This window comes from Tiliqua scincoides, chromosome 5 (genome assembly GCF_035046505.1).
Source record: "Tiliqua scincoides isolate rTilSci1 chromosome 5, rTilSci1.hap2, whole genome shotgun sequence".
Taxonomy (NCBI): Eukaryota; Metazoa; Chordata; class Lepidosauria; order Squamata; family Scincidae; genus Tiliqua; species Tiliqua scincoides.
The window spans coordinates 38,397,090-38,518,985 of NC_089825.1; the positions used below are offsets into that span (position 1 = coordinate 38,397,090).

At 42.4% G+C, this 121,896-nt stretch overlaps 1 protein-coding gene across 1 annotated transcript; it reads right to left on the reverse strand.

The window, feature by feature from the left end:
- Positions 1–24,669: 24,669 nt before the first annotated feature.
- Positions 24,670–116,046, reverse strand: HIBADH (3-hydroxyisobutyrate dehydrogenase). The gene is made up of 8 exons (XM_066631281.1): positions 115,895–116,046; positions 101,772–101,932; positions 100,926–101,035; positions 95,811–95,932; positions 40,208–40,341; positions 38,940–39,016; positions 28,316–28,472; positions 24,670–25,549 (listed from the first exon to the last, which is right to left on the reverse strand). The coding sequence occupies exons 1-8, from the start codon at positions 115,974–115,976 to the stop codon at positions 25,391–25,393; spliced, it is 1,002 nt and encodes a 333-aa protein (XP_066487378.1). The 5' UTR covers positions 115,977–116,046; the 3' UTR covers positions 24,670–25,390.
- Positions 116,047–121,896: the final 5,850 nt, after the last annotated feature.

Here is a 121,896-nt window from a genome sequence, read left to right on the forward strand (position 1 = left end):
AGACTCTACAGACCTTGGCTGTAAAACTGGAGTGCCACAATGTTTCCAGTTTGGCCCCACACCTCCTAAGTCTGGTCCTGCCTGGAGTCTTCAGGAATTGGTATCAATCTCCAGGTGACTACTGAAAGCAATCCAAGAGATTTTTACAGGGCCTTCAGGAATTTCCAATATTACATGTGTTGGGAGGAAAATATCCAGGTCAGGTCAAAATTGGAACTTCTATCTACTCTCCATCTTAATTTGAGCTTCACAAGGTTACTCTCGTATTTATTGAGTTTGTGCTTTTATCAAAGTGCACTTTTTTTTTAAACAAAGCTGTTGTGCTATTCAAGTGAAGATTCCCATTAAACAATATTACTTGCTTGACACATGGAAAGGTTAAATCATGGCTTCAGACATGGCGATTGAGAGATGAGGTAGCAAAATTGAATTGATGCGCTGATGCTACCAACATTCAGCTATCTTATTACAGAGAGGATTTGCCATGTGGAATCAATTTGCTTATCTATGGTAGCTTTCACATGGCACGTCATCCTGATCCTGGAGTGCCAGAAAGTCTGTAAACTCTGGACTCAGTTATCTGTAGGGCAAAATATGCAGCAAAATGTGATTGGTGGGACTGTTATGTCGCTGATGATTATCAGGTTAACATTGTGAAAACCATTGTGGTTAACAAGATTTCCTACTATCAGTGGGAAATGCATGAGAAGAGAGAGTTGATTCTTTACAAAAACATTTCAAATAGTAAGCTGAAACATGCCTCAGTATTGTAGAATAAACATTTCCCACACTACTGCTAGTTGTCTCCATCTTGAAGCTGCAGTTGCCAAAGTTGTACTTTCACAAATTGATAGGAACTAGAGACATTAAACTTATCACACACTTTATCTACAGTCACCACTGGAAAAGAAAGTGTTGGTTCCAACATTTGTGCACCGTCGTAATATAGCCAGACCTCTGGTTCTTTACAGATCTCAGCCTCTTTCCAAAGTCCCAGCACATTATGCAGTGTCGTGTATCAGATTTCCAAATATACGCATTTATCGAAGTGAACAGCGCTAAGTATCAATTAAGGAATGTGTTACTGATTTTAAAGGGACAGTTGTAGCTTCAGGTTACGTGAGTCAGAAGTAACTCCACCACGCTGTAAGCTTGCCCCTGAGCTGGCTAGCTATGCATTCCCACTGATTTTAACAAGGATAACTGGAGGAAGCAGTTCAGTGGATTTTGTGCGTCTGATCTCACTGATTCTCAACACTGTAAGCATCTAACGAAAATTGGATATGTACCATATAGAGGAGTACTTGTACCTGTACCCTCATCTTACTCAAATCTCGTTTAGCGTGAATGCAGATGATCACAAGATAATATGGCTTCCTCTTCACCTTTGAAGAATGACAGTTTATTATTTATATCATTAGAATGATGATTATTGGAAAGAGTGCTGCACTGGGTTGAACTGGACAGGGGGCAAAGCTCAGTCCTATATGGAATGGAGTCTCTCATGAGTAGGATCTCATGAGGCAGTGAGTTCCATAGCCAGCGTACCACAGTTGAGAAGCCTTTTCCCTCTTGCTAGTATGAAGAAAGACATATTTATCTACTAGAGATCAGATTCACACACACCCCCACATATTTAAGAGCAGTTGAATTAATTTTTTTAATAAACACTTTTTTATTTAAATAATAATCTCAGTAGTAGTAGTAGTAGTAGTAGCAGCAGCAGCAGCAGCAGCAGCAGCAGCAGTAGTAGTAGTAGTTTGTTTGCTGCCTGCTGACTTGATTTTTTTTTCACAGCTGCTATGTTTTCATTGTTGTAACTATTTTTAGTGTACTATTGTTGTAAATTTTGTTGTGAACCATCTGGGTGCCTCCCAATTGAGAGGGGAAGGATGGAATAGAGAAAGTTTGAAACAGATTTAAACAAATATGATATGAGTTCAGACTCATACTCTACCCAGCTTCCACTTGACTGCACCTAGTTATTGCTTTTTTCAAAGCACATCAACTGGTGGGTGAGATCTGTTACTTTTCTTATTGTGAAACAATATAAGAGGCATCATTATAGCATAAAATCCAAATCATTAACACATAAACCTGGATCAATAAATTATATTAACAAATTTATTTTTCCCATCAACTGTTTAATTTCTTAAGCTTCTTCTGTAACATAAAACAAGAAGTATAGATTTGAAATAACTGAATTACTACAGTACAACACAAAAGAGAACCAGTAAGCTATTCATACAGGTAGTATGTAATAAAAAAGTAAGAAGGATAATACAGCCATCTGACAGCTCCACCTCTGCATAAACTTACTTGAAACTGCCATTCAGTTCAGAGGAAATAACTATTTTATTTTATTTTATTTTATTTTATTATATTTAACATACTTCTAGCCGCCTTGCTGATCCAATTGAAGAGATTGGCAAGACAGCTTACAAACAACAATACATTTTAAAACCAACCACAATACAGTAAAATAAAATAGTTCAACAGAGATCAGACACAAAAATAATACCAATGAGCAACAGAACTCAGGAGAAGGCAAAAATTTTCACTGTCCAGTTAAAAGTGGGCAGTGTTGGAGCTAGTCAGTCTTCCCAGGGGAGGGAATTCCACAAGCTGGAGGCCATATCTTGCAACTCTACCAAGTAAGGGCACAATCCTAACCAGGTCTACTCAGAATTAAGTTCTGTTGTGTTCAATGGGACTTACTCCCAGGAATGTAAGGTTAGAACTGCAGCCTATACCTCAGATGGTGGGATGCAGAGCTCAGCCTCAGATGAAGTATGACTACCAGTTTTTCTCAAACTGTGGGTCGGAACCCACTATGGTTTGTGAGTCAATTTCATGTGGGTCCCCATTCTTTTCAATATTTTATTTTTAATATATTAGACTTGATGCTACCATAGTACGTGACAGCATTTGGGGAAATGTTACAGACCTGTACTTTGAACAAGCTACTATGTATATTCTTTTAACAATGATAGTCAATGGGACTTTCTCCTGGGTAATCGTGGGTAGGATTTCAGCCTAGGATTGTTAAAAATGTTCCTGCTTGATGATATCACTTCCAGTCATGACATCACTTCCAGTGGATCCTGACAGATTCTCATTCTAAAAAGTGGGTCCCAGTGCTAAATGTGTGAGAACCACTGATGTATACGATCACGCCAGTGGTATCAATAGGCTGATGACAGTATATAACCAAATAATTTAATATATATAACCAAATAATATAACCAAATATTTTCTGTTTACAAAATATGATACGCCAGTGGTATCAATAGGCTGATGACAGTATATAACCAAATAATTTAATATATATAACCAAATAATATAACCAAATATTTTCTGTTTACAAAATATTACTAGAATGGAGAAAATATTATATTTGAACTATATGAAACATAATGGTGAAGGTTACAATCAATCCAAAATTTATAAAAATTGTATCCTTGTATGTCTTATCTTCCTATTGTACGCCACTTTGAATGTTAGAAAAGTGGTAAACAAACAAACATAAATAAATAAAAACTGAGTTAGCACAGCACACATATTTATCCCTCAAAATATTTACTATTTTTGCTAAAACCTGGAATGCTAGAGCTTTTAGTACTACTACCCTTACTCATTTCTTAGAAAAGTCTTTGTCCCTCTGAATTGCAGTGCAGACATAGACCTCTTTTCACAAGCTGTCAGTTGAAACCTGACAGTCATCCAGTATTCCCAAATCACTGGAAAGAATACAGTTGGTCGCTATCTAAGTGGTACAAACTGCATCAAAGATGCAAGATCTCAGCTCCTTTATTTGCTTTTAGATGAAGTGGATCAGAATCATGGCCTTCTTCTTTCCTTAGGTCTTTCAGTGTTCTAAAAAGTAGGTCCTGGAGTGAAAACCTTTTTTGTGCTCTTGCAAAACCCATTTGTTTGACTCACTCAACTCTTGAGTCAATTACCAGCAGCAAATTCTACTCTAATAATCCCCAGGATGTGGTACAGAATGCCTATTGGTGTTACTCTTGATCAGTGAGAGACAGGGGAGACATGTCAGCTTTAATCTGTGCTTTAGTTCCTAAACCTGGAGCACTCTGTTACAGTATATGTAGATGCCACAGTAGTTTAGTAGCAGAGTCTTAGTAGCTCATTGCAAAAGTAGTCGAGGATGACCTTCGCTGGTTGGAATGTCATCAGCACCCTCCTCTTTTGTTGCATTTCAGAAACAAACAGGGCCAATGTGGCAAGGAATGAAAATGCAGTATATAGCCCTGAAAGAAGCTGTTGTAGTAAATAGCTGCATGCACTGCATATTATATCTTCTTGCAGGCCACTGCCAATTACAATAAAAGGTGGTTGCTGCCCAAGAATGCGTATCTGCCTTCTCATTTATGGCCCTTCTGTTTCCTGTATTATCCCAAACCATCCCTCCTTTTTTCCCCACCCCCTTTAGGCAGAATTTGTGGCTGTGTCTTTATGCAACCAGAAGACTCATTATCCCCCTTACTGGTAGGTGTGATGCCAGTTCTTCTGCAGATTGCCTTTTGCAAAGCTTTTAGGTGGCCTTTGACGACTGATAATCTCTTCTCAGAGCCCCTAGGATAATGCTGGCCATCTCACCCAGCTCAAGCAGTGGGTTCAGATTGCTTGAAGAATTTAAAAACGATGAAAAGGGAGTTTTATGATCTATATTTATGCTTCCCATTCTGCTGCTGTTAGACTTCTTCTCATGCTTCAGTGGTTTTCCTTCCTCAGCAGGGAGACCACTTGCTTGAGGGTGTTTTCACAGCTTTCATAAATCTCTAATTAGAACCCTATCTGACTTAACAAGAACTCTGTTCTCTCCCAAGTCATCAGATCTTTTAAAAAGGGAGGGAGAAGAGGCTAACTATTGGCCCTTCGGAAGACAAAATATATTTCAAAAAGGGCTTACTTGCACCTCCTGATAAGAACTAAACAGTCCAGGAGTGGACTTCAGGGTGGGCTCAGGCAGATCCATCCAGCCCACCTAGATATTTTAAAGGGAATTCTCAGCTTAATTTATTTTACAGTCTCTGGACTAAGCCTTTTACTTCTGATAGATTACCAGAAAAGAATAGAAATGTTTAGAAAATTAAAATTCATTTTACAGAATTTTATTTTAATTCAACTACAATAGCTTGTACAAAATATGCAGAAAATAGTTTTACTCGCAGTGAATCTACATAATATTTGGGACCAAAAATCAGGACACATTCTAATAAAAGAAAGGAAAAAATAAAATCCTTTTTTAGGAAGACCAGAATTCTAGAAAAATCCAAAATATTCACTGTGGTTTTTTGTATTTGTTTGTTTTTTAAACTTAAACCATCTCTCAAATCCTTTTCCTAAAAATGAACCTAAATGTATGCACCATGAATTTACATGTTGACTTCAACTCCAAGCATGGTCACTAAGTCCAACTTAGCTCCATGAAAACTGAACACATATGCTTTATGCTTCACTGGACTGAGAAAGTCATATGGATAACTGATTATTCAATCTCGTGAAGAATCATTTTCCAGAGATTTCCCAGGTAGGCTCTTTTAAGGAAGACTAAAGTAATTTGTATTTTATCTTCATTTAGAGCAGGGCTCTCCAAACCCCTGCCCAAGGGCCAGATGTGGCCCGCAGCAAGCCTCTTTCTGGCCCACGGCCAACCTCTTATCCCCTGAAAGCCTCTGGCACACTCAACTGAACACGACCAGAACTGTGCTCTGATTGTGTCTGGAGGGTGTTCAGGGCCAGAGAGGTTGAATGAATGAGCCCATTCATTCATTTATTCATTCATCTAAGTTCCATCTCTTATTTATTTAAATTTTAAGGATTTTTTCCGGCCCTCAACACCACGCCAGATATTTGATGCTGCCCTCTGGCCAAAAAGTTTGGAGACCCCTGATTTAGAGCATTGCCACGCATTACTGGCATATATAAAACCATCTAATACTGAAGTTTGACATCTGGTTTAAAGCTGGAGTCATGAGCTAACCACTGGAGAGACCGCACAGGTAAAAACTGGTTCTGTTGTGGGTTTCTCAAAGGTATTATTGTAAGCAGACAAAGGTGGAAGGGCATTGCCTTGCTGTCAGTACCATAATGAAGACCTCTTGGCTGGCTGTATTTACAACAATACCTAAAGTAAGTCACCTCTCACTGCATAAAAGCATAGCCTTCCATTGTATTTTATATCCCTGGAGAAACCCTGCTCAGTTTCAACATATGGTTTCCAGCATCTGTTCCAGGAGAACAAAACAAGTTCACTTGGATTTCCTTCAGGTCACTTAGTAGGTCTGCCTTGTGTAGGAAGGAAAATGTCCTGTGAGGTGCAATCAGCCCTCAACTCCCAGTCAAAGATTTAAGTATCATTAAGTGCTTGTCTTGGGTATTACACAAGACATAACCTCCTGCCAAGATCTCCATGATATATTCTTCACATAACAATTGTGCCTACTGGGGCCTGACAGGCTGCGCTAAAGATGATAAAAACAAAAGAACAAAATTGAGTCAGTCTGTGCTCTCCCTCCCCCCCCCCCCCCCGGTATATGACAATATACAAAAAGATCTGGTTTTTCAAAGGCAGTGGATAGATGCAGACACAATGGCTTCCTACTGGAACCTGGACTTCTCAAGGATGCCAAAATGTAACAGAGAGAAAAATGTAGATCTGTTCTTTCGGAATCAGAGCACGATACTGATGATTTTTGCTGGACATTTCCCCCTTTTCTCCAACCTTGAATTTCCCATTAAATGCTGGGTTTTTTTTATAGGTTCTATGTGATGATATGACTTGGTGACAAAGTTGATTGCCCCCACTGTGGCTTCCACCATCTGCCCTATGTCACGATTTAGTTTTGATGAGTACAAGTGTAGTTTCATTAGTAGTTTCCTTTAAGCTTTGGCACTACCCATTGGTCCCAGTTTCTACTGTAACTAAGCTTGAGGCTGCAATCCTATGCACACTTATGTGGGAGCAAGCTCCATTGAAACATAATGGGACTTACTTCTGAGTAGACATGAATAGGATTGGGCTCAAAGTATGTGTGACTGAAACACAGCCCTATCCTGAGCTCCTGTGGTGCACAGCTGCGGCAGCACCGAAAACGGCTGCCAGGGCATCCTACGCACCAACAGCAGCCATGGGTGATACCTCAGGAGAAGGAGACTTTCATCCCGTTCTCCAGGGTAAGGGAAGAAGCCCCGCAATGGGGCTATTTGATTCACTCCACCGGTCCCGCCTCCCTACCTCCCTGCTCCCTCTACCAACATGCAACCCCCCCCCCCACAATCTCTCTGCCCTATCTACTCCCTCTGCCTGCCTCCCCCCTCCCCGGAACGCTTCCTTCCCGCATCCCCCCGGCCCCCACTTACCTTACCATGTCTTGGTGGTCTATGTGACCACCGAGTGGCAGGGGTCGGGCACCTGCCAGGCACTCGCCCAGCACTGGCCAGTGCTGGACTAGCACGGGCACTGGCCCGGTATTAGGCCTCGCAAACATGTCTTACGGCATGTTTGCAACAGTGAGCGCTGGCAATAAGCCGGCACGTCAAGCTCAGGATTGGGCTCACAATCACTTATGCTTATTCCTGCCTCCTTCTATTGTCTCACTCAAGATTGTAATCTAGAGAGAGACAATCTCTAGATTGTAAACCACTTGGGGCAGGAATCTGTCTTGTCATCTGCAAAGCGCCATGTACATAGATGGTGCTCTATAAATTGTTAATAATTCACATCTCCTGCTTCTCAAAACCTGTTTGTCAGCTACCAAAGTCTTTCACTGGATAGATCATGGTTCTATCATCTATTTCCATCTTGAGGCAAACTGCAGCTTGAGGGAGGTGTTTGTCATGAGTGTTGTACTGCAAAGGGAAAGGACTCTTCCATGATCCTCTTCCATGATCCCAGTTCTGAATGGTTTCCCCCCATAGCTGCTATTTAAGTTTTTAAAACCTAAAATGCACAGGGCCACACTACCCATTCAATATAACATGAAGTTTGAGCTTTCCTTTACTCCAGTGTTTCTCAAACTGTGGGTCGGGACCCACCAGGAGGGTTGTGAGCCAATTTCAGGTGGGACCCCATTCATTTTAATATTTTATTTTTAATATATTAAAAAATATTGATGCCACCATGGAATGTGACTGCATTTGGGGAAATGTTACAGACCTGTACTTTTAACAAACTACTATATATATTCTTTTAACAATCATAGACAATGGGTAAGCGTGGGTAGGACTGCAGCCTAGGATTGTTAAAAATTTTCCTGCTTGATGATGTCACTTCCAGCCATGACATCACTTCCAGTGGGTCCTGACAGATTCTCATTCTAAAAAGTGGGTCCTGGTGCTAAATATGTGAGAACCACTGCCAAATAATGAAACTGAAAATTCAGAGGTTGTGGAATTTGTAGAAACATGTTTGTCTGTCCTTCCTTGGTGTGCCTTAGTCTTGGAGTTGTCTCCCAAAACACCTGTGTGATGTCACCTCTCTTCCTTCTAATCTCTTCTTGAAACCCTCCTTTTCTGTGAAGACTTTGGCATAAGACTTTGGTCTTCATTCCCTGCAACTAAGCTTAAACCATTTCTACCCAACGTTGCATATACCAACAGGGATCAAATATGTACACCTGTGGGCTGGACAGAAATGGGTTAAGTATGTGCAACAAGCATATTCCTCTTCTGCTTACTCTGCTTCCATTGCCCTTAACTTCTTCTGTTGCCTCCCTTGTATTGATATCTAGATTGTAAGTCCTTTGGGAGAGGAACTGGTCTTCCCATTCTTATATAGCTCCATTGCATGGATGGCACAATAATAACCACTAGAAAAAACAATTGTGTGTGAGCCATTACAGAATATACAATCATACCTTAAGAAGATTTCTTAAGATAGCTTCTCATTTTAAAAAATGTATACTATAATGACTATAGAAGCCAGAAGTGGGAATAATGATCTCACTATAGCGTGGCAACAGCAAACAGTATTTAGGCTTTACCTGCAAGCAAATTATTAAATTTTTGCAAGATATACTTGAGAAAGGAGCTCATAAACTCAATGAGGAAGCAAATAGTTTGAGCTTTGCTTACATGCCAGCAACTTTTACAGCTACATCACAGAGAGACTGTGGTCTCTCTATGATTAATTGGCAAACTCAATTGGGGGCTTGGGAGGAACTCTCTCTTGAATTATTAGGAAGTCTCTTCCACCTTCTCTGCTTTTAAACTGTCACTCTTCATCATACAGTGAAAAATTTAGCTGGAAGCATATCTTAAAGGTTTTTAAATGTGGGTATGGTCAGCCCTTTGATCTAGATGAGAAGTGAAATGGTTGGAGGGATATGAGTCAGCATCGTAAAAGGTTGAGAATTCCACTTGTTATTATGATTCTTTACAGCATTCCATGGTAACTGTGGGAACTACCACTGGGGCATCCGATTGCCATGAAATGCAAATGAATGCAGAAAGAAAACTGTAGAAAGCATTATGGCTGCAGCCCTATACACACTTATGTGGAAGCAAGTCCCATTGAACTGAGTGGGATTTACTTTTGAGTTCTGTAAGGGATTGTACTGTAAATCTATGTCTTATGCAACATAATTATTTTCTAGAAGTAAAATGTATGACTTCTGTAAGAAATACATATGTAAATGTATGTAAGAATTTCTTCAGGGGTCACGGACTTAGGGTCCAATCCTATCCAACTTTCTATCACCAGTGCTACCTCTATGTAGCCTTGAGGTAAGGGAACAAATGTTTTGAGGAAGCCTCTGTGGGCACAATCCTAACCAGGTCTACTCAGAAGGAAGTCCTATTTTGTTCAGTGGGGCTTACTCTCAGGAAAGTGTGGTTAGGATTGGAGCCTGTGACTGCCTCCCCATCACAGGATGATCCAGTTCATACCCCTTTGGCACAGCAGCACCAGCACTGAAAAATTGGATAGGATTGGGCCCTTAGTCTTTCCCAGCAAAAAGTAACAAAAAGATTCTTGTGGCACTTTAAAGACTAACAAATGTATTGTGTTAATAGCCTTTTCTACCATAAATTTGTCAGTCTTTAAGGTGCCACAAGATTCTTTATAATTAAGTATATCTTAATTTTAAGAATAACTTATAATATTTAGAACATTATTTATGTGCCCAGAATACCTTGGTCAGGAAACTAAATCAAAATAAACTGGACCATTCGACCATAGTTGCTAGGATGCCATGTTCAGGGTTGGCCCAAGATCTCCCCTAAGCTCCGGACATGCTGTTGCCACCACTGCCTTTTTGCTTTCCTGGATGCACACTCTTCCTTTCTTCACAGCCTCCTCCTCTTCCCAAGAGAGCTATGTTCAAAAACAGGAAAAGGAAAATAGAAATGGAAGGGTCTGGGAAGAGAGTAGAGTGGTGACTAAGACTATCTCCCAAGAGCTCTGTTAGGGAGAGGAGGAGGTCATTGGGGAGGAGGGTTAGAAGTGACAGATGTGACTGGTATTCCATCCTAATCCACATGCATTGGCCACATCGCCATCCTTAATGGGTGATCCTTGAACTTGCTTTCCCTTTAGCAATAGGCAGATCAGAATGCTGAGAGAGGAGCATCAAAAACCAGAAGAAAGATCCAGGTCTCAAGTTGGGCTAAAAAACAGTAATTTATAAAGAACACTCAACCCACTTCAGCCACAGCTTCCCCTCATGGAGAAAAGGAAATTCATATGGTCCATCAAAAACAACTTATTTAGGATATGATTTCCCCCACCCCACTGGAAAAAAAAAATGAGGATTTCTTCTGACCATGCTATATGTTATTTTAGCTCACGCTTGAAATCAATCGACATGGTATGCAGTTGAAAACCAGGCATCAAGAAGGAGGTTTTGAAGTATACAGTCACTATTTTTCCGACTATAGCCTGTTCCCATAGGAGCATGTCTGTGTTCTGAGATAGGTCTTAAGGGCCCTGCTTTCTGGTCCACCACTGTTGGAGATTAGGTTGATGGCCACTAGGACTAGAGCCTTTCTGGTGGCAACTCTACATGGCACTCCCTCCTCTTTCCCCCACCCCCCTGAAATCAGCCTGGTTCCCTCTTTTTCTATCTTCAAGCTAAAACTTAAAAAAAATTGTATTGTAAACTGATCTACGTTCCTGTATATGTAGTTTGTTATTGCTTAGTTTGATATTTCTCCTTAGGTTGGTTGGTTATATCGTGTGTGTGTGTGTCTGTCTGTCTGTCTGTCTGTGGTTTTTTTGTGTGTGAGAGTTTTATTATTGTGTCTGATTTCACAATAAGCTGCTTTGGTATTATTATTAAAAGCAGGGATATAAATATTGGCAAAAAATAAATAACCCCCCTCTTCCTTTCAGCTGTTCTTTCCTTAGTTGGGTTCCTGCCAGCTACTTTTCCACTTAGAATCATCTTCCCCACCCTTCCTGCACCCACATTAAAGATACAGGCCTGTCTCCAGGCAGAACATCAAAATGATGCTCTTCCCCCCTCAGGTGATATCTCATCTTGCCTAATTGTAGGGCAAGCCCTGCAGAGGCCTGGTTTTTATTACTTTAGAGGAGAACCAGAGCATTCTTGCTGCAATGTGTTTAAGTGTAAATTATCCCTGACAACAGCATGTGAGAGAAGGAAGCAGGGGAAGGAAGGAGCCACTTAGCATTGATCATTGCTTTATATTTCTCTCCCATCACCTCAGGCTTTAGAAGGGTGATCTCACAAGCAATGTTTAAAGTGGCTTTTACTTACTGACTTAAGTAAAATTCTACACATTCTAAACCAACTAAGATGTGCACTATAGTTTCCACATGGCCAGTTGCACCTTAATGATGTTCACACAGGATGCAAATAATGCCCAAGGGGTCCACACTGCCTTTTAGCCTATGAAGAAAACAGCTTTTGAGTCACTTCAGCTTTTCTAAGAAAACTATTCAAAACTTTTCAGTAACTAAAGCAGCACATGGTTCATTACTTGGCAGGTGCCATTTGTCTAGTCCAGGGGTGTCAAACATAGGGCCCGAGGCTAGATGCGGCCCGCGGAAGTTTTTTATTCAGCCCTTGGGCTCTCAGCTGCTGAGCTGTGCAGAGCCGTCACTGCTGAAAGGGTGACCCACATGATAATTTGGCTGTTCCATATTTTGAAATAGGATCAAGATTTGCATATTTTCTCTTCTGTCATGTGCAGCTAATGAGTTCCTAACTGAGAAAAAGGTGCTTATTTCTGGTTATGACCTGTTCATGACATCACTTCCTGCCTAATGACATCACTTCCAACCCTCAGCAGTCATCTTGAATGCTATTCAGCCTGCTGTATGAGGAGTTTGACAACCCTGGCCTAGTCCTATTCCCCTCCATGTTCCCTCTATTTGAAATGGAAGATAGAAATGGAGCAGAAGAAGTGTGCAGGAAAGTGGGGGGCTAAAGCCCACCCCACCACTCTCTTTTCCTCCACACTTCCTAGCTGGGGGGGGGGGCAAAATGGTAGGTACTGCAGCTACGCTACTGTACACTTCTTCCCCTCTTGTGTTTTCTCTATCACATTTCAGAGTCCCACCAAACAGGGATAATGCAAATTCTCCTATTGTAGGTATAGATCCAGTGTACAATTCTGCTCTTAGGACAAGAGCTGGAAGCATAGGAAGAGCAACAGCCAGTCCCCTGTATTTCTTTGCTTACTGCTCCTTTTGAATACCCCAAAAGTTATCCCCCCACATTTGTGCCCCACAACACAGCAGAAAGCCTAAGCTAATCACAACTCTCTGCATCCAGGCATATTCACACGTGAAAGTTGATGTGTAACTGTATCAAAAGTTAAGGCTTTAGGAGACCATGTTAGTTAGGCATACATGCGTATTAAAAATTATAGCACATTAAGTTTTGTTTTTTTTAAACCAAACTGTTACTCAAGGTGACTGCCTGAAATGTTTAAGCATTTTATTTTACAATATGGAAGCAGTTGCGGGAAAAAGAGACACACTGTGTGTATACATGAAAGAAAGATGTTGAAGAAGGGGCAAAGATACAGAAAAGTTGTAGTTACCTAAAGGGCAAAGACATAGACAATTGCATAACTATTATCTAGGAAATAATTCACCTTTTCCATAAAACTTTTTGCCCAAATGCTTTAGCCCTCTTTCCCTGATGTAACCAAGCTCAAACGCTTGCAACTAAGTTCATATTCTTCCCTTGCTTATACTTTCTCCCATTTCCCTGCCATTCTTATGTTGTTTCTCTTCAGTCTATCTAGATCAGGGGTGCCCAAACCCCAGCCTAGTGGGCATTTGTGGCTCTCGGGGGCTCCCAATCTGGCCCTCCAGGGGCCCCCAGTCTCCAATGAGCCTCTGGCCCTCTGGAGACTTGCTGGAGCCTGGGCTGGCTCAACAATTGGTCATGGGGATAAGGAATGGGGTGCAAAAAGAAGATTATTACAGGAAGGTAGAAATAAATTTACTGGTGATAATACAATGACACAGACTAATTTTGAGATTGTAAATGGGATCATCAGCAGCATTACACAATTTTGCTAATCCCCTCTATAGAATCTGTACAAACAACTGAAGTTCACCTGAACGAATGAAACTAACCAGAGGAAAGAGAGCTGTTTGAAAGGGGGAGGGGGGGAAGGCAATTTACTTCCCAGTCACAATTGTATGAGACAGCTGGTGAGTCTACTGCTATTTCCTGCAGTCCTTTGTGGGATTGCTCTGAAAAAAGATATGATGAGATCTGCAGGACCCCTTGATGTGCAAGAGCAAAGTGAACTGAACACACACATGCAGCCAACTGCCTTTACTTCCCGTTATGTTCTTGATGCTTCACAAGCAAGACTGCAGGGGTGCACTAAAGCCCTCGCCTGTTGTGTGGTGGCCTGAGAAGCTCAAGACAAAATCACTCTCAAGCCCCTATGGAAATCAGCTTGGGTGTCCCTCTGGCATGCATATTCCAGCCTGTAAAATAATTTGAGTATTTGACACTGCACCTTTTAAGAAAGTGAGGAAAAAGTAGCCTGCCTGCTGTGAAGCTGCAAATCCTTTTCTTTCTTCTTGATTTACTAGCCACCCATTTCCTTTGGCATATTCAGAAGGAAGGCAGTGCTAGAAAAGAAGGGGGGGGGAGGCTTAAAGCTAGATCTTCAAAGAAACCCAGTTAGCATGCTATAATCCAGCATGATTGCAAGGAAACCTTGGCTAATGTGGTGTTATGGCTAATTCATGCAGTAGATTCATCCAGCAATGGTTAATGCAAGGTATCTAAAATTGCTTTAGGACAGCCAGAGTTTGATTAAAATCTTTGTCTGCCTAGAAGCATAGAAAAACAAAACCAAAAAAAATGCAGAGTTTTGAGAGTCTCCCCACATGCTACAGCATTTGCTGCTGCAGAAAAATGCTGTACCCACAGATGCACAGTAGGGGGTTGGACTTTAGGAGCACATCAACAAGGGGTAGGGCTTGCTAGGGTGCTCAGACTCCAACCAACCACTGGAGGGGATGTATACATAAGTATGTATATATGCAGACAGCTACTGTATTGTAATTGCCTCCTGCCTTTTTGCATACCATCTGCCTCATGAAGAGTCCCATAGTACTTGAAAGCATGTTATGTTGTCCCTGCTAACTGGGCAAAGAGGCACCTTTTAAAGTGGTGCCCTCTTATATTTTACAGGGAGAGAGCAACTGTCCCCCTTCACCCCAGCATGCCATCTTTTCCAGTAGTTGTTGCAGGTGTTTCTTTTGTATATCTTTTATTTAGGGTTGAGTCCTTGGGTACAGGGAACCATTTATTGATTTATTTATATGTAACCCACTTTGTAAACTGCTTTGTGAATGACTCTGTTGAAAAGCAGTATAAAAATAATAATATATAAAAGCATGACTTGACTTTGGATTGTGATAAATAATAGTTTGGCTATTCATATATTTGGCTATTCAGATGTTCACTTTTGCTACTTTGTCTAGAACGGCCTCTCTTGTAGAGCTTTCTGAGAGTCACAGGAAGCAAATTAATGGGTTGCCTGAAACTAATTGAAAAGTTAGTCCTCTTTAAGTTGTGAACAGTCCTGATGCTACAATGTGTGGGTTTCCTGTATTGATACAGCTACAGTTTGTTTCTATGTATGCCACTGAATAGGACTGAAGACAGACAATGACTTTTAAAGATCTAATTCATTTAATCCTAAACTCTTGGAGTGAGTTGCAATAGTTTAAAGCCAGTGAAAATTGAAAAACTGTATTTTTAAAAAACCCAAATAATTATTAAAGGTATATTAGGTATGTTTAATCTGAAGTAAGTTGCACTCTGTTCAGCAGGGCTTACTCTCATGTAAGTTTGAACCAATTGTAGTCTTAATGAGCCACATCTCTCTCAGATAGCTCTTGGGGGAAAATGGCCTAGGCCTGCGGTTTTCAAACTCTCCGGGAGTTTGAAACCCACAGTAAGTCTTTGCGGGGGCGGGGGGGCAGCAGGGGCAGGGGGAAGGCAGTGATGCGATCCCCAGGATCATGTTGCTCAGGGGGCTGCAGGGACTGGGGTGCACCCTCCAGTCCCTGCAGCAGCCGTCCCTGTGTGCGGGGAGCCCTGCGTGAGCGCCTGCAGGGTGCCCCAGGTCAGGGAAAGGGAGAGTGGAGCGATCTGCCCTGCCTCGGAAGCGGAGCCTGATCACCCCACTCTCCCTTTCCCTGACCTGGGGCACCCTGCAGGCGTTCGCGCAGGGCTCCCCTCAGACAGGGACGGCTGCTGCAGGGACTGGAGGGTGCACCCCAGTCCCTGCAGCCCCATCAGAAGGGAATGCGGAGCGATCGTGCTCCGCTTCCGGTTTTGCGGAATGGGGCACGATTGCTCCGCTTTCACTTTTCTTGACCTGGGGAGCCCTGCCGAAGGTTGCGCAGGGCTCCCCGCACCCCCAGGAGGCTGCAGGAAGCTTGGGCAAGTGCACTCAAGCCCCTGCAGCCCCCCTGAGAGGCACGATCCGCAGGATCCGCTGCCTTCCCCGTCTCCTGGCTGCCCCTGCCCCTTAAGGGGGCAAAGGCCAGGACCCACAGGTCTGGGGCATCACGACACCCCAGTTTGAATACCACTGGCCTAGGCTGTAATTTATGCCCTTAGGCAAACTTCTCAGTTTACCTCCTGCTGAGCTTGGTTCTTCTCAGTTAAGATCCTTTGAAAAAAGTTTCACAGGCAGCACCTGAGCATTACTGCTGATGGCATCATGGCTCCACTCCTCCCTCATTACACACCTGACTTAAAAATAACCTGCCCAGCTGTTAAAAAATAACCTGCCCACTGCAATGGCTGCATGTGTGGACTGTTGTAATTGCTACTGTTCCATCTTCTTTTGAAAGATAAAATAAAATGAAGAGGTTCGATCAATTGCATCTCAGTGTTTTCACACCATCCTTGGGTGCAGATGGGACTGGGCACAATGAAAGACATTCAAAACAAACTGTATCTATTGCAGTGTGGAAGGAACATTGCAATCGCGCAAGTGAAAAATGAGCACCTGGTTAATGCTACATGTTACGTTCTGACAGTGCCCTCAAAAGTGCCTTCAATGCTCTGGTGGAATCAAAGCATCCAATCAGCACCCAATCAGCCCTGGTCTGTGTTACTGTCAAGCTTGCAGGTTATTGCTTCACACAACTACTAATATCCAGCATCAGAAAAGCAGGCATTTTTAGCCTACTTGAACCAAAGAAAACAGATGGAGCCTTCTTTTCATTTCAGATCTGACTGCTCTGTGCATAAATGACTGACTGCCAGAGGGCCAAAAACCTAGATCTCCAGCCATTCTCTCCTTGAAGAATACTGTGCCAACACTGCAATGTTTCAGACACCAATTTTCCTGTTAAAGAAAATGGAAGGTAAACAACCATTTATATCAAGCACTTTTAAATGATGGCTGCTTTGTGTTGCACATTATTTTCAATTTTTGGTTGACAAAAATCAGCTTACTTCCCTGAAACAAGACATTTCATAGCTTGTTAATGCTGGCAATGGAGCTGAACAATACAGAGTTATACTATGCAAAACAGGGCTGATGAGCACTTAACTAATCTGTTTACAAAACCAGCACAGCTGGGCAGGTCTCAGTGATTTTCTATCAAAGCAAAGTACCGGTCTTTATGGGCATCTGGTTGCTCCTGAATAGGTAGTTTAAACCTATACTCCATCTTCAAAGAGAGATCAAAGAGTTTATTACTTCTCAATGAGTGCATTATTTCTACTTACTACTTTCTTGTTTGTAAATTTGCATTATTAAGAGCACAGGTGCCAATTTGCTCCTCAATTTGACTGGTTCGTGAAATGGAGAGGTTCCTTTAATAGATTCCTGAATACATTTATAAAATATTACAGCCTGATTCATGGCTTAGTTAAGCAGATTAAGGTCCCACGGAAATCAATGGATGTAATTGGAACATTTCATCTTGACTGCTTACAGTCTGGCCCACAGCCTAGTTAACGGCTTCTAGTCCTGACTGGGGGATAAGATGAACATCCAAAGTAAGAACAAAAATCGAGATTTTCAGGTAAAAGATTGGGATAGTTTGGCAAAATCAATGTGTGAATTGTAGACTCCACCCCTCTAGCTCCCAAATCCCCCTTGATGTGAACAAAATGGCACCTGCTCCTTTCATTTCCTCTTTTCCCCTCTATTAAAATCACACATCCATCCTTTCATCTTTCCCCCTTCCTTTTCCATTCCGAAGGGAGGAAGAAAAGCATTATGGTGCTATTTCACCTTCCTTCCCCCCCACAGGCCATCCAAGGGTGGTGTTGGGTGTCCTGCCTAGGGCTGGCCCACTCATGGAGCAGGGTGAACTAGTGATGACATCCCAAGTTCACTGATAACATCCCAGAGATGTTCCCGAGTGGCAGGCTGATGTGGTGGTGTTTCTTGCACACGTTGGCCCTGTACAAGAAGTAGCCGCTGCCTCTTCCTCATGGTTGGAGACACTCTAGTCAGCTCACTATCATCTCTGCCAGATTGCCCATGTCATCATCTATTCCCCTCCCAGGCTCTGCCAGTCTTTTATATTGGGGAGACAGCAGAAAGATGTGGGGGATGTGGCAGAGGAGGAGGAAGGCAGGGAGTGCACATGCGTGTGCTTACGAAAGCAACTGGGACAACAAAGCAATGCTCCATCTCAGGTGCAAGGGAACCAGCCCTCAATCCACCACCCCAAAGCAGCCTCTTTTGCCCTGCTTCATGGCAGGAATGGCCCTGCTCAAGTACCTGAAGATCCTTAATCTGGCTACTCCCTTGAAGCAAGCTGTGAATAGGTGCTTCTGTCCCTAGGTTCTTTTGAGGATTCTGGAAGCTGACGGTGGTCACTATTTTATGGGATGCTTCCCTCTCCAAGCTAGTCCAATTTTGGCCACTGCTTCAAACCCCTCTTCCAGTTGTTTCTTAAACCTGCATTGGGGAGCTAGGCACTCAAACAGTTGCTTTCAGAAGTCACTGAAGAATCACCCACTGGCATTTCCTGAAACTTCTCTCTCTCTCTCTCTCTCTCTCTCTCTTCACCGCTTAAGCCTCTAGCTTAGCTATTTTCAGTCTTTTTCATCTCATGGCACACTGACAGAGCACTAAAATGGTCAAGGCACACCTTCAGTTTTTTTTTTACAATTAACAAGACACACCACACTGCTGGCAGGGGGCTCAAATTCCCAAATTCCCCGGCTAACAAATGACCCCCCCCAAACTCCTGCCGCACACCTGTGGACGATTCACAGTACAGCAATGTGCCGTGGCGCTGTGGTTGAAAATAGCTACTTAGCCATTTCTCAGAGAATCCTAGTTAATAACATAGGGCGCAATCCAAACCAACTTTCCAGCACTGGCATAGATGTACCAGTGGGGCATGTGCTGCATTCTGAAGTTGGGGGGTGTCATGGAGGCCTCTTCAAGATAAGGCAATGTTTGTTCCCTTACCTCAAAGTTGCATTGCACTTAACTTGGTGCTGGAAAGTTGGTTAGGATTGTGCCCATAGTCTTTGGTTACCCAGAGTGCAATTCTCAGACCTTGCTTTCCTCCTGCTCTCTGCCCCCTTTGCTCTGAACAGAAGACATGTAGCTAGACAGACTAGCTGAAAGATCTACTTCCATCTTCTCTTACCAATGTGTACTTCCCCTAAATAAAGTTATTTTTGACCTTTAAACAGAAGCAAAGCTTTCTATCTGGACCTTCCTATGCAATACACCTTTGGTGCTATATCTCTGCCAACACACAGTACATGGCAAATCAATTCATGCCTCTGTATGTTACGTATTACATATTAAAATGCTAGAAGAGATTTTCCAGCAACAGTTAAGTACAAAGGAAAGTAGGAGCACATTTTTAAGTACTGTGAATTTTTTGCCATCTAAAAAAATTATACCTCATCATTGCATGTGAAGGGCTATTTTGCTTTTCACAAGTCCAAAGAGAAGCTATGAAAAAGCAACTTCAGAATGTTGTTAACAGCCATTCATAAATATATTAAGTTAATGTTGTGAACTTTATTTTGCTAAATGATATCCTAATCTGTTCATAATCTAGCTAGCTTTCTATAAAAAGAGAAGTCTCTGCACAAATACAGCAGGCATTCCCATGCTTTTTTTTTTCTCCTCTGCTTGCAGGAGTTTCCTACAAGCCTTGGCTGACACGCCGCTGCCCCCTCCCATTGCTTTGGCTGATGGCAGATTGAATATCCCCCCCCCCCCCATTCCACTCAGAGCCAGGGCAACACATTAAATATACACTTGTCAGCTCTGTTGTGTACATATGCAAAACAGTGAGATCTAAAAAGCTTAATTCAATCCATGCTGGAAACCTATAGCTACATTAGGTCATAAACAAAAGCTGAATTTAAGCAAGCCACCAGGTTCCTGGCAAGCAGGAGGAAAAAAATCAGACAACTCTGCCAAAGCTACAGCCTCAGGGGGCCTCTGGAGAGGCTGGAAAATTTGGCATGATCTTTATTGCTCAGACTTCTGGGCAGAGTTTTTGCAAACAGGGAGAGGTGACTCTCTAACTCACCATGCTCTGTTAATCACTAAAAGTCTTTGCAGAGCCGCTCTTTCCAGATTTTGGTTGAAACAGACTTTTAGTGTTATGAGCAAAACCTGCATTAAGTAGCTTCCCCCCCCCCATGGGCCTTCATATACAGAGGCACATCTTCAAACACAAAGGCACATCTGCTGCAAACAAACTATTTCCATTTTCCTCTTCTTGGGAAACAAATTCTGGGCCAGGACAAGTCCATCCTATGCTCAGCAGTAGACATTGCGTGGGTCCAATGCAAATGGCATCACAGTAGGCCTGTCACCCTACTAACGGCACAATCCAAACCTCAGCGAGTGCTGCAGCTACCACTGCAGTGGCACTAGGTGTCACAAATGTGTCAAAAAGCATGTTTGCGGCACCCTGCAGGTAGGCAGGGACTTTGCAGAAATGCCACTGTGCCATGGCCACTGCAGAAATGAGTTCTGTGCTGAATGGGACGGGGTGGAGGAGGGTGGGACAGAGGTGGAAGAGAGTGTAATGTAGATGGGGAGGATGGAGAGGGGCTGTTTTAGACATGGGGGCTGGATCGGCAGAGGGGGCCTCTGCTGTATCCTAACCCCCTTCCCGGGCCTGGAAGCCCAACATGGGGCTTCTTGGAAGTGCGCCAGTAATTTAGCTGGCACAGAGTAGCCCTATTGAGCAGCCCTATTGAGCAGGCTGGGGCTCTACACGGTAATGGAACAAATGTTTCCCTTACTCTGAGGACACCTCCAGCTTGCTCAGTTCCAGTGCAGATACAGTGTAGGCCATGCAGCCTCGCTGCGCCAGACTAGACTAGAAGAAATCTTAGTCAGTCATAGTCAAATCTGTATATATTTATATGTGAGAAAAACAAAAAAGTGTTTGTTTTCAGATACATCACAGCTTGTTCAAGGCAATATTGCACTTGGCACATCCACCTGCTTCCAATAATAATATATAATAATATACAGTATTTATATACCGCCTTTCTTGGTCTTTATTCAAGACTTTATTCAAGGCGGTTTACACAGGCAGGCTTATTAAATCCACGCAGGGATTTTTACAAATTGAAAGAAGGTTCTCTCTTTCAAGAACCACCACGTTCAAGCTGTTACACTCCGATCTGGTTTAACATTCTGGCCTCCATCCTCCCACGCTCCAAGCAGATGGAACAGCTCAGCTGCAGCTTGCCAGCTGCTTCAAGGTCGCACGGTGCTGGTGGCCTCGAACTGGCGACCTTGTGGATGTTAATCTTCAGGCAAATGGAGGCTCTACCCTCTAGACCAGACCTCCTGCCCAAATGATGGGCACTGACCGTTCCTTCCATACCAGCCAAGGGGGGTATCCCGTGAATACATAGGATCCTCCCTGGAAGATTTGTCAATGGGGGCAGGTGGGCATAGCAGTGGCACCAGTGTCTTGGACAATTTATGTCATCATTGCCTCTCGTACAAGGTGGTGTGAGGATTAATGAATCAGCCTTGCTAAGTGGGCCCTCAACCAGCGTTCAACCAGACACAACCTCTGATGTAAATCCTGACAGACATAATTCTGAGGCACTCCCTCGCTGTCTCTTCTATAGAAGGAAATGCCTCTTGAGATAGTGCTTGTCTTTTTAAATGTTCATAAACCCTTGCATTCAAACTGATCTGCTGATCAATTAAATTGGAGACCTTTTTTTTTTAGTCAAAATGTGTTTAAATTGCTTAATTTAACATGACTGAATTGACTGAAGGCCCAATCCTATCCTACTTTCCAGTGCTGACACAGCCACAGCGCAACTGTTCCCCTACCTTGAGGAGGCCTCCATGCCTGTCCACCACCACAGGATGTAGCACATGTCCCATTGATATTAGTGTTGGAAAGTTGGATAGCATTGGGTCCTCATTGTTGCAACTCTACTGCAGAAAATAAATTAATTGGTTAATTATTTAATTAATAATCCTTCAGGTTATTGAGGAGCTGCTGCTCCAGTTTCTTTCAACAGGTTTTGTGTGGAAAGGGACATGAATGCACTCATGGGTACAAAACAAAAAGTTATATGATTCCACAAATAGTTCAGTGATATTGTGAGATCAGTAAACTACAGTGCAAGGAAGTGGAAACACACACACACACACCCCTTGCTGAACTGTTTAAAAGCACCTTTAGGAATCCTTTTGACATGACAATGTATTTAAGTGTTCAGTTATAAAAAGATACATGTGGAAGGGGAAAAGGTGACCATTTCTAAAACATTTCAGAATGCCTACCTCTTATTGCCACACTGACAGAAAAGATTTTTATTTCAACACATTTATATACCACCTTACTTGCCTATAAAATAACGCAAAGCAAGTTTGCAATCAAAGCATAGCTAAACAACTAAAAGCATATTTAGCAAAGATTAAAGTTACTTAGAACTCTCCTACTCAAAAGGACCACTTGAAAATCTCTTGCAAATCTGTCCCATGTTCATTTATAGAGACTCTTCTTCAGGTGACCCAACCTTGGAGTTAACATGGATGATGACCAAGGACATGGACTTTTCCATCCAATGTATGGACTGCTTTCCCAGAAAGGTCCACTTGACAGCAATTTTTCTTAGCTGTGAACACAAAACACTTATTCTTTCCTGAGTTTTTGAGGAAAAACAAGGATGATGTTTAACTGTTACTTGAGAAGTTCAGTGCTAGAGATTTTAGCAACATTTTATGCCATTGCTTTTGCCATACTATTGTGATTTATTTTTGGTTAACGTGCATTTTGTGATGTTTATTTTTGCAAGACCCCACTTGAATTCTAAAACATTTTTATTGTTACGGTTAAAAGGTGGGATATAAAACTTTTAAACAAATTACGACATTAAGTCACTCGTTAACTGATGCAGGCATTCTTTTCCTTTCTTGTCTACGCAAGGGTGGAGACTGCAATCATGGTCCTTTGTCCATGTGTCTGAAGTCTAGTTGTAACCTCCAACATGTGTAGACATGAATGTTGTCATTTATATCTGTACACTGAAAAAACTCAGGGATGAAATCATACAATTGCACAGACCTGTGGATGCAATGTCCAAAGCTTGAACTTCTAGGTACCCAGAAGGGGTAATCTCTGCTGCCGCCAACCTGATTCCTTCCTCCACACAGAGAGAACAGCAAAGTCCATCTGCTGTATCCTAAAGCAGAATATCCATTTCTATTTACTGCTGAATAGTGATTATGATTGAGCAGTTGGGAGGTTGGCCTTTATCGGTTGCTCGAACAGATAAAATGTTGCAAATGCTATGGAATATGCCTTAAAAAACAAAAGAGCGTGTATACTCATTTATTCCCAACTCAAGGGTAAAGCCTGGTGACTAATAGACTGTATAGCTACCACACAATAAGCCTGTCTTTCTGGGAAACTTATCAAACCTCAACATTTAATAAGCAGACAAAACTAATTATCTCTGACCCCTAAAGAGAAAGAAGGCTCTAACTCACTGTTAAGGAGAATGAGGAATAGACTCAGTCTTCCCTTTATCTTTGTCTACAAAAGAGTTCTGTTTGAAATTTGTTAACAATAACATGCAGATTTCAGTCCAAAATCTTACATAAAACACCCTTGGCTCAAGATACTGCGCAAGTCAAGACTGAAATTTTTTACCACGTGACTCCATACACAGTATTTACATATCTTTAATAGATCTAGTCTTGCTGTCACCAGAAATCACTGATTGTAAAACACACAGTAAAGGCACAATTCTAGCCAGGTCTACTCAGAAGTAAGTCCTATTTTGTTCAATGGGGCTTACTCTCAGGAAAGTGTGATTAGGATTGCAGCCTAATAGTTATACGTTGCTTCACACTTTAAACAAGTCAAGTGTCTGTTCAGATGTGTCAAGTCTCTCACAGAAATATCCATGGTTTTCCTACTGATGGTCATTTAAATGCTATCTAAACACAAGGTTTCAGGCACCATGGCAGTAAAGGGATGATTAAAGCCATCTCTGAAAAGGAGAGGGGCTGTAGTTCAATTATGCTTTGCCCTCCCCTGACTGGCCCTAATCCCTGCCCCAATCCTTCCCTCCCATTCATGGCCCCAATCCCCACCAGAGGGATACCTAGAAGCCCCGGCACCTGGGGCAGTAATGTTCCATCATCACGTAACATCATGACATCACTTCCAAGTTCCTCCTACAGGAGGAGGCATTGGTGGCTTTGCACCCCCCACTGATTCTCCAGTGGAGGCTCCCCCTTGAAGGGGCGCCATTGAACAGAAGGAACGGGGGTGCAAAGCCACCACAGTGAGCACCCCCTCCTCTGGGAGCAAGGCTGTCATGTATCCCCCTTGACACAGTGCCTGGGGGAGGTGCCCTTCAGGCTCTGCCCTTGTTACGCTTCCGATCCCCACCAACTTACCGGCACCAGCAGTGGCTGATGCTCTGTTTGTGCTGGCAACTGCAGGGCCAGTGGTCCAGGTCTTCTGTTGATGGAAAGTTGGTTCCGTCAGTGGAAGGCCCAGATAGGATTGTGCCATAATTCTCAATGAAAGCAACTAAACACAGTTTAGTAAACACACTAAACACAATCTCTTGTCTATGCAAGACAGATATTTGGTTCTCTTTATATTTTTCAAATGCATCTTCACTGCTATTGTATGCACCAAAATTCTAATAGGAAAGCAAAAGAAGACAACAAAACTTGCAGTGGTCATTTTCCATTTGGATTTACTTTGATTTTGAAGTAATGGATTTTAGCTTTTATAGTAGTGCAGTAATTGCCTAAAACAAGTGTATATTAGTGAAGTTAGTAGACATGAATCTTCTGAAAATGTGTGAAAAGGGTAAAAAAATGTATAAAATTAGGTTAGCAAAGAAAAGTTGTTAGAAACATAAAACATTATTTTAACCATATCCACCACTTAAAACCATACAACCAGCAACTTTTCAGTCATTTGCAAATGTTTCTGTACACTCTTCCACCACTAATGTTATGACAAATCCACCATTGATAATTAGGCAAAAGCTAGTTTAAAAAAATATCTATCAGGAAAATTCTTTATTACAAGCATTTATTTTTCTTTAGAAGAAGAAATGATTTGTTATTTTGTAGGAAGCTCAGTATTAGTTCCTTTAATCACAGTTATGTTCGCACAATTTAGAACCATGCCATCGGTTTCATGTGCAAATATCTGTATATTAGATTTTGTTTAAATTCCATGGTTCTTTCTTTAACTAGTTATGTATTATAGTTAAACCAAAATTGTATCCCACAATCTTTCAAACAATAGATAAATCCTGCAATCTGCTGTGACACAGTAGACAGATGTGGGTAGGATCAGGATTCATGATCTTTGATTAAACCAAGTAATCTGCAAGGAGGCTCCAAAGATAAGTTTGTTTCGAACAGCGTCCATTGTCAAATAAAGGTTTCACAAGTTCTCCTCCTCGCGTAAGAACTGGAACACAGAGGAGAAGTCTTTCTGGGCATAGCCCTTGGCACACATGATCCTGTAGACCTGGTGGGCTAGAGATCCTAGAGGGACTGGCGTCTTAGTGTTGGTAGCTGAAACCTGGGCCAAGCCAAGATCCTGAAAACAAAACAAACACTGGGGTCAGGGAGGAAAGAGAAATGCCAGAATTAAAAGTAGCTTTTGATTTTGTTACACAGTGAATACTAAACACAGGAGTCTGCTTGTCCACATGGTCATTTAGTCTCTGACAACACTGCTAATAGACCACAAACTCTAACTAAAAAGATGCAACAAGGATTCTGTCTAACGTGTTCCAGTTTAATCTTAGCCAATTCCTAATAACGCTTGGCTGTTTTTAAAACTGAGTCTTTGTGCTGGTAGTGATTCACTAGATCAGTGATTTTCAACCTTTTTCATCTCATGGCACACTGACAAGGTACTAAAATTGTCAAGGCATACCCACCATCAGTCTTTTGACAATTGACAAGGCACACCATGCTGTTGATGGGGGGCTTACTTCCCCCAATGGCCCTACTAATAAATGACCAAACTCATGCGGCACACCTGCAGACCATTCGCGGCACACCAGTGTGCCATGGCACACTGGCTGAAAATGGCTGCACTAGATACTTCTTCCCATTTGAAACAGAAGATCAGTGTGTCTTGGCAACCTAGCCCTGCAGTCTCTCGAACAATGCAAGCTTCATCCCAGCAGACAGGGACAGGTAACTTACCCTGAACAACCCTGGACAAGGCCACAAACCACCTCTGTCTTGTGTGTCTCGTGTGGAAGTCAGATTGATGACATGCTTAACGTTTCTATCTTTTCCTCCTTTGACATGAGTGTGGCAAGTGTGATGGACTCTAGGACTCCTTGGTCCATCATCTGCCAGTTAAGGGGGAGGCCTAGATATTAGTCCCTGTCCTCTTATAAGGCAGACTACCTTAAAAGTCACTGCAACAGCTCAAACTACCGGGCTGCCCAGCATGTAAAGAATCACCTGTCTCAGCACCTGCAGCACCAGTTAAAAGACACTGTGCAGTAGAAGAGGCAAGCCCCCTCCACCACAAGAGAGTAAAGTGTTTTCATGACCAGCCGAGGGGCTCACTCTTTGCTTGTAGCCCTGGTTCAGGCTACACGGAAAAAAGACTCAGCGATGGTCTTGAACTGCAGCTGGAATCTAGGTGCTTTCCTGCTTCTTCACATTCTTTCCCTACTCTCTCTCCTTCTTTGCCTGTCCTGCTACTGAAGAGCCAGGCTGGTATAGGGGTTTGGTAGTTGGACTTGGACCTGGAAGACCCAGGTTCAAATCCCTGCTTAGACATAAAGCTTCCTGGGTGACCTTGAGACAGACATTATCTCTCAGCCTAACCTACCTTGTTGTTGTTGAAGGATTCCCCCCCCCCCGAAACTGCTGACATTCAGGGCCCAGCTGCATAAGTGATTTGATTGTGTGCATTGTATTATCTTTTTGATTTCCCTTCCCAGTTATTGTATTATTAGCCCTACAATAAAAGCTACCTGTTGTTGCACCTGTAACAACGAAGTTGCACCTACAACAGTCTCATTTCATGCCAATCTACTGAGTTGGCCTTGTGCCGCCGCACTTGGTTCCTGCACATGCAAAAGATTTCCCTTGTGTGTGCACATGTTTCATATGTCTTAGAGCCCACCCAGTAAAATGTTGTTTTATCTAGATTTGTTTCAATGGAACCTCTTAGGGAGGCAAAGGCTGTGATTGGGAGGCACAAAGATGGTCGGATGCTAGTTGTACCTAGCCCATCTTGTCTTGAAAGTCAGTCCAGAGAAACTGGCTGTTTTAAACTCTTGCTCAGAACAACTTTTGTGTTGACTCCCCCACCCAACAACCCTCGTACTTCTAACTTTCCTTTTGGGGGCAGACTGATCGAACAAATGATTGTTCTTCACTTTTGGATGACATATGTTTCTGGTCCCATCTGAGGCTTCCATCCAAATACAGCACAGTTTATTGACTCAAGTTACAGTCTCCAGAAAGAGACTCAGAGCTGGCCCATCCATAAGACTGACTGAGACAGTTGTCTCAGGCAAAACAGACTGGCAGGTTGCATCTCCTCTACTGGTCTTCCTCCTCCTCCTTGAAAAGAAAGAGCCAAACAGAACCAGAAGAGAGTGATGGGAGAGTCACAAGCTCACCACTCAAGCTGGTATGCTGCCAGGTACAGCACCATTTGACACATCAGGAGGTCTTAGACCAGCCACTAAAGGATTGATAGTGCAAACGGAACCCTGTTGTCATGTCCCAGAGCATTTAGGAACTTGCAAGTTAGAGATGACATAACCGCCTGTGGATCAAGCAATTAGCAACAGAGCAGGTGTATCAAAAGGATTCCTGAGTTTTAAAGAGTGACTCCAGCTTGAATCTCGACAAGACCAATTTGAAAAGAAACAGAGACTCAGGAAGCTATATATAAAGAAGTGGCATTTAAATATATGAGCTTGTGGGTTTCTAGAGTTGGAGATCTGGCAATTTAGCTTTCATTTGTTTCTTATATCGTTATCCCAGTCATATGCCAAAAAAATGGCTCCCAATGTACCTGTATAATACAGGTTTTATGTATTGTATTTTAATTGACTCTTTTTATAGGTGCTTTCAATATACCATTTCCTCCCCTAAGTCTTCAGGATGGAGATGGGCTAGTAATTCAAAACGATATGCTTATCATGGTGACTGTAACTAATCAATGATGCTTTTCAGTGATGAGGATAAGATGTTGAACACAAGAATCCAATGTGCTGTTAAAAGCCATTTCAACACTCCAGGATTTTTGGAGAAATTATGAGCAAGTACCTTCCTTTCTATACAAGCACAGTTACATTTGCGCACACAAGGATATACTTACCTTGGCCATGAGGGTTGTTCCAAAGCCACCTTGATAATTGTTAGCAGACGGTACTCCCTCCATTACTCCCGGCACAGGGTTGTAAGTATCGCTTGACCAACAACGGCCTGAACTCATATTTAGGATTTTAGCCAGCAGCTTTGGGTCAAGCCCTAACCTGTCAAAGGTCAAAAGAAGAGAAGTGTTCATGTCAAAATGCACACGTCATGGGTGACTTCTTTTTACACATTTAGACCATGTTGTCATTCTGCTACCTTTATTATAACGCTTGAAAAATGATCCAGAGCATTGATATTAAGGGAGGGAGACCCTTCCTTAAATTAAAAGTCATCAATCCTCCTTCTGCTTTTTGCATGCAAATCATTAAAGTGAAAGTAGGAACACAATAGAGACCCTTCAGAACTAGTGATTCTCAATTAGCTTTTCTCTCTCTATAGATATATCTTCTAAATCTTAAAATTTTAAATGATATGCTTGAAAACTGGCTGAGTCACTCCAAAACAAAATTATGTTCTGACACATCAGAAGCAAGAATGCTACTCAACATCAGTAAAAACACTAGGATTAATAAACACATTTACTAGGAAGTAAACTCCATTGAACACACTGGGACCCATTTCTAAGTAAACATGAATAAGATTGCACCACAAGACAGTCTTCTCCTTAAGTGGCATTTTACACTTGCAAACTTTCTTTTTATTAAATCTTTATTCTACTCTCTTGCTCAAGAGGCAAATCTGCACAGCACTGTGACATATGCTCTCTATCTCTTCAGAGACATGCATTATAGTTCTGGGTCAATTGCTGAGAAGGTTACTGATCCTGATAAAACAAAGCTTGTCCAAGCAGAAACATCATTTGTTCTATCGCCATCACTGAGCTGAAGGCACAAAACATTGTGCAGATGAGGGTAGATTTTAGAAAGAAAAATGTAGTGAAAAATATTTTAATGCTATAGGCTTTTTGAAGCCAGCATGGTCTTTAGGCTGTTGCTATCCACTTGCAGAGTTCGATATTATAGCAATTATCCTGATGACTGTAAATCAGAAGTAACAGCTCTGAAAGGTTACAAATTAAACTCTCCTGCATATGGAAGGCCACACACACAAATATTTGGGTGAAAGAGTAAGAAAAGCAAGTATTTTAGAAAAGAAAAACCTGCCCCATTTATTCTGGTTATGATACAGCAGATTAAGTTTGCAATCCTATACACATTTACTTGGGATCAAGCCCCATTGAATTCAGTACCTAGGATTGTGCTGTCAATGAAGAAAAATAAGATCAAGATAAACAGATAACATTTTTCTAACATGAATTTAGAGCAGTTTTCTATTTTCTGGAATTAAGTCTTCTCAGCAGCAGCATTAAGGAAGGACACAGATTTTAAAAGTTTTACTCAGTCAACATATAGCTTCCAATAACAGAAGCGTTGTTGCAGCAAACAGTACAGCATCTACTTACCTACCTACCCAGCCACCCACCCACCCTATCTGAGTTGAGGTACATTTTAAATAGCAGTTCTGTTATATGTAGCAGGGGCAGAATAATTATTCCTGTTCAATCATTGCTTTGTGAACTTTTTTACCAAAGAGTGATACATAGATAACAGTATGTATGTATGTATGTATGTATGTATGTATGTATGATTATTAATCACTTCTGTAGCATGTCATATGAGTAGCAAAGTTCATGTACTAAAGATAATATAGTTATAACTACTGTATAAAGTTAATTACAACAAAAATTTCAGAAGACCTAATAGGTTAGTGACAACTTTTCAGTAAGAATTCCTCTACATTCTGTTAGGTCTAGTCCAATTCTCAGTTATTCATTCCAACAATTCAACCACACTAGATTTTTAAGCAAACAAATCTTTTTACTACTGTTACCTGAATAAAAGTTCTCTGAATAGCCTTCAATCTAAGGGGTGACACATTTTCAAATGGAAGACATCTTGTCCACTTCCCCCTTTAATGGGAAACACTTAAAAACAACATGCGAGTTCCAGTTTAATTTTACTCCCCTCCTTATTAATATCCTATAAAGAAACACTTGAAGTGGTTCACAAAGAAAATCAGCTCAAGCAAACCTCATGCACAGCTTCCATGGAAGCGCTCAGTGATGATGTCATTTGTCTGCTAACTCACATATCTGCTGGCAGCTGCTGGTGCTGGGTACAGACCAAGTGGTTCAAGAGGGGGAGCAGGAGCAAGGGAGTGGGGAGGACAGAAATTCTAAGTCAGAGCAGAGGTGGAGATGGAGCTCAGAGGAGCAGGTGGTGGCAGAAGGTGGCAGAAGGTAGAGAGAAGGAAGAGGTTGACTTGAGTGAGACAGGGAATGAAAGGAGCCAGAGGGGAGAAGTGAATGACAAAAGGAGGAGATGAAGAAAGGAAGAGAGGAGCCAAAAGGAAGAAAGGAGCTGATGGAGGAAGAGGGAGGAAGCAGCTAGCCAGTTTCCAGAGACCCCAGAAGGGCATGAGACCAAGGCATTTGGACCTCTGGAGGACAGGCCCCACAGACAGGAAGGTAAACTCACCTAGACTGCAGAGGAGCCAGAAGAATACTTCTGGCCTGATTGGCCAGATATCTGGTTGGCCAGAATACTTCATTTGGTCACCCAGACCTTATAGCTTGCCCCACACCTCTGACCTCAACATGCTTGAAGGGCCTCCACCTGAGTACAGAGCTATGGGCCTGGGTAAAGGGCAAGGAAGAGTGATGTAACTCATCATTTGTGTTTGAGTTTTCCCCAGTTGGGTGTATTGACGGTTGCACTGAAGACAGGTTACTTTAGATTACTCTAGGCTGCCCTGTTGATTTGGTAAGCCATGTCTTTCCCCAATCTGGTACATGCAGAACTCCGCATTTGGGATGAAGGAGTAGGCTGTGCACAAATCACAGGGTGACACTAATGAAAGGTGCCATGCCAAGAACAAAACTCCCACACTCTGGGCCAGGGGCAAATTATTCTAAGGAGGAGGAAAAAGATTCCCCCACTGCAGCCCCTGAAAACTTCCACAACTTCCTAGACACGTGATATTCACAGCACACCGACCAGAGCCAGAGGACACAGTTCTACCCACCTCCTCCAAATTCAAAAACTTGCCTGAGGAGCATGCAAGGGAACCTTTGCATTTCTCCCTGCTACTCTGGTCAACAGTCCAGTCATCAGGAGCAGGTCCTTTAAACAATTGCTGGCTTCTCAGGGGAAGGGGCAGAGCTCACCACTGTGCATTCCTCAGTAGGTACTTAAACCTGCAATCTGCTTCACATCTCTGCATCCAACAACATCCAAGCCTGCCTTGCCTTGGGGCTGACTGAGGTCCTTAACTCCTCTGTGTTCTATCTCCCTCCTAAGCTGTTGGAACACTGACTTTTAAGGACAATGCTCTTGCTGTGGCTGGGATTATCTGAGCTACTGGCAAGTCCATGCTGCTGGTACCTGGAACAGGATAAAAAGTTCCCTTTCACAACTGCCACCTGCCTGATTGCCAACAATAGGAGCACATCCAGATAAATGGGCAGATTCAATTTTTTTAAAGTATAGCCACATTCACATGAAAGGTATATTTTATGACGGACCATTTACCAAATTCCGGATTTGGAGACTGATGGCTTCAGAGCATAAAAGTCGTGAGTGGGAGAAAAAAAACCCAGAAAAAAATCCAAAAGCTATAAATACCTTTATTAGGGTCAGCCAAGGTAACACAGAATCCTGTGCAGCAAGCTTTTGAGTTCTCCAGAACTCTCCCCATCAGGTTGGATTTTAAGTAATGCAAAGCAAAATTTTAAGAAGGAAGAGGGAAAGGTGGGCAATAGTCTCTAAGTTGGCAGTTTATAAGAATCTTGAGTACTTAATCTTAGTGAGATTTAGGGTGGAATTCTAACCAACCTTCCAGCACCAAGGTAAGGGCACAACCATCCCCTTAACTTGAGGAGGCCTCTGTGACTGCCACCCAACTGCAGGATGCAGCACATGCCCCACTGGTACTGCTCTGACAGCGCAGGAAAGTTAATTAGGATTTAAGCCTTTACCTTGAGTACTTAATCTTAGAGATAGTGAGGTGCTAGGAGCCAGGCATGGTACCTCACTAAGTGTCAGGCGTTATCTCCAGCTGCTTCGGGGGTTTCTGAGATGAAGGAAAGTAAATAATGGTGCAACTTCATTTGCAGAAAATATTAGATCCAGTGGTTTATACTGTTCCATCTCCAGTACTACTCAAAGAACTTCAGGGTAGACCATAATAATATTCTATATTGGACTCTACTGATCATTTCTAACATAGCTTTTTCTACATGGTAAGACTGGAAAAACGTATTACCCTCCTTACAAATTTGCATCCCCAAACTGAACACTACCCTGAAAGGATTCTTACTAATGTCTTGAATGCAATATATATACACGGATATTCTAGGCTTACTCAATGTGTTTTCAGTGATTCTAAAAGAAAAAAGTTTGGCTTAAAAAAAAATCCTAGATTTTCAAAATTATATGCTCCTATACACCATGTCGCTTTCTTCAAGAGAGTACAGACCGCTCCCCCCCTCCGATCCTTCCCTTTTTATCCCTTGCAGCAAGTATATCATTAAAAGGAGCAAGTTAGAAGTACTTTGCATTTCATCTTTCTGAGGATTCGTCTACTGGTGCATAGATAACTGACAGCTAAAATTAGACATGTATTAAAATCAGTTACTGTAGAAGTCCTCTGTCTTCCACTGTGCCCAAAGCTTGTAATGGTCTGAAAGCAGATAGAATATACAGTAATTGTCATTCAGTAAGAGTCTATCCTAGAAAGTCATGCTTCACTGGAGAAGACTGAGTTTCCATTTGAAATCAACAAATTAATCCAAGACAGGTATCTGAAAGGGCAAGTTTAATAGGAAGCAGCTACTGGGCTCTCAACCATGATAAAATGTTATTGCTGTTTCCCTGTAAATTGGCTCAGAACACATGATACTTTCTGCATAAGAGCTCTATTGCTGTTCAAGAGATATACTGCTCAAGCTATCAAACGATGACAGTCTGTCAGTCCCCATAATAACTTGCCACCAGACATGGCAAGAGGATGTGGTGCATGCGCACATGCATTTACAATTGCCAAGGTGTTCCGCATTTGGGAAATGGTTAGAAAAAGTGACACAATTTCTGTGCCACATTCTATCAATAATTGCAGCACTTAGTCCATGTGCAAATCCTTGCAAACTCATCATGAGCTAACGTGAAGGTAGGAATGAGTCCACTCTAAAATCTCAAAACTCTAGGCCCGTTTTCTCATTCCAAATGACAAAGCAGGCCAAGGGTTTTTTGATTTTAAAGTCAAATTTTTAAATCTAATTTAAGTTAAGTTGAATATCTAACCAGTTGAACTTAGAAATCTTTTCATCACAGGCTTGGGTTCAAAGATTCCTCAAAGTTTGAAAACCAGTTTGTGATTTGTGATTCTGTCACTCTAAAGCAGTGATTTTCAAACTTTTTCGTCTCAAGGCACACTGACAAGGTACTAAAATTGTCAAGGCACACCATCAGTTTTTTGACAATTGACAAGGCACACTGGGCTGTTGGTGGGGAGCTCACAACCCCATTGGCCCTATTAACAAATGACCCTCCCCCAAACTCTCGCAACACACCTGCAGACCATTCGCGGCACACCAGTGTGCCACAGCACAGTGGTTGAAAATGGTTGCTCTGAAGGGTGAAGTCAAGATTCTACTGGTCATGCCCAAGCCCTTGGATGTGCTTAAGTAGCTCCTGGGATTCAAGGCTACATAACTGAAACCCTTCTCAAATTTTTGCTTGGAATCAGAAAGGGATACTCATGGCACTTAGGACCAGGACTGCCTCCTCCCACATGAATCTACCTATATTACAATTGGGGGAATCTACCAAAGTCCTTTTGTACATTCTACTGTCTTCTGAGGTATGACTGACTGGGACATGTGATGGGGACCTTCTCCACTGTGGTATCGCCTGGCTTTGGAAGCACATACATGTCTTCACCTTTGAGTGAAGGCATGCGTAGTTGATTAAACTACAGTAGTTTTTCTTTTGGATAAGCTTTTGTTTCATAATGTTTTTGGTTAGGTGTTGGCTCCACCATGGTTTTTATTTGATGCATTTTGTAAATTGTTTGGTGCTGTCATTTTGTTGGGTTGTTTAACAGGTTTCAATCTTTGGAAACCACCTTGTGCGGTTCAAGAAGTACAAATCAACCAGACTACAGTAGCTGTGCCTCTGTCACAGGTCTGCAAGAAACATAAAATGTGGAAACAGTTGTGAACTACCTGAGCCACCAGGGGAGGTATCACAAAATCCAAAGCAGTAACATGAGCACATCAGTAGGGGCAGGGGTAAGCAAGTTACCCCCCTCACCTACCCATTGTCAGTCCATTACAAAAGCAAACTAGAAAATAAAATAAAGGTGCAATTGTAAACATGCTTACCTGAAAGCTATCAAATTCAACATAACTGATTGTCCTGCCCTTATTATCCTTTACTGTTGATAAAGTATGCTTAAGATGCAAGTGTTACTGTGACATGTGCTATTATTTTTCTTTCAGAAATGTAACAGTTGGAATAAAGTGCACACAAGATAACCCTGCTGCATTCTCCCCATTATGTTTTCCTAGTACGAACTCTGCATGCTGGTATATGCTTCCAGAGTCAAGAATCTGACTAAACAAAAATTATTGAGGGGGATGCTGAACAAACAGGCACCCAGATGATGACCTCAGAAGTAATTTTGTCTAAGCCCTACTTCTCACAGCAACAACAGCTTATTCTTGATTCTTATTCTTTACAGCTCCATTCCTAAGGTCTATATCACAACCAGCAAAAGCTTGGCATTCTGCTAGCTTGAAAGACAAGAATTTCCCACAAACCTCATCTCAGATAGTTTGGACTGAGTGCATCCTTATGTTCCAAAAACTTCTGTCTATGGACACAAAAGGGAAGTACATAGTTTGCACATTTTCTTTTTTAGAATTTACTGTTGACAGTTTTTAAAATTAGGTTGAGAACATAATACATTACTACAGGCTGAGTGCCCCTATCCAGAATTCCAAAATATGGAATATTCTGTACATTAGGACTATATGAAACATAAATGAATTTTCTGTTTAGACTTGGGTCCCATCCCCAAGAACTCTTGTTACGTATATACAAGAATTCCAAAATATGGAAAAATCCAAAACACTTCTGGTCTCAAAGCACTTTGGATGCCCAACCTGTATAACCTTCTTGTCTATTCATACACAGTGACCAGGATTCAAAGTTTATGGACAGTATTCTGCTTGAATATATGGGCCTTTCAGCTCCTTCCTTCCAGTGGCAGAGCTCAAACCCTGAATAAACCCTTGGATCAGAAAGCCTCTTTAGAACAGCACCCTTTGATACACATGGGGCTGCTACAAAAAGGGAATTTCACTTCCCTCATCATGTATATGTGAAAGCACTTTCCACTTGTACCCTCTGTGTGTGCCCATCAACAGTGCAACCTCTTTTTATACCCTATTATTTTCCTTAAAAATGGATGCCACCAAAAATAAGTTCCTTTGCTAAGGAAGTAAAGGCTTGATGACGCATACGTGAAAACCGTTATGATGTTCTCTCCTGTATTTGACCAACATTCTGGTCAGGAACAAGTCCGTTACACCCTTTTAATAAAGAATTCTAAACACTCCTAAAAAAGTAAATAAAGAATTCTGAAAAGAAACAGCCCCATGCTTTAATTAAACGTTCCAGTAACATAAATGGAATATCAATGTGGTAACATCATGATAATGTATTCTTCTGGGGAGAATTTACTACAGGGGAATTTATACTTGCTGATACAATTTTCTTTTTCCAACCTTGCAAAAGCTCTATAAATTGTAAATGCTATATGTATTTTTTATTAGGGAACAATTCTGTCACTTCCAAACACACTTGTCAACCCAAAAGAAATTGATAGCTGAAGCATTCATTTTTAGTGGTTCTAAACTACTTGAAGAATGTGTGTAAATGTTCGCTTGCAGGTATGTGTGTGCACATGAATGCACAAGGATCTAAAAATGCTGCTCTCTTTTACTAGCAAGGAACAGTATTGCAAATTTAAGACTATGATAATTTCTAAGTCAGCAGAGACTAGAGTTCAATTCAAAGATGCAGGTTCAGTATGCATCCTTTTCTGTGGCTGTTACTGACATGACAGCACTCCTTGACATAAACGAGAACAGTTATTTTCAATCATTGACAACAGGAAAGCACTCCCAGATTGCTCTCAGTAAGTTTAAAGGAAATGAGAAAATAATGTTTCAATATAACATACCATTCTGACCCATCAGAGGCAGTAATGGTGAGGAGCGTAATAGAGTTTCAGAAGGAACGAGGAAAAAAATTAATGGCAGAAGGGATGGCCATGTTGTTGCTGGTTTTTGTTTGCTTGTTTTATACCCAGGCATACATGCTTATGCATTCTGTAATGCAAGCATGGCTGTGTCACTAGTTAGGCTGGAGACAACACCTCACAGTCTAGGGTCACTTCACACATTATAGGATTCACGCATGGAAGTAATTGTGACAAAGGAAAACACATTTACTGTGGAATATCCAAAGTGCTACAAATGTGTTTTTCTTAGAAAGTACATGGGTAAAATCAGCAATGCAAATATGCACACATTACGAACACTTAAAGGGCTGCGTACACCTGCATCCAATTTCCCTTTGAAAAGAGCCTCACTTTTGCATTTAGTTTTTTCCCCCTTGCCAAGAAACGAACACTCAGAAGTTCATAACACTTCAGGGAATGTTTAAAAGTGCAGCAAATAATATCCAGCTTCCATCGACAAAGCCTCTGAAGGGGCCAGGCAAATTTTCCGGAGTTCTGATTCAACTACTACAACTGCTTGTACAGCCAGGGAGTCACATTGTTAAAAAAAAATCTGGGTTCGGTTCTGGTTCATTAATACTTAGCAGCTGCCTAGTGCTTACTGAGTATACCAAGATCTTCACATGTATTATCTTGCAGCATCCTTACAACAACTCTGAAGGGGGGGAGTATTATTCTCACCATATTCCAGTTTATGCTAAGACTTGCCTAAGGTGACTTAGGGCCCAATCCTATCCAATTTTCCAGTGCTTGTGCAGTTGTGCAACTGCGGTGTACGCTGCATCCTGTGGTGGAGAGGTAGTCACTGGGGCCTTCTTAAGGTATGGGAACATGTGTCCCCTTACCACGGGGCTGCACTGTGGATAAACTGGAGTTGGAAAGTTGGATAGGATTGGGCCCTTCGTGAGTTCATGGCAGAGGCAAGATTCAAACCAGGAAGTCCCCATTCACAGTTCAGTTTTGTAGCCACCATGTAACACCAGCTCAAACATTTACTATTTATTAGTATTTTAGTACATTTACAGCACATTCCTAATGGTGAAACGAGCATGCTCACTGTCACAAACATGCTGTAAAGCATGTTGTGAGAGCGCAGATAATCACTGCATTGATGGGAAGACCTGCATTGGCCTGCCACCACCAGCACAGGGTCTAAATGCACCAGAGCAGGTAAATCTCATGCCAGCACAATTTCAGGGGAAAAAAAAACTTAACTTGGAATATGAAAATCCAGAGAAACTTGATGCAATGACTGAAAATACCAATTAGAGTTGCACAACATTATGTGCCTGAAATTTCAGTGTTCCAGTCTAGCTGTGGTGGTGTTTTTAAAAAACAAAGAAAATGTGAATTTCTACTTGAACGAAATACAATGAAGTCATAGGTGATTGATTTTTCATTAAGTAACCCATGACTTAAAACTGACTATGATACAGCTTTACAATACTCAATTACCTCAGTATTATATAACCTTATGGGTTTTATTACGGCTTGTTAAAGATATGCTTCCTTATCTTACAGATGCTCAATTTTAAAATGTAAATGGTACGGGATATTGATAAACCAATTAGCAGTGATGCAAAGCAAATTCCTCTTTTATCTCAATTACAACATGACAACTTAATAGGTCAAGATAGTCTAACATCTGAGACAAGGGCAATTCAATAAAACAACAGCAACTTGATATGGTAATTAAGAGGAAATGTGAATCCATTATTGTGTCATCAAGGTACATGTGTGTGCATGTCTTTGAGCATATAAATATACAGACATGTGCATACACATACTTATGAGTATTTTTTCCCCTGTTTTTAAAATCAGGACACGGATTTACCATACTCTCCAGAATCAGGACCCATCAATATTTTTATTGTGAGTAGTTTCTAGTAAACAGTTGAAACGGCACAGTTTAGCAATGTGGTCAAAATCAATGGTGTTACCAGAGGGGGAGCACAGCGTTAAGTTTTGGAAGGCAACTCAATTTACTGTGTAAGCTGACCCTCCCCCTCACCATCAGAGTGATTCCAGGCAGCAAGAGCAATGCAGAAGAGACACCTCCATGTTGCTCTCACAGCCCAGAATGACTTCAATGACAAGAGGGACAGGCAGCTTACACGGTGCATTGAGGCGCCTTGCAAAACTTAGCGTTTAGCTTATCTTAGCAAAAGATATATACAGTATATCTTTCTCTCTACAGAAAGAAATCAGATGGAAAAACACAATTGATAATAAAAAGGATGCCAAAAAATTCCACCAACCTGATTCCAAGATTCATTGTCTCCGCAGTTCCCACCATGCTAATGGCTAATAGCATGTTGTTGCAGATTTTTGCTGCCTGAAAATAAGTGCAAGAACAAATAAATTTCTCCATTATCCAGATAACTATCCAACAAGAACCTAATTCAATTTCATCTAAAATGTTGGGTGTTGCCCTAAAAATTGTGGTGGGCTGAAGCACGGGATACAGATTCAGTAGACAAACATTAAATTAACAAAGGGTTTAGAAATACAGTTGGCCTGCATTTTACACAAAGGTTACATTCCAAGATCAGAGCACAAAGCCAAAACTGCATACAGTTAAAACTACAGGTGGTGCCTCGGTATCCATGGAGGATCTGTTGCCAGACCCCCCCCCCCCCCCGCAGATACTAAAATCTGTGGATACCGAAATCTGCAGATTTGGCACATTTAATCCTTCAAATGCGACTGAAGCAGAGCTTTGGTTGCATCTGGAGAGCATTCAGAAGGCTAGGGAGGCCCTACATGGCCTCTGCAGCACTCAGAATGACTTCTAAGGCCTCAGGAAGGCTTAGAACATCACTTCTGGTTTTGGAATCTGCGTTGGACCCAATCCACAGATGATTAGATGTGACCTGTACCTTAAAATCAGTCAAAATGGCATCCGCTGCATCTAGCAGCACCAGTGGTGCTGCCAGAGGCCTCCTTGTGGAAAGGGGACTTTCATCTCCTTCCCACAAGTAAGGGCACAGAGGCCACAATGGGTGTCCTCCATTCTGTGTTGGCTATTTTGCCGGCGAAGACTGGAGGAGCTCTGTGTCAGGCTTTTCAGCCCGACATGGAGGCTACGATCCTCTCTATTTTTGTCACAATTTGGGAGGGGCAATGAAAATGGGATGGGATGCCCTAGAACCCGTTCTAATCCAAACTAGTCCTAATCCATATTAGGATGGATCAGCCCTATTCCAAAGCAAGTGAGTGATAACTAAATCCCATTGTAATTGACGGGTGACTCAGGGCACAATCCTAACCAACTTTCCAGCACTGGCATAGCTGTGCTAGTGGGGTATGTGCTGCATCCTGCAGTTGGGGGCAATCATGTAGGCCTCCTCAAGGTAGGGCAATGTTTGTTCCCTTACCTCGGAGTTGCATTCCCCTTATGTCAGTGCTGGAAAGTTAGTTAGGATTGTGGCCTTAGTTAGTTAAAAAAATGCCAAAGATGCATAAAAGAAGAGAGTTAAAGTAAGAGAAAAGTCCTGCAGAATGTCCATAACTGTCCACACAGTACCTGTCCAGTACCAACTTCTCCACAGTAGACCACGTTGGAGCCCATACATGTGAGCAGCTCCTTTGCAGCATCAAATTCTTGCTCCACTCCCCCAACCATGAACGTAAGGTTCCCTGCACGAGCTGCTCCAACACCTAAAGGAAAAATAAACAAGCAAATCTGAATATTCAAACCACTATACATTTAATTAATGAATTTTTATTTATTTTCAAGGACATTCCACTGTTAGTCACTTAACGATGCAACCATATGAAGTGTGTAATGCTTTGTGTACAAGACAGCTAAGTAAGCTAAATTTAACTCTAGTACTCCAATCCTGTGTATATTTACCCAGAAGGAAGTCAATGAGGCTTACTATGTACACACAGGATTACAACCTTTAGTAATACTTGATGAACAATTCATAAAGCATTACTGCTAGTAATTAGCAGGATTAAAATCAAAAAGTCATTTTTAAAATCTAGGTATAACAAATAAGGTCATTATGGTTCTTTAGATACATATTTTTTTCATGGTCAGAATTATCAGAGCTATAGCTTGCTCTTTATGCCAAGGAATCCATTTCAGATGGAAACGGTGAGCCTAAGTTTTGTTTTGCATTTGCAATCATCCCTACATTTTTTAGAGATTGACCTTGCCTGTGAGAGTGCTTGGAAGATCAAGTCATCCCAAAATTCCTTATCAATACAGTTAAGAAGTTAGATGTACCAGCCCATCTACTCTATGTATCAAATCCAGACCTATTAGAAAAAAAACACACACCATTTAACCAATGGCCTGCTTTTGAACTAAATATATCCAACTCTTTTCTATGTTTTTTACAAATACAGGAGCCCAAGTACAATGTCAATATCTGAATCCTCATTATCTGTCACAATGAACTGTAAATGATTACTTAAAATGCTATATTGCAGTAAAGTCGGGCATTCAAATTAAGTTGTATGTCCTACGTTCAGTTATTCAGAAGTAACTGAATTCAAGTAAGTCTCTACGTAGGATCAGAATAATAGATTTATTGACTAGTGAGTATAGCCTTCTTGATTGGTCTCTCACAATGGTTTTGCATAAAGGGAAGCTGAGTGTGTAAATCAAGGATATAACAGTGTTATTGTTTTCAGATAATTGAGTATCTCTCTCCAGCCTCTAAAAATATCTAGCATCCTGTTTCCCACAGTGACTCACTGGTTCCTGCTAAAACAGTGTTTCTCAAACTGTGGGTCAGGACCCACTAGGTGGGTCGCAAACCAATTTCAGATCGGTCCCCATTCATTTCATTGTATACTTTATTTTTAATCTATTGCTGCCACCCTGGTCTGTGACTGCATTTGGGGAAATGTTACAGATCTGTACTTTTAGCAGGCTACTATATATATGCTTTTAATCATGACAGTCAATGGGGCTTACTCCCAGATAAGTGTGGATAATATTGCAGCCTTTGAGATGTTTGGGGAATTTTTTTAAAACAGATCCGCAACTGCTTGGGAGGGTGCCTCTTTATTTTAAATAAATTTTTAAACATATACTTATTGTACACTTTTAATAATTGATTTGATTTTATAATTTGATTTTATCAATTATAACAATTGATTTTAATTAATTGATTTGATTTTGTCGTATAGATGGGGGTGTTAAAAATTTTCCTGATTTTGATGATATCACTTCCAGTCATGACATCACTTCCAGTGGGTCCCAATAGATTGTCTTTCTAAAAAGTGGGCCCCAGTACTAAAATGTTTAAGAACAACCGCTCTAAAAAGTCCACAAGCAGGAGAAAAAAGCAAATTCTGCCATTGTTCACCTGTAATGAATAGTCAGAGGAACATTGTGTCTGGAGATAGCACATAACCATCATTACTAGTAGCCATTGATAGACATGTCCTCCATAGTTTTGTCTACTAGTCTTTTCAAGTCATCTAAGCTAATGGCCGTCACCACATCTACAGCAGTGGCAAATTCCATGGATTAATAATACATTGGATGAAAAAGTACTTCCTTCTCTGTGTTCAGAATTGACCAGTTTCCCTGGATTCTAGCAGGGAATGTAGTCTCATCTAGTAGACCAGTGCTTCCCAACCTACAGGAGCTTGAGGACCACTGAGGCAAAAATTTGAATTATCGTGGACCAAACTACCCCCTGCACACAAAAAATACAATTAAATTAGTAATAATTAGAAAATATTTATTAGCGATTTATTATTTATAGAGAAGATTTCTGGGTTGCTGCTTTTGTTGTCAGCTGTTGATGTATGTGGTCCATTCTCTGCTCTCTCTGGTGGTCTGTGGGAGAGTGCTCACTTGGTAAGACGCTTGAAGTGATGAAAGGTGATTTTCTGAGATCTCATGGTCCACTTCTCATGGACTACAGGCTGGGAACCATTGTAGTAGACCTATGCATAATTTTATAAGCCTCAGTTGTGTGTGTGTCCCCCATAGCCACCTTTTTTTCTAAACTAAATAGCCCCAAATATCATAGCTTTTACTCATAAGATTCATGATGCTTTATGGCACTTAAAGGAATTCAGATAGAACACTGCCCCTGAGAACCATACAATCTAAGGGTCTTCAAACATAAGGTTTTCTGAGCAGTGGAGGTGGTTTGAGAGATGTCTCATCTCCCCTGATACACATGCATATTTCCTTTGTCTCAGTGTCGACCTTCGGCCAAACAGGTTATGCAGCTGTTTTAAATAAAACACCAGGAGATGAAAATGGTATAAGCGCATACATCACTCTCTGAAAAACCCATCTTTTGCCTAGCCCAGTGTTTCTCAAACATTTTGCACCAGGACTCACTTTTCAGAATGACAATCTGTCTGGGGCCCATGAGAAGTGCTGTCATTAACCTGAAAGTGATGTCATGGCCAGAAGTGACATCATCAAGCAGGAAGTACTATCCTGAGAATGCAGCAAGCACTGAAATTGCATCATTTTCCATAGATAGGCAGGCTATAAATAATTAAATAAATTACAATAAATTATTAATATTAAATTTTAAATGTACAGTTCAATTAAAGTTCTTATATTTTAAGCAGTTCAGTGTGATTTGGGACATAATCGGTTTTAAATCCAACATGTTTGAGCCAGATTGAGATTCAATTCTTTCCTCTTAACACCATTAAAAACCCAGAGTGATGAGAAGATGGAATGAGGCTCCATTGAGGGGGGAGGAAGGAGTCTGGAAAAGACAGTAATGCTTTTCAATAAAGTAGTAGTCCCCAAACCACCAGATTCCACTCCTTAGAGTAGTAAAATATTAGGACCCATCTAGCTCTGAAAGACTAAAAAAGAAAAAAAAAGTTTCACTTTACCAGCTGGAGTCTCTGTTTTTATCCTTTTTATGGTGGAGGGGGGCTGCCTTCTGGAGCATTTGTTGAACTCCACATTAATCAAATCAGGACCTTTCTGAAGGCCTAACATTCTGCCTCATCTTCAAATAAGCCAAGGCACGTTTGCTTACTTGCAAGTAAACATGAATGTGTAGCTGTTTTGTTTTCCATAGTGCTCAAATATATTCATCAGGGCAAAGGGAGGGACCTCCTTCTCTGGTGTTTTTTTGGGGGGGCGGGGCTGTGTTAATCGGATTGGGACCATTCTGGTGGCATTGTATTCCTCTAGGCTTGCCCTTTGCGAAGGACCAAGGCATGGTCATCTTCTCATCTTCTCACGAGTAAACACACAATGTGGCTCAGTTTCACTTTCCATAGCCCTCCATGCACTTTCTTTCTCTGTTACCAGCTTATCAGTTGCAGCTTCATGACCCACCAACAAGCTGGTTGCGACCCTGCTTGTGGCTCGCAACCCATAGTTTGAGAAATCCTGGCCTAGCCTATATTATGTCACAAACCATCATGAACATTCTAATTCCCAAGGAGAAAGGGATTGATTAAATTCAGTTCAGTTCTGCCAAAGGAAAACTCTTCCCCACAGGACTAAGAGCTGTAAGGATGGAATACTATTGGCAAGAAAGGAAGTCAGCAAGAGAAAGACCTTGAGGAAAATGTGAGGATCACAAGCTAGAACAAGACTGACTTTCACAGCGTGTTTTGAAGGAACTGGCCTGGCTTGGCCAGGCCTGGCCATGGTGATCCATGCCACGGTGACATTGAAGCTAGATTATTGTAACGCGCTCTATGTGGGGCTGCACTTGAAGATGGTTCGGAAACTAGTGCAGAATGCGGCGGCCCTCATGGTTACTGGAGGTAGGCATTTGACTCTGTCAGTGCGCTTCTCCAGCGGCTGCACTGGCTGCTCATTCGTTTCCGGGCCCAATTCAAGGTGCCGGTTTTGACCTTTAAAGCCCTATACTGCTCTGGGCCAGGGTATCTTAGAGATTGCATACTCCCGTAAAATCCGGCTCGTCCTCTTAGGTCATCAGAGAAGGCCTTTTTACAAGTGCCGCCACCTAGGGAGGTACGTGGGGCAGCAGCAAGAAATAGGGCCTTCTCAGTAGTGACACCAACGCTATGGAATTCCCTTCCCCTTGACTTAAGAATGGCTCCCTCTCTTGTAACTTTCTGGCAAGGCCTGAAGACCCTTCTGTTTAGATAAGGCTTCTGAGTTCCTGGCCTTTTAAACATCTTTTTAACATCTCTTAACATTCTTTAACATCTGCTCACAGGCCTGACCCTTTTCTAATTTGCTGCCCTATGCTCTTATCTGATTAGTTTTTATCTGACTACTGTTTTTGTGATATGTTTTTATCTGCTTTTAAATTATGTTTTTAACTTGTTTTAACCTTGTTTGTAAGCCACCTTGAGTCCCTTTGGGGAGAAAGGCGGGATAAAAATAAAATATAATAACAACAACAGCAGCAGCAGCAACAACAACTGGTGAATTTTTGGGCTGTTTCATTATTATAATTTTCCTGTTCCCCTGCATAATGGCCATGTTTACTAGCCCTACAGCGTGACTTCCTGCAAATTAAAACAAAAATTCACAACAATAATTCAGCATTATCTATCACAGGTCCACAGTTTTATTTCGGATTACATATTGCTTGATAGTGTTACAGAGTCATTTATAACAGCAAAATTAAATGCTGACAATAGTGTTCAGCTGATTAGTCTTTTGACAGCACACTCTCTCACATGCCCACATACTTGTGTTTCAAGTGGCAAGGGGGCAGGGGAAAATAAGTTATTTATGAGAACAAAGGATTTTGTAATTGGAATTGAGAGCACTGGAAAGTATCATACTTGATAATGGAACGCATTTGGTGGTTTCATCCCTCAATGAATGCAGTTGCGGACTTTCAGCTACCTTATTATTTAGAACATTTATATACCACTTTTCGACAAGAAAATTCTCACAGCGGTTTACAGAGGAGGAGGGGGATCCCTCTCCCTTTAAGGAAAGGACTGTAGCTCAGTGGAAGAGCACATGTTCTGCATGTAAAACGTCCCAGGTTTAATCTCCGACATTTCCAGATAGAGCTTGCAAAGAACCATCTGAAAAGCCTGGAGAACTCCTGCCAACCAGTACTGACAGTACTGAATTAGATACATTAATGGTCTGACTTCACAGAAGGCAGCGTCTATGCTCACCGAGAGGGATGCCATTCTGGGATGCATACAGCCAGCCAGTCCCAGCCACCACTACCCCCCACTAAATATAAGAGAATCACCACTTTAAAAGTTGCCACTCTGAGCAGTTTAGCAGGACTGGTCTGCGCCCGCTTTGCAGAGCACTGGAGACTGGAGAGCACTGGACTGGACTGCAGAGACTGGACTGCAGAGACTGCAGAGCACTGGAGACTGGAGACAGAGCACTCCACCCGCAGAGCACTGGAGACTGGGTGGAGTCAGAGAGAAAGAAGGACAACGGGCAGGCACCACAGGAAGGAAAACAGCAGAGGAACAAGGGAAGGAGTGCATGAAGAACAGGAAAGACAGGGATGCAACTTACAGTACAATTCTGTGCATGACTACTCAGATGTCCCATTTATTTCAGTGGAACTTACTCCTAGGTAAGGGTGTATAGGATTAAGGGCACAATCCTGCCCTTCACTTGGGCCGGCGCAAGTACCTTGTGCCGGCCTAGGAGTAAGTTTGTTCTAGAGTAAGCCGTTCTAGAGTAGGCCTCCTCTGGAGTAAGCTGCATTGACACACGATGCACTGACACACGGAGGCTGAATCCTCTGTGGCGGCTCCCTTGCTGAGGCTTGTGTTGGCCTGGCTGGGTGAACACAAGCCTCTGGGGTGGGTGGGGAGGACCTGGGAAGGAGGCAGAAGGGAGGTGTACCTGGGCGGGGGAGGGCTGGTGGTGAGTGGCCCTGGGGGTGGGCGAAGAGCAGGAGGGCGGGGCTGGGATCCAGCACTTATGTTGGATCTCAACCCCCATACCTGGGGAGCTTGGAGCAGCTTCAAGCCGATCCAGTCTCCTCGGACTTGTGCCACCTTAGGAGGTGGCACAAGTCCGAGGAGACTCATAGGGGAGAAGGTACCTTACCCAGAGGTAAGGGGAAACGTTTCCCCTTGCCTCTGGCTGAGTTGCCTTGGGCCCCTATTCTACACTGGATACAGCACAAGCCTCTTGGCTTGCCTGTTCCAGCGCAGGGTAGGAATATGGCCCAAGCCTTTAGGCAGGGAAGGTAGCAAACTGAATTTTGCCCTATGTTAAAAATAATGATCCGATATGAAAAAGGCATAAGAGGTTACCAGAACGCATGAAGGACTGCCACAGACTCAAGCCCTGTTGCATGGAGCCTCCTCTGATCTTATATTTACCAAATAATAGATAAATCTTTCCTAAGAGGCTAAGCACAAAAGTTGTGAATGGGGGCAGGGTGCTGCGTATTTCAATTTCCTAACTGCTGGAGAGATTTATGAAAATTGCTGCTTTAAAATAGTTCGTATTTTGTATACATTATAAGATATAAGAAGTTTCCTGAGGCATCCAGATTACAACCCTTCTCTTCCCCCCCTCCATTATTACAGTACAATTCTGCGCATTGTAGTTCCTTGCTTCCTAGTTGAAGCTTTGTTTCCACTTTTTCTTCCTTACTTCTTTCTCCCCTTCAGGTGCTTGCCATTTGCTTCCCATAAAGACAATACATATTTGATACATATTTTTTTAAAAACCAGAAAGAGGGATTCCCTCTTTTTAGACAGCGGGTTTAGAGCACTTTAACTGGCATTTTACATTTAAATTTTTAGTAGTTTGTAAGTTTCATTAGTTGGGTTAGTTATTTGAATATCTATTTAAAATTTCATTAAAGAGTGTTTCTATTATTATTAAGAAATTAATGAGCTCAGATAAATTGCTAATTTGAATTCATAAATTTAAGCACTTATTTTTTATGCCTTATTTTACACCCACACAGAGAGAAAGACATAAAAGGTGTCGTCCCCCCCCACACACACACACAAACTGGTTGAGTCGCTCTGCGCCCTCCACCCTTCAAGGGACAGTCCTGCCAACAAGACCCGACCAGTTACATCAGCCCTGGTTTCTGGCACAATTCAAAGTGCTGGCCATTACTTTTGAACCCCTACAAAGTTTTAGCAAGGCACTGGTCAGGGTGTGCTCTCTATCCCTCAAGGCATCTGGTGGAGCTCTGCTCAGAGTATTTCTTCTGCATGAAGAAATACATGCCAGAGTACGTGGTCAAAGTACTTAGCTCTTTCAGTGACACTCTTGGTTTATGGAAAGTTTATTCCACAGAAGCCAAGCAAGCTACATTATTGTCTGCTGGCCAGCTGAAGTTTAATACAAAAACATGAAATTCATTTTAAGCTGGCTGCTATTATTTTTATAAATTGGTACATACATTATTGATTGTTGGTTTTATTGTTGTCATTTTGTAGCTTTTGTTTTAAATATTTGAAACAGAACTTTCAGTTAAAAACAGAAACAAGAGACTCTAAAGTGGTTTTTGACTGTTAAAGTATTAAAAACAAAAACCCTAACAGAATAGAACAAGAACAACAAAAACAAAAATACCAGCAACAATTAAAACTAAATACTGCAAGACAAAGTTATCCATCGGGTGCAGGAGAACACTTCTGTTTTACTATGGCACCTAAGCCATTGTGTCAGTGCCACACAAGCATTTTGGGGGAAGATTTTCCAAACAGGGTGCCACCACAGAGCAGGCCCTATCCTTAGCTGTTACCCACCTAACCAGCAGTTAAGAACAATGTCTCTAAAGCATATCTTATAGAGTGGGCAGGTTCCTACAGCAGAAATAAGTTCAATACCTTGGCCCAAGCCTTTTAAGAGCTTTATAGATCAAAGTCAGCACTTTGAAGGATTCCCATAAACAAGCTGAAAGCCAGCAAAGATTTATTTAAATGTTGCCAGGACATATTCACTGGCAAGCCCCAGTATAACAACCTGGCTTCTTGCATTGTGAACTAGCTAAAGTTTCCAAATAGATTTCAAAAGTTATTGGTCTTGTTTTTGTTTTGCTCACTGTTCTCCTGTATTTGAAATTGTATGGGAAATTTCTATTGGAAAATAGGGATTTTAAATACGAAAAGCCCCACTTTAATTGTTGCCTTTTGATTCCAAAGAACAGTTGTCATCTTATAAATGATCTTATTATAGCTCTGTAGGTTTCAACATAATTTATGTTTGAACCAGGAACACACAGGGGGGAAGCACTCTAGCATTTTAATCCTCCAAGATTTTACAATCCCTTTTAGTAAGAAAGTTCACGCTCCCCATACTATGCTTATGAAAATGCAAGGGAGCACTAGTACCTCATGCCAACATATTAATACATTTTAATACAAATGTTATTTGTATTAGTGGACTACAGAGTCCACTATAACAATAAATAGCATGTTTCCATTAGTTTGCTCCCTTGTACATAAGACTGTGATTGTGTGAATTTAACAACTGAAACAATTCCTCTTAAAAATTTTGCTACCACACAATGAAACACTTGACCATTTTGCATGGAAACCACAAACTGAACCAAGAACACAAGCAAAAGAAAGAAAGAAAAAAGCCTTTACTAATCTTTTGAGGGGAAATCAACGACGAACATAAAGAATACACTGTGAACATTTTGGCTACAAACATCCAAAATTACAAACGAAATTCTAAATTAATCATCTATAAGCAAATTGACATGCAACCATTTTATTTCATTTAGGAATGAATCAAGTAAGTATAAGGAGAGAGAAGTGAAAGTGAGCTTGTTTCAATGTAAGAGCACTGAAAAAAGGCTGTTCACTGAAGGATTATTCCTCTGAAACCAGTAAATCACTTAATTTACTAAAATGCGCTTAAATGTTTTAACCAGGCTGCCATCAAATGACATAAAGAAGAGGACCAATGGGACCAGGCAGCTCCGTGAACTGTCTTTAAAATGCAATTGTTTAATCATTTTCTACAGATGTAGCCTCACAAGGGTCTGCTGTCACAGGGACCATTTACGACTTGTTATGGTGTCTCTATTGTTTACCAGCGACATTCGTGCTAAAAAGGCGACAGCTGGGACAGAAAGCTGCTACTCAACAGAACAATATAATCCTGTGGAAAGTAATCAACAAATTTAAGGGCGTTAATTAACTTTACACTTTATCATGTTCAATTAGTTGCCCTTTCTGGAAAAAGACTGCCGTGCACAATCGGTTTAGAGCGTGCCATGTTTGATTTGTAAGTGATCGCCGTTTCAGTTTCAGAGTCGACGTCAGATGTTCTCTTGGGTTTTGGTGACACAGATGAATGGCTCTACACATGTTTCAGGGCTGATCTGGTTTAACATAAAGTAGCACAACATAACCTCTTGTTAACGTAGTGCTGGTTTCACCCAGAAGGAAAAATTGCAACATACGTGTGTGCACACTTATACACAATATATTCCTACAAAACCAAAAGCAAAATGACTCTACAGACAACAAAATAAAGTTTATCTTGCCCGGGAACACAAAGAGACACTTAAATGGACCATTTTTCATCATTATTTCACAAGGCAAGCCTTGTCTTTTAGGGGCATGTTTGGGATCATTTCCTCTCAGCAAGATTTCTGGCTCTGCCACATTATGTGCTATGTGCAAGCACATTCTTACATTTTGCCTAATGTGCATAGCCTTTAATAATGGCAGCTGAAATAAATGTTGCATAGCTGCTGTTAGCAAAGGCACATGCATGAAACTACAATGAGATTTTTACAATTTCTGAGCTGTATTTATAACTCTGGGGATCCTATAAGAAAGTTTGATTCATCGAGGATTCCAATCTATCTTCACCTACTTTCTTTAGTACAGGTTTTCCGTTTGCTAATGGGACAAGGCAAAACATGATGAAGTGACAATGTATTCAGAAGTGCAGCTTAATGAACAATACTGCAGCTTCTCTGTTCTGGCAAAGCAGAGCTCAAGATCAGATTATTTCTCAGTTTGCTGATGTGCTAAAACAAAAACACAAACTAGAGGCTTACATCAGGACTGTGAATATGCATTTACTTTTCCCAAAAAAGCTGAAGCTCATTATTACAACTCAGTAATCAATGGGAAATATTTACAAACATAATCTACTGACATTGTTAATGGAACTACAGTACACAAAAACAAAAAAAGTAGCTTCCTGAATGCACAAATTACACAGTCCCACAATAATATGAAAAATAAACCAACTGCACACAGTTATAATTAGTAACCTATTCCTAAATGAAATAAAATAAGCATTCAACCAGAAGAGTTAACTCCAAAAGCTAATAATAGACTAAGTTAAATATTAAGGAGGAAATTAGATTATTCTCCTAGAATAGCTGAAATGGCAAAACACAGCAACAGAAAAACATTAGATTGCAGAAGATCTGCAGGGAGAAAAGGAAGCAGTCGATACATCTTTAAATTGGTAGCAATAACTGTTCTTCTACCCCAAGCTGGCAGCTGCTACATTTGCAGTCCTGGTTCATTATTTACCCATAATGACCATCAAGCTCCAGTCAAAGTCGGATCACAACAACTGTCAGCGGTTCTTTTAATTAGCCTTGTTTGAATTCAGATAAATATTACAATGACCCAACTTCTGCTGAAAGAGTAACAGAACACTATAAAGGATGAGCTGCTCTTGACTTGAGAGCTACCCATATAGGGAGGAAGTCTAAAAAACTGTGCTATGCAAGCATATTTAAAAATATACAAGTAGTGTATACTAAAAAGTATGCACGAAAGCCATGTATTTTTTCCACCCAGACTTTCCACAAAGGTTCCTAATTTTTTTTTAATGAAAAGGTTTGTATGTCAACCTGCTAGACTCCTGCCGTTTTATTTTAAATATAGATACATTTCTATACATATAAATTTTATTTTCCCAATTCTGCATTTCAATAAGTGCATATTTCAGTATATACATATATACTGATTTCTCATGCTGCCTGAAAAAGCATATTTTGTAAAATTAATCCAGAACAAAAATAGATTAGCTTCTTGGCTAATTTATCTCCTTTACTTTGCTTATCCTTGGGGATCATAATTTTCCACTGCTTTTTCAGGCCCCTTGCTTTGTGCTCATGTCACTAGAATAATGATCTCCCTACCCAGTGGGATGCGAATCAGACTGAGAGTGTGTCACCACTGGGAACTCCAGAAAACAAATATTTGTATAATAGCACCAGAGGCAGAAGAGGAACATTAGGAGTGAGGGTGTGTATAAGGGTGCATTCACAAGATTAGCTCAATTGACAAGTATTTCCATTCAGAACATGATTTTTGGATAGTGTATTCCTCCACTGTAAGTGGTAGTAAGAGGTTCTCTGCAATTCTTAATGTTCTTGTTTCCTACTTTTGTAGGCTCTGGCTGCTGTTTGTTCTATTGCCAGTTATGGGCACTTCACTGTCTGCCTGACTGCCAACAGGGAGTTCTGAACTATCATCTTCATACAGTGCAATCCTATGCATATCTACTCAGAAGCAAACCTTGATAAATTCAATGAGATTACCAGCCCAATCCTATTCCAGATTCGGGCTGCTTGAGGCAGGGCATCACAACAGTGGAAGAGCCACAAGAGATGGTAGCATTCCCTGGATGTTGCCAGACCTCGCCAGCCCTGCTAGAGAAGGTAAGTGGTGGGGGTGGGCAGGGAGGGACCAAACTGGGTGAGGAGGCTGTGGGAGGAAGTGGATTCAAAACTGGGTGAGGAGGCTGTAACAGGGGGTGGATGTGGAAGGGGAAGGTGATGGCGTGCACCAGAACCTATTCACTCTTTTCACAACCTCCAAAGCCCTTTCTTCTCCTTGGACATATGCCAGCTACAGAGCTGGTGCAGGTTCAAGGAAACTCATTGCAAAGTGGGAGCCTTACACAGGGGTAAGGGGAAATAATTCCCCTTTCCCCTCTGAAGCTTCCCGATTTGCCCCCTCCGCTGGACACAGTGAACTCTTTTTCGGTGCAGCTGCATCAGCAAGAGTGGGGGAAGGATAGAATTGGGCTTTTACTCCCATGCAAGTGCATATGGGATTCCAAATCTAGGCACTTTTGGATAGTCTTGAAGCTGCTGTCTGTAGACTTAAGTTGTATATACTCAGAGGTCAGACTACAACCAAAGTTTGCCAAAGCAAACATTCGTTGGTGGATCTGGGAAGTAAAAATTTTGTGGTCCACTGTTAATATTTTGGGTTCCATAAACAGATAACTGGTTGAGGGCCCAATCCTATCCAATTTTCCAGTGCCAGTGTAGCCGTGCCAGTGGGGCGTGCACAGCATCCTGTTGTGGGCAGGCATTCACAGAGGCCTCCTCAAGGTATGAGAACATTCGTTCCCCCTGCCTTGGGACTGCATCGCGGTTGCACCGGTGCTGAAAAGTTGGATAGGATTGGGCCCTGAGATTGCAAACCTAGCCACACTTTCCTGAGAGTAAGCCCCATTGAACAAAATAGGACTTACTTCTGAGTAGACCTGGTTAGGATTGTGCCCAGAGGCTCATTATGCTGCTACTTTTAACGTGGCTGGAAGACAACAGAGCAGGAAAGTGGTAGCCTTGCTCCCTGAAGCCTAAACACATGAGATCAGACACAGAATCTGAGAAGATTCCAAAGCTGCAGTGCGCATGTGAACATCCCATATGAGAGTCTATAAAGGTGACACCGGCGGTTTGTTCAAGGAAAGTTCCTGCTGCAGTTAGATGTTTATATATTCCAATTTTTACAGTGATGTGCCTCAAATATAAGGTTCTCATAAGAACATTAGAAAAGACCTGCTGGATCAGGCCATAGGCTCATCTAGTGCAGATTCCTGTATCTCACAATGGCCCACCAAATGCCTCAGGGAGCACACAAGAAAACAAGATAACTGCATCCTGGTACCATCCCTTGCATCTGGCATTCTCTTTTCACTGGATGGAAAAAAAATGCAGCATAATTATGATACCCTTCAAAGAAAGAGAAAATAAGCACATGGCTACAAAATGTATTTTAAAAAACTAAACTTGCCATTCAAGGCAGTACCAATCAAGAGACGGGTTGACTCAAGGAGTAGAATAATGAGAGGATTTATGCTTCAAAACAAGGTGCTGAGTGGTCATAAGAATTAAAGTGCTTGAACTTGGCCATGGACATGAGTGGGAGGATATAAAACAAACAAACAATAAAACTGCAGAGGAAGTTGAATATACTCTGATGTCTGAACACAGACAACAATTATACTGAATACTTTGCCCAATATAGTCCAAGATGCTTAATACAAATGAAAGAGAATGCATTTAGCAGTGTTTAGTACACATTCTCTTGGGTCTGTTAATTCCACAGGATGTTGGAAGCTTACAGAAGAAAAAAAACATACTTTACAAGCTATTATAGCATCTAGAAAAATAAGCTCACAAGATTAAGGAGAGTATGATGTAATTTATAAAGTATGATGCTCTGTGCTGGTCAGTTAATGGCAAAAAGAAATATTACAGCACTTGAAAAGTTACTGGGTAGGGCAAGAAAAGGCCAGTTCTACTGCAGCAGGAAAGAGTATGAATTATGATGGCATACTAAAGAAAAAATCTGTCTGCCGAGTGAATGGGGACATGAAAGATGCTCACTTTGCATTTAGACCTCATCCACTCCCCAATGTCAAAGTCCATCTTAAAATAAGCATTCAAGTCTAAATTCTGACATTTACTACGTAAGTGGTCAAGTGAACTGACAACCAAAATTGGGACAGATATCTGTGATTCTGCAGGCACATGGAAAAACTGATAACACCTCCAAATATTACCACGATGATCTTAAAACTGATTTCTTCCATAAATAAAACGCTGGCAAATTGTTGCTGGTTGTAAAGATGTTAACATCTTTTACAGACATCTAGTGATCCTAAGACACCCAACTAACAGATTCACAACACATTCGACTGCTTTCCATCAGTTTCCACATCAGCAGCTCTTTTACTGAAACCACAATTGCTTTTTTGAGGCCCATGGAGTTACAATGTTGAGGGATTTGGCAGGAGATCGTTTTTAGGGATTTGTAGATTGGGGATTTGGCTGGAGAGATCCTGAATGTGAAACAGACTTTGCAGTCACAGGCCACAAGATATACAGGACCACAAATGGGGCTGCCAGATGGTTCGTGGCAACTATCAATCTCTCTTGGTAACTGCCTGTTCTTGGATGCGCAGCACAAAATCTGCTACTACACTCCTCCCTCAAGTCCGCAGTATACTGCAGAGTATGAAGAAGGATCTCTCACTCTAGACTGAGTGGAGAAGACAGAATTCAATTCTTCATAAAGTCTGCTAGCATGCACAAGGAATTTATTGGGTAGGGTTGGGAGAATAAGGGCTCAATCCTAAACCAGCCCAGCACCAGTGCTGAGCCCTAGCGTTGGCACTAGGTGCCAGAATTGTGCCATAAAGCATGTTTACTACACCCTCAGAGTAGGGAGTGCCAGCCCTGGGTCAGCACCAGTCAGGCACTGGGCTCAGCACCAGCAGAAGAAGGATGCGCTGCTGCCAGGGGTAAGTGTGACCACTGAGTGGCAGTGCGGCCTCTGGGGGGCAGGGGGAGGGCAGAACGAGAGCAGGGAAGGGGGCAGGGGGGAGGAACAAGGGGGGAGAGACTGTTGGTGCTCTGGTCTGCTGGATAATGAACTCTGTGTCGGCACAGACTTGAGAACTCCCATTGTGGGGCTTGGGGCTTTCCCAGGGGAAGGAGACAAAGGTCCACTTTCCTTGAGGAGACCTCTGGCCTTGGCTGTGCCGCTGGATACAACAGTAGCCGTTTTGGTGCCACTACATCCGGTGGAGCTGATGGCTTTAGGATTGGGCTGTTAGTCTACTGAACATACCAGAACACTCTTCCATGTTGTACATTAGAATCAGTGGAATTCTCATGTGTCTTTAGTGCTTTCTTAAATAAGACTTCTTGTGAAGTCAATGCCTGGGAAACCTAATTACAAAGTCAGCTAAAAAAACGATTAAATCATTTGTAGTTACTCAATTACATTGTACAGGTGGAGCCTGATTATCTGTGGATTTTACATCTGCAGATCTGGCTCAACACGGAGCCAGTCTGAAGTCCACAGAAGCAGCCTCTGTGGGCTGCAGAAAGCCCTCTGGTGGGGACCAGACTTCAGCTTTGGTCCCCTTCAGAGGGCGAAAGGAGCCAAAAATCGCAGGTTTTCTATCCACTATTTTTTGTATCCACAGAGGGTCCAAGAACAGATCCCCTGTGGATACCAAGGTCCCACCTGCAGTACTTTACAGCTAACATTATATGCAGGGTGCACTTGTGTTCTGTTTATGTCACCTCTTTTCACATGGAACTGGTGTAGGAAATAATAATATTGCAAATGGGGGGAACATAAGTTATCTCTTAACGTTTTAAATCAAGCACCACAGTTCATTTTCTCTGTTTGTATTTAACCAGATTTTCTTATGCAGCAATGCAGAAAATTTTCTTAATATAGGAATAAAAAACATGCCATTGATGTGAAATGTTTTTACAATTACTGTTGTTTTTTGGGGGGTGAAGGAGGGAATGTCTTCTGCCATGATAGAATCAAGAGGGTAACAAAGTTAATTATTTCTAATAATAAGTAATTATGATTAGATAAGAGAGTCTTTGGTAATGACCTGTTCTGATGATGGAAGACCTGCATCTCAAGAAATATAATAATACATAAGCATAACTGTGTATGCAAAGTACATGGAACTACTGCCAGAGTTAACTTGTCAGTGAATGATTAAATAGGAATTCATAATTAGAAAAGTCCACAGTGTAATTTATTAGCTTTCCTGACAGTTCTGGTTCATTAAAGGTTGATTACCAAAGACTGACCTCTAGTGGCATAGGAGTTTCTCATGCTATGTTGCTTTCCTTACAGATGCAGCCTGGAGTTATGATTTAACCCCAAAGGTAGGCAATGTACAGAGTTCAAATCTGCATATTTTCTTCTAGCCACCAGATTAATTCCTGAATTCAAAATCACATACAAAGTGTCAAGCGCAGCTCAGGAATTTATGACCAAAAAGTGACCTTTTGTAACACTAAAATTGTATTATTCTTCCCAAGAGACAAAGTTTCATTCTGAAAGATCTGGTGGCTGATATGTAGTTAGACTATTTTGAAACTATTGTGAAAATGTTTTTTACCTCCTAAGTTTAGGCTACAATCCTATGCACATGTTCCTGGGAGTTGACCCCATTAAACACAGTGGGACTTGCTTCTAAGTACACCTGCATAGGATTGTGGAGTTAGTGACTCATAGGGAGCAAAGAGATTCCTATCTATGTTTCAGTTAGGAAGCTACCGTATATGTGAAAAATAAAAATCAAGCCTAATTAAATGCTCAAACTATAAGAAAATAATCAAGACAATGACTGCAATTCTAAACACATTTAGTAGAAAGAAAGCTTCACTAAATTGAGAGGGACCTCTTCTGTGTTAACATGCTATGGAAACCACTTAGTGAACTACTTTCTTGTGGAAAAGCAGTATATGAATATGAGTATATGAATATTCTCAAAAATCATCATAGAATCATGGGAGGGACCTACAAGATCATCTCGTCCAACCCCCTGCCTGTAGCAGGAAATCTTAGAGCATCTCCGTCAGGTACTTGTCAAGCCTCTGCTTGAAGATCTCCAGTGAGGGAGAATACACCACCTCCCTTGGCAATGCGTCTCACTGCCGAACCACCCTTACTGTCAGGAATTTCTTCCTGATGTCCGGTTGGAATCTCTTCTCTTGCAGTTTGAACCCATTGGATCTAGTTCTACTCTCAGAGGCAGTCATATTATCAAAATAATGATAAAAACAAACATGCTGGAGATTGCACTCTATGTAATCATTTGGATCATGTGGATATAGAACACTACTTAAAACTTTGCAGTTCTATTTTTTACCATTTGGCCTTGGATAGGGAGGAGAGAAAAAAAGGGATAAAATTAAAGTCAGAATGCCAGTTATTTGCTCCTACAAGAACTTCCCACCCAGCTTATGAAGTTTACAAGTTTTTTTTTTCCAGACTAGCAAATGCTAAAGTAGAAACAAATACTTTAAGAATCTTTGTTTCTAATATTATCACTGCATCATCTTGAACTAAAGACACTGCTACCGGCAGTTTAAAATGCATCACAATATTCTGCCAATACTGGAATCAATGACAGTGAGGCTAAAGATAGGAAAGTAAAAAGATTTATCCACCTTTACATGCCACTTTGGCAGCAAGCAAAGCTCCCGTTGTTTGGGGTGATGATTTAATATAGTGGCTGAATAATGAGCAGAGCTTCCCGCAGCAAGTGAATCACCATTTAATGCTATTATCATTAGTTCATGACCCACCAGCACGAAATGTCAACCTGATTAATCTCAACACAGCTGACCTCAGAGAGGGAAAGCTACTCTACAGTCCAAATATTGTTATCAGTGGCCATTTTGCTTTTGTTTTTAAACTAGTCCCTCTTATATTTTAAGGAGAATTTCAAAAATAAAAATCTACTGTTCTCATTTAAATGCTTTCTTTAAAAACTTGTAAATCACTAAGTAATATATCTTAGGTGTAACAAATTGTATCTACTTAAATACAAGCCTTGTAGAAAATACTGCTCAAGGAAACCAGGTTAAAATTAAATCATTGCTATATTTCTTTATCTGCTGGAAAACGGATTTTAAAAGAGTATAGCTTGTTTTATTATTTGCAGTAAATACTACACTAATGTTTTCATTCAGCTGAAGTGAACCAAATGTGTATTAATGAAAAATCTCACCCAATGCTGTATAAAGTTCCTTTTCATGGGCACATTTTCAACTAATGTTGTCTAACAAATGCATTGTTGCTCAGTTTGCTGAATAGGTCTCACATAATTTGGGAAAAGGTAGTATTTTTCTTTGCAAGGGAATGCTAGTATTCAAACGATAATCCTTAGTCACTAAGTTGATGTCACATTTTCCCCTTTAGCAAGTACGTCTGCAATAGCAAGTGCTAAAAGGAAGGTAGTGGTACGAATATCAGGTACTGATTGGATAGCGCCTGGATGAACATTTTGATAAGCAACACAATTCAACTTCCACCCCAGTAGCATTACATTATTTTTCACATGAGTATTTTGGGAGTGCTTTTTAATCAGTTCTTTAGATGCTGGACACACTTTGCTGTACTAGGCAGTTTTAAAAGCTCAAAGTAAGGAACACTAGGAAGGCTTCCTCTCCTTGCAGAACTCCTTTTTCATTAAAATTTGTCCTTGTGCGTGTGCGCATGCATTGTGTTGTGTGCATATCCAATACACCAGTGGTATTTAAACTGGGGCGTCACGACGCCCCAGCCTGTGGGTCCCTTAAGGGGTGGGGGCAGCCAGGAGACAGGGGGAAGGCAGCGGCACGATCCACAGGATCACGCCACTCAGGGGGGCTGCAGAGGCTTGGGTGCACTTGCCCAAGCCTCCTGCGGCCTCCCAGGGGTGCGGGGAGCCCTGCGCAACCTTCAGCAGGGCTCCCCAGGTCAGGAAAAGTGAAAGCGGAGCAATCGCGCCCCGCTCCACAAAACCGGAAGCGGCGCATGATAGCTCCGCTTTCCCTTCTGACGGGGCTGCAGGGACTGGGGTTCACCCTCCAGTCCCTGCAGCAGCCGTCCCTGTGTGCGGGGAGCCCTGTGCGAGCACCTGCAGGGTGCCCCAGGTCAGGGAAAGGGAAAGGGAAAGTGGGGCGATCGCGCTCCGCGTCCGCTTTTGTGAAGGCAGAGCAGATCGCTCCACTCTACCTTTCCTTGACCTGGGGCACACTGCAGGCGTTCGCGCAGGGCTCCCCGCACACAGGGACGGCTGCTGCAGGGACTGGTGAGTGCACCCCAGTCCCTGCAGCCCCCTGAACCACACGATACTGGGGATCGTGTCGCTGCCTTCCCCCTGCCCCTACTGCCTCCCTCCCCTGCAGAGACTTACCGTGGGTTTCAAATTCCTGAAGAGTTTGAAAACCACAGCAATACACATTTCCACAGCTATCTTTAAACAATAAATTGCAATGAGAAGATCCCTCCTTCCCTTTAATTACTTGGGAACAAACTGGATATCACATCAATGATGCTCGATTCAGGTTAGCAACTCTGGTGCTACGAGTTAATCAAAACAGCACTGGGCTGTTTATTAACTAGAAATGATTTTAGATGCCAGGTGAATGCTGTCATATGGACATGCAATTCCATATCAAGACACATCAGAGATTTATGGTCTGTCCTGAAATTCAGACCTTCTGTTCCACAAAGTTTAATTATCCCCTCAAAGGATATAAAGAACACAGATTATATTTAAGGAGCGCTATGAAAATTATTCTCTACGACTCCTAGAAGAAAGGCATTCCAGCCTCTACGGCTCATGTGGGCACAGAAAAAAAACGTGGTGCAGTAACACCAAGCCTGAAAGAAGAGAAATAGTCTTACATTTCCTCCAGCATGATCAGAAGATTTCAGCAGCATTAACAAATTGGCAGTTGCAAACTTGGGAACTTCCTGGATAGGCTTTTATTTTAAAAACTCAACCAACAAAATACTGGCAACTCTGAGCTATGGGGTTTGAGTAGGGCTATCATGGGCATGCGCTGGTTTTTATTTGTATGTTATTGGTTCATTGTTTTGCAATGAATTCTTTTTAAAATCTGTATTTGATTTTATTCTGAATTACAGTTAACTACCATGAGCTTTTATTTGAAAAATTTATATTCTGCCTTTCCTATGCTGAAGTGAATACCCAAGGCAGCTTACAAAGATGGAAAGGATGGGATACAAATCTTTTAAATAAACAAACTCACATTCCTATGGATTGATTTAGCTGCCACAGCACAAACCATCAATTCAGTTGCTTTACTTGTTCAGTTTAATATACGAGCAACTACTGTACACCATGTAAACCTTGCTAACTAAAAACACAGGCACAGAATAGATGGACCAAAGAGAGCATAGTAAAGGCTATAAGTGCAACAAGAGGAAGGATTAAATGTGGGATTGTCCTTGGTTATCACCATGAATTGGGGTCAGACCTCCAAAATGACATGAGCAGGTGATATGCTAACCCTTTCAAACCAGTGCTAGGAACCTTAGGCCCAATATTATCAGCTACTGCAGTGGTTCCCAATCTGTGCATCATGATGCCCTGGGGCATCACAAGGTGCTCCCTGGGGCAGTGTGAGAGACCTGTTACCAAGCAGCGAGACAGTGCTGCAAGCTTGGCACAGTGCTGAGTGTGAAAACTGTACGCTTGGAAGAGCCGTCCCGTTCACCCTGGTCTCCTTACTGCTATTTCTGGGCTCTGTTCGGCCTCCCAACATGGAAGTAAGTGATCTGTGACATCATCACGTGACACATTTCACATCATCGCAACTTAATTCAGGGTCTGAGTGCTGCCTCTACAGCACGAAGTAGTTCCAGGGACTTTGGGAAGTGCTGAGCTAAGGTCAACATAGTAGTTCTGTTACAGAAATTATGGTAACGGTAAAAACATAAACTACATAGAATCAGGGTAAATGTTTCTCACAACCTTGGAAGCAAAAGCATGGCTGAGCTGTTCACAACTCATATTCTTGGGGCACAACTTAAGAGCAGCAAGTTATTAATTAAGATTGCCCAAAATATGCTAAATGTCACTGGAGGGAAAAGAGGAGTGCACAATTAGAAGGCAGGGGGGAGATACACACGGGTCCACATTCGTGTACTTTGATAGAAGTGTGTTTGAATTGGAGGAGAGGCTTGGACTTTTTGACTCAGGCAGCAAAAGGCCTATACTCAGAGCACTGGACAAAAAGGTTGGGAAAAGTGTAATCACAGTATACAAAAGGTGGTCGAACAAGTAAAATGCTTTAGTGAAACCTCCACAAGTTTGCTTCTAAGCCATTTAAATGGCACAAATAAGTTGACAGCCGCTCTTGTGTAAATAGTGAATTTAGTATTTTTCAATGAATGAAAATGAAATGAATGAAAAGAAAAAGAAAAGAAAAGATTTCTTTACCCAGGGTGTAATTAGTCTGCAGAACTACTAGCCACAGGATGCGGTGAAGACATCTGACCTAGATGCCTTAAAAGGGGACTCGACAAATTTCCAGTTATCAGGATTACAAGCCATGATGTGTATGCACAACCTCCTATTTTAGAAGCAGGCTACCTCAGAAGGCCAGATGCAAGAGAGGGCACCAGGATGCAGGTCTCTTTTGTCTTGTGTGCTCCCTGAGGCATCTAGAGGGCCACTGTGAGATACAGGAAGCTGGACTAGAGGGGCCTTTGGCCTGATCCAGCAGGGCTCTTCTTAAAATTCTACAGCTATAGAAAACAGAGGAAAAGCTTTTGTGAACAGCATGAGATGCATTATACTATTATGCAAGGTGGAGAAAATAGCCAGCACTGGAAATTATACCAACGATAGGGGCACAGCAATAATGCAAATGTAGATCCTGCTACTAATTTTTTCAAAGCAAGTAGACCAGTACTCCCTAATGCGGCACACCTCGGCACACAGGAACCCAGAGCTGCCAACTGGTATCCGCCTAATCACTTGCTGCTGCTTTCACCTTGCTACTATTGCCTTTATCCCTGTTGCTCCATCGACCACCTTCTTTCACTTTCTTCCCTACCTGCCCTGTTCCATGTAGTGCAGGAAGATGAAGAGCACAGAAATGAGGATGACATGTCATCTGCTATTCATTTCTTCCATGCCCCTCTAGCTGGGTTGGGCCAGACAGGTAAAATGAAGGGAAAAGAAATGGATGGTGGTAGGTGATGGTGATAGATGGTGATGGATAGATAGCCAAGACAACAATAGTGGCGAAGACTGAAGAGGAATCTTCCTTCAAGGTGGCGGAGATGGTTGACCAAGGTGTGTGACTGGTCCTGTACCCAAGACCTGCACGCTTTGGACCTGGCCTTATCCAGCATCTGCCAGTGCCCCCAGGTATCTGAACTCTTTCATCTAACAACTGCTGCCATATACATAGATTGAAGGAGATTGATGGAGACAAACAGAAGTTACAGGGATGTAAAAAATCCAAACTGAAAAGCTAGTTCAAGAACGCTAAAAGAGTCGAGTAACATTCAGGATACGTCAGCAAGTTTACAGTAACTTGCATGTTTTGTGCCATACCAAATCAATATAGCAACAAAATCCCAACTCTGTACTCTGAATAAAATTATGCAGTTTTTAGTATACTTGTGTTGTACACAGCATTTTTTACTTCCATGCTTCTCACTTTCAAAGGGCTCTGGAATACTGTTTGCAATAGATATAAGGAGAAATCAGAGGGAAATGATGCGGAATTGAATGCGGAATTGAAAAGGCAGGCTGTAAGTTAAGGAACAGTTAACTCAGGGGAAGAACAGAAAGTGTACTGAAGTGAAGTACAACATCCTGACTGTCATTGCTTACTCTGAGGTCTAATGACATGCATCTGTTTCTGACACACATCCACGCTGTCTGAAACCAGGGCTTACTCAAAGATTGTTGTCACTCTGGGGCTGCAATCCTAGGAACACTTTCCCGGGAGTAAGCCCCACTGAACTCAGTGGGATTTACTTCTGAGTAGACATGCCTAGCCTTACACTGTGCATGGTGCCTGGATGCCTTAATAATATATAATAATAATAATATACAGTATTTATATACCGCCTTTCTTGGTCTTTATTCAAGACTTTATTCAAGGCGGTTTACACAGGCAGGCTGATTAAATCCACGCAGGGATTTTTACAAATTGAAAGAAGGTTCTTTCTTTCAAGAACCACTACATTCAAGGTGTTACACTCCGATCTGGTTTAACATTCTGGCCTCCATCCTCCCACGCTCCGAGCAGATGGAACAGCTCAGCTGCAGCTTGCCAGCTGCTTCAAGGTCGCACGGTGCCAGTGGCCTCGAACTGGCGACCTTGTGGATGTTAATCTTCAGGCAAATGGAGGCTCTACCCTCTAGACCAGACCTCCGGCCCCTTAATACAAACAGAAGGTGTATATGCAGCATTGCAGAGAGAGGACTATAAGTATGGCCAGGGTCTTGGCCTGCTTCTGCCATGGCTGACGATCCACATAAACTACCAAGGTATACTTTCAGTTTATGTGGATCGTCAGCCATGGCAGAAGCAGGCCAAGACCCTGGCCATACTTACAGTCCCTCACTTGTTCCACATTGATCTGGTACGGCAAGAACACTGTGCATTGTGTTGCCTTTGAAGAAAAAGAAACAATTTTATTAAAGTGTTGCTGTTTCCAAAATGAAGCAAAGAAACAGCATTTGTGCAATCTGTCTACTCTAGGGAGACCACATGCCATATGTACAAACTGACTTTGGGAGTTTTCTAATTGTTTTATATGCTCCCTATAAAAATACCTAAGATCTTTTCAGAAAGTTAGAAAAGAACACCAACTTCAATTTTTTATGGGCCTTTAAAAACCTTTTGAGTCAAAGGGGGAAAAAAAGTTTACAGTCACCTTCAGAGAAAAGGCTTCAATCCAATCTTTAAAATGATATGATTGAAAAGCAGACTTAAAACAAAGTGTAGCCTGGAATGAAGATTAACAGTTAACAGCCTAATCTGTCTACAGAATTTGATTCTCTGAGAGCTGTGAAATTATATTCTCCATCATGGCAGCACCAAATTGGGACTTTAATAACACCAACCAAAACAGCAAACCAACACCAATTACTGTAGAATTAACTGAACTTTTTTTTAATGCATGAATTATTCAAGCAAAAAAATGCTAAGCTATAGCAATATATTCCAGAATGCCACATTTATATCACTAAGCAAAAACCGTCTCCTTAGCTTTCTAATGCAGTTCATCTTAAGTCTTTGTTTTAAAAAGAAACAGTTTTCAGTAGAAAATAAACTAAAAACTAGTGGTGTATATATAATTCAAAGTGGGAGACAATTACAGGTAAAATTTATGAAAGTGTATGTAGTTTGGGCAACATTTTAAAAGTTAATCATAAAGATAAATGAGTTGAAAGTACTTAACTTCCATTTGGAAGTTGATGAATGAAATGGGATAATAATTTATGCAAGCAGAAGCCCTATTACCTGTAATTTGATCAAAAAGTGGTATAAATTTTTACTTTGATGGAACCTATTATACTACTTCCACATTACCATCTAATAAGCAGTTTTGGAGAAAAATGCAATGCACAAGAAAACCTTGAAGATATAATTTAACCTGTCTCACAATATAAATACACTGCCAGAGTATATTAAATAAAAGTGAAAAAATTATGGGTATCAAGAATATTGAACACTCCTTCAGAGGATAAGTTTTAAGGCTAGTTAATGTAGGTATTTCAAATGCTAACACAAGACTGTAATATATTGTTTCTCCCAGGAATAGACATTGCAGCAGTAAGGTACAAAGCCAGGATCCATTTGTTAAAATTACTGACTGATTAAACCGTTATGAAAAGAACTTCCCTTTTTCAAAATGGGCAAACAAATATGGTATGGGGGGGGCATGCTTAGTTCCCAAGAAAGATTTAAAAAAATATTTAAAATGCCATAGAGCACTGTTTCTAAAACTGTGGGTCGTGAGCCAATTTCAGGTGGGTCCCATTCATTTCAATATTTTATTTTTAGCATAATAGACTTGATGCCAACATGGTATGTGTCTGCATTTGGGGAGATCTGTACTTTTAACAGGCTACAAGGTAAATGCTTTTAACAATGATAGTCAAGGGGGCTTATTCCTGGGTGTGAATAGGATTGCAGCCTAGGGTAGGTTAATGACCACTTTGGCAGGTCCTGACAGATTGTCATTCTTTAAAAAGGGGGTCCTGGGCTAAAAAGTTTGAGAACCACTGCCATAGAGGAATGTGTTGTGAGTTTTGGAATTAAATTTCAACACATATGAAAACATTATTTGGTTACTTGTTATTTGTAGTATCTCACTCTACAAAAATGTTTGCTCTAGCTATGTGGTCACAAACACATGACCAATATAAATGATCATCCTGGTTTTATATGGTCATTGCGAACATTGTGATCATAGGCATTTCAGCTACAATTGAAAGCTCTTCGCTGCGTAGTTGGAAGTACCGTATTTTTCGCTCCATAAGACGCACCTGACCATAAGACGCACCTAGTTTTTAGAGGAGAAAAACAAGGAAAAAAATATTCTGAACCAAATAATGTAATAAAATATTTAATAAACTATAACAGAATAACATTTGAACCATGTAAAGTGAACAACAGTCAACAGTGGCATTAAGAACCATTATCACTGTCATTAACAAATGGAGAGACTTAAAGGTTTGAGCACTCTAGTTTTCTGGAAACACCAAGAAATCATCATCTTGAGAGTCAGAATTTATGAAGCTCACAAAAGCAGGTGCACACAAATAGGGGATCACATTATCTTTCTGCTACAATGATGTTCTGCCAAATTCCAATCCACTGGGCCTCGTGCCCACTTAAGGCTGATCAGCCCCCCTTGTGCAACTCACCAGTGCAGCAAGCAAAAATGAGTCCAGTTCCAGTCCACAGATGCCAAGTAAATCAGTCCCATCATTCAGAGTTACCAAATCAGAGTCCAGAGCCAATAAGCCAAATTACAGTCCAAGGTCAGGTTCCAGGTAGGTCAGTTAAATCCATCAGGGTATCCAAGTCCAGTCACAATCCACAGTCAGATTCCAAATTCAATAAACCCAGTCAGTCTCCTCCCCTACCTCCAACCTGCACTCCTTCAAAACCCACAAACCCTTTCTGCCTCTGGTACTCCTTATATCCCTGAGGGCCCTATTGCCTTCCAGTGGCTGCAGCTGTGCAGCACACTCTGCTGGATGCCCAGGCCTTACCCTTAAAGGGGCCACTGCTGACACCACATCTACCTCCTCACCAGATCTTCCTGGATTCCAATACAAAGGGGGGGGGGAGTAGATCTCTATACAGACCAGTGCAAAAACAGGGGAAAGGTGTGGGGGAGGTAAGATCTTTGTATAGGCATCACAGCAAGACCAGTGCAAAACCCCTTGCACACAGAACCAACAGATGGAAGTGGGGGGGGGGGTGCAGATCTCCATACATACCAGTGCAAAAGCAGGGGAAAAGTGTGGGGGACATAAGATCTCTGTATAGGCATCACAGCAAGACCATTGCAAAACCCCTTGCACACAGAACCAACAGATGGAAGTGGGGGGGGGGGCGCAGATCTCCATACATAGCAGTGCAAAAGCAGGGGAAAAGTGTGGGGGAGGTAAGATCTCTGTATAGGCATCACAGCAAGACCATTGCAAAATCCCTTGCACACAGAACCAACAGATGGAAGTGGGGGGAAGGTGCAGATCTCCATACATACCAGTGCAAAAGCAGGGGAAAGGTAAGTCAGCCCCAGTAGAGCCAATGGGGCTCACTCCCAGGGATGAGTGGACGGGAGAAAAGCCTGCCAGCGCCTCCTCTCCCAGGGAGGAGCCCGTCTCAGTCCCTGGGCTCCCTGGACTCACTCCCTAGGCTCGCTCCCTGGGCTCACAAGCCTGCCAGGGGCTCACTCCTAGGGATGCGTGGACAGGAGAGAAGCCCGCGATTGACTCATTTCGCCTGGAGATGGACTGGTAGCTCGAGGATCGACATAATGAGCACCCCTGCTCTAGGGGCTTGCTCAGCAAGACTGTCATCCCACCCCCGCTTTCCTGGGAGTGAGCCCCAGTGACTCTGAGACTTACTTCTGAGTAGACACCTGGGCTTTCTCAGCGAGCCTGCCATCCCCCCCCTTTCCTGGGAGTGAGCCCCAGTGACTCTGAGACTTACTTCTGAGTAGACACATGGGCTTTCGCAGCGAGCCTGCCATCCCACCCACCCACCCCCGCTTTCCTGGGAGTGAACCCCAGTGATTCTGAGACTTACTTCTGAGTAGACACGAGGGCTTGCTCAGCAAGACTGCCACCCCACCCACGCTTTCCTGGGAAGCGGAGCAGAGCGGGCAGGGGGCGGGGCCAGGGGCAGAGTTTTTTTTTTTTTTTTTTTTTTGCAGTATTCGCTCCATAAGACGCACACACTTTTCCCTCCACTTTTTTGGGGGGAAAAAGTGCGTTTTATAGAGCGAAAAATACGGTAAGTCCTATTGTGGTCAATGGGGCTCACTCCTGGGTAAGGGCATAGGATCGCAGTCTTATCGTCCAATCCTATGAGCAGTTTACAACGAATGTTCCAGCAGTATGAACAGTTTTACAGCTGCTCTAAACACAATGCCGGCAAGCGCAACCTGGCCATTGCCGCAAGCAATGACCAGGCCTGGGCCATGAAGGACACCGGATGCCCATCGCTGATGGCAAGATCATGCAGGAGTTGGGAGGGAGGCACGGAGGGATGGAAAGAGGCTGGGGTGCATGCAACGAAAGGGCAACAGGGATGGGTAGGAGGGCAGATCCAGCAAGGAAAGGTGGAGGGGCAGTGGCACCTACCAAATCCTAACCCCCTTCTCAGGCCTGATCCTCTTTCCCCAGTCAATATAGACTTGCAACAGCAGTATAGCTGGGGCAGATCTGAGTTGATCCTTGGTGGCAGCAGGGGCTTAACCTGGGGCAAGGGAAGAAATGTTCCCTTATCCCAAGAAGACTGGCCATCCCAAAACTCCTCCTGAGGAAACAGTGGACGTCCCACTAGTGGAACAGCATCACCATGCAGGGAGTTAGGGAGGGCTGTTAGTATACCAAGCCTGCTATGAGATTAATGCATATGCATTTGTGTGCAAACTAGACTGTAGAGATGAAAAGCTCCTTGGCTTTCTCAAATCTAAGCAAAGCAGGAACTGTTTCAGTTGGCTACAGTCAGCCCAAAGATACAGGAATGTTCTATTTTCATGGTTGATTGGGACTGAAAGGAAGAAGAGGAAGGTGTTTCTACATCCAGAATCATGAACAAATATTGCACTGGCAAAAATAGACTCCAAACATAGGTTCTACAATTGATATGATAGTGTTGATTTTATGGTCGTTCATTATCTTTAATGTAGATAACTAGAGGTTTAAGACAATATGTGCTTACAGACAGCAGTACTCATGCAATGTATTTTCCCTGCACCTTTTTGCACCACCAATAAAATAAAATAATTCCTGGCCAATTCAATCCCATGTTTCTTAACCTTACTGAAGCTCATTTAATGAGATGACTAAAATTTACTCACCTTCATGCATGCAGAAAAGCAAGTTGGGCAAGCAGACAAAGCAAACAACCACTTTCCAGCTTCAACAAGGATAGACTCACCCCATGACACTTTACAGCAGTTGCCCTAAGGTTAATCAAACATTGTTTCTTCCCCATGGCATAGAACAAGATGGTGGGCTAAACTAGTAGGCCACACTGGACTGAACCAACTTCGATTATTGCTATTGTTTATGTATACTGCCATCCATGTACATGGTGCTTTAAAATAGGTGAAAGGGCAGGTCTCTACCATGAGGGGCTCACAGTCTAGAAGCAGATAAAAGGGAGATGACAACAAAAGGGGAGGGAAGTTGTGGCATTACCAATGCAGGAGGAATATGTGATTAATTCATGTACCTTACTCAGCCATTATAAAAGGTAAACCAAGGTCTGAAGCCTGACTGAAGAGTGGATGTTGATGTTGTCAATGGAGAGGAAAAGAATATGAAAACAAAAGCAGAATTTGGCAGAAATTATCGTTATTCTCATTCAAGATTAGGATAACTAGCATTTCCAGTACTGCAGGGACTTTCTGGAGATACCTTCAAAGAACCAGAAGCTGCAAAAATGGTTTTTGGAAGTAAATAAGAACAACACAATGGTAAACTTGTTGGATAATACTCCCTCAAACCACGCTGAATGAACAATGAACTATTAGCAGGGCTAAATACAAACTATAATGACTGAATTCTGCTAAATGAAAGCATGTGTCTCTTAAACTTAGATTTACCTACAGTAGGGTAAGGAACTAAGGGCCCAATTCTAACATACCCCAGCACTGGCAGTGGGTGTTGCAAATGTGCCATAAGGCATGTCAGTGACACCCTGAATGAAGTCAGTGCCGGCGCTGGACGGATGCCACCTGGAACACAGCAGGAGCTCCAAGTGGCTGTGAGAGCTTTGGGGGCAGGGAGAAGGTGTTCTGGGACTGGGGGAGGAACCAGGACAGGAGAGACGTAGGACTGCTGGAGCCCTTCTCCACTGGATCCTATGCTCCATGTTGGGCTGAAAAGACCAATACGTAGCTCCTCCAGTCTGCCCCAGCAAAATAGCTGGTGCAGAATGGAGGATACCCACTGAGGCTCCTGCACCCTTACTCAGGGGGACAAAAGTCCCCTTTCCCCAAGGAGACATCCAGCAGCCCTGGCGGTGCCAGTGGATGCAGCAGTTGCCATTTTGGTGCCGCTACACCTGGCGGAGCTGCTAGGAATAGGATTGGGTTGTGTCTGTGCCAAGGTTTCATGGAAAGCATAAGTTTTGATGAGGAATTTCAAGGAAGGAAGACAGAAGGCATCACACAGGAGACCTGGGAGGGAGTCAAGGAATAAACGAATGAACAAAGAAACATAATACCATGAATGAAGGAATGAAACAAATCCATCTCTTTCAACCTTGCCTACCACAAAGTTTATGAGCACCTTAGTTCTCAAGGAAAGGCAATAAATGTGAAAAGCATTCAGGTCTGGTACAAATCTTTTTGGCACCTAAGTACCACCATCGGTCCCATTTGCAGAATGCTTCTTTTCTGGAGCACTCTCTAGCTCATCCCCGCCTTTCTGCACCTCCCTCTATTTTTACAGCAGGCAACCCTGTTCCCTGTTGTCCAGTGGTGCTTCATTAGCCACTGCCATACACTACTCAATCTCTTTGCCTTAGTCAGGTGCCCTTGCACTTCCGGTTGAAAAAGAGTGGCAAGGGAAACAGAACTTGGGGGGCGGGGGCTAGTGGTGGCCACTCCACTGCTCTTTCTGCTCCTTCTGGCCAGCCAGGAAAAAGAAGAAAGGTGAAGACAGATGGGGTTGCTGCCTGTGGGTAGTTGTGGTGGCAGCTAGCTGGGTGCGTTCTGCTACACACATACCAAGTTTGCTGCCTGACATTTGAGTCTCTCCGGGACTCATTAGAGGGCCGGCCCTGAAAACATTTCTGTATTGAAATACATGCATCATAAAAGAATCTGAGTACTTTAGGTTCTCTAGGCAAGTCCAGAGCCATATTAGTCTTTAACTTTTGAGATACTGGGTTTGTTTATGGTATAATAGTAATTAGAGGGGGAAATGAAGCCATAAAAATAAACCCACCACAAAAACACAAGTATCAGTCATTTGACATACTCCTCCTTTTGACAATCATAATTAGTTTTGTTAACACTCATGTTGAAAAGCTCTCGTTTTAGTTCCATCAAGTCAACTGTTTATATGAAAAAAAAGCTGAGTTCATTTGTTCAGATCTGAAATGCAAAGATGGATGAAGGGGCATCTTACCAAGTGTTAATGATAATACTTGACTAATTCCTACGATATACTGCCTTGCTCCCCCCTCCCCCAAATTACACACACAGTAATGTTCACTAACTATGCTCTTTGTTCAACAACTCAAAGCACTTTTGGAAAGCTCCATCTCCAAACTAAAGCAGCATTCACACCACTGAAGCAAATTTCTAAAGCTTTTAAGCAATCCTCAGAGGTGACTTGTTACATTTGCTACCAGGAGTCCCTGTAGGTCCACATAGGCTGACAAGCAATATGAAAATGCCACTAACAGGGACGTAGGCTGTCAGAAGTCACCAGCTGGCCTGCCAGGGCTCTGTGAGCGCATGGGGCAGCTGACAGCCTGGGCGTTACTGACCATGCTGAGTTGCGTGCCACCCAGCTGCTGTGTGGTCACGTCCATCTGGAGCTCTCCAGCCAGACAAATCTCCATGCCTGTCAGATCTTTTCAGCAAGCCTTGTTATGCAAATTCAATTACTCAAGTGTACCCCATTACTGCTGGCTAACTGCTCCTTGAACCAATCTCACACTGACAGTCGGCTCACATTTTTTACTTATCAAAAGTACCTCATTTATTCCTGCTTAACTGTTCGCTTGTATCATTAATGCAGAACAGCCAGAGTCCCCAGTACTGTAACCTCTCTTCAGTGGGCAACTCTTCTTAAGAGAAAGAGCTGAGAGAGAAAAAAAAATGCTGGTTAAAAGCACCTTTTAAAATCACATATGATCTTGTTAAACCCACTGTATCTACACATCTCGGAAAGGATTTTATTGCCAAAAAGAAATATGGACTTGGAGAAGAACCAAAAGACCACACGTGCATGCATACACGCAGACACAAAACCAGTCTGACAAGCCATTGAAACACAAACAAACCTGAAACAAAATGCCACTGGATTGATCGCCTAATCTCAAGTCACTGCCCCTGAAATGATAGGCAGACATTTGAAACTACAAAGAACAAACCCACCCGTTACTAGTCAGGCTTCATTTGTTTCTGAATCGCTGTGCATAAAAAGGGACATCATCAACTGAACAGAAGTCCCCACTTAGGCCTAACTTTTAGTCTAGAGTCACTTTTAACTTGGAGAACAAAATAAGTGGTTCCACCCAATGCAATGAATGATGCAAGAGCCACACCCGCTATAAAGTGTGCAATATTTACTAGCAACTTGTGAACATGGAAATTGGAGAGGAAAGAACCTTCCCAGTAGTCTTGTAAATCTTTACATTTGCCTGCTGAAGGTTGTTTAATTTTTTTTAATGTAAAAAACACTTTAAAGAGAAAATCAGCAAATAACATTAATATAAACTGTGGCAAATGCAACACACTGAAAGCAATAGATCCAGGTTTCAGTAACCAAAACTGAAATCTTAGTACAGGCGTCCTCCCATATCTGCAGATCCATTATCCCACAACCACTTGGGCCGCTGCATTCAGCAACAACTGCCGTTTCTGGACCACAGCTTGACATAGAGCACACTACAGTAATCTAAATATGATTACCAAGACATGGACCACTGTGGCCAGGTGAGACTGTTAGTTATAAAAGAGCATTCAGTTATGCGAGCCTACAGTCTGAAGTTGTACAACCCAGAAGCAAGCTTGCAATTTAAGCTTGCCTTAAATCTGTTGTTTAAGAAAGAAAATAATAATTAATAAACTGCTTTGTTTTCCAAACATGAAAAGTTCATAATACAGTTTACACAGCAAAATAAATGAAAACATGGAGCCATGTCCCAGTGGGGTAGATAATCTTTTTTTTTTTTTTTTAAACATTAGCAAAATAATTACTGGAAATAATGACGTTATTATTACAACATTATTATTAAGAATATTTACATTCCACTTTTCAACAAAAATAAAAATTCGCAAAGTGGTTTACACAGCATAGCAAAACAAAACAAAACAAAATAATGGCTCCCTGTCTCAAAGGACTTGTAAGCTAAAGATGCTATGATGGGGTGAATAAGGACAATTGCTTCTCTCTCCTGCTAACTATAAATGAGCCAGCTCTTTAAAAGGCGCTTCTTAGCTCAGTTAGCAGACTAGTTGATGAAAATATATAATTTATATTTCTGTATATGGCTATACTCTTGAGTCTACATTCAGACTATTCTGGAAATAAGCACAGCAACATCAACGGATGTGCCAGGTTTATTTTCGCAAGTGGAGGTGACAGAGCCATTAATTTCCGCCACTTTTCGAGCAATAGCAACTTCATTTTCAGTGCTGAATCTTCGAGATCTCAAGAAATCTAGCAAATTTTATTTTCCAGAAAATTTGCTACCGAGCCTGTGTGTCTGTCTAACCATCTGCAATGCAGAACAGCATATCAAGAACACAGGAGTGATTACAAGAATTGTGCTCCTGCACACTGACAAGGGTCTTGCCCTAATGAGGAGAATAAAAAAAAGAACACGAACTCAGGTGAGCAGCTCAATCCTGACAAGCACTGGCACAACAAAGGCACACAGCCCATGCTGTATCCAGCAATGGAAAGGAGCAGACTAGAGGTTGCCTCAGGGTAAGGGAATATTTGTTCCCTTACCCTATATCAAGCCCCAGCCTGAGCTAAATTGCTGGCGCAAGTCTGAAAAGCCTAGTGTTGGGCTTTCAAGCCCCGGAGGAGGAATAGGATACAGCATAGGCCAGCGCCACCTAGCCCACCCCCTCCAGGTCAGCGGAATGTATGTTCTAGGTAAAAAACACAATTGAAAACACTTCTTGTATTCAATCTTTTTTTTTTTTTTTTAGCTGTAACAGAAGCTTGAGGAGCCCTGCAGAAGCACCTGCAGGGCTCTGCACACACCCCAGGAAGCCGGCACTCCCCTAGGATAAGTATTAAAAAAACTCTCCCCCTGGCAGCAGTGCTATCTTGGGGATAGCATTGTTGCCATAGCCCCTCTCCTGCAGACACTTACAGTGCTGTCAACTCCCTTGTAGGAGTTGGGGAAGCACCATCTTATTCAGTAGTGTGAATGTCATCAAGTTGGCCATTGTTTTTTGTTGGTTACTGATGTGTTGGGTGACCCATACTGTTGTTATAGTAAAATAAATACAGTTAATGGAGTTACACCAACCCTAGTGATGCCACTGCATTTAGGCTGTGCGTATGATATTGTAATTTATTCTGTATGGTCTGGTATGGAAGGAGGTCCATCATGGGGGTGACACAATGAGCTCTCGCACAGGGTGAAGCAAACCTAGTGATGCCTCTAGTTACCTTCCTGGACTTAGTTAAGCACATCCTCCTTTGTAATATGCACTCCAACTGGTCTCTATATTGTTGCTTCAGCCTCCAGGCACTCTGGAGCAGTGGCGTTCCTGAAGGGGGTCAAGCAGGGCACAAGCCCCTCTGGGGGCACCTCCCCAAGCCTTGCCCCCCTCTGCCACGGCCCGTTTGCCTTTTTTCTTTAAAGGGACAGAAGCCCGCAGCTCCGCTAGCTTCTGTCCCTTTAAAACAAAACCCTCCCCCTGACAGAAGAGGGGAGCCCAGGAGCACTGTGGAGAGGCAGCGAGAAGAAGCTGCGTCCCCGTCAGCGACTCAGCACAGGACTGGGCCGCCCCCTCTCCCCTCCACCTTTATAGGAGGAGTGCAAAAGGGCGCCCTAGAGAGGCAGCATGCTGGGAGTGCCTCTCCATGTCCCTCCGGAGGAGAAGGGAAGAGGGTGCCCTAGAGACGCCGCATTGCAACTCCCAGCACGCTGCCTCTCTAGGGCGCCGTCTCGTCTCTTCCAGAGGATAGGAGACGGGCACCCTAGAGCGCCAGTGCGCCGATGCATCTCCCAATACGGTGCCTCTCTAGGGTGCCCCTTTCCTCTTCTCCAATGAAGGAGGAGGGGAGAGGGGGCGGTCCAGTCTGGCACTGAGTCGCTTCTGGAGAGGCAGCTTCTTGCTGCCTTTCCGCAGCACTCGTGGGCACCACTCCTCCGCATCTGAGGGCATCCCTCAGAGGCAGAGGCGAAGCGGCGCGCACCACCTCTGATTTCGGAGGAGACGCATGCCACTTGCAAGGCCCCAACAGAGCCTTCCACGCCACTTGTAAGTGGCACGGAAATCTTCAATGCAGTGGTCTGGGGCTGTTTCCAGTGGTCCCAGTGGAGACCTCCGCATTGCTTACAAGCAACGTGGAAGGCTCTGTCAGGGCCTCGGCTGCCTCCTCTGTCCCCTTGTCTTCAAAGGAGGAACGGAGGAGGTAGCCATGCGGAAATAATTGTGGTGATGACATCACTGCAATTACTTCCGGGTCAGGGCAGGGGGCAGAAAAGGAGGTGTGGGGGGCAGAAACAGAGTGAGGGGGGCAGAAAACAGGGGGTTGCCCCAGGCACTGGGACCCCCACGAACACCACTGCTCCGGAAAGATCTGACCTTTCTAATTTTCCTCATTTGGGGAGAAAAAAAATTCATTTTTGTCTCACCTTTGGAAATCAAGGGCTTACCATGTCAGATTTGTCTGGCACATTTCCCCCCCAACATGACCTCTGAAATGGACTGCAGTATGGTTATTGTTCCCCAGTGGTTCTGTATTCAAGTCCTGAGCACCATACAAAATCAAATAGTCACCTGTTCCCTGTTTTTTCTGTGACAAGCTGCTCTATGGCACAGTCATTTAGCACAGGAGTCTCCAAACTTTTTGGCCAGAGGGCCGCATCAAATATCTGGCGTGGTGTGAAGGGCCAGAAAAAAATTTAAATATAAAATTTAAATAAATAAATTTGAGAAGGAACTTAGATTAGTGAATAAATAAATGAATGGGCTCATTCATTCAACCTCTCTGGCCCTCAGAACACCCTCCAGGCACAATCAGAGCACAGTTCTGGTCATGTTCAGTTGAGTGGGCCAGAGACTTTCAGGGGACAAGAGATTGGACATGGGCCGGAAAGAGGCTTGCTGCGGGCCGCATCTGGCCCCCGGGCCAGGGTTTGGAGACCCCTGATTTAGCACATCAAGAAGTCTGGTCTGTTATGACCAGTGCATGCATTAGCCCAGTCAATGCGAGGATAATATCACAACAGTGTCTCATGGAAGCCTTCTTGATTTTTTTCCTTATCTCAAGGCCCCTTTTGGATTTTTGATCTGGAGGACAATAGCATGCCAAAAAAACCTATCCACTGAGATGGGTTGCTTGTTTGCACCTTTATTCCTGTAGCTAGTTGTTCTGACAGACTAGCTATCGTGCCCCACCATGCTTCCACTCCTAAATTCTATTCTGCCCTTGCATGGCTGCTCTAGATTATCTCTACCCTCATTCTGAACTAGATGCCACTCAGCTCCTGTTGGCTTTTCCACCAGGGATCAGTTTAAAAGCTGCTCTGTCACCTTTTTAATGTTACACAACAGCAGACCATTTCCGTCTTGGTTCAAGTGAAGCTTGTCCCTCTTGTACAGCTTGCCCGGCTGTACCCCAGTATCTAATGAATCTGAACTTCTCCTCCAGACACCACTGTCTCATCCATGCACTGAGCCCCCTCAGCTCCATCTGCCAAGCTGGCTCTGTTCCAAATGCTGTGTGGAACAAGCAGTATTTCCAAAATTGCTACCTTGGAGGTCTTGGCTTTGGGTTTACTATCAATCAGCCTAAATTTGACTTCAAGGAGCACCTTACCACCACTGTTCCCTTTAAGCTTCATGGCCACATGGCTTGAAGACAAGTGCTGAACTCTGTGCAGCTCAATCCAGCAATGACATCATTGCTGTGTCTGGAAACGCCACCAAGCCATCATGCAGCGACTGAAGGGGTTCTTAGGGGGAATATTGCTGACTACATGTCCCCAGGATGTTGGTGTCGACATGCACCACAACCACTACTTCCTCTACCAGCCAACTAGATGAGACATGCTATCTGCAACCTTCACACCAGGCAGGCAAGTCACCATAAGTTCATACATACTTCAAAGACCTCTACTCATAGCGAAGAGCCTGACCCCTCCTCCTTGAAGTAGTATCCTTAGTGCAAGTGGAAATTAGATTAAATAACAATCATAATGCTAATTAACGATCATAAGTAAAATGGTTTATTTTCCATTTCTACCAATACAGAAGCATTTAAAAACAAAAAGGACACAGAAAATCAACAGCACACCTAAGCAAGATCACTATTTAAATGATTACTGGTTGAGCCTCATTATTCTCATGGGTTCCATTCCAAGCACTCAAGAAACGCACTATAGTAATTCAATTTAAAAAACAAAGTTTCTTTGCTCGGTGATTTAAAAACAGCCTTGCTGACCTTTTGTAAGATAGGAGTCATTAAGACAAAAATCCAATGATCAGTCTCTCTCAAAGTGCTTAGAAAGGCTTCACTCCCACCCCTCCCTTCACCAATGCAAAGTATCTTTCTTTCACATGCTCAGGGGGAAGGGAGGGGTCTCCTGGAGAGAGAAGGATTGATGGATTGTCAGCCAGCTGCCCCCCCTCATTAAGAAGGCTATTGTTAAAGGACTGTTCGGTTTTTTAAACTGATTTTAAAGGGATGCATTTTTCCCCTTCTCCAGGGATCAGCACATTCCTTCTCATTTGCAGTGGCCATTTGTGTTGAGTCAAATCCGTGTATAAAAAAATCCGCATATAAATAGGCTGGACCTGTACTTCTCAGATTAAGAGAACAAGTTCCTACTTTTTTATATGTATACTATTCATACAAAAATCCACAACAATACAACATTAAATGAATCAGATCTGTAGTAATTAAAAATATATATGAGAAGTGGTGTGGCATAATGGCTAACGGTGTAAGCCTATGCAAGTTTTCTTAGATGTAAATTCCAGAAAATCCAAGGGAGTTTAATCCCTGGGACTACTCTTAAGAATGCAACCTAAGAGAATGAGCTGTGAATCAGAACTTCTCTGGTTCAAATCTTACTCTGTACTGCATATGGTTGGCAACCTTCAGTCTCGAAAGACTATGGTATAACCAGGGGTGCTCACATTTTTTTGGCTCGAGAGCTACTTTGAAACCCAGCAAGGCCCGGAGATCTACCAGGGGGGAAGGAAGCATCTGACAGACACCCCCTTTAATGTATGGAGCCCCTGCTGGAGTCTAGTCAGTTTCGTCAGTTTTGTTGCTGCATGCCTGAAGAGCAGCTAAAGTGTCAGTTTCAGTGTCAGTTTAGTGTCAGCTAAATATGTCAGTTTCGTCTAGTCACTAGACGAAACTGACATATTAACGGTTTGGAGAGACAGGGCTCCGCGATCTACTCATTTTGCCTCGCGATCTACTGGTAGATCGCGATCCACCTATTCAGCACCCCTAAGCCTACAGCACCCGGTATTCCCAGGCAGTCTCCCATCCAAGTACTAATCAGGCCTGATGCTGCTTAGCTTCTACACAATATTATGCTACAAGACTTGTAACCAAGATGGTTTTCCTATACAACCACCCAAGCGCGGATCAAATATTTGCTTTTACTAAATAAGAATAAAGTCGACCAAAGGTTTAAAACAGTTACTGAATTAATCTACTATTCTAATTTTCAAAATATGGATGAAAGGAATACCAAAACATGTTCGAGCAGCCAGAAAGGAAATATAGCCTTAAGAGACAGATTATTAGATTTATATTCTTACACACATCTATCACATTAATAGATCATGTAAACTGAAGCAATTATTCCTTTTTCGCTCTTTAAGGCAACCCTTCTTATTTTTTACCTTGGGCAGAGGTTCCCATAGCAACACTCACTAGTAATAGGTCCCATTCTAAATGGAATTTGTGGAGAATCTATACTGTAGTTATGATTTATGCAGCTCTACAAGTTTGCACTTTTAACTTGGGCAGTTTTCTAAATTTTTTTGTTTTGTTTTGTTTTACCTCAGCAGCCATTATTTTTAATGAGGCTAGTTTACTTTTGGAATCTTAGCAGAAAATGCTCATTTACTCCAGACCTAAAGCAATGTGAGCAAAAAAAAAAAAAAAAAAAAAACAGAAAAAGAAGAAGTGTGGAAGTACAAAGATTACATGCAATGTAAAATCTGCATAAGTATGCCATTACTTCACGACATCATTAAGTAGGCCCAGAAAAGGCCCAAGCTGTTATGTGTTAATGAATTGGGCAGTTACTCAAGCACAGTCTCCACTATATCAGATTTGATAAAGACTAGTGTGTTCGCTCAAGTCTTGCTTATTAAAGGCTCCGGTGAGAAAATCTGACACGTTGAACCAAGGGGACAGCAGGAGGCCATTCCAGAGTACAGGCACAATCTATAAAGACAAACTACTACCGCTTTTTGATGTTAAATAAATAGCAATATCAACACACAACAAAAGGTTGGAAGCAAACTGTTGTATCAAGTTTTAAAGTGTAGCATTGGAGGGTCAAAAGTCACAATTACCTTGTACTACCGCTGTTTACCAGGGAAATCGATGTCTGTTTTAAGCAAGCAGCATTGTGGAGGGAAGGGGGGGAATAGTCTACATGTAAATTATAACACGGCACCTTTGTTAAACAGTTGAGGTTTTCAGTTTTGAAGACATAAAATAGCCAAGTTGTTCTTTGTACAAAGAGGCCAAAAGATATATACTCTGGTCTTGGGACAAGGTGGGAGGTCAGAGACACTTACTTTGAAAGCGTATACATTTCTCAACAGATTATACACATTAAATACTTGAAGAGTAATGGTGTAAGATGAGTGGCACTTCATAAAGCTGTTGATAAATTATCACCTTGGTGAATTAAGAAACGATAAAAACATAGGTAGAAAAAATATGGCTATGGGAGGGAATTCTTTCTTCAAGTTGACATTCTTCGATTTGATTTGGCAAATTACTTTTCAGAGGATTAAAAATGAAGGAGAGGAGGAGTTTTAAATTTTTATAGGAAAGTTTTTGTTTCACTTATGTTGAAAAATAACCAAGCCATGATAAAGAAATTTTAGAAGGTAATTTTTTTAAAGAGCTCCCAGCAAGTATTCATTTTAAAAACAAAAAAGCACCACACACATAATACAATATTAAGGACCTCTTCTGCTTGAGTCCTGTTCAATGATAAACTGCATAAAATAAGATGCTGAATGAATAACAGCTCCAGAAAAACAGGATGTTTTATTCAGATCTTCACTATGCTTTTCAATGGGAACCATGCTGGTTGGGTAGCTTGTGCACCCCTATAATGATATACTGTACATACAATTCCGGCCAATTAGCATCTCTTTCCAAAACTAACTACATGCAAAGACCCTAAATAAACACAGATCTTCTTATATATAGAAGACTTGTTTCAGTATAAACTTTTCTTTCTATGTATAGTAAGATCCTGAGCAGTGCAGGTACATGGAACAACTATGCTCACATGGATTTCCTACTGCATGCCGGAAACATCTGAACAATTGGGTAACAGGCTTTTAAGGAGACAAACAAGTTGCCTTAAAGACCTTGAACTATATCATAAGTTTAGTTAGTCATGACTAAGAAAGACTAAAGAAGTTGTGAAAATCTGTGGGACTAAGTCACAACGTCAGTTTTTTGGTCATGACTGATTAACTTCTGATGTAATCCCTAGTGTTGGAAAAGGTAGTTCACAAAATAAATGTGAATTTCAGACTTTATGGTTCCTAGTTAAACTGAAAGTTAAATCAGTATACAGTTTTATACAAGAGAAAATCATCATTGCATACTGAAACAGTTACATATAACTTTTAATTGTTCTCATTTCTCCCAACAATCATACTTCTGTTCCCATAACATCTCCATGTGTTGATTAAGGAACTGACTTTGCATAAGTTACCCCAAGCAGAAAGCTTTTTAAAAAGAAGTTTCTCGAATTAATTTCTGGCATTTTAAACTCTTATAGTCTGCTGACCAAACATTTCCAAGCATATTCACCAACCAACTATAGTAATCAAGCTTGGCTGCAATGCCACCTGGTGGTGTGGAAAATGAACAGATTCCTTGTAATCTGGTTTTGAGATTCTTTTGAAGATGTTGAAAAGTTGGGAAAAATAACCCAATGTTCTATTAGAATTTTTACTACACCAAGTATCTAAGTCACTTCTGTTAACAGGGGTTTTAAAAATACTTCTATCTTCATTGCATAACATCTAGTAAAACGGTTTAAAACTTACACATACAGAAGACTATAACTGGGATTTCCCAGTTGTTTCAAACCTTTTTGTAAAACTGAATGCCTGGATCAGTTTATGTACACATCTAGCTTAATGTTAAATAAAAAAAAAATGTTTTCCCCCCTTCTGAAGAAAAAAATAAAATGTTGCTGAAGCCTTAAAGAAGGGTTACTTAACTGCTTTGTAAAATTACACTGTATAATTAATTCCATAGTAAGAATGTTTTTATGGCGTGTTTTGGTGACCCTTTATTACCACCAAGTTCACAATGCTGGTGGGCTGCCTTTTAATCCCTCCGCAGACAAAGACCCTAAATAAACACAGATCCCTTCCTGGGAAAAAAAGTCCACTCTGGTTAAATGGTAAGGAAATGAGTAAATCATTAGTAATCTTTAAAGCCAAAGCTATAAACTCAAGTTACCTTAAGTTAAAATGAAAGTGTCCTGCAAGAGTTTCAAAGTTCTGTCACAGATAGAAATCTTGACTCCAGACTCGGCGCCAGCTGATAAATAAACAATTTAAGTCGAACTGGAGAATTCCCAGCTTTTTGGTTTAATGGCTTTGGTCAACAGTATTTATTGCCTTCAGTTTTATTCTCACTTAGCTCTAAGAGGAAATTTAAACTCATCATTATCTTAAAGCTCCATATATGCAACGGGCAACTCACCTGATATCGCTCCTTTTACTCCAAGTAAATTTTTAGTCCCCCAGCAGTAGTGAGGTAATAGTGTAAACTAATTAACTGCAGTTTAAGGTTGACTTTTTAATAGGTTAAATAAATGTTGTTCAAAATGGTTTATAATCTCTCTTGGGCTAGCATTATGCTGAAAAGTACAGCTTTACCATTGCCAGGCTGCAGTACTAGGTAGCATACACCCTTAAAAACCACAGCCAGTTAGGTGCAACAAAGGAGACAAGAGAGTGTCAGACATTGTCTGGGGAAACTTGGGTTCAAATAGCCACCTAACTATAAAACTCATGGGTTGGCCTAGGGTAAGTTACTCTCTCTTGACACAACCTACTTTACAAGGTTGCTGAGGGGATAGAATGGGAAGTGGGGAACAAAGTGTACGCTCCAAGATCCTTGGACAAAAAGTGAGATGCCACTCTGTCAATTCTGGTTTGAAGCCCTGTATGACAACTGCAGCTTGACTGCAGTCATGAACAGACTTAAAAGACTCTCCGTTCAGTGCTGCCACTGAATGAGCTTCTCTGGTTTCCAGGCAACCTACGGTTGGTGCATTTGGACAAATATCTTCTATGCCAAGAATCACAATCATGCTACAAGGGAACAGACTTATAACTAGGTATATTATACATAAACTCAAATGAAACCAATCATAAGCGACAACGAAACCATGCAGAATCTGTTAAAATCGATAATCTTCCAGAGATCTGCACTCGGCACAAATGCTTAGAATGATTTTGTCATTAAAATCAACTTGAACATTTGATCCTACTCCGAACTGCCTTTCCCTATCATGTGGGAAAGGAGAGTAGACATATCTGTCTTACCATTAACCTGCGAGGTTCTATCCTGCTGCCTTCTAATCACATAGGGAAGCAGTTCAGGTACTACTTCAAAGTAAAATATTTCAGATGAACTACTCCCCATCCAAGCAGAGTGTAATGGGACAGTACAGGATAGATGGGAGAATTCATGCACTTCTATACTCCACCCTATGCAATAGCAAAAATGTAATTAGGAGTTTCATACAAACCAGCTCACAGAGAATAATTTGTGTGCAAAGGAAGGTATCCACACAGGCATCCCAGAGAGCTAACTGAGCAGAAGTGCAGAATTACTGAGATCTCTATCCTTGCAGAAGAGCTCTGATCACTTCCAGCCCCTTCCAAACACCCAAAGCCACCACAGTACAAATTGCAAATGTGAGGTTAGAGCACTGTTTCCCAAACTGTGGGTCTGGACCCACTAGCGGGTTGTAAGCCAATTTTTAGCGGGTTACGAAAAGGTTTTGAAACATTAAAAAAAAAAAAAACTTTGCAAGCACCCTTGCCTGGTTTGCAGAAGAAAATCAATAGCTAGAATGCTAAACTGTGGAAAGAGGTAATCTTCGTGCCTCCAAATTAAAATATCACATTTTCCAATTACCTCTAATAATTGGTGTGCTGTAGATCATGCGTAAACCCAGATTCAGCCTTTTGTCTGGCCTAGGAGTCCCTAACTACATGTCTTGTTCTTCAGTTCAACCTTTTGGGATCCTGGAATGACTGTAAAGGTTTGAGGGAACAGTCCTTGATCTCCGTTTCTAGGGAGAATCTAGTAAACGTCTATATCATATTATATGAAAGGTTTCTAGTAGCCTTTGGAGTACACGACCCTGATTATTACTAATGTGTTATTTTTAAGAAACAAAATATTTCTTTCTAACACTCTCTTTTTGGTTTAGTGGGTCATGATAGACTGTCATTTTAATATATGAGTCCCGGTGCTGAAAGCACTGGGCTAGAGGATTTCTGCTGCAGGTTCTCCTGTGCATGTTCTCCCTGCATTCTGATGCAACTTTCCTTGGCTTAAACCAAAATTATAATTGTGCCAATGCTCATCAAGATTTAAAAAAAAAAAAAAGCTGCAAAAATGGTTGATCATACTGGTGACATGTGGTTATTCTGAAAAAAAATATATAGTAAAGCTTATGACAAGAAGTTACACCTGACATTAATTGTGATTGGTGCTCCAACAACAGACTTCCTTCCATTACTGGATTTCCTCTAAAGCCCTGGAATTGCTGTTATTTCCAGAGTTGAAGTATCATCTTAATCCAGCTAGGAGGTGCCCAGAAGCATGCTTCCAAGTGTATACTCTTATTCAGATATGAAACAATAGGTAAAAAAAGGTGCTGAGTGCAGTTTGCCCCTCACATCCAACAGCTGGGGCTGCATGTGTGGAACCTTTTGGAAAAAAGCTAAAGTCCTAGTCAGTTGTTCAGAAAGGAAATTAGTTTGTCTCCTTCCCCACCTTCTGCCAAAGAAAGATTTTTAAGTTGTTGAAAAGAATTCCTTTACTCAGGACCAGGCCAAAACCTCCTGGCATCTGAGGTGGAGTGGCAAATGCACTTCCTCCCCCCCCCCCCCACACACACAAACATTGTGATGCATCAGCCTTGGCTGTAGCCTACCACTCTCCTCCACAGTTCCTCATTCACTCAGTTCCACTCTTTCTTTTCTAATCAAGGAACTGGGAAGAGGAGGCATAGCAGTGAAGTTGAATGAGCAAACAGAGGTGCTCATTCCCCACCCCGCCAACCTGCAACCTGAAGCAATCACCTCATGGATGAGCTGACCCTGAGGCTGCTCTATGTACACTTTGATCTGAGCCCATGCGTTATACGCATACACACATCCCAAACCATGAAAAATACTGAAAATCACTACTACACTTTCAGGAGGTCCAATCCACTTAAAAGCTAGCAGATTTTCAAGTATCATTATCTTCCAAAGTTTCAGTTTGTACTTTTGTCTTAATAAAGGCATTTAAAATATAGCAAGTGCTATAAAAAAAGATATTTATTTAAAATGATATTTTATAGTATACTTCCTAACAAACACATTTTGGGACTTGGGGAACCATGTATTAAAGCTGTTTGAAGTTTACCGCATGGCAGCTGTAACTGTATAGAGAAGTAATATCTGAGCATCAGTCATTCAGTGGGCCCACTATTGTACACCCTTCCTGGTTTATTATACTGGGCAAACAACTTTGCAGTGAATCAGAAAGAGAACAGCATTCCTGTTTTGGTGCAAAAGAAGCTGCATACTCCATAATGAAATGCAGTCAAATAGAATAAACACAGGAAAATGTCACTCATGCACAGTGTTATTTGGCAACACCCTTCAGCATCCACTTAGGGGACTGGCCAACTTCAGCTGCACCTATGGGCTTTGTGCTGCAAAAGCCAATCAGGAACTCTCAGAACCTTGGATGTTCTGCCTACACAATACACTGCAATAGTTTAAAGCACTATTGTCTCCTATTAACGCCCACTGCTGTATAAATTGAGGTTGCATTTTTTACCTTTTTTCTTTTAAATCATAATGCAATTTACAACGCTTAGCAACTGTCACCTTTTAAAGTACCTGAAGCAAATAATTATTCTAATAATCTGGAAAAATGTTGCAAGATGAGAACCAATGTTATGTTTTATGGTGCAATTTTATGGTTTTTATAAGAATTTTGATTTATATAGCAGGTCTTCTTGTGGAAATATGAATGTTGACTTAATTGCAATTTTCCTGCCATTGCTAAACCAGTTATTTGGCAGGCAATCAAATGACCTTAACCTTAATGTGAAGCAAGTTTTTAAAAAACAAAACACAAGTTCAGGTTCTCTGTTGAAAGCTTAGGATGGTAATAATGCATGCATTTTATACCAGATGAGAGAGTGGAAATTAGTTCATTCAGATGTAAGAGACGTGTGGAGTAAGCTCTAAGCTTACGGTGGTGACAGATGAATAATTTTTCCACCTCATAATTATTACCTTTAAAAGAATCACTGTATAGGGGCTTAGGTGATCTGAAGGGATTGAATGTGAGATCACCTTCCTATCCTTTAGGAAAGGATCATGTCATTTTATGCTGCAAATGTCGACCAATTAAACAGTTCTGCAGGAGGGCCTGGAACAGGGCCATGAAACCCATGAAACCTCTTGACGCAGTTGCCTCAGGTCTTGGATTGGCAGGAGGCACCCACCTCCATTGCCTCTTCACTTCCTCCTTCCATCCCCTGGATTGGAAAGGAGAGAGGGGGACAGAGTAGAAGAGGACATGTGGAGGAATGGAACTCTAGGTTAGAGTGCAAGGGAGCAAGGAAGCCCAAAACATTCCTCCATGTTTCTTCTTCCACTATGTCCCCTTCTTCCATTTCCAGTCCAGGGAATTGGAGAAACAAAGGTCAGCACATCACTAGGTAAGAGGGGAAAGCATTTCGCAAGCTACACTGGATGCCAGAAGACCCTGGGCAGTGGAGCAGACTGGGTGACACCTTCAGTAAAATGACATCTCTAGTAGCCAACAGTTTGGAAACCTTGGTTATATATTATATAACCACATCACCATGTTATCATATAACCACGTTATATATCATTCAATAGGTAATTTAATGCAGAATGTAAAGGTAATTTAATGCAGAATGCTTTGAACCACCGCCACTCACCTATAAGTCGATCCCACAGATAAGTCGAGGGCAGGTTTTGAGCCAAAAAATCATGGAATTTTCTATGACCCTCAGATAAGTCAGGGGTTAAACTTAGGGGGGTGTCTGACTATAGTTTTGTTTGATTTTACCCCTGGCCAAGATCCTAAAAAATAACCCACCACTAATTGTTACCTAAGATCTGTAGTCTCTAATTTACTAAAAACATAGTAAAAGATCATAAGATAAATTTTTATTCTTTTTAAATTCTGGTCTTCACCACCTTTTTGTAAACACTTTCAGAGTAAGTGCACTGTAAACAACATACCACTAAAACAGTGGTTCCCAACCTGGTATTCATGTACTCCCGGGGACACTCAACAGGACTTTCAGGGGTACTTGAAAAAGAATGGAATAATTGCAGAAAAAGGCAGGCCGTGCTCCAGAATTTCTTGCAAGGCAGGAATGCCTTGCAAGGACCAGCAAGGCAGGAAGGGAGGTAGCTAGTTGGCTGTGAAAGCTCCACCAATAGCTAGTTCAAGGTCATCAGTTCGTGTATGAACCAGTGATTGAAAAACAGCACAGTAAAAAAGTTGAAACATAATATGGAAAGTAATCAATCACTGAGAATTTCTCAGGACACTTCTGGTGCAAAACAGTGCAAAGGCAGAGTCTTCTGTTCTTCAAACAGATGAAAAGAGAAACTATGTGATGAATACATGAAGTCTGGGTTTTCATAGAGAGGAGATGAGGGCTTGTATTATTACAAACATTTTGCTAATATGAAAGGTACAATTTATGGAAATGGGCTGCCAAGGGATATGCAAGTGAACAAGGTTGGGAACCACTGCAGGAGATCCATGAATCAGATCCACCTTTAAGGTGTCTGGTGTGTTAAGCCAGAAGCTCTACGTACAACATACAACCCATAACACATAACTGGAAGTGTGGAATTCAATTCACAGCAGAGAGATGTAGCTGCATATATTTGCAACCCTTTTTACTCAGAAGTAGAGCCACTGCTTTCCATGGGAGTTATTCTTAAATAATAGTGCACTGAATTATTGCAGGAGGTCTGGGCAGGAGGTCTGGTCTAGAGGGTAGAGCCTCCATTTGCCTGAAGATTAACATCCACAAGGTCGGCAGTTCGAGGCCACCGGCACCGTGCGACCTTGAAGCAGCTGGCAAGCTGCAGCTGAGCTGTTCCATCTGCTCGGAGCGTGGGAGGATGGAGGCCAGAATGTTAAACCAGATCGGAGCGTAACATCTTGAATGTGGTGGTTCTTGAAAGAGAGAACCTTCTTTCAATTTGTAAAAATCCCTGCGTGGATTTAATAAGCCTGCCTGTGTAAACCGCCTTGAATAAAGTCTTGAATAAAGACCAAGAAAGGCGGTATATAAATACTGTATATTATTATTATTATATTATTAATTGCAGCCTGGGACTTTATTTCAAATGGAAAGGAGGATCCCATCCTGGTGTTGAAAAAAACAGATCTCTGCCAAATGCATCCATTTGCATGCATTTGCAAAAAGGAACCAGGTTGCAGCAGCATTTGCTAAAGGGAAAGGAGGAGAATAAAAGGTTAACTTTGGCTGGAATTTCCCAGGAAAGTTATTATAGAAACAAATGATTTCTGCATTGCTTCTAATGAGCCTGCTTCAGCAAGAAACAAACTTTTCAGAGTTGAAAGGCTCTGCCCTCTGATTGACCTGGAGATAAGGTAAAGTTAGGTGAGTGCCTATGGTAATTGTGTTCTGTCAAAAGTTATAGCCAAATAATCAGAAAATGAAACTGACTTATGTATGAAAAAGTAGATTTCCTTAACTCAAAACTGACCAATAAGAATGATTGTTCCAAGAGCTAGTGAGGTATTATTATGACCCAGCAGGGAACCATTAAGATGTTAGTATGAGTCACTTCTCATTTACATGTATCAGAGCTAATACAAGAACTCCTATTCAGTTGTGAGTGTCATCAAGTTGGCCACTGGTTTTTTGTTGGGTCACCTGTACTGTTATATATTAAAATAAATAAATATGTTAATGGGGATGACATCAATCCTAGTAATGCCATCAGTGGGAAGTTTGGGTGTTGTTGGTCACTGGCTTAGATGACTTTTAAATGGACTATTAAGAGCTTCAAGACTCTGTTATATTCAACATCACCTTTAGACGACTCATGAATGAGCGATAACAAGATGGAAAACCATAACCATGTATGTAACCTCTAAAGCAAGATCAACTGTTTAAACTAACAGCATTAGAATTCTGAACAAAATACACAAGATTTTAGATAACCTACACAAGCATTTGAACTTGGACTACAGCTAAAATTCCAGACAAACCACAGAGCAACAAATAATATACGGTATTCTATTTCAAGGTATATTTTAACCTACAAGTACCTTATGACTAATAAACTTTCCTCTCCAAGCACAACTCTGCATTTTAGAAGCTGTTATTACTGTTGGCTATTCAGTAAGAGAAAGGAATTTAGGGAATATTCCTTTGCTTGATCAGTGCCTGTAGAAGATATTCAAAGCTGTAAACACTATAAAACCTCAAGAATGCCATTTGATCCTGGAACTTTCATTGGAAACAGTAGTTTGAGCTCCATCCCAAACAACCACAAAAGAGAAAGCAGAATATGTATCCATCAGTAAACTAAAAGTCAGGAAACCAATTTAAAAGGGCCAGGAGTTGAAAAGGGGCTATCTGAAGCAATGAATTGAAAATTGCTAGGTAAACATAATTATGCTATCATTCCATTAATTAAAGCACTTTGTATTTCAACATGAACATTAGCCCCTCCCCATTTAACAAGCTTATCTAGTAAAATGATGGTATTTTCATGTCTCTGTGCCAGAAAAAGTCATTTTTAAACATTCCTTGGCAACAGTCTCTCTCATTATTTGGAACATTTGAAGTTTGCAACCAGGCAGAAGCTGATGTCATTTCACCATAATCCATTTTTGTACACCTCCCTCAGGATTTTAATTTTTCAGTGCCATTAACTTTAATCATTTTAAGAATCTCGCATCTTTGATATTTTGGTTAAAAGCGCCTGAAATTGTGCAATGAAAATCTGAACAAACTCATAGGTCTGGTAGGAAGAGTTTGAAGCCAAGATGGCTCAGAAAACACTCACAAATAACTTCAAAAATATTCAAATATTTTTGTTCTGTTTAAAATTTTAGGAATGTGGATCACAATATCTGATTGAACTAAGTTAACAAATATTTAGTTGTCTTGTTTTTCCATTGACAGCACACGATGGGGTGGGAGATGCAATCTGAACTAGCTAATAATTAAAGGATAGTTATACTCAAGTGTAAATACCAGTTTAAATGCCCTTTAAATATTACTTTAGCTGGGTGAGTGCCATTTTCTTGCCTCTATGAGTGGCACCAGCATGGTTTGGATAACTTTTAAATTAAAAGGATAGGATCAATCAGCATCCCAATGGAAAGAGGATGGTCTCAATACCAAGGGAAAGGGTATTACTCACATTATTGGGCCCCACCCATGTGGTTATTGAATGTAACTTACTTCAGAGTAAGCATGCCTAGGATAGAAACAGCCTCTCATATAGGCTTTGGGGGTGTCAGCATTAAATATTTTCTGTAGTGATTTTTTGTTTGTTTAATGCAGTGCTTCTCAAACTGATGGGTCGTGATTCACCAGTTTGTGTAAAGGCTCCCCCATCCCTTTAAGGGGGGAGGGGGAAGGGGAGAGGCAGGAAAGCAATCCCCAGGATCCCTATGGGGGCAAGGGAGTGCTTTCACTTGGAATGTTCAGTAAAAGCAGAGGCAAAGCACTTCTGTTTTGCAGAAGGTGCTTTGCTCCTGCTTTTACTGAACATTCCAAGCCTCAGGGAGGGCTGCACAGGGCTGCCTGCACCTCCTGCAGCCTCCAGCAGTCCTGCCTACTTAAAAGTAAATGAAAGCACCCCCCTTTGCCCCCCCCTTAGTGACATGATCCTGGGGGTTGTGCTGCTGCCTAGCCCCTCCCCCACAAAGACTCACTAAGGGAGTAAAGCTCCCTCAAAGTTTAAGAACCACTGGTTTAATGGATTTCTAGTCAGCTACCTAACTATTCGAAAACAAACAAAAACCTTAATTTTTTGTGTGCATGACCTGAATATAGATTTTTAAAAAAATCTTATAGTTTAATCCTAATCATGCCTACTCCCAGGAAAGTACGCATAGGATAGAAGACTTACAGCCCAATCCTGAGCTGCCCAGAGCTGCGGGACCCAGCAGCTCCACGGAGGGCTCCTGCCGGATCCAGCGCCTCCCGCGCTACCGCAGGAGGCTCCTAGGGAGAAGGGGACATTCGTCCCCTTCCCCCGAGTAAGGAAAGCAGTCCCGCAATGGGACTACTCACTTTAGCGGTGATTATTTGGTCGCCGCTAAAGTGAAGGTGCTCGTGTAGGGCGAGCAGTCCTGCCCAAGCGCCCTGGATCCTGCAGAGCTCAGCTCTGCAGACCCACCTCTCCCCAACCCCTGACATGCCTCCCCCACGCCCCCAGCCACACCTTGCCCTCCCCGGAACGCCTCCCCCATGCCCCCGACCACACACCCATCTCCCATTCCATAGCCCGGCAGTCACGGAAACCACCGGGTTGCGGAACCTGGGTGTCCGCCGTGCGCTGGCTCAGCACCGGCCAGAGCTGAGCCAGCTCTTGAGGAAGCCCGGTGGTAAGCCCCGCAAATGTGCCTTACGGCACGTTTGCGACTGTGGTCCGTGCTGCAGAGGTGCGGCATGGACCACAGGATCAGGCTCTTAAGAGCCCAATCCTATGCATGTCTACTCAGAAGTTCCCTAATAGTCAATGGGGCTTACTCCCAGGAAAGTGAGGACAGGATTGCCGCCTTAGGCCCAATCCTATCCAATTTTCCAGTGTCAGTGCAGCTGTGCCAATGAGGCATGCACAATGTACTGTGGTGGGGAGGCAATCACAGAGACCTCCTCAAGGTATGGGAACATTTGTTCCTTTACCTCAGGACTGCATTGTGGTTGCACCAGAGCTGAAAAGTTGGATAGGATTGGACCTGAATTTTTATCGGTTTTAACTGCATTATCTGCTATTTTTATCCATTTTATTATTAATTATTATTATTATTATTAGGCTCTACTTCTGTTCAACAAAGGCTGAGTTATTGCAGCTTCCTCTTGGAACTACACTTCTGTGAAGATGCCAAGATTTTCCTGTGGGAGATTTCCAGTTCCTGTACAGAAATAAACTTTTAAACATTCCATTGCAGGAAACTATGTTTCCACTGCTGATGTAACCTTGTATAATGGCTCTCAAACAGAGGCCCATTGTAGCATAACCATTGGGCACTGGATAACATCCAGGGTGACCAGATAAAACAGGCCTACGCTATCTGCAGGTTCAGTATTCACGGATTTAATCATCTGCGGATAACAAACGCCCCTCCCCCCGTCTCTGAATCCAACTGGGACTGTGCTCCAGTTGAGTCCAGAGAACCTTCTGAGGCCCGCAGAGGCTGTGCATGACTGCCCATGGCCTCTGTAGGTTTCGAACTGGCCGTTTAAGCAAAAAACCTGCAGCTTCCCATTTCTACGATAAAACCAAAAGCGACATTTTTATGTCTTATAAGGCACTGTGAGGCCCAGGGAGGGGCCTCCTCAGACCTCACAATGCCTTATAAGGCATAAAAGCATCACTTCTGGTTTCCCTCAGGAGACCAGAAGTAGTTGTTTTTTTTTTTCCTGAATGGCCATTCTGAGGCCCACAGAGGCAGTGGACGGTCACATGCTGGCCTCAGAAGACTCTCCAAACCCACCCAGAGCTCAGCTTCAGAGTAAGTATTCCTTATCCAAGGGGGTTCTGTTCCCAGAACCCCTGAAGATAACATGGGTCCACTATACAATGGAGGACACAGTGCCTATACCTTTAACCATGGTATAGAAGAGGAAATTTTGGCAGGTGTAGATTTTTATACCCTTCCATGTTGAACTGCACCTGGCAAAATTTCCTCTTCTATACCATGGTTAAAGGTATAGGCACTGTGTCCTCCACTGTATCTGGTCACCCTCGATAATATCTCCCTCATGATACAACTTCTGCACACAGGCTAGCTTTTCATATCACATTTGCAGCTTGCATTTGGGGAAAGAAATATTGCTCCAGACTTCACAAGGGAAAGAAGGACATAGGGAAGGCGAAGAAGAGGAATATGACACTGCCAGTGAGACTTTTGCAGGCAAAAGCAATTATTTGTAAAGCAATTATTTGTAAAGACCCATGCAAATTGCCCCTGGTCCAACTAGACTTTCTGAAACCACATAGATGGCACAGTCCAATCAGTAGCTGCAGCACGAACATACCCATAATCCCAACCAAGTTAGTATCCTTTCTTTGACGTAAACAGGACACAGGAACTTGACTTGTACTGTATCAGACCACTGGTCTATTTAGCTCCGGCCTATCAACACAGACTAGCAGCATCTCTCCAGAGGGGTATATCTCTGGACCCTATCTGGTGACAGAAGGGACTGAACTTGGGAACCTGCGTGTAAGGCATATGTTTGACCAATGAGCTGTGGGCCTTCACCAAACAATGTTTTCCCATACCAGTTGCTGGAGGAAGCTACCATTGTAATGTGGCCTTATAGAAATTAAATCTTGAAAAGGATAACTGACAGGCACTGAAAACACTGAGAAATCAAAATTAGACTTAATAGTTGATTGGCATGGGTAGACAGACTTTGACTGACTTAGGGCGCAGTTCTAACCCCTTATGTCAGTGCTTTCCAGCACTGGCATAGCAGTACCAATGGGATATGTGCTGCATCCTGCAGTTGGGTGTCACTCACGGAGGCCTCCTTAAAGTAAAGGAATGTTTGTTCCCTTACCTCAGAGCTGCATTACTAATAACTAACTAATAAAGTAACTAACATTGCTAGAAAGCACTGACATAAGGGGTTAGGATTGCACCCTTACTCTGATAAACATGGGTTCTTAACTGCACAATCCAATGCATGTCCCTTTAATCCAACTGGATCACTGTACTTACTCCCAAGGAAGAGTGTACAGGATTGCAATGTTTCAAGTGGGTGAATTTCCCACTTGTGGGAAATGTTTCAAGTGGGTGAATTTCCCCTGGGGGCTGGGGGATAAGAATAGGCCCTCAGTTTGGCTGCACTTGTCGTAAGAGGCGACTAAATAGCCACTGGGTAGATGGGACTCATTAGCCTGAGAAGGCAGCTCATCTGTGAGAAGGAAAACTCTGATCCCAAACCTCCACTGCCTTGTGGCTACATTCAGTTATGGAAAAGGCTTCAGGAGTCAACCTCGAGGCAAAATCCAGAGCTGGAGTTCCTGAGGCAGTTCATGCTGAACACAGTCACGTTCTGGCAACTTCTGCGACGCCGCTGGAACCAACTGTATTGGCTTCGGCCTTTCCACTGGACCATTTCAGCGCCGTGGAGGGGGAGATTTGCTGCATGGGAAATAGTCTATCCTCCATATCTACTTTACCCAGGCTTCGCGGACTAGAGAGGACACACTGTTCCAGAACCACCATTCAGAGCACGATACCATAGTCTTCCGAGACTAAAGGATGCCAACACTGCCAACACAAGTGGGTGAATATTTTTTAAAGTATTTACCCTATCCAACTTGCACTGCTATCTTAAGATTTCCCAAGGGAACAAAAAAAAAAATCTCAGGCATGTCCGTCCTTTTGCCAATAAAAATTCTCACACAAAGGATCATTACACATGTACTTGTGCCATTTAGCAAATGGGATAGGGAGGGGAAAAGGAGAGAATGGAGTGCTGGAAAGTTCATTAAAAGCCCCTACTATTTTATTTTACCACAGTTTGACCAAATTGAAGGAACCCAAATTAAATACCATGCCTCAAACTCTAGCTTGCAATAGTAGCTCCCAAACATAAATAAAGTGACCAAGCTTATTTAAATGAAATTTTGCAAAAAGAATTTGTGCTTGGAGAGAAACAGCATGTTTGAGCCTGAAGCAATGTAAAAATGCCAAGTTATAAACTTCTCCAAGGGAGGATTTATAATGGAAATGCCATCAGACCCTTAACTACAGTGGTGCAGTTTTGTGCCAACATATAAATAATTTTAGTTTTTGTGGTCACATCATAAATTAGACACAGAGCTGGTGGAAACAGTAGGGGTCTGGTGCAGTTACATTGAAAGAGCAAAAGTGCATGTTTGTCTGTTTAAAGACAAGCATGGTACAGACTCAATGCTGGCTCTGAAATGAAGTCTAAGGGGGGAGGGTTGGATTAAGTTTAAAAAAGCTAAAATAAAAAGCATTTAACAAGCTCCACTGCCTACTGTTTCACTCTTCCAGGAATCATTTACACAAGTTAGTAAAAAATGGCTCAATTCAGCTTATGTCAATTTTGCCATTAAGAGAAAACAAAAAATGCACACAGATGCACATGCTCTTTCCCTCTCTATTCCATAAAGGATACTTTAATTTGACACTAGCAACTGTTGCAAATGCCACATTAGTGACACGGTGTGTACAAAGGGGCACTTATGCCAGCAATCCGTACAGGAGTCACTTTCTTCATTCTCAGTTTACACTTGTCATGATAGCATCAATAAAGGACTTAACATATTCCAGTTTCCCCTTAGCACAGGCGAGATGCAATGGGAGGGGAAGCATATCCAGATAACATGGAGAACTTTGAAACTGCATTGCCCTGCAGAAGTCTGCTGCCTATACAAAAGTCATCATAGAGGGCATTGCAAAATGAAGTTGCAAAAACATTGCAAAAATAAAGTTATAAACACAAACCAAAATGGAAACTCACATTTGAGGTATTACAAATGGAGTGTACTTTGCTGGTAATTTTAATTACTCTGAGCTTGGGAAAAAACACCTACTTAATAAAATTTGCCGGAGGAAAAACAAACATGGGAGCAATGAGTTGAAGTACTGTGAAACTACTTCCATGCATCTAATGAGGTTTTATACTTGTTTTAAAGACCTCAAGCCACAAGGCAAATTGAGCTACAGAGTGAAGGACTTAACAAAAGCAGTTTGACATGGCCTGAGATCAGCTGTTACAATCATTGGCGTCACTAGGGATTGCGTCACCCAGTGTGGGAGGTGAGCATGTCACCCCTATGATGGACCTCCTCCCTTACAGTGTGTGGGGCAATGTCCTGGAGTGGTGGGCCTGGTGATGCACCATTGCCCCAGCCCTGCTGATTTTTGGCTATAACTTTTGATAGAATAGAGATATCTCAATGTAGTTTGTTTCATGACATTCTGCATGAAATTATGCACTGAATGATATAAAACTCACAGATAAAGTAAAAATAAGGAAACAGACTTAAAATGGACTCTATATTAACCTATACACAACAAGGCCTGACCTGCGAGACCAGTCCTAGATAGGAACCTAGAGAGAAGAATTAAATATTCTTGCAAAAAAATTAAGTATTTTTATAGAGGGACGCATCTGAAAAACCTATCAGCTTTAGTGCCAGACTGTCACTCAGACTTGCAAACTGATAGAAGAATGGCTCTCATAGCCATCAGAGAAAACAAATAAGTTCAGGGAAAGACTCACCACCAGAAACAGGGGCATCCATAAAAACCGCTCCCATTTTTTCAGCTTCTTTTGCTAGTTCTTTTGAAACTGCAGGATCAATGGTACTGGAGTCTATTAATAAAGAACCTTTCTTCACTTTCCTGGAGAAAAAAAAGAAAAGACCAACAACACTGATAGATTAATAGCCATGTACAATACATAACCAGTTAGCACGAGTTTGACTTCCAGCCTCCAATAATAAAAACACCACTGCTCAAGCATAGAACTGTCCACAGTAAAATTAAGAACTTTGTACATAAGCAAAGTTCTTCCAGTTCTCATGATTGAAATCCTCAATGTGGATGCAAACTTTCACAAATTCTTAGTCGCTATAAAAGGAACTCTACTGTGGTTCTCCATGGCATAGGAGCATGCAAAATTATGAAAGTGAAAAACAGACGAAGCAATCACACATGCTAAGGTAGGGCTAAAGATTCTAGTGGCATCCTATAGATTGACAGATGACCAATAGTTTTCTGTACAGCCTTCAACAGCAATTTTCAACCAGTATGCCACAGCACATTAGTGTGCTATGAATAGTCTGTAGATGTGCTGTGAAAGTTTGTGGGAAGATCATTTATTAATAGGGCCATTGGGGGGATGCGAGCCCCTTAGTGGCAGTGCAGTGTGCCTTGCCAATTGTCAAACAAGTGATGGTCTACCTTGTCAATGTGTCATGAGATGAAACAGGATGAAAATCACTGGTCTACACTGTCAAAAGCATGAAGAGACAATCTTGAGTTGATAAAAAGATACATACGTACATACATACATACGTACGTACGTACATATGTATCTTTTTACCATATATACACACACATATATGTGTGTTTGTGTATACAGTAATATCTATACATCTATATCTATATCTATTACTGTATACACAAACATATATATATATATATACACACACACACACACACACACAGTATAAATTTATATAAATATAATCACATATTATATTATATATAAAATACACACACACACACACACACACACACACACACAAAACTGTATACACAAACATGCACACAGGTACAGAGGGGGGGAAATGTTAACAATGGGGCAAAAAAAAAACATAAGATTTACAGTCTGTGATACTTTTATGCAAAGATTACATGCATACAGTTCTTCCTGAACAGTAAATGGGAACAACACTGCCTTCCTTGAGTTCTTAAATACTGTACACATTTTTGCAAAGGATTTCTAATTTTCTTGGCAATCATCTCTTCTATTTCACAAAAAAAACGAGACTGAGGTGACATCAGGGCCAGTCCACCTTCCCTCAAAGCCTGAGGTGAGCATGCATGAATGTCTGCATGCATGAACCTCTCACCTCTCAGTAGCACAAAGAGGAGACAGAGATAGAGATAAAGGGCGCAATGCTAACCAACTTTTAAGCACTGACATAGCTGTGCCAATGTGACATGTACTGCAACCTGCAGTGGGGAGACAATCAAGGGGGTCTCCTCAGAGTAAGGGCATGTTTGTTACCTTACCTTGGGGCTGCATTGTGGCTAAGTCAGTGCTGGAAAGTTGGTTAGGATTGCGCCTAAAATGCATTAGTGTCAGGAATGTCTCCTCAAAACTGGTCTGACCATCACTCATTCTCCCCACATGCTTCCTTCTTTCCTCTTCCAGCTTTTTAAAGTTAGCTTAGTGGCATGAAGAGGAGACAAGAGAGGAAGTGGCAGTAAAGAGTGCAGACAGGCCAGAGATTGGCTGAGGCAGCTTGTGGCACAAAATGCCATTCAAGATGAATGCTTCATCCAGCCTCATTAGCGGGCAGCCTGGGACAATAGACTTCTAGCCAATTTGTTTGCTCCAAATGTCTACATTCACACACCAACAGTGATTAGTTGTTAATTTCAGCACAGATTACCACAAGGAATAAACACAAGCATTCTTACATGCATTTTGCTGCCAGATGCACAGCTAGCTGCTCTTTGTATAATTGCTCCGTGTATAATTGCTTTTATGCGAATGCCCGAAGTCTACGAGCAAAGGTGGGAGAACTAGAATGTCTGGTGACAAGGGAAAATATTGACATAGTGGGCATAACGGAAACCTGGTGGAATGCGGAGAATCAGTGGGATACTGCAATCCCGGGCTATAAACTCTACAGGAGGGACAGGCAGGGGCGTGTTGGAGGTGGGGTGGCCCTTTATGTTAAGGAAGGGATAGAATCCAGCAAAGTAGAGATTGAAGGTGGGTCCGACTCCACCGTAGAATCTCTGTGGGTTAAATTACCAGGCTTGAGCAGCGATGTAATACTGGGGGTGTGCTATCGTCCTCCAGACCAGAAATCTGATGGGGACCTTGAAATGAGGAAACAGATCAGGGAGGTGACAAGGAAGGACAGGGTTGTAATCATGGGGGACTTCAATTATCCTCATATTGACTGGGTCAATTTGTGTTCTGGTCACGATAAGGAAACCGGATTTCTTGACGTGCTAAATGACTGTGGCTTAGATCAGCTAGTCACGGAGCCCACCAGAGGACAGGTGACTCTGGATTTAATTTTGTGCGGTACGCAGGACCTGGTTAGAGATGTAAACGTTACTGAGCCATTGGGGAACAGTGATCATGCTGCGATCCGTTTTGACGTGCACGTTGGGGGAGGAATACCAGGCAAATCTCTAACAAAAACCCTTGACTTCCGACGGGCGGACTTCCCTCAAATGAGGAGGCTGGTTAGAAGGAGGCTGAAAGGGAGGGTAGAAAGAGTCCAGTCTCTCCAGAGTGCATGGAGGCTGCTTAAAACAACAGTAATAGAGGCCCAGCAGAGGTGTATACCGCAAAGAAAGAAGGGTTCCACTAAATCCAGGAGAGTGCCCGCATGGCTAACCAGCCAAGTTAGAGAGGCTGTGAAGGGCAAGGAAGCTTCCTTCCGTAAATGGAAGTCTTGCCCTAATGAAGAGAATAAAAAGGAACATAAACTGTGGCAAAAGAAATGTAAGAAGGTGATAGGGGAGGCCAAGCGAGACTATGAGGAACGCATGGCCAGCAACATTAAGGGGAATAATAAAAGCTTCTTCAAATATGTTAGAAGCAGGAAACCCGCCAGAGAAGCGGTTGGCCCTCTGGATGGTGAGGGAGGGAAAGGGGAGATAAAAGGAGACTTAGAGATGGCAGAGAAATTAAATGAGTTCTTTGCATCTGTCTTCACGGCAGAAGACCTCGGGCAGATACCGCTGCCCGAACGGCCCCTTCTGACCGAGGAGTTAAGTCAGATAGAGGTTAAAAGAGAAGATGTTTCAGACCTCATTGATAAATTAAAGATCAATAAGTCACCGGGCCCTGATGGCATACACCCAAGGGTTATTAAGGAATTGAAGAATGAAGTTGCAGATCTCTTGACTAAGGTATGCAACTTGTCCCTCAAAACGGCCACAGTGCCAGAAGATTGGAGGATAGCAAATGTCACGCCTATTTTTAAAAAGGGAAAGAGGGGGGACCCGGGAAACTATAGGCCAGTCAGCCTAACATCTATACCGGGTAAGATGGTGGAATGCCTCATCAAAGATAGGATCTCAAAACACATAGACGAACAGGCCTTGCTGAGGGAGAGTCAGCATGGCTTCTGTAAGGGTAAGTCTTGCCTCACAAACCTTATAGAATTCTTTGAAAAGGTCAACAGGCATGTGGATGCGGGAGAACCCGTGGACATTATATATCTGGACTTTCAGAAGGCGTTTGACACGGTCCCTCACCAAAGGTTACTGAAAAAACTCCACAGTCAGGGAATTAGAGGACAGGTCCTCTCCTGGATTGAGAACTGGTTGGAGGCCAGGAAGCAGAGAGTGGGTGTCAATGGGCAATTTTCACAATGGAGAGAGGTGAAAAGCGGTGTGCCCCAAGGATCTGTCCTGGGACCGGTGCTTTTCAACCTCTTCATAAATGACCTGGAGACAGGGTTGAGCAGTGAAGTGGCTAAGTTTGCAGATGACACCAAACTTTTCCGAGTGGTAAAGACCAGAAGTGATTGTGAGGAGCTCCAGAAGGATCTCTCCAGACTGGCAGAATGGGCAGCAAAATGGCAGATGCGCTTCAATGTCAGTAAGTGTAAAGTCATGCACATTGGGGCAAAAAATCAAAACTTCACATATAGGCTGATGGGTTCTGAGCTGTCTGTGACAGATCAGGAGAGAGATCTTGGGGTGGTGGTGGACAGGTCGCTGAAAGTGTCGACCCAATGTGCGGCAGCAGTGAAGAAGGCCAATTCTATGCTTGGGATCATTAGGAAGGGTATTGAGAACAAAACGGTTAGTATTATAATGCCGTTGTACAAATCTATGGTAAGGCCACACCTGGAGTATTGTGTCCAGTTCTGGTCGCCGCATCTCAAAAAAGACATAGTGGAAATGGAAAAGGTGCAAAAGAGAGCGACTAAGATGATTACGGGGCTGGGGCACCTTCCTTATGAGGAAAGGCTACGGCGTTTGGGCCTCTTCAGCCTAGAAAAGAGACGCTTGAGGGGGGACATGATTGAGACATACAAAATTATGCAGGGGATGGACAGAGTGGATAGGGAGATGCTCTTTACACTCTCACATAATACCAGAACCAGGGGACATCCACTAAAATTGAGTGTTGGGCGGGTTAGGACAGACAAAAGAAAATATTTCTTTACTCAGCGCGTGGTCGGTCTGTGGAACTCCTTGCCACAGGATGTGGTGCTGGCGTCTAGCCTAGACGCCTTTAAAAGGGGATTGGACGAGTTTCTGGAGGAAAAATCCATTATGGGGTACAAGCCATGATGTGTATGCGCAACCTCCTGATTTTAGGAATGGGTTAAGTCAGAATGCCAGATGTAGGGGAGAGCACCAGGATGAGGTCTCTTGTTATCTGGTGTGCTCCCTGGGGCATTTGGTGGGCCGCTGTGAGATACAGGAAGCTGGACTAGATGGGCCTATGGCCTGATCCAGTGGGGCTGTTCTTATGTTCTTATGTTCTTATATTTGCACACATTGATTAACTGAATGGGGACACACGTCTGTCAACATTTTAATAACAGGCAAGCAAAAAAATGGAAGTAACAATTGCACTAGGATACTAAATTTCTTGAAAGCAGTTCACATTGGATATTCTTACTTCAGAATTCCACTGGAGCCTGTGTAAACTTCTATTGCATTAGGATTAGATGGAAGCATTGTAATAATCCTGTCTGCTCTTTCTGCAACATCTGCTGGGGAATCAGTCACCTATTAAGAAAAACAAAAAGGTAAAAAAAGGGTTGCTTGTTGGAAATGATCCCTTTGAAATAACAATCAGTTCAGACAAAAGAACAGCAAATTGTTATCACCAGCACTGTGCTGGTGCTGCATCAAATGGGTATTGTTATTTGCTGGTGGAGAATTGTCAGACATTTGTGTCCACTTCCAGACTTGCCCCATCATCTCAGGGTCTCCAGCTGAACCTTCACAACCCTTCTGATGATTAGAGGCCAATGGTGAAAGGTCTCTGGAAAGCTACCCAAGGGCTGCTCTAGAGCTGGAGCAAGCCCAGGGAAGAGAGGTGGAGGAGGAGGAAGGGTGAAACCACCCCCTCCCCACTGCTAGTCTCTGTGGTCATGTTGTCAGGCCACCAACCTTCAACAAGTCAAGGGATAGCCAACATGGAGAAATTGCCATCACCATCACCACAACCATCAAAGCATCCAGGGATATCCAGCATGAAATAGGAAGCATCAGGTGTTCAAGATGTAGATAAGCCCTCACTATCACCCAGCCCCGTATACTTCAAGTTAAGATTGAGGTTCATAAAGTTCAGAGTGTATGGTCAAAGGAGTCACATGGAACCTTGCCCCATTTTCCCCATAGGCTCAACAATTCAGTATCCGCTAATTTGGTACCCTCTAGGTTTTCTAGGAACCTAATCCTAGCGGATAAAGAGAACTGACTGCACAGTATTTTAAAATTAAAAATAAGGCTACTATACCTGTGCCCCCAAGTCCTGAAATTCTTTGCAAGCTTCTGGAAAGACATCATATGCAATCACAGGATACCCATGTTTTATAAGATTTTTTGCCATTGGATTTCCCATGTTACCCAAACCAATGAATCCAACAGGAGTTTTGGAAGCCATTGCCCTAGAAGACACTAAATGCAATACAACAGTTTTAGTATTAAAATATTTTGTAAGTCTTTATTTCATCAAAAACATAAAGATCTTTCTTGTTCCAATTTTTTCATCTTTACAGCATTTTCTCTGAAACATTTTACTATGCCAAACCTAAATTACCATAGTCTACAATTTAACTCAGAAAAACTCATCATAAGTAGAACTTTCAGAAGGTTAAACATATACATATGAGTCAGGAGCATTAAATTAAAACATGTAACTGAGGCTGCAAGCCTATACACATTTACCTGGGAGAAAGTGCCTTGAAACACTATGGGGCTTACTTCTGAGTAGACATCTATAGGCTTGCACATAAATCTCCTCCTTATCTACAGTTCAGATTAGGTATGGACAGACAAGGGCAGTAAAGGTTTTCTCTACTCATTTACCATATCATCAAAAGAAAATAGCAACTTTTTATTGCAATCAAGCAGATAATTAGCTGCACTTAAGACCACTGGAGTCCAATGACCACTACTTGATACCTCCAGTCCATCTACACCAGATCCCATCAATAAGAATAAGTACCTTATAAAAAAAAAAAACCCACCAAAATTCTAGTCACTTTTGAGACAACACAACATTCAGCTGAGAAGACCCCATCACGATTTTTGATATTGTGATATTGATATCACAAAATTGCCTTAAAACCCAATGTACAACAGAGTTTTAATTTTAATATATTGTCCAAGATGGTCCTCAGCTTCACCCTTCACGGACAGTCCTACGAAGCCCCTGACAGTTAGTGATCTTTGCCAGCACAGCATCCCTCCTGGAATATCAACGCAGTCGCTGCTGGGGCGAACACAGCCAGCTAATGTGATCAGTGCCTGATGCAGCAATCACCCCTAGGCTAGCTGAAGGCTCCTGGGTCACAGACGTCCCCAATCCCATCAGATAATAGGCCAAGGAGGCTGCCGCACAGCTGCAGCCTCAGCATCCTGCCTGCAGAGCTGGCATGACTGTTACGTGAAAAACCCCTTTTTCCTTTTGTGATTTTTATATCTGGTTATGTTATTATGGACTAAAATACGTATCATACAGGCCAAGCAAACAGGCCCAATTTCCAAAACCCTGGTAAAAGTCACAAGTTTACACAACCTCTACCTCTCCATGTACACAGCAACAAAGACTTTAGCAACAAAGACTCTAGCAACAAAGTCTAAAGCATTGTATTGTTTTAAGAAAGGGTCTCCTGATCCAATCACTGTTATGCAAACCCATTAAACCTCAACACACAGGACATTCAAGTCAAGTCAAGCTCATGGTGACCATATCCCCATCCCCCAGTCAAGGAGTCTGGAAGAGTTAATTGTTGTCTCAATCACTGTGAATCTTGCCTATGTCTCATTGTTTTAACTCAATCACCATATGCAGATTTGAACAGCCAGCTACCCCCCCCCCCCAGGAGACCAGCCTTTGCTGATAGCTGACTCCTTGATCATCCTGTTTTTCTTGCATGCTCCACGTGTCCCACTGTGTGTAGTGAGCATGCGCATCCAGGACAGCTCTAGGCCACATCCGGGTCATTCAGGTCAGCAAAAACCCTTTTAAGAGAGAGCTTCGCACATGCTAGCTCTCTCTCTGGCTGCCCTTCCAAGGCAGAGGTCCTCCTTCCAGGACTTCTGCCCCCCATCCATCTGCTCCTCAAGACAGGTAACTATCCTGCGTTTCTGAAACTCTTTCCCTTCTTCCCCATCTATTCCTCCCTTCTTTCCCTATCTTTAGTTAGCAACTGGGTTATGCAGACCAGGGACCCCTAAAATCCTCCCCTATAAATTTCCCTTTTCCTGATCTCCTCGGATGCACCAAATACTGCTCACATGCAACCACCATAAGCTAGGTACACTAGACACAAGTACTAGAAACATATACTTATCAATTTTCCATGTGCATTATGTTTACCTGTGCGCTTTGTAATAAAAATATAATCTTTTACTGAAAGTTGTCTTTCTCTCAGTCTCTTTTCAAGCTATAAAGGAATTTCTTTGCATTACGCTGTCTTGTTATCCAGCCTGCGATCCTGAAGTTTCCAAAAAGGGTAGTATATTAATTCGCCTCAACAAAACAGCCCTTTTGGTAACAGGACAACCAAGCAGGGTGAGGAGGATCCCTTCAGGATCTGGGCCTGTGAGGGCAGCTACACCAGGGCAAGGGCAGGAAGGGGTGGGGTGGAGACCAGAGGTGCAACTGGTGAGGAGCTCAGTAAAGGTTAGGCATCTGCCCCATGAAGGTGGTTGCCTGTGATCTCCGGGTGGAGAAGGAAGGAGGAAGAAGCAGGGAGATTTAACCCCCTCCCTGGTCACGTCTGAGGTTCTTTGCACTCCTGAGCAATGGGCGCCTCTGTTCCGGTTGCCTTGCTGTCTGCAGCATCCTTGAGGGAGCAGTCAGAACCGACTGCCCCAACTGCCCAGACCATGCATACTGGTATATATTTTCCAAAATATCAATGGCATAACACTTACTAGTGCTTTACATTTTTAATAGTATGAAACAAGTTATTTCATGTTTCAGAGCACAGTGTCCAAAATGCAGCTGCTACCAGGACAAAATTCAATATTTCCACACAAAAATAGTACCTTCATTGGAGAGGAATTTTACAGAAAACATAATCACACAAATATATTTTCTATCCTTCGATCTCGTCTGATCTTGGAACCTAAGCAGGGTCAGGGCTGGTTAGTACTTGGATGGGAGACCGCCTGGGTATACCGGGTGCTGTAGGCTTATTCCATAGTCTTTCGAAACTGAAAGTTGCCAACCAACCAGAGTGGTCTTGTTGAACGGAACATGAAAATGCTTTTAAAGCCTTTTGTGTGTGTGTATTTAATTGGTTTCAATCTCAACAGTGAACAAGTTTTGTAGATTTGCCATTCTTCAGTTCCATTTTGTTACTTGTTGTTCTCTAGTTACAAGGCAAGGGAAGCAAATTCAACCACAATCTGGACTGGTGACAAAAATCACTCAGATTCCAGGCATAGTTTGTCCCTTTCCTGTATTCAGGCAGTTACTAGCTGCTGCAATTCAAGAACAAACAGCTGTCCGCCAGAAGCTGAGATGAGCGCAAGCCACTATCAAATGACCACTTGCCTTTATGAACTAAGGATACATTTAAAAGAGGTATATGAGAGACTTTCACACTAGGACTATTTAATCTCTTTAGTCAGTGTGAAAGCTATCCTCTGGAATTCGCAGAATTCATCCACATTAGCATGACGAAAGACACTAGAATGACAAGAATAGCTGTCAACAGCACAAGAAACTATAACGTAGCATAGCAAAACCTCAAATAGCATGGCATAGTCCCATACAGATTATGGTTTTATTTCAAGGAAAGATCAGCAGTCCAATCCTAACTAAATCCCCTCCCCCCATCAATGGGGCAGTATACATACATCCAGTGGGCAGGGCAGTCTAGAGTTCATCTCAAAGTAAGTAAACTTCCATTCCCTTATCCTGGGGTAAACCTCTGCTACTCCAATGGATCTCCTTGGATCTGCACCAGTTATTTTGCTGGTGCAAAACCAAGGAGAGTAAGGGAAAGGGAACACAGTTAAGGCACTGGCAAACTCAAATGACACTAGTAACCATCCTGTTCCTGCTCTTGCCTCCCTCTCCCTTTCCCCACCGCTAACTTTCTTTCCCACCCCCAGTTCCACTATGTTCCACTGGTTGTCAGCTGCCTTGGGCCTTTGCCAGAGTGAACAGATACAATGGAGGATGGAGTGCCTATACCTTTAACTACTGTATAGAACAGGGAATTTTGGCAGGTGAAGCTCAATATGGAAGGGTTGAAAAAGCTACACCTGTCAAAATTCCCTCTTCTATACAATGGTTAAAGGTACAGGCACTCTGTCCTCCATTGTATCTGGTCATCCTAGCCTTTGCTTCAGCATGGGAAAGGCGGGACATAAATTTCTCAAATAAATAGCGCTGTAACCATATTCATGTTTCACTGAACACAAAAGGCTATGTGCACTCATGTGGAACAAGCCACACTGAACTCAAAGGGTCTTACTTTCAAATAAATATGTATAAGATTGTATGGCAACTTGCTCCAGAGTTGTACCTTGCAGAAAGAATTTAAGCTCTTAAAGAATTTAAGCCTTTTATAGGCCTTGAGCTATTGCAAGACCATCATTCATTCATACAAGTTCCATCTGTAATATATTCATTTATGTAAATTTATTCAAATTTGAAATGTAAATTAATTATTTTCTTTCCGGCCAGGGTCAGAGAGATGATGTGGCCCTCCTGCCAAAAGGTTTGGACAGCCCTGATTTAAAGAAACAGAATTCTTTCTAAGTTTAAAAGCAACAAAGCACTGCCTTGCAAAGTAACCTTAGGAGCAGCAGTACTTGATTTATTAAAGACTTTCTGATGTTAAGCTCTCTCTTAGCTGAACACAAGTCAAAGGCGGATATCCATATAATAAGGCTGAGACCATGACTAAAACACCAACATCCGGTATCAGGCCATAGATCAGAGTCTTAACACCAACATCTGCCTGCAACAATTTTCAGACTGCTGAAACCAAGCTCTTTTAATCAAATACTACACTATGACTGCATGTAATTATCTCAAAGGATCTACTCATAAATAGACAAGTATACAAAGCCTATGTGATTCATATAGCACCATTAACATCTACTCAGTAGAGTAGCTGAGAAAAAAGAAAAAGATAAGATCAGTGCTCCTAAAATCAGAGATTGATTCTAAGTTCTTCCCAACAGTGAAGAAGGCAAAACAGGAGCAGGGAAGGAATTGGGGGGGGGGGGGATGGTGAACAAACATAGTTGTATGTAACTGATAGCCAGTACAATGTAATAGCTGGCATCTCAGACAAAATCAAAAAGCCCTTGAAAGGAATTGAAAGGGCTAAGTGGCCTAAAGCCAGGCAATCTCATAAGAGTTGGGATAGAATAAACATCTGTTTAACAGGCAGGGGGTGGATAGATTATGCAGAAGACTGATAGATAGCACTACGATACAAAGTGCGACAGAGTGCCTATACCTTTAATCATTATATAGAATAGGCTTCTATACTATTGTTAAAGGTATAGGCCTGGGGTCAGCAACCTGTGGCTCTAGAGCCGCAAGCGGCTCTTTCAGCCATCTGCTGCGGCTCTAGAGTCCGGGTGAAAGTGGCGGCACTCGCTGTTCCTGGAGCTCGGCCATTTGGTGGAGGCGGAGAGCCCGTGCAGCGAAGGAGAAGGCGCCTCCCAACGGAAGAGACTGCAGGTGGGGAGGGACAGGCGGAGAGCCCAGCTGGAGGGTGGCTCATCACTCTCCGCCCCAGCCATGGCAGCCCCCCTCCCTTCGCTGATTGCCACGGAGCCTCGAGGACTTGCCCAGCCCAGCGGAACTCCTCTCTCAGGAGAAGGAGGACACCAGCCTGTGCTGGTCTACTCAGAAGGAAGTCCCACTGTGTTCCAAAGGGCCTACTCCCAGGAAAGTGTGCAGGATCACAGCCTGAGGCGGAGAGGCTAGCTGCGATCCAGGCTGCTGGGGTTGCAATTCTATCTGCATTTTTCTGGGAGTAAGTTCCATTGATTACAATGGGACATACTTCTGACTCCCAGTCCCGTGCCTGTCTACTCAGAAGTAAGTCCCATTGTAATCAATGGAACTTACTCCCAGGAAAATGCAGATAGGATTGCAACCCCAGCAGCCTGGATTGCGGCCAGCCTCTCCTCCTCAGGCGGATCGCTGTGGCGGAGGGTTGGGGGGGGCAGCAGGTTGGAGCTGTGTGGGGCAGCCTAAAGGGGGGGGCTTGGGCGGGCCCTGTGGGTCCTTCCTCAGATTATCCCCCCCCGCACACGCAAGGGTGCGGGGGCAGGGGAGCCTCTTCTGCGGGGGGGGGGGCTGCGATGTCGCTGTCCTCTGCTGGCGGGTTTGCCAGCAACCAAGCGCCCAGCCCCATGCCTGTCTACACAGAAGTAAGTTCCATTGGAGTCAGTGGGGCTTACTCCCAGGAAAGTGGGTATAGGATTGGGCTGTGAGAGCCCAGTCCCATGCCTGTCTACTCAGAAGTAAGTCCCATTGTAATCAATGGAACTTACATCACCTGTGACGGGGGCAGCGCCAGGCAGTGCGAGGAGCGCCAGGAGCAGAGGGGCAGCGGCAGGACTCCCTCCAGGACCCCATCCTCCGCTCCACCGGGCTGCAGACCAGAGATGCGCGTCCAGCAGAGCTGCCCCCTTCACTGGCCAAGGGATGCTGCCCCACCCGGGTTGCAGCCAGAGGCAGCAGGAGAGAGGCAGAGAGCTGCGGGGACGAGGGCAAAAAGAGCCTCTCCTCTCCTTCCAGCCCGCACCCGCTGAGCGCTCAAGCCGCTTCGGGCGGGATCCTCGAAGGGACTTTCGAGGTCTGCCTGCAACAGCTCGCCCACCTCCCCTCCAGGCTGAGTGCTGCGCCCTCCTCCAGCTACGCCACTGCATGTGAGTGTCCTTGGCAGGGGTGTCTGTGTGCCTGGGTGGCCCAAAGGCTGTGCTTTCTGAGGCACCAAGTCGTGATCAGCACATGCAGCCTTCCTGGATTTCTCCACCAGTATACCCAGTGGTACCACCAGTGGTGCTTGAGGGGTATCTGGTGGGATTAAAAAAATGCAACACACTATAGTTTTTTTTATACATAGCATAAAGGTAAAAAAAACTATATATGTAGTGTTATCTTCATTTTAGATGTCAAAAGGGTTTTGTGGCTTCCAAGGTTTTCTTTTCTCTGGAAAATGGGTCCAAATGGCTCCTTGAATGTTTAAGGTTGCCGACCCCTGGTATAGGCAATCTGTCCCACTTTGTAGATACAACCCTAGGGATAGAGTAGATAGAAAGGTGTTCTTTTCCCTCTCACACAACACCAGAACCAGTGGACATCCACTAAAATGGAGTGTCACAAGAGTTAGAACAGACAGAAGAAAATATTTTTTACTCAGCATGTTATTAGTCTTTGGAACTCGTTGCAGCAGGATGTGGTGACGGTGGCTAGCCTAGATGCCTTTAAAAGGGGATTTGACAGATTTCCAGAAGAAAACTCCATTACAGGTTACAAACCATGATGGGTACATGCAATGTCCTGGTTTTAGAAGTAGGCTATCTCAGAATGCCAGGTACAAGAGAGTTTATTTGCAACATTTCCACCCCACTTCTCTCCCTGCTGCGCACTCACAGCAGAGTTGTCTTGTTGCTCCCAAAGGCATTTGGTGGGCTACTGTGAGATAAAGGAAGGTGACTAGATGGGCCTTTGGCTTGATCCAGTGGAGCTCTTTTATGTTATTTTATGCTCTTTTCAGACAACACAAATTATCTGTCATAAGGAACAGCCTTCAATTCAAGCCACCACCACACAGCAGCATGATATGCTGTACACCTTGATGATATAAGACAGTGTTTCTCAAACTGTGGGTCGACACCCACTGGGTGGGTCGCTATCCAATTTCAGGTGGGTCCCCATTCATTTCAATAGTTTATTTTTAATATATTAGACTTGATGCTACCATGGTATGTGACTGCATTTGGGGAAATGTTACAGACCTGTACTTTTAACAAGCTACTATATATATTCTTCACTCCCGAATCGGCCTTTTCAGCCACACTAGATGCTGTTCCAGAACCACCATTCAGTGCGCGATACCATAGTCTTTCGAGACTGAAGGTTGCCAACAACAAGGATATATATTCTTTCAACAAAGATAGTAAATGTAACTTAGTCCTGGGTAAGTGCGGGAAGGATTGCAGCCTAGAATTGTTAACAATTTTCCTGCTTGATGATGTCACTTCTGGTCATGACATCACTTCCAGTGGGTTCTGACAGAGTCTCATTCTAAAAAGTGGGTCCTGGTGCTAAATGTGTGAGAACACTGATAAGATACACAGCACAAAACCATCTGGAAAATAGCCTGCCTACAGTACACACCTTTGAAAAATGTGCTTACTTTTAAAGTTAAATTCACTAATGCACACTCAAGTGAATAAAACAACCAAGTGAGGTAGCCCTATAGCATATCTAAGAGATCAATATCCTCTCTTGAATAAATATAAGTATTTTTATTGAGACTCCTTACATATCATTTTTCAACCAAAAAAAATAACAATTTACACAGAAAAGAATAAAATTTGTCTCTATCTGAAGAGAGTTCACATTCTACCTGTGCATATAAAGTTTGCAGGAGTCCCAGCAAGGGATTTCGAGGTCTTGTCAATGTGCTCGCATTATTTTCACTTTGCTGAGCTTAAACATCATTTCCAGTCACAATAAAAAGGAAGTTCAACAATCCCATTTGCATCTGGATGTTCTAAATAAAATGGTTAAGAGACTGACACTGCAAAGACGTGTAACTGAACTGATCAATCTGGACAGAATCAATCCCAGTAAAAGGGCTCAAGAGCTTATAATGACTGTGGCCTCCGTGTCTACCTGTCCAGCAGATGGCCTGTGAGTGAGCCAATAAAGGAGTTGTTAATGGCTTTTGAGCAGAGCACTGCATTATCTCTTTGTAATGCTTATAACAATCCTATAAGGTAAGTTAGTAATATTAGACTCATTTCACAAGTGGAGGAATGAATGGCCCAATCCTATCCAACTTTCTAGTGCTGACGCAGCCATGCAACAGGACATATACTGCATCCTGTGGTGGTGGGGGCAGGTGGTGGAGGGAATGCTGGTTCCCTCACCTTGGGGGCTGTACTGCAGCTGCATCAGCACTGGAAAGTTGGATAGGATTGGGCTCTGGGACTGCGAGGGAGTGGCTTGCCTAAGGCTATCTAGTGAGTTAATGACAATGATAAGATTTGAATTGGGAAGTCCTGAATCATAGCACATCCCCTTAGCCATTATGCTACATCAGATCTCTAAGAATGCAAATCAATGCACATCAACTCAAAAGTAAGCCAAAGGGGGTTGAATGGAACTCACTCCCACCTACATCAGCATGGGCAATCCAAAACACACTTACCTGGGAGTAAGCCCCAATGACTACAAAGAGTCCTACTTCTGAGTAAATGTTCATAGCAAGGCAGTCCTTCACTAAAGGAACTCCAATAACACATTTTATTGATTCCAAGAACCCACCTATAAAATTCAATTACATAAGCAAATCCTTCAAAGTGGACAATTCCATAGCTGCTGTACAGAAGAAATAAAGTTCTTATAAAATATACTGTGGGGTCTCAAAGATTTCAAAGCAATTTTATCACTCTACAAAACAGTGGAGAATTTTTTTCTGTAACTTGCCTCTACAATAGATATTGTCTCTGAATATGAATGAGCTCATGAGTTGAAGAGTTCACAGGGCTGAATCCTATTAGCTGCTTATATAATGTCCAACCAACACAAAAAGGAGAGTTCAGCTTCATAGACAAAGTATTTAAACTTACTCTAATGTAAGATTACAAGGAAATTTTAATAGGTTAGTATTACTGAAAAACTAGGCAACACAAAACCATACGAAAATTCCACACATACAACTCAGCCTTGATGAAGAAATATTCCAGGAGATGCCAACCCATGAAGACTGAAGTGCTTGCTTCAAGCAGCGGCCTGAAGGAGATGCCAAACCGTAAGGGTGTAATGTTACACCCTAAATCCACCTGTCATTTCCCAAGGCCTGCCCCCAAACAGCCCCGTCCTCTTCTTGTGCTCTCCTTGGAAGATGAAGAAGGAGAGACCTGCCACCTCCTCTGCCTCATGCTCAATATTTTAGACATACAGGAAACACATGTACTTAGTGCTAGGCTTTCTGCCTGGAGACCAAAGGGTGAGCTCAGTAACGTGCCTACTATACCGGACTGATGGCAAAAGGACACAGATTCACAGGCCAGGACAGCCACATTTTCTATTGAATCATGAACTTCCCCTCATAACTGATCCCCGGAGCCTTATGATCCAAATCTGAATGGAGACCCGTTTACTCCTTAAATGTAATTGTTGTTTTCATGCCTCCAAAATGTAGGCAAAGTAATCAGGACCTCCTGATTACTATAATATTCTAGGGCAGAGATCTATAAATAAAAAAAAACTAATGGCTTTAGAGAAGTGGTTCCCAATCATATATTTCTCTAAGACAGGGTTGGGACGTGATGGTGAAGCATGGTCAACTGCACTAATCACTTCTGAGTTCTTGCCGCTGCCACCACTGACAAATACCCAAAAGAAATGGGTACAGAAGCATGGTTTCTGTAAGAGTAAGTCTTGCCTCACAAACCTTATAGAATTATTTGAAAAGGTCAACAGGCATGTGGATGCGGGAGAACCCGTAGACATTTTATATCTGGACTTTTAGAAGGCATTCGACACGGTCCCTCAACAAAGGCTACTAAAAAAACTCCACAGTCAGGGAATTAGAGGACAGGTCCTCTCACGGATTGAGAACTGGTTGAAGACCAGGAAACAGAGAGTGGGTGTCAATGGGCAATTTTCACAGTGGAGAGAAGTGAAAAGCGGTGTGCCCCAAGGATCTGTCCTGGGACCGGTGCTTTTCAACCTCTTCATAAATGACCTGGAGACAGGGGTGAGCAGTGAGGTGGCTAAGTTTGCAGACGACACCAAACTTTTCCGAGTGGTGAAGACCAGAAGGGATTGTGAGGAGCTCCAGAAGGATCTCTCCAGACTGGCAGAATGGGCAGCAAAATGGCAGATTCGCTTCAACGTCAGTAAGTGTAAGGTCATGCACATTGGGGCAAAAAATCAAAACTTTAGATATAGGCTGATGGGTTCTGAGCTGTCTGTGACAGATCAGGAGAGAGATCTTGGGGTGGTGGTGGACAGGTCGATGAAAGTGTCAATGTGCGGCAGCAATAAAGAAGGCCAATTCTATGCTTGGGATCATTAGAAAAGGTATTGAGAACAAAACGGCTAATATTATAATGCCGTTGTACAAATCGATGGTAAGGCCACACCTGGAGTATTGTGTCCGGTTCTGGTCGCCGCATCTCAAAAAACACATAGTGGAAATGGAAAAGGTGCAAAAGAGAGTGACTGATTACGGGGCTGGGGCACCTTCCTTATGAGGAAAGGCTAAGGCATTTGGGCCTCTTCAGCCTAGAAAAGAGGCGCCTCAAGGGGGACATGACTGAGACATACAAAATTATGCAAGGGATGGACAGGGTGGATAGAGGGATGCTCTTTACACTCTCACGTAACACCAGAACCAGGGGACATCCACTAAAATTGAGTGTTGGGAGAGTTAGAACAGACAAGAGAAAATATTTCTTTACTCAGCGTGTGGTTGGGCTGTGGAACTCCTTGCCAAAGGATGTGGTGATGGCATCTGGCCTGGATGCCTTTAAAAGGGGATTGGACAAGTTTCTGGAAGAAAAATACATTACGGGTTAAAAGCCATGATGTGCATGTACAACCTCCTGATTTTAGAAATGGACTATGTCAGCATACCAGATGCAAGGGAGGGTGCCAGAATGAGGTCTCTTGTTATCTGGTGTGCTCCCTGGGGCATTTGGTGGGCCACTGAGAGATACAGGAAGCTGGACTAGATGGGCCTATGGCCCGATCCAGTGGGGCTGTTCTTATGTTCTTATGAAATAAGAAGCAAAGAAGTAAGAAGTAATACCAGGTAAGTAAGAAGCTCTGTAAAAACTCCTTTCTTACCTCCCTGTAGTCAGCAATAGCGGCAAGAACCTGGAAGTGACAGGTGTCATCATCTACATGTCTCTGCCGAGAAGCCCCCCCTTTAAGGAGAAAAGATTATTTGAACACTGTACTTGCAGGGACCACAACCCCCAGGTTAGAAACCACTGCTTTAGAGACTTTGTGTTCTCTGTTTCACATCCATTTTTTGCCCTCTATTCTGCCTTGCTCTCTGTCTGTGGAGTATTCATCTGCTGGTGCTACATCTACTCACACCCATTCAAGCCTCCACCCAAGAACCACCATGACAACTGGCACCTGGACTGATAACACCCTACAACCCCCCTTTCATTTTCACCTTTGTCTACTTCTAGCTTCCCAAAAGTTACCAAGTTTTCCCAAATGTTACCAAAAGTTTTTCATTATTCTACAAAAGTTTTATTAATATAATTGCTTGACTGAAATTCATTCATATATAGACAAATTCTGCTCTATTTACAGATTCCGAAAGGATCTAACAGCCCAATCCTAATTAAGTTCCACACAGTGATGCAGCAGCACCAGAATGGGCCACACTGAATGGTCACCACCTAGGGGCGTGGTGGTGAGGGAAAGGACTTTGGCTGCTAGAGCTCCCCTCACGCTAAGGGAATATTTGTTCCCTTGCTTCAGGGTAAGCCCCAACAACTGCAATTGGCCAACTCAGAACTGTGCTAGTGGTATCACTGGTACAAGTCCGAGTTGAGTCGTTGGATCAGGCCTGGAAAAGGGGGTAGGATACTGCATGCACTGGCACAGCCGATCCCACACCCCCCCTCAGGGCACAATCTGCCCACCCCCTGACACCCTTTCCCATCCTGTTCCACCCTGAGCTGGACTTACCTGGTACCGTAGTATCTCTGCAGCCTACAGTGCCAATGGGGAGACTCCAGCCTTCCCACCAATGCATCTATTAGAAGTGTTTTATGTAAAGAAGCACTTTATGGCACTTTTGTAACAGTACATGTGCTCCGCGAACAAAGATCCAGGATAGGATTGAGCCGTAAGTCACTAAGAGCACAGAAGCAAATCCCTTTGTGTTCATTGGAGCGTGGTTCCAGGTAAGTGTACATAAGACTGCAGCCTTGGAGGTTAAATATTAATACGCTATTATTCAATGCTGAATGTTAGTACCATGTTTATTTTTTAATGAAATAAGTTGATTCATACAGGGCCAGCTTGAGTATGCAAGCTGTATGCAAGCATTTGAGTTCACAGAACTCCTTAACAGAAAGGAAATGGGAATTGTCTATAGACCAATTAGTGAGTGGTAAATACTTTATTCTATAGTGATTATGTTTGTTTTTGATATTTCTAGTAACACACACAAAGAAAGATTCAAGAAGGAGCTCTGAACTGCCACCATCCTTTTAAAAATGAGAGACTAGAACTACAATGAACCCGTAGGCATATCTACTCAGAAGTAAGCCCCACTGAGATAAATCTTACATCCATGTAAGCATGGATAGGATTGAAACACTCAAATTTATTCCAAAAATCCACAAGGCTATGCTAAACGTCACACGTATAGATTGCATACATGGTGCAAAGAGGCTAGTCACACCTGTAAAATTTTGTACATTATAAAAATATATAGGATCACAGCAGTGCATAAAACAGAATAGCTAGTTTTAGGGTAGAGAAATCATCAGTACTATGGGAAAAGTTAATATGAGCATAGATCATGGGTACAGTTAACTTGATCCTTTCGGTCGCTAGCGTCACATAAACTTTTGTGGCCTGTTTTAACACCGCCTGTGTTATTTTAAGTAAACACGTTAAAAGTATTTATTACACTAAGCTTCTCTTAGACTGACATACATTCAGATATTAGCCCAATATAATTTTACAACGTGTGTGGTTTTTAATAGCAATGTACAATACTTGTAAAGGCATAAAACACACGCTGAATTCCTTTCCTTCTAAGAAGCCAGGGATCAATGCTATTTCCATGCGCTTGGCGCATACTTCAAGTGAGGAATTTTTTTCTGGAAATAGCCAAACAGGGAGAAGCACACCCCTGAAACACACTTGGGAGTGGCAGGGTTGCAGATTTTTGCACATGCATTGCAAGCACTCGCTCATCCATCACCTGCCTGGCCAGGTGGGGTCAAGATCTTCAGGGGCTCACAAGTTTGGGCAAGTGACTGTCACGCCTGGAAGTCAGAGGTTTGGGGAGGTGACAAGGCAAAGAGGGGAGACAGCAGCAGGGGTTGCCCTCCTGGAATGCTCACAGGAGGCCTGTTTGCAAACCATCTTGCAAGGATCTGGCCAGCCACTTAGCTGCCCCAGCAAAGTTCAGCAAGCCCGGGGCTCCTTACCCATTGCAATGCTGCTGGCGCTCACACTCCTTTGCCTGTGCAACCAACTGACGGCGCCTCTGATCACCAAAGCTGCTGCCATGCTGCTTCCCCGCCTCCACTCTGCGACCTCCAGTTAGACGCCACCTCTCCGCTCCTCTCTCCCTTCGCCTGCAGAGCACGCAAGGAGGCAGGCAAGGGGAGTGGCGCTCGCGGCAACCAACCACAGCTTGCAGCTGCAGCCCGCCGCCAATGAAAGCAGACGCTCTCCAGTTGGTGACCTGCCGCGGCTACACCCTCCTAAACCCATGATAGGCAGCAGGGCTGGGAGAAGCAAGGCTGCTGCTGTTGGGGTCTCCCCCCCTCCTTGTGCAGCTGTTGCAGCCCGCCTAGGAGTAGCATCTGTTGGCAGAAGGAGCAGCAGGACTGGCCAAGGGCTGCTGCTGAAATGCCCCTGCAAGCCACAAAACTTCCCCACGCATCTGTGCACATTTACCTGGGAGTAAGCCCCATTGGGCACAGTGGAACTTACTTCTGAGTAAGCATGCATAGGGTTGCACTGTTGATTTCAGATGGGGCGTTGCAAGGTGCAGCTTCCAGTCCAAGAGCAGGGTGGCCAGATGCAATGGAAGACAGAGTGCCTATCAGGGCCTAGGAGAGGGAGGTCAAGGGGGTAATTTGTACCTGGGCCCAGGGTCAAAAGGGGTCCCAGGAGCCAAAGGAGAGGACCCAGAAATTTCCTGGGATCTGACATTTCCCTGTCTGTTGGGGACACTATTATGACTGGGGATGCTGGGGACACTACTGATACCACACAGGTGGGTAGACCTGGGCTCCAAAGACTTTTCCAGCTACCTCTACCCTCCCTCACCTTGCTTCAGCCCTCCCTGCCCCTGTTCTGCTTGCCCATCACTACCCTCCCCCGCTCTGTTTCACCCCTCCCCCTTTGCAAAGGGGCCCAAAAGACACTTTGTACCCGCTAATAAAATTCCACTCAGAGACCCTGGTGACTATATCTTTAAGCACTGTATAGAATTTGGGCAGATGTAGCTTTTTCAACCCTTCCATGTCAAGCATGCACCTGCCCAAATTCCCTCATTTTCAACCACTGTGCCATGGCATATTGGTGTGCTGTGAGTGGTCCACAGGTGTGCCACTGGAATTTCGGGGGAGGTCATTTAATACTTGGGCCAATAGGAAGTGTGAGCCCCCAGTGGCAGCATAGTGTACCTTGTCAATGGTCCAAAACCTAATGGTGTGCCTTGGCAATTTTAGTGCTGTCAGTGTGCCATAAGATGGAAAAGGTTAAAAATCACTGGTATAGGCACTCTGTCCTCCATTGTAGCTGGTCACCCTATCCAAGAGATTTTCCTTGGAGACTATCTACAGATCTGTGAACTTGGAAGTGAGCTGCATTGAAAGCAGTGCAAGTTACAGTTTACACTGAAATTCTACTGAGCATGCATTAAGATCGTGATTGTGCATAAGATAAAACTCTCCAGAATTAATACAGCTTGGTCTTATGCATGTTTGCTTGGAAGTCAAACTCTCTAAGGCCGCAATGTTATACATACTTACCTGGGAGTAGATTCCACTGAACTTAATGGAAGTTACTTCTAAGTAGACATGCATAGGATTGGGCTGTAAATCACGGTTCCCAAACTTTTTAGCACCAGAAGCAGGGTGACCAGATACAAAGGAAGACAGCATGTCTATACCTTTAAGCACTGTATAGAAGAGGGAATTTTGGCAGGTGCAGCTCCACATGGAAAGGTTTAAAGAGCTACAGCTGCCAAAATTCCCTCTTCTATACAGTGCTTAAAGGTATAGGCATGCAGCCACTGTATCAGGACCCACTTAGGTTTACCAGACTTTAAAAAAAAGGAGATCTAAAAAGAAATGTTTTATTTATTTACAAGTAATAATAACCAGAAAAAGACCCTCAAACATTTCCCTATATTTGCACATGCTTGTAAACTGTAGGAGCTCAGCTCCTTGCAGGGCAGTTAGCAGCTATCTGAATGGCTTCAGGGCTTGAGGCAATTAGTTATCTGATATTTCCATCACCCTTACAGGACACACCAAAAATCAGGTTGAAGCTCACCAGTGGGTTCCAACCCACAGTTTGGGAACCACTGCTCTAAATTCACAATGGCGTTTACGCCTCTCTCTTGCTTGACAGTAAGAGAAGAACTGTTGAATTCTATGGAACTACTTTGGAGGGCACACTGATAGACTTGTCAGACATCATCCAGTAGTTAGGGTCTGTTTCCTTGTGTAAACTTTGAATTGAATGGGTATCTGTTTGGAGATTTAGAGCCAGATCTTATGCATGTCTACTCAGAAGAAAGTTCCATTATAGTCAATGGGGCATAATCCCAGATAAGTGTGGATAGGCTTGTAGCCTTCCATTCCTATAAGAGGGTCTGGAAATAACTATTTTCCATTTTTAAATACTGTACTGCAGTATTCTCTTGCATAAAGGATGGAAATATGTTTGTAATGGATGTCCATATGTATTATCCCTGTCTTGGAAATTATTCAAAACCTAATCAAAGTAAATAATAAAACAAGTAAATCAATATAAAACTAATAAAACAAATGCTGGAAAAGAAATGTTAGGGGTTTTGTCCATGAAATTGAAGCAATTTTTTGCATCTGGATCATGCAGTTCCTTACCACCAAAAGTCAGGTTTTGTGACCTGAAAAATGCAGGCTTGGATTGCAAACCTTAAATTATGACTGCAAATACAGGGATTTGTTAAATTTTACTTAAATGTGTTAAAATTTACTTAAAATTAATTTCATGATAATCTGTTTCAGCGCTAATGTGTCATAAAATGACACCAGATAAATGAGAACAAATCTTCGTGTGTGATATGACTTTTAATTAATTTTGCTGGCCTTTTGTTTTTTGTTCAGGGTAAGGAGTTATGAGAGCTTACCACTGTGTTAATTGACTGTACAAAAAAAAAATTCTCAATACACAGCCATAGTATTGATTGAGTTACCACTAATAATATGACCTCTGAAATAGATTTATGTATAGCTTCAGAAATTGTTGAATTTTTAAAATGTAAACAGATGCATTCACTGCTTGTTAATTACATAACTTATTTTTACACACTATAACATTTTTGTCTCCCTTATATTAAGTAGATGGGTGCCCATAACATTGAAAACACCTTTAAAATATGAAAGCAAAGAGCTAAGAATGTCTATAAAAGGGAGTTTTCAAAATACTCATAAATACTAAATAGGCGTTCTAGAAGTGCATGATTACACTGCAAATGTGTCACAAAAGTGAACTGTTAACAAGCATTTCTTTGCCTGTAGTAGGATGACTGCCAATGTTTAATTGGCTTGAAAGCTATTCTTCCATCAATGGGGCATTGTGTCTTAAGAGCCATACATAATACTAGCCTTATGGATCAGCAGTACAGAAATGAGAATTGTGGGTAAACTTGGTATGGAACAAATTGTTGAAACAAGTTGTATACAATGAAAGTGAATCCGAACTACTGAAATCAATGAGAGGTTAGTGATAACTAACTAAAGTCCCATCCAGTTCAAGGGGTCATGCTGAACAGTGCAATCCTAGGCATGTCTGCTCAGAAGTCAGTCACACTGAGTTCAATGAGACGTACTACCAGGTAAGCATGTATAAGATTTCAGCTTTTTAAGACACAACACACTGATTTGAAATAATGGGCCAGATTGTTGGCTACAGGTTGGATATTTCTTCAGTAAGTATTTGATACTGTATTGCTAAAACTAGTGTTAAAGAAAAAAAATTGGTTATTACTTGGTGTGAGGAGCTGTCAGTCATTGTAAAGAGAGGGACTGTTAGTTGGAGAAGTTAAAAGTCTGGAGAAAGTAAGAGAGTGTGAGAAGGAAAGCCCTGGCTAGCTTCTTGCCATACATATAACTATAATTCCTGTTTCTTTTCTATCCCCCTATTCTGTTTTGGATTGCTTCCCACCCATCCCCATTTTTGTGTTTGTCAATCTGTGTTTTATCTCTTATTAAATTGAAACATAGTGTGTGTTCAGTAAACATTTATCCTTGTTCTAGTACTTACCTTGGTGTAATTCTTTTTTCTTAGGAATTCCCACCCCACAAATAGTATCATTGTCTGGATACTAAGCCAAAAGATCATTTTCAAGTTAAAAACCGGTTAGTGGAAGCAGCTTTGTAGAACAATACATCATGAATTGGTAGCAACTAGAAAATCCAAAGGAGAGGAGGGGGCAAAAGAGGTTGGTTTTGCTCACTTTCCCTCCCATTCACCATGCTAACCATTGTGGTACCATGACAATTGGGTTTAATTCTGGGTTTAATGTTCAGGCATTAAGTGGTTAAGACCCAAAAGTAAATCAAGTAGAATGCTTGCTAGTAAATCAAGATTTAATTTCTCTTGAAGTGCACTGCCATAGTATAAAAGAAATGTATGCAAATTAAAAGGTGAGATTAAAAATATTCCAGATAAGTATGAAAAAGATATTAGAGGGCAAACCTATGCATATTTTGCCAGAAATTCCATTTATTTTACTGTTTGTGTCTCCTGGGGCCTCTCATCCAATATGAAGTAAAATACCTACTCTCTAAATGGGGGGGGGGGAGTGTCATGATTCAGTCATACCTTCTGTGCTGTCCTCTTCCATTTGGGGGGAGCAGACTGGTGCTTATGCCACTTAGCAGATTTCAGAGTTTTCAATCTGCTGATTCTGTTGCTTATTCTCCACTAAAATCCTTCAAAAAAGTGTCAGTGTCACTGACAGGCAGCACCTGAACACTCCTGCTGATGACATCATGACTATAGGAAAAGTTCTGGAGCTCAACTCACCCTTGATCACACCCCTGCCTATTGAGTAAACTGCTTAACTTTAAGGGCCCAGTCCTATTCAATTTTCCAGCACTGGTGCAGCCGCAACGTGGCCTTGAGGTAAGAGAACAAATGTTTCCTTGCCTTAAGGAGGCCTCTGTGACCACCACCACAGGATGCAGCACACACCCCATTGGCATGACTGCACCAGCACTGGAAAATTGGATAGGATTGGGCCCTGACAGCCCAATGCTATCCACACTTTCCTGGGAGTAAGCCCCATTGACTCTAATGGGACTTACTTCTGAGTAGACATGCATAGGATTGGGCTGTATGTCAGTTGTGTCATGAGAAAAAGACAAAACAAAACCATTCCCCATATTTTAGAGACCTAAGAATTCATTTTAGGAAGATTCTGAAATCAAGACACTTAGTTTAATATTGGGTAATTTACCTTTTGAAATTGCACAAACTGAAACCTACATGTGCTTTCAGATTTACAACAATCTGTACCAATTCCGGACACAGTAAAGCATCATGAATGAAGGGAAATTGAAACAGCATTGCAAGAAAATAGACAAAGGCAGATGTTTATGACTGGGGTATTTGATTACAACTGTTACTGCAAATTATATTATGATGTAATGGATCTTTCTCAAAGACACATCTATTTTCCAAGCCTATATTTAAGAATTGTTTTGTTTTCTAATCACATTTATAGGTGCATAATTGTTTTTGTTTTTCAACTATATAACCTTTTTTTTTTTCTTCAAAGGATGTTGTGGGGCCAAGGATATTACATAAAAAGATAATCCTTCTGCCTCTTGCAATATTTCTATTTTAGTCTTAAGCAGCAGTAGTGGGCTCATGTCCCAGGAATGGGGGTGGGGTTGACAAAGTGGAACTCTTTGACAGCATTTAAGTCTGTCCAGTCACTGACACAGCCTATGCTCTAAGTGTTTTTTTAATCATGTAGCCTTACAGTACTCCTAGAAAAGAATACAAGCAAGCAGCTTCAAAATACACAAAATACCTGTATTAAGGTTTTTATTTTATAGTTTAGTGATCTGATCCTATGCATGTTTACTCAGAAGTCTCATTGTGTTCAGCAGGGCCTATTGTGCCATATCAGTCAATAAGATCAGTTAGGGCCCAATCCTATCTAACTTTCCAGCGCTGGTGCAGCCGAGCCAATGGG

What these genes read in the sequence shown, in the direction of transcription:
- HIBADH (XM_066631281.1), bottom strand. Translation starts at nt 115,976, where the DNA reads ATGGCAGCAGCTTTGGTGATCAGAGGCGCCGTCAGTTGGTTGCACAGG. An exon ending in CGCCAGCAGCATTGCAATGG is followed by an intron (nt 101,933 to 115,894) that starts GTAAGGAGCCCC and finishes TATTGCATTTAG; the next exon opens with TGTCTTCTAGGGCAATGGCT. An exon ending in ACAATGAATCTTGGAATCAG is followed by an intron (nt 28,473 to 38,939) that starts GTTGGTGGAATT and finishes GACCTTTGACAG; the next exon opens with GTTAGGGCTTGACCCAAAGC.